At 42.5% G+C, this 135,254-nt stretch overlaps 9 protein-coding genes and 48 non-coding genes across 62 annotated transcripts; 53 read left to right on the forward strand and 4 right to left on the reverse strand.

Annotated features, from left to right (window-relative positions):
* The first annotated feature begins 999 nt into the window (after positions 1 to 999).
* Positions 1,000 to 1,071, forward strand: trnaw-cca (transfer RNA tryptophan (anticodon CCA)). The gene has a single exon. It is a non-coding gene; the product is annotated as a tRNA-Trp (tRNA).
* Positions 1,072 to 15,770: 14,699 nt separating this feature from the next.
* Positions 15,771 to 15,842, forward strand: trnaw-cca (transfer RNA tryptophan (anticodon CCA)). The gene has a single exon. It is a non-coding gene; the product is annotated as a tRNA-Trp (tRNA).
* Positions 15,843 to 20,189: 4,347 nt separating this feature from the next.
* On the forward strand, positions 20,190 to 20,261 carry trnaw-cca (transfer RNA tryptophan (anticodon CCA)). Its single transcript has one exon. It is a non-coding gene; the product is annotated as a tRNA-Trp (tRNA).
* Positions 20,262 to 20,733: 472 nt separating this feature from the next.
* trnaw-cca (transfer RNA tryptophan (anticodon CCA)) lies at positions 20,734 to 20,805 on the forward strand. Its single transcript has one exon. It is a non-coding gene; the product is annotated as a tRNA-Trp (tRNA).
* Positions 20,806 to 21,565: 760 nt separating this feature from the next.
* Positions 21,566 to 21,637, forward strand: trnaw-cca (transfer RNA tryptophan (anticodon CCA)). The gene has a single exon. It is a non-coding gene; the product is annotated as a tRNA-Trp (tRNA).
* A 434-nt stretch (positions 21,638 to 22,071) lies between these two features.
* Positions 22,072 to 22,143, forward strand: trnaw-cca (transfer RNA tryptophan (anticodon CCA)). The gene has a single exon. It is a non-coding gene; the product is annotated as a tRNA-Trp (tRNA).
* A 467-nt stretch (positions 22,144 to 22,610) lies between these two features.
* On the forward strand, positions 22,611 to 22,682 carry trnaw-cca (transfer RNA tryptophan (anticodon CCA)). The gene has a single exon. It is a non-coding gene; the product is annotated as a tRNA-Trp (tRNA).
* Positions 22,683 to 23,443: 761 nt separating this feature from the next.
* Positions 23,444 to 23,515, forward strand: trnaw-cca (transfer RNA tryptophan (anticodon CCA)). The gene has a single exon. It is a non-coding gene; the product is annotated as a tRNA-Trp (tRNA).
* Positions 23,516 to 23,949: 434 nt separating this feature from the next.
* trnaw-cca (transfer RNA tryptophan (anticodon CCA)) lies at positions 23,950 to 24,021 on the forward strand. Its single transcript has one exon. It is a non-coding gene; the product is annotated as a tRNA-Trp (tRNA).
* A 222-nt stretch (positions 24,022 to 24,243) lies between these two features.
* Positions 24,244 to 24,315, forward strand: trnaw-cca (transfer RNA tryptophan (anticodon CCA)). Its single transcript has one exon. It is a non-coding gene; the product is annotated as a tRNA-Trp (tRNA).
* A 174-nt stretch (positions 24,316 to 24,489) lies between these two features.
* On the forward strand, positions 24,490 to 24,561 carry trnaw-cca (transfer RNA tryptophan (anticodon CCA)). Its single transcript has one exon. It is a non-coding gene; the product is annotated as a tRNA-Trp (tRNA).
* A 761-nt stretch (positions 24,562 to 25,322) lies between these two features.
* trnaw-cca (transfer RNA tryptophan (anticodon CCA)) lies at positions 25,323 to 25,394 on the forward strand. The gene has a single exon. It is a non-coding gene; the product is annotated as a tRNA-Trp (tRNA).
* Positions 25,395 to 25,828: 434 nt separating this feature from the next.
* trnaw-cca (transfer RNA tryptophan (anticodon CCA)) lies at positions 25,829 to 25,900 on the forward strand. The gene has a single exon. It is a non-coding gene; the product is annotated as a tRNA-Trp (tRNA).
* Positions 25,901 to 26,368: 468 nt separating this feature from the next.
* On the forward strand, positions 26,369 to 26,440 carry trnaw-cca (transfer RNA tryptophan (anticodon CCA)). Its single transcript has one exon. It is a non-coding gene; the product is annotated as a tRNA-Trp (tRNA).
* Positions 26,441 to 27,201: 761 nt separating this feature from the next.
* On the forward strand, positions 27,202 to 27,273 carry trnaw-cca (transfer RNA tryptophan (anticodon CCA)). Its single transcript has one exon. It is a non-coding gene; the product is annotated as a tRNA-Trp (tRNA).
* A 434-nt stretch (positions 27,274 to 27,707) lies between these two features.
* trnaw-cca (transfer RNA tryptophan (anticodon CCA)) lies at positions 27,708 to 27,779 on the forward strand. Its single transcript has one exon. It is a non-coding gene; the product is annotated as a tRNA-Trp (tRNA).
* A 468-nt stretch (positions 27,780 to 28,247) lies between these two features.
* Positions 28,248 to 28,319, forward strand: trnaw-cca (transfer RNA tryptophan (anticodon CCA)). Its single transcript has one exon. It is a non-coding gene; the product is annotated as a tRNA-Trp (tRNA).
* A 761-nt stretch (positions 28,320 to 29,080) lies between these two features.
* Positions 29,081 to 29,152, forward strand: trnaw-cca (transfer RNA tryptophan (anticodon CCA)). The gene has a single exon. It is a non-coding gene; the product is annotated as a tRNA-Trp (tRNA).
* A 434-nt stretch (positions 29,153 to 29,586) lies between these two features.
* On the forward strand, positions 29,587 to 29,658 carry trnaw-cca (transfer RNA tryptophan (anticodon CCA)). The gene has a single exon. It is a non-coding gene; the product is annotated as a tRNA-Trp (tRNA).
* Positions 29,659 to 30,712: 1,054 nt separating this feature from the next.
* Positions 30,713 to 30,784, forward strand: trnaw-cca (transfer RNA tryptophan (anticodon CCA)). The gene has a single exon. It is a non-coding gene; the product is annotated as a tRNA-Trp (tRNA).
* Positions 30,785 to 31,218: 434 nt separating this feature from the next.
* Positions 31,219 to 31,290, forward strand: trnaw-cca (transfer RNA tryptophan (anticodon CCA)). Its single transcript has one exon. It is a non-coding gene; the product is annotated as a tRNA-Trp (tRNA).
* Positions 31,291 to 31,757: 467 nt separating this feature from the next.
* On the forward strand, positions 31,758 to 31,829 carry trnaw-cca (transfer RNA tryptophan (anticodon CCA)). The gene has a single exon. It is a non-coding gene; the product is annotated as a tRNA-Trp (tRNA).
* Positions 31,830 to 32,590: 761 nt separating this feature from the next.
* On the forward strand, positions 32,591 to 32,662 carry trnaw-cca (transfer RNA tryptophan (anticodon CCA)). Its single transcript has one exon. It is a non-coding gene; the product is annotated as a tRNA-Trp (tRNA).
* A 434-nt stretch (positions 32,663 to 33,096) lies between these two features.
* trnaw-cca (transfer RNA tryptophan (anticodon CCA)) lies at positions 33,097 to 33,168 on the forward strand. The gene has a single exon. It is a non-coding gene; the product is annotated as a tRNA-Trp (tRNA).
* Positions 33,169 to 33,390: 222 nt separating this feature from the next.
* On the forward strand, positions 33,391 to 33,462 carry trnaw-cca (transfer RNA tryptophan (anticodon CCA)). Its single transcript has one exon. It is a non-coding gene; the product is annotated as a tRNA-Trp (tRNA).
* A 174-nt stretch (positions 33,463 to 33,636) lies between these two features.
* trnaw-cca (transfer RNA tryptophan (anticodon CCA)) lies at positions 33,637 to 33,708 on the forward strand. Its single transcript has one exon. It is a non-coding gene; the product is annotated as a tRNA-Trp (tRNA).
* Positions 33,709 to 34,469: 761 nt separating this feature from the next.
* Positions 34,470 to 34,541, forward strand: trnaw-cca (transfer RNA tryptophan (anticodon CCA)). Its single transcript has one exon. It is a non-coding gene; the product is annotated as a tRNA-Trp (tRNA).
* A 434-nt stretch (positions 34,542 to 34,975) lies between these two features.
* On the forward strand, positions 34,976 to 35,047 carry trnaw-cca (transfer RNA tryptophan (anticodon CCA)). Its single transcript has one exon. It is a non-coding gene; the product is annotated as a tRNA-Trp (tRNA).
* Positions 35,048 to 35,515: 468 nt separating this feature from the next.
* On the forward strand, positions 35,516 to 35,587 carry trnaw-cca (transfer RNA tryptophan (anticodon CCA)). The gene has a single exon. It is a non-coding gene; the product is annotated as a tRNA-Trp (tRNA).
* A 761-nt stretch (positions 35,588 to 36,348) lies between these two features.
* On the forward strand, positions 36,349 to 36,420 carry trnaw-cca (transfer RNA tryptophan (anticodon CCA)). The gene has a single exon. It is a non-coding gene; the product is annotated as a tRNA-Trp (tRNA).
* A 434-nt stretch (positions 36,421 to 36,854) lies between these two features.
* trnaw-cca (transfer RNA tryptophan (anticodon CCA)) lies at positions 36,855 to 36,926 on the forward strand. The gene has a single exon. It is a non-coding gene; the product is annotated as a tRNA-Trp (tRNA).
* Positions 36,927 to 37,980: 1,054 nt separating this feature from the next.
* Positions 37,981 to 38,052, forward strand: trnaw-cca (transfer RNA tryptophan (anticodon CCA)). Its single transcript has one exon. It is a non-coding gene; the product is annotated as a tRNA-Trp (tRNA).
* Positions 38,053 to 38,486: 434 nt separating this feature from the next.
* On the forward strand, positions 38,487 to 38,558 carry trnaw-cca (transfer RNA tryptophan (anticodon CCA)). The gene has a single exon. It is a non-coding gene; the product is annotated as a tRNA-Trp (tRNA).
* A 468-nt stretch (positions 38,559 to 39,026) lies between these two features.
* Positions 39,027 to 39,098, forward strand: trnaw-cca (transfer RNA tryptophan (anticodon CCA)). Its single transcript has one exon. It is a non-coding gene; the product is annotated as a tRNA-Trp (tRNA).
* Positions 39,099 to 39,859: 761 nt separating this feature from the next.
* On the forward strand, positions 39,860 to 39,931 carry trnaw-cca (transfer RNA tryptophan (anticodon CCA)). The gene has a single exon. It is a non-coding gene; the product is annotated as a tRNA-Trp (tRNA).
* Positions 39,932 to 40,153: 222 nt separating this feature from the next.
* Positions 40,154 to 40,225, forward strand: trnaw-cca (transfer RNA tryptophan (anticodon CCA)). The gene has a single exon. It is a non-coding gene; the product is annotated as a tRNA-Trp (tRNA).
* A 761-nt stretch (positions 40,226 to 40,986) lies between these two features.
* Positions 40,987 to 41,058, forward strand: trnaw-cca (transfer RNA tryptophan (anticodon CCA)). The gene has a single exon. It is a non-coding gene; the product is annotated as a tRNA-Trp (tRNA).
* A 432-nt stretch (positions 41,059 to 41,490) lies between these two features.
* On the forward strand, positions 41,491 to 41,562 carry trnaw-cca (transfer RNA tryptophan (anticodon CCA)). Its single transcript has one exon. It is a non-coding gene; the product is annotated as a tRNA-Trp (tRNA).
* A 469-nt stretch (positions 41,563 to 42,031) lies between these two features.
* Positions 42,032 to 42,103, forward strand: trnaw-cca (transfer RNA tryptophan (anticodon CCA)). The gene has a single exon. It is a non-coding gene; the product is annotated as a tRNA-Trp (tRNA).
* A 472-nt stretch (positions 42,104 to 42,575) lies between these two features.
* Positions 42,576 to 42,647, forward strand: trnaw-cca (transfer RNA tryptophan (anticodon CCA)). Its single transcript has one exon. It is a non-coding gene; the product is annotated as a tRNA-Trp (tRNA).
* A 761-nt stretch (positions 42,648 to 43,408) lies between these two features.
* Positions 43,409 to 43,480, forward strand: trnaw-cca (transfer RNA tryptophan (anticodon CCA)). Its single transcript has one exon. It is a non-coding gene; the product is annotated as a tRNA-Trp (tRNA).
* Positions 43,481 to 43,914: 434 nt separating this feature from the next.
* Positions 43,915 to 43,986, forward strand: trnaw-cca (transfer RNA tryptophan (anticodon CCA)). The gene has a single exon. It is a non-coding gene; the product is annotated as a tRNA-Trp (tRNA).
* Positions 43,987 to 44,454: 468 nt separating this feature from the next.
* On the forward strand, positions 44,455 to 44,526 carry trnaw-cca (transfer RNA tryptophan (anticodon CCA)). The gene has a single exon. It is a non-coding gene; the product is annotated as a tRNA-Trp (tRNA).
* Positions 44,527 to 44,993: 467 nt separating this feature from the next.
* Positions 44,994 to 45,065, forward strand: trnaw-cca (transfer RNA tryptophan (anticodon CCA)). The gene has a single exon. It is a non-coding gene; the product is annotated as a tRNA-Trp (tRNA).
* A 472-nt stretch (positions 45,066 to 45,537) lies between these two features.
* On the forward strand, positions 45,538 to 45,609 carry trnaw-cca (transfer RNA tryptophan (anticodon CCA)). Its single transcript has one exon. It is a non-coding gene; the product is annotated as a tRNA-Trp (tRNA).
* Positions 45,610 to 46,370: 761 nt separating this feature from the next.
* Positions 46,371 to 46,442, forward strand: trnaw-cca (transfer RNA tryptophan (anticodon CCA)). The gene has a single exon. It is a non-coding gene; the product is annotated as a tRNA-Trp (tRNA).
* A 434-nt stretch (positions 46,443 to 46,876) lies between these two features.
* On the forward strand, positions 46,877 to 46,948 carry trnaw-cca (transfer RNA tryptophan (anticodon CCA)). The gene has a single exon. It is a non-coding gene; the product is annotated as a tRNA-Trp (tRNA).
* Positions 46,949 to 47,414: 466 nt separating this feature from the next.
* On the forward strand, positions 47,415 to 47,486 carry trnaw-cca (transfer RNA tryptophan (anticodon CCA)). Its single transcript has one exon. It is a non-coding gene; the product is annotated as a tRNA-Trp (tRNA).
* Positions 47,487 to 50,777: 3,291 nt separating this feature from the next.
* On the forward strand, positions 50,778 to 54,948 carry smtnl1 (smoothelin-like 1). The gene is made up of 6 exons (XM_053428561.1): positions 50,778 to 51,010; positions 52,250 to 52,878; positions 53,015 to 53,129; positions 53,285 to 53,436; positions 54,217 to 54,460; positions 54,554 to 54,948. Exons 1-6 carry the CDS (start codon positions 50,927 to 50,929, stop codon positions 54,698 to 54,700), a joined length of 1,371 nt encoding a protein of 456 aa, XP_053284536.1. The 5' UTR covers positions 50,778 to 50,926; the 3' UTR covers positions 54,701 to 54,948.
* Positions 54,949 to 55,775: 827 nt separating this feature from the next.
* On the forward strand, positions 55,776 to 58,512 carry LOC128445743 (zinc finger protein 568). Its single transcript, XM_053428560.1, has 4 exons — positions 55,776 to 56,156; positions 57,119 to 57,219; positions 57,301 to 57,376; positions 57,488 to 58,512. The coding sequence occupies exons 1-4, from the start codon at positions 55,862 to 55,864 to the stop codon at positions 58,273 to 58,275; spliced, it is 1,260 nt and encodes a 419-aa protein (XP_053284535.1). The 5' UTR covers positions 55,776 to 55,861; the 3' UTR covers positions 58,276 to 58,512.
* Positions 58,513 to 62,296: 3,784 nt separating this feature from the next.
* Positions 62,297 to 80,330, forward strand: LOC128445745 (catenin delta-1). 4 transcript variants are annotated; one of them, XM_053428562.1, is made up of 20 exons: positions 62,297 to 62,434; positions 67,371 to 67,495; positions 71,704 to 71,772; positions 71,867 to 72,264; positions 72,779 to 73,066; positions 73,178 to 73,418; positions 73,512 to 73,734; positions 74,063 to 74,255; positions 74,362 to 74,479; positions 74,578 to 74,731; positions 75,027 to 75,044; positions 75,380 to 75,448; positions 75,998 to 76,125; positions 76,340 to 76,490; positions 76,626 to 76,818; positions 76,960 to 77,156; positions 77,287 to 77,328; positions 77,433 to 77,500; positions 77,693 to 77,795; positions 78,647 to 80,330. In XM_053428562.1, exons 3-19 carry the CDS (start codon positions 71,758 to 71,760, stop codon positions 77,750 to 77,752), a joined length of 2,556 nt encoding a protein of 851 aa, XP_053284537.1. In that variant the 5' UTR covers positions 62,297 to 62,434; positions 67,371 to 67,495; positions 71,704 to 71,757; the 3' UTR covers positions 77,753 to 77,795; positions 78,647 to 80,330. The 4 variants fall into 4 exon arrangements, with proteins under 4 accessions (XP_053284537.1, XP_053284539.1, XP_053284538.1 ...); XM_053428564.1 differs by lacking the exon at positions 62,297 to 62,434 and adding an exon at positions 63,242 to 63,720; XM_053428563.1 differs by lacking the exons at positions 62,297 to 62,434; positions 67,371 to 67,495 and adding an exon at positions 63,243 to 63,720.
* A 9,130-nt stretch (positions 80,331 to 89,460) lies between these two features.
* crybb1l1 (crystallin, beta B1, like 1) lies at positions 89,461 to 98,571 on the forward strand. 2 transcript variants are annotated; one of them, XM_053428898.1, is made up of 8 exons: positions 89,461 to 89,781; positions 90,261 to 91,100; positions 96,878 to 96,996; positions 97,198 to 97,295; positions 97,386 to 97,504; positions 97,582 to 97,714; positions 97,799 to 97,941; positions 98,025 to 98,571. In XM_053428898.1, exons 4-8 carry the CDS (start codon positions 97,203 to 97,205, stop codon positions 98,194 to 98,196), a joined length of 660 nt encoding a protein of 219 aa, XP_053284873.1. In that variant the 5' UTR covers positions 89,461 to 89,781; positions 90,261 to 91,100; positions 96,878 to 96,996; positions 97,198 to 97,202; the 3' UTR covers positions 98,197 to 98,571. The 2 variants fall into 2 exon arrangements, 1 of the variants encoding a protein (XP_053284873.1); XR_008339529.1 differs by lacking the exons at positions 89,461 to 89,781; positions 97,198 to 97,295; positions 97,386 to 97,504; ... (1 more) ...; positions 97,799 to 97,941; positions 98,025 to 98,571 and adding an exon at positions 90,090 to 90,124 and having other exon boundaries at positions 96,878 to 96,967.
* Positions 93,302 to 94,904, reverse strand: cryba1l1 (crystallin, beta A1, like 1). Its single transcript, XM_053428899.1, has 5 exons — positions 94,830 to 94,904; positions 94,547 to 94,665; positions 94,058 to 94,199; positions 93,827 to 93,969; positions 93,302 to 93,449 (listed from the first exon to the last, which is right to left on the reverse strand). Exons 1-5 carry the CDS (start codon positions 94,902 to 94,904, stop codon positions 93,302 to 93,304), a joined length of 627 nt encoding a protein of 208 aa, XP_053284874.1.
* Positions 98,572 to 99,423: 852 nt separating the features above from the next.
* cabp2b (calcium binding protein 2b) lies at positions 99,424 to 112,911 on the reverse strand. 2 transcript variants are annotated; one of them, XM_053429036.1, is made up of 7 exons: positions 112,828 to 112,911; positions 111,813 to 112,091; positions 101,172 to 101,202; positions 100,950 to 101,084; positions 100,452 to 100,561; positions 99,820 to 99,967; positions 99,424 to 99,731 (listed from the first exon to the last, which is right to left on the reverse strand). In XM_053429036.1, the coding sequence occupies exons 1-7, from the start codon at positions 112,909 to 112,911 to the stop codon at positions 99,706 to 99,708; spliced, it is 813 nt and encodes a 270-aa protein (XP_053285011.1). In that variant the 3' UTR covers positions 99,424 to 99,705. The 2 variants fall into 2 exon arrangements, with proteins under 2 accessions (XP_053285011.1, XP_053285012.1); XM_053429037.1 differs by lacking the exons at positions 111,813 to 112,091; positions 112,828 to 112,911 and adding an exon at positions 104,550 to 104,984.
* A 2,967-nt stretch (positions 112,912 to 115,878) lies between these two features.
* LOC128446260 (nuclear factor 7, brain) lies at positions 115,879 to 123,600 on the reverse strand. Its single transcript, XM_053429263.1, has 6 exons — positions 122,898 to 123,600; positions 122,107 to 122,202; positions 120,101 to 120,334; positions 119,900 to 119,922; positions 118,804 to 118,919; positions 115,879 to 117,969 (listed from the first exon to the last, which is right to left on the reverse strand). Exons 1-6 carry the CDS (start codon positions 123,414 to 123,416, stop codon positions 117,404 to 117,406), a joined length of 1,554 nt encoding a protein of 517 aa, XP_053285238.1. The 5' UTR covers positions 123,417 to 123,600; the 3' UTR covers positions 115,879 to 117,403.
* A 3,629-nt stretch (positions 123,601 to 127,229) lies between these two features.
* LOC128446295 (endonuclease domain-containing 1 protein) lies at positions 127,230 to 129,610 on the forward strand. Its single transcript, XM_053429307.1, has 2 exons — positions 127,230 to 127,698; positions 128,520 to 129,610. The coding sequence occupies exons 1-2, from the start codon at positions 127,393 to 127,395 to the stop codon at positions 129,129 to 129,131; spliced, it is 918 nt and encodes a 305-aa protein (XP_053285282.1). The 5' UTR covers positions 127,230 to 127,392; the 3' UTR covers positions 129,132 to 129,610.
* Positions 129,596 to 135,198, reverse strand: si:dkeyp-121d2.7 (zinc finger and SCAN domain-containing protein 5A). Its single transcript, XM_053429305.1, has 5 exons — positions 134,867 to 135,198; positions 134,195 to 134,526; positions 132,727 to 133,031; positions 131,304 to 131,415; positions 129,596 to 131,134 (listed from the first exon to the last, which is right to left on the reverse strand). The coding sequence occupies exons 2-5, from the start codon at positions 134,502 to 134,504 to the stop codon at positions 130,089 to 130,091; spliced, it is 1,773 nt and encodes a 590-aa protein (XP_053285280.1). The 5' UTR covers positions 134,505 to 134,526; positions 134,867 to 135,198; the 3' UTR covers positions 129,596 to 130,088.
* Positions 135,199 to 135,254: the final 56 nt, after the last annotated feature.

Below are 135,254 nucleotides of genomic sequence, written 5' to 3' on the forward strand. Positions count from 1 at the left end.
TGCAAGTAATATGTTCACTCTGTTTAGGAAACTGCTTAATTTATGGCCTTTGCAAATTTTTTTTGCATACATTTAAAGTGTTTTTTAGTTTTCAGCGGAAGATGTGTATACTTTCAGATGCCCGGATGTCGATGGGGAGCTCATTCCATCATTTAGGAGCCAGGACAGCAAACAGTCGTGATTTTGATGAGTGTTTAGCTCCCAGTGAAGGAGCAACGAGCCGATAGGCCGAATCAGAGCGGAGTGAACGTGCTGGGGTGTAACGTTTGACCATGTCCTTGATGTAGACTGGACCTGATCCGTTAACAGCATGGTTCGCAGGTTCTAGTGTTTTGAACCGGACGCGGGCAGCCACTGGAGGAGGAGCGGAGTAGTGTGAGTGAATTTAAGTTGGTTAAAAACCACTCGAGCTGCTGCATTCTGGATGAGCTGCAAAGATTGGATGGCAGTAGCAGGTAGACTTGCCAGGAGGGAGTTACAGTGCTAAAGGTGATTTATCACCTTTTCCAGGATATCACAGTCATCCCCATATACTTAGCGTGATGTGTTAGAGAGCGCTCTCCATATAATTAAATTACTAAATATCTGGAAACTCATAGGTTCAGCTTTCAACCCTGTTTCCTTGACGATCTTTGCGTTTGTATTGAATCTCTCTAAATTAACATCACTTTAGGTTGTTAGAGACCTTTTGGCTCAATGGCAGCACGTCTGACTCCAGATCAGAAGGATGCTTGTCCAAATCACATCAAGGTCAAAAAGGATATTTGGAGATTCCAGTGTCCTGTAAACATTTCCAGGATAATTTAGTCACCAGATCTCCACCAACATTTAGGGTGACATGTTAACATGCATTCTCTACCATCACTTTATCAAAACACCAACTCAGTAAATATCGTTATTTACAAAGAACACATCGGTTCACTCTTACATATTGTTTTAATGATGACCTTTACTCTTCTATTGCATCCATCTAAAGTGGCATTACTGTCCAAGACAATGGACCTTGTGGCGCAACGGTAGCGCGTCTGACTCCAGATCAGAAGGCTGCGTGTTCAAATCGCGTCAAGGTCAAACAGATGTGGGGTTAACCTTGTCAATTTTGTATTTCAAAGTGAGAATTTACTAGATGAGTTTCACCTGCCAAAGATCTGCTCCTATTTCTGCAGAAGTGTGTTTGGTTATCAGTGAAAATCTTTTCTGCAAAAAACACATTGGCACGGTGGCCCTGAAAGCTCAGCGAACGGCAACTTAAGAAAACACATGCAAGTTGACAAAACACCTGCAAAAAGAGAAAAGCGCTGCAAATACCGGAACGAGCTGCAAATAGAGAAACGCGCAGCAAATACCGTAAGGCGTTGCAAAAACCCAAACGCGCAGCAAGAAGCCAAACGCGCAGCAAGAAGCCAAACGCGCAGCAAGAAGAGGCCACAACACAACGGAAGTGTTTCCAGGGGACAGCTAAAAGTGATGGACACTGCTGCCACAAAAACGTCCAATACACCATAGAAATTCGGTTCCACACAGGGTTCGGCCACCCGCGGCTCTTCGGCCCCTCTGCAGTGGCTGTACAGTACAATGTTGTGCATATGTTTAGCGAACGCTGAACTTAACGAATCAGTTTTCATATTATTAACGTGAACGTAACGATGAACGTGAGTGAACGTCACGTACATTTTTTAAATCATCACCGTATCAGGCCATCATGAACTACCAGGAGCGGGCGAGTGTGTGTGTGTGTGTGTGTGTGTGTGTGTGTGTTTGATGCTGGCACACACACACACACACACACACACACACACACACACACTATTCAATATTTGACTATGAATATAAATCTCAGTATGATTGCACCATTTGTCTTTGTGCCATTAACAGCAGGTATTTTATGAGGCCTGTTGTGCGATTGCCAATCGGTTGAGTCTGGTCCAGATCAGTCAAGCTGTCAGAAGAGTTGAGAAATAAGACTCTGCTCAAACAAATTGGCACCAAGTACAGGAATCTTCTCCCAATCCCACTAAACTGAACAGACTGAACATATAAGGGCAAAATAAGGGAAAGTTTGAATATAATTAAATGTACTGTTTTGTGAAATATGCTTTTTTATATTGGAGAGTTGGAGAAGATCTGTACCATTTTCAAATCTGTCCTTTTATCACCTTGCTCTAATAACAAGGTGAATAATAATAAAAGTGATAATAATGATAATAACAATAATAACAAGAGATCTCTAGAGTTCATCTGGTTTTAGTAAAAGGTCAAACTAAAGATTCAATGCAGAAGTACAAATAAATTTAATTTATGAGGGTTGATATGTTGATGCTATCTACAGTAAAAAAGTCTGATTCAACCTCTGGACTAAATTACATTACATTACATTTCATTTAGCTGACGCTTTTATCCAAAGCGACTTTCAATAAGTGCATCAACCCTGAGGGTACAGACCCAGAACATCAAGAATCAAGAAAGTACAATTTCTTCAAAATAAAGCAAAACTACAAAGTGCTATAAGTAAGTGCCATTTAAGTGCTACTAAAAGTGTTAAATTCAAAGAGTTGTTTAGGTTTTTTTTTAATTTTTTTTTTTATTCAAGGTAAAGTCGGAAGAGGTGTGTTTTGAGTTTTCGGCGGAAGATGTGTATACTTTCAGATGTCCGGATGTCGATGGGGAGCTCATTCCACCATTTAGGAGCCAGGACAGCAAACAGTCGTGATTTTGATGAGTGTTTAGCTCCCAGTGAAGGAGCAACGAGCCGATTGGCCGAATCAGAGCGGAGTGAACGTGCTGGGGTGTAACGTTTGACCATGTCCTGGATGTAGACCGGACCTGATCCGTTCACAGCATGGTACGCAAGTACTAGTGATTTGAACCGGAAGTGAGCGGCCACTGGTAACCAGTGAAGGGAGCGGAGGAGCGGAGTAGTGTGAGTGAATTTCGGTTGGTTAAAAACCAGTCGAGCTGCTGCATTCTGGATGAGCTGCAAAGGTCGGATGGCAGTAGCAGGTAGACCTGCCAGGAGGGAGTTGCAGTAATCTAGGCGTGAGATGACCAGAGCCTGGACCAGAACCTGCACTGCCTTCTGAGTGAGAAGGGGGCGTATTCTCCTGATGTTGTACAGCATGAATCTACAGGACCGTGTTGTTGCATTAATGTTGGCAGTAAGGGAGAGTTGGCTATCGAGTGTCACACCCAAGTTCCTAGCAGTCTGGTTAACACAGAGTTGTCAAAGTTAATAGTCAGGTCGTGGATGGGAGAGCCTTTCCCTAGAAGGAAAAGTATTTCGGTCTTGTCAAGGTTAATCTTTAGATGGTGTGCAGACATCCACTGAGAGATGTCAGTCAGACAGGCAGAGATTTGTGCTGCTACCTGTGTTTCAGATCGGGGAAAAGACAGAATTAGTTGGGTAACCTCAGCATAGCTATGGTAGGAAAAGCCATGTGAGTGAATGATAGAGCCGAGAGAGTTGGTGTACAAGGAGAAGAGGAGAGGACCAAGGACTGAACCTTGAGGGACCCCAGTAGTGAGAGGACAAGGTTCAGACACAGATCCTCTCCAAGTTACCCTATAAGTGCGTTCATTGAGGTAGGAAGAGAGCAGGGAGAGAGCAGAGCCTGACACACCCAGGTCTTGAAGGGAGGAAATAATCTGGTGGTTCACTGTGTCAAATGCAGCAGAGAGGTCTAGAAGGATGAGGACAGAGGAGAGAGAGGCTGCTCTAGCAGTGTGAAGCTGCTCAGAGACAGCAAGGAGGGCAGTCTCAGTTGGGTGACCTGCCTTGAAACCAAAACTGGTGAGGGTCAAGAAGATTATTGTGGTTAAGATAGGAGGAGAGTTGATTAAAGATAGCGCGCTCAAGAGTTTTGGAAACAAAGGGAAGAAGAGAGACAGGTCTGTAGTTATTTACTTCAGACGGGTCAAGGGTGGGTTTCTTCAGGAGAGGATTTATTCTTGCCTCCTTCAGAGAATTAGGGAAACAGCCAGTTGACAGGGAAGTGTTGATAAGATGGGTAAGAAAAGGAAGAAGGTCAGGGGCAATCGACTGGAGAATGTGAGAAGGGATGGGGTCAAGGGGGCAGGTGGTCGGGCGGGCGGAGGTTATCAAGGTCAGAACTTGATTGGGAGACAGGGGGGTGAAAGAGGAAAGCGAAGGTGATGAAGATGAAGTTGATGGTTATAGAAGGAGGATCCGAAAATGAAGAGCGTATGTCATCTACAGTGCCTTGCATAAGTATTCACCCCCTTTGGACTTTTCTACATTTTGTCATGGTATAACCACAGATTAAAATTTATTTCATCGTGAGTTTATGTAATGGACCAACACAAAATAGTGCATCATTTGGAAGTGGGGGGAAATATTACATGTATTTCACAATTATTTACAAATAAAAATCTGAAAAGTGTTGAGTGCATATGTATTCACCCCCTTTACTGTGAAACCCCTAACAAAGATCTGGTGCGACCAATTGCATTCACAAGTCACATTTGCAAGTCACATAATTAGTAAATAGGGTCCACCTGTCTGCAATTTAATCTCAGTATAAATACACCTGTTCTGTGACGGACTCAGAGTTTGTTGGAGATCATTACTGAACAAACAGCATCATGAAGACCAAGGAGCTCACCAAACAGTATAAAACTTAAAGAAATGTATGTACACTGATACTGCAAGGCAATAATTCAGGTTTTGTCATGTCTCATTATTAGAATGACATGGTTTTTGGTAACTTTGCATGTTGCAACATTAAGGATTTAATCTAGATTAAATTTGATCCTGTACATGGCTCATAATTACCTATGCTGTATAGAATACAGTCGTTTTTCAATCAAAGGATTTCCCCTTAGCCATGTGTACATCAGAGGCACAGATCAGAGGATCAGCAAAGAGGGAGCATCACTGTAGCAGCAGATATATAACAAGCCAGCCAGTGATGAGAGGGTGCGACAGGGTGCACAAGTCTTCCAGCTTCACACGTTAAAGCAAGGCAGTGGTTCGTATATTGGGTAGAGGTATCTCTGTAACACTCTCAGTCATTTAGCTTTACTGACAGTTAACTCGTATGCATTTAAAATTTGTATGTATGTCGCTAAATATACCTTTTTTTAAATAACATAAAATTAGAACAATAATAATGGATGCTAACATTGTTCCGATTTCTAAAAACTGGCAGTGGCATATATTAGAAAAGATCAGTAATCCCAGAATCTGGTTGTCAAACGATCATATAAAGGAATAATTCGGGCTTGATGTTTTACCATAAAACTAAATGAAAGATAAGAAAACACAAATAGATATTTTTTCATTGTTTATTCTGTGGTATTAAGATTTTTATCTAAATTCAGATCAAAATTTAATATACACATATTACTGGAGTCAACTCACAAAAAAAAAGTCTAAATTAATGCAGACTCATCTCAAAGTCAAAAATTAATTCAGATAACAAATAAGCTAGAGATACCAAGACAATTAGTGTAACTGCGTGTCAATTCAGTCGTCTTTTTTTTAAAACTGCATAAAAGAGAGAAAAGTAAATTATGAGAAATCCCTTAAAAGTGTGAATCTAAATCCAGCAATGATAGGAGACAAATTAATTTCGTTTTGCCAACAAAGGAAGCAACTTTGTCCTTAAAAAACCAAAGATGCAGTTAAGACAATCAATTTCTGTGTGTACATTTATGTTACACTATGGCCTGTTATAGGGGGGTGGGGGGGGGACCTTAATCAGTCTCTCCCTAGAATTCACAGCTCCATGTTACCGGCACAAAAGGCCTTGAATAGGAAACTTCCAGGTGCACCCAACAAGATGGACACTATAGCAGGATAGCAGCTTCAGAACTAGTCTCCAGATGGAGCAAGACGTTCTGTTTTCCCAGGGAGTGCGGTAACTAGTCTCTTTACTAGAATCATTGTAATTCTGTACAGGCTTCAAGTTGCTGTGTTGGGTTGGTAGGGGACTGTGTATTCTTGACTCTTGCAGATTAAGTTATATGGGCCGCCGTTCCAAAACCTACATTCAAGTCTACACCTACGGTTCATAAAGGAGGAATCCTTCACGTTCAGATCTATGGTATTTAAAAGCTTCTTCTGGAAAAAGGTTTCCACTTTGAATTGTATTCAGTCAAACAATTGTCCCTCTGAAGGCAGTTGTAATTAGGATTACTGTAATTCCAGTGATTGAATCAAAGTGCCACCAAAAAAACATTTGTGCATCAGTGATAACTTGGGGGTCATCATAATAACATTGTTATGTTGGATTGAGGGGCCTTCAGACATTTGTCCCCAACGAGTTTGGATCATTAGTTCTATGGAAAACTTTTGGCAATAGTCCTTTTGTTGGGCAATTTACTAGTACAGTAGCAGCATTAGTTTATTTAGTCCAAACATTTTATGAAATTTATTACCTCTAATCAAATTGGACACAATCAGTAATTGGTGTTTTGAGCCCATTCGTTTCACAGCTATGGAGCTAGAGCCAGAGGCCCTTAATCCCAATCTCAGAATCCTCAAGTTTTTTAAAGGGCATTTTTATTCAACTGCCTCATTATTAGAATGACATGGTTTTTGGTAACTTTGCATGTTACAACATTAAGGATTTAATCTAGATTAAATTTGATCCTGTACATGGCTCATAATTACCTATGCTGTATAGAATACAGTCATTTTTCAATCAAAGGATTTTCCTTTAGCGATGTGTACATCAGAGGCACAGATCAGAGGATCACCACAGAGGGAGCATCACTGTAGCAGCAGATCTAGAACAAGCCAGCCAGTGATGACAGGGTGCGACAGGGTGCACAAGTCTTCCAGCTTCACACGTTAAAGCAAGGCAGTGGTTCGTATATTGGGTAGAGGTATCTCTGTAACACTCTCAGTCATTTAGCTTTACTGACAGCTAACTCGTATGCATTTAAAATTTGTGTGAATGTCACTAAATATACCTTTTTTAAAATAATATAAAAATAGAACAATAATAATGGATGCTAACATTATTCCGATTTCTAAAAACTGGCAGTGGCATATATTAGAAAAGATCACAACAGTAATCCCGGGATCTGGTTGTCAAACGATCATACAAAGGAATAATTCGGGCTTGATGTTTTACCATAAAACTTAATGAAAGATAAGAAAAAATTCATCTGCAGAATGCCTTAAATCTTCTGGCAAAGTGACTGCTGATGAAGGTTTATCTTACAGCTAACTCGTATGCATTTAAAATTTGTTAAATTTTTGCTAAATTTATATTTTTTCAATAATATAAAACATGAATAATTAATAAATGGATGCTTAAATTGTTCAGATTTCTAAAACCTGGCAGTGGCATATATTATAAAAAGAACACAACAGTAATCCCGATTCTGGTTGTCAAACGATCATATAAAGAAATAATTGGGGCTTAATGTTTACCATAAAACTAAATGAAAGATAAGAAAAAACAAATAGATATCTTTTCATTGTTTATTCTGTGGTATTAAGATTTTTATCTAAATTCAGATCAAAATTTAATATACACATATTAATGGAGTCAACTCACAAAAAAAAAGTCTAAATTAATGCAGACTCAACTCAAAGTCAAAAATTAATTCAGATAACAAATAAGGTATAGATACCAAGACAATTAGTGTAACTGCGTGTAAATTAATGCAGACTCATGTCAAAGTCAAAAATTAATTCAGATAACAAATAAGCTAGAGATACCAAGACAATTAGTGTAACTGCGTGTCAATTCAGTCGTCTTTTTTTTAAAACTGCATAAAAGAGAGAAAAGTAAATTATGAGAAATCCCTTAAAAGTGTGAATCTAAATCCAGCAATGATAGGAGACAAATTAATTTCGTTTTGCCAACAAAGGAAGCAACTTTGTCCTTAAAAAACCAAAGATGCAGTTAAGACAATCAATTTCTGTGTGTACATTTATGTTACACTATGGCCTGTTATAGGGGGGTGGGGGGGGGACCTTAATCAGTCTCTCCCTAGAATTCACAGCTCCATGTTACCGGCACAAAAGGCCTTGAATAGGAAACTTCCAGGTGCACCCAACAAGATGGACACTATAGCAGGATAGCAGCTTCAGAACTAGTCTCCAGATGGAGCAAGACGTTCTGTTTTCCCAGGGAGTGCGGTAACTAGTCTCTTTACTAGAATCATTGTAATTCTGTACAGGCTTCAAGTTGCTGTGTTGGGTTGGTAGGGGACTGTGTATTCTTGACTCTTGCAGATTAAGTTATATGGGCCGCCGTTCCAAAACCTACATTCAAGTCTACACCTACGGTTCATAAAGGAGGAATCCTTCACGTTCAGATCTATGGTATTTAAAAGCTTCTTCTGGAAAAAGGTTTCCACTTTGAATAGTATTCAGTCAAACAGTTGTCCCTCTGAAGGCAGTTGTAATTAGGATTACTGTAATTCCAGTGATTGAATCAAAGTGCCACCAAAAAAACATTTGTGCATCAGTGATAACTTGGGGGTCATCATAATAACATTGTTATGTTGGATTGAGGGGCCTTCAGACATTGTCCCCAACGAGTTTGGATCATTAGTTCTATGGAAAACTTTTGGCAATAGTCCTTTTGTTGGGCAATTAACTAGTACAGTAGCAGCATTAGTTTATTTAGTCCAAACATTTTATGAAATTTATTAGCTCTAATCAAATTGGACACAATCAGTAATTGGTGTTTTGAGCCCATTTGTTTCACAGCTATGGAGCTAGAGCCAGAGGCCATTAATCCCAATCTCAGAATCCTCAAGTTTTTTAAAGGGCATTTTTATTCAACTGCCTCATTATTAGAATGACATGGTTTTTGGTAACTTTGCATGTTACAACATTAAGGATTTAATCTAGATTAAATTTGATCCTGTACATGGCTCATAATTACCTATGCTGTATAGAATACAGTCATTTTTCAATCAAAGGATTTTCCTTTAGCGATGTGTACATCAGAGGGAGCCAGAGGCACAGATCAGAGGATCAGCACAGAGGGAGCATCACTGTAGCATCAGATCTAGAACAAGCCAGCCAGTGATGACAGGGTGCGACAGGGTGCACAAGTCTTCCAGCTTCACACGTTAAAGCTAGGCAGTGGTTCGTATATTGGGTAGAGGTATCTCTGTAACACTCTCAGTCATTTAGCTTTACTGACAGTTAACTCGTATGCATTTAAAATTTGTGTGAATGTCGCTAAATATACCTTTTTTAAAATAATATAAAAATAGAACAATAATAATGGATGCTAACATTATTCCGATTTCTAAAAACTGGCAGTGGCATATATTAGAAAAGATCACAACAGTAATCCCGGGATCTGGTTGTCAAACGATCATACAAAGGAATAATTCGGGCTTGATGTTTTACCATAAAACTTAATGAAAGATAAGAAAAAAATCATTTGCAGAATGCCTTAAATCTTCTGGCAAAGTGACTGCTGATGAAAGTTAATCTTACAGCTAACTCGTATGCATTTAAAATTTGTTAAATTTTTGCTAAATTTATATTTTTTCAATAATATAAAACATGAATAATTAATAAATGGATGCTTAAATTGTTCAGATTTCTAAAACCTGGCAGTGGCATATATTATAAAAAGAACACAACAGTAATCCCGATTCTGGTTGTCAAACGATCATATAAAGAAATAATTGGGGCTTAATGTTTACCATAAAACTAAATGAAAGATAAGAAAACACAAATAGATATTTTTTCATTGTTTATTCTGTGGTATTAAGATTTTTATCTAAATTCAGATCAAAATTTAATATACACATATTACTGGAGTCAACTCATAAAAAAAAAGTCTAAATTAATGCAGACTCATCTCAAAGTCAAAAATTAATTCAGATAACAAATAAGCTAGAGATACCAAGACAATTAGTGTAACTGCGTGTCAATTCAGTCGTCTTTTTTTTAAAACTGCATAAAAGAGAGAAAAGTAAATTATGAGAAATCCCTTAAATGTGTGAATCTAAATCCAGCAATGATAGGAGACAAATTAATTTCGTTTTGCCAACAAAGGAAGCAACTTTGTCCTTGAAAAACCAAAGATGCAGTTAAGACAATCAATTTCTGTGTGTACATTTATGTTACACTATGGCCTGTTATAGGGGGGTGGGGGGGGGACCTTAATCAGTCTCTCCCTAGAATTCACAGCTCCATGTTACCGGCACAAAAGGCCTTGAATAGGAAACTTCCAGGTGCACCCAACAAGATGGACACTATAGCAGGATAGCAGCTTCAGAACTAGTCTCCAGATGGAGCAAGACGTTCTGTTTTCCCAGGGAGTGCGGTAACTAGTCTCTTTACTAGAATCATTGTAATTCTGTACAGGCTTCAAGTTGCTGTGTTGGGTTGGTAGGGGACTGTGTATTCTTGACTCTTGCAGATTAAGTTATATGGGCCGCCGTTCCAAAATCTACATTCAAGTCTACACCTACGGTTCATAAAGGAGGAATCCTTCACGTTCAGATCTGTGGTATTTAAAAGCTTCTTCTGGAAAAAGGTTTCCACTTTGAATTATATTCAGTCATCAGTTGTCCCTCTGAAGGCAGTTGTAATTAGGGTAACTGTAATTCCAGTGATTGTCCTGTAGTGTTGTACTGCTTGTATTTGGGGAAGGGTTTTGTGGGGAGACGTTTTTTTCTTTGCATTTTTCAGTGTGCTGTGTCCTGTGCGCTTTCCAATACCCAAGATCACCAGGGAACTCCTAACTCATTGTTTATACAAGTTCCCTTGTGCATCAAGCATCACGTAAGGTCACTCAATTTATTCACATTTCTGATAAGTGACATTATCTGCAGTAAAGCTTATGGGCAAGGATAACAATGGTCAGTTCTACGATTACCTTGGGGGTTATAGTTTTTTTTTCTTGTCTACCTCTGGTTTGATCTTGGAGATAAGTCCGAAGGGAGAATGCGGTCTACCTGAGACAACACAAGAATCATCTCAACCAACATGCAGTTTGAACAATGGCATTCAGGTTGCTTTTTGCTGAATGGATTGAAATGATTAGCCCTCAGCTGCTAGCCCATGCGCAACTGTAGGTTGCTCATATTAAGTTCTTGAAATCGCGCAACAGCCTTCCTCAGTAGCTGAGCTTTAATCTGAATCCTTGCTGGCCTTCGCACACTGTTTGTGTGTGCCTTTTTTCTTTTCCCTTCGGTTTCTCAGGTTTCACTTCCCAAATTGTCTTTGCATGTCATCTGGGATGGCCTAACCTGTGTTGGAACACTGAGAATCCAGTCACATTAATATCAAGAGCTGCAAGCTTGTCTCGCTATCACTGCATCACTTCAGTCTCATGGGTGGTAAGTTAAGTTATTTCGGTTCCCTTGATTTTTCTTTAACACGCCATGGCTTAAATGTGTAACTCAACATGTTGCATGCACATCAGCTCTGCAGAACATTTTATTTGTAATGCACAACATAATGTTCATGTAGTTGTTGTCAAACACTGCAGTAGTGTTCAGTCGAGGGTTTTTCTTGAGGGGGGACGGGCAACACTTTTCTCTCTTTTCAGATTTCTTGTTCAGCTTAACTTGCGACTGAGCCAGGCGACTTAACCCTCTGCAGGGAGTCATGGGATGTCTTGGTACAGCCAGCCTCTAGGGTCTTTATTTCTTTGATGAATTGTGCATCGCGGAGGGCAGATAGCTGTGGTAAAAGGTGCTACGCCATTGGCGGTAAACAAAAAATTGCACTGATCATTTGTCTCATTTGAATTTCAGTGTGGGGTTCATGTGGGAGGGGGTGGGGAGATTTACATTGTCTCATCTTTTTTCCATTACAGCGTTAAGCTTGGAAAGAAAGCTATACCAGAACGCCTGAATCCTGCCGAATTGCAAACGGGAAAACAATATTATCAGGGATGCTGGTATCGTGGCTTTGCTAATATGGATAAGAAGATATCTTTGAATTAGTCATTCGCCAATTCAGTGTCGTTGTGGGGAATGCTGGGGATTGGGGAAACCAGTTGTCTCTTTCTTCTAGTTTCAGCCTCTTGACCGAGAGAAATCCCCATGTGGTGACATAACAATATATCAGCCAGGTGCTGAGTGATTTTCTTTTCTTGGGGGAACGAAGTCTTGGTATGTACTGTGGTTGCTGTCTTGGAACAAAGTCTTGGTACCAGGCTTCAAGTTGCTTTGTTGGGTTGGTAGGGGACTGTGTATTCTTGACTCTTGCAGATTAAGTTATATGGGCCGCCGTTCCAAAATCTACATTCAAGTCTACACCTACAGTTCATAAAGGAGGAATCCTTCGCGTTCAGGTCTGTGGTATTTAAAAGCTTCTTCTGGAAAAAGGTTTCCACTTTGAATTGTATTTATTCAAACAGTTGTCCCTCTGAAGGCAGTTGTAATTTGGATTACTGTAATTCCAGTGATTGTCCTGTAGTGTTGTACTACTTGTATTTGGGAAAAGGGTATTGTGGGGAGACGCTTTTTCCTTTGCATTTTTCAGTGTGCTGTGTCCTGTGCGCTTTCCAATACCCAAGATCACAAGGAACTCCTAACTCATTGTATCCCTGCACTTCTCTTCACAGAAATAAGAGTGTGAGACTGGCTCAAGAACGAGTGAATACCTCTAACCTGGAGCAGGTAGTAAGGTGATGGCTTAACTTTTCAAAATTAACTTCTGCAATTTTGTAGTTGAAAAATGACATCTAGGAACTGGCTTTATGTTAACCTCAAATAATTAGTAACAATAATGCTTTACTAGCATTTCTCTTTGGCCACAGGGCCTCCGGACTGTGATAAATCCCAATGTGGTGATAGAATAATATAGCAGCCAGGTGCTGAGTGGTTTTCTTTTGCTGGGGGAACAAAGTCTTGGTTTTGTTCCTCCAGGTTTTGCTTTTGCCCTTATTACAGCAAAAACAAAAAAGCAAAAGACCCCGGTGGTGGCACTCCTGACTTTGTCAGGACAGGGTTCAACTCCCTGCGGTGTCTTGCTTTTATGAATGCTGTGCAATGGGGTGCAAAAAAAATGGTGTGTTAGAGAAGAACCCAATTTATTTGGGGGCCAATTCAGATCCAGGATTTTTTTTTCCCAAGTTCTTTAACATTGAGAAAAAAAAAAATTCCCCGCAAATACTTCATTGATCTTGATGAGTTCAGGGAACTGATATCTATGAGCATGTGAAATTTGTTGCAGTTTGATTAAATTCAAACGGATTGACTGGCCTTTTTCTGACATTGACAGTTGGGCCATTAGTGACTGAAAAGGTTCAAGCAGAAGAAAAAACGCTTATCTAAACATGCATCTCTCAAACTGAATAAGTATGATCTGATCTAAGTTCAGAAATAAATATAATAATAATACACCATCCTGATCATTTCTTTCCTGAGCAATGACTTGTTGCACTTTCACTTTAATTCCTCAGATTAAACAAACATGTTAATTCATTAATACACAGATTTTGTCGGCTTTAGATGGAGCCTCACTGTTTCCCCTGTTATGTGTCGAGGTTTGCTAACAAAGACTCAGAAGCTAATAAAACCCATTTACTAGCATCACTAAAATACAATTTAATACCACATGAGATCTTGTTTACAAACTCCAAAGTGTAAAAACCACACAATGTGGTCAGGGTATGTTTGTCCAGGAACAGTGAGTTCCTGATGTCCTTGTGGATTTTGTTGCATTTGAACAGAACCAGGTTCATCTTCTCATATAACTCTCAGCGAGATCACAAATAAACATATTTTCATAAAACTTTGAACTATTTACAGATTAGAATTAGTAGGCTTGATATCCTGCAGAAACAACATATATATTTACATTTTATGATGAAGAAAATAATAGTGGTTGTCATAGGCCTCATGTAACCTTATGTATCTATTTGTGTGAGTGTGTGTGTGTTTGTTCGTGTGCATGCATGCGTTTGGTTACATTTGACCAGAAGTGTTTTAAAAGCAGCCCTGTGATGCTGCTGCTGTTTGACATAGTTAGGGAAATTCCATCTTATTAGACTTAATTATCATTCTTCAATCTGTTTCTGCTGAAATGAGGTCCAGACCAGTGATACCAGTAACCCGTTACTCTGATCAGACCACTTTTTTCAGAAAGCAGTAATCTAACGCGTTACTATTTCCAAACCAGTAATCAGATTAAAGTTACTTGTCCCAGTCATTCTGCGTTACTATTTTGTGATTAATAGTAAAATATGTATTTGATTTCTTCTTGCGTCTCTCGGAGTGAAGTCATGTAGCCCAGTGATTTTCAACCAGCGTGCCGCGGCACACTAGTGTGCCGTGAGAGATCATCTGGTGTGCCGTGGGAAATATCTAATATCTAGTGTTGCACCGATGTATCGGCCGAACAGCGGTAGCGGCTCCACCGGAGGCTCGGTGTGCGGCACGCCTCAACATTTTTATGGGGGGGAAGTCCTCGTCCGCGGCGCCTCATGGTGTCGCTGGTGCGGGAGCTTTCTTTCTCTTGGGCCGCGGGGCGGTGTCCGTCGGCGGTGCGGAAGGCGGGCCGTTGGAGGGGACCGGGTACGGCGGTCGGCGGCAGCGACTCTAGACTCGTGTCGGGCCCTTCTCGCGGATCACCTCAGCTACGGCGCCCGCTGGGGGAACCCTCTGTTCGCGCGGGTGGCCCCCTCCGGCGGTTTCTAATAAAGTGAGTGTTGGCAAAACCGGTTGTCATTTTTATGTTGAGGCGGCGGGGGTGTTGTCCGCAGCTGCTGAATGTAACTAATAAATTAACTTGTAATCTAACTTAGTTACTTTTAAAATGAAGTAATCTGTAAAGTAACTAAGTTACTTTTAAAATAAAAAAATTCATAGTAACTTTGGCAACACTGGTTAGAAGTCACTACATCATAATGATGTGATTTTAATTATCGTTTAAAATTTATTTTCTGCAAAGAACAAATTTTTTCACTTTTGTTTACTGATTGTCTTGCACTCGTACTGCATCCATCTAAAGTAGCATTACAACTTCCAAACACAGACCTTGTGGCACAACTGTAGTGCATCTGACTCCAGATCAGAAGGCTCTGACTCAAATCATGTCGAGGTATTATTGAAATCAACATGTCCTGTGATATTTTCCAGTATTATCAACAGTTCACTGTTGAAATTGAAGGTGACATGTTAGAGAACGCTCTCTATCAAATCTGAAAATATCCGCCTTGTGAAGAACTCATTGGTTCAATGTTGATCCGTCTAAATGAAGATATTATTTGACAGACCTTGTGGCGCAACAGCAGCGTGTCTGCCTCCAGATCAGAAGGCTGTGTGTTCAAATCACATCAAGGTCAGAAGCATTCATTGTGTCTAATGTTATTTTTCAGGATATCACAGTCATCCCCATATACTTAGCGTGATGTGATAGAGAGCGCTCTCCACATAATTCAATCATTAAATGTCTGAAAACTCATAGGTTCAGCTTTCAACCCTGTTTCTTTGACGATCTTTGCATTTGTATTGAATCTCTCTAAATTAACATCGCTTTAGGTTGTTAGAGACCTTTTGGCTCAATGGCAGCACGTCTGACTCCAGATCAGAAGGACGCTTGTCCAAATCACATCAAAGTCAAAAAGGATATTTGGAGATTCCAGTGTCCTGTAAACATTTCCAGGATAATTTAGTCACCAGATCTCCACCAACAATTAGGGTGACATGTTAACATGCATTCTCTACCATCACTTTATCAAAACACCAACTCAGTAAATATCGTTATTTACAAAGAACACATCGGTTCACTCTTACATGTGGTTTTAATGATGACCTTTACTCTTCTATTGCATCCCTCTAAAGTGGCATTACTGTGCAAGACAATGGACCTTGTGGCGCAATGGTAGCGCGTCTGACTCCAGATCAGAAGGCTGCGTGTTCAAATCACGTCAAGGTCAGCTGTGCTTTCAAAATGCACATGTCCATTCACAGCATCAGGTACGACTTATAGAACTAATGAGCTTTGGGAAATTTATGGAGATGCATAATAGAGTCTTCTCCACCAATACTCAATCTATACGTCAACTCTGGAAATATCTTCAAACTCATCTCATCTCATCTGACTGGTCCCAATATGCAAACTGCAAGAACAGTGGCTCCATTTAATCCTGTAAAATCCATCTTGTTTATACACCTTATCTCCAAATTTTTACTGTGGCTGTTTCATACTGTGAATTTTTGTTCTGTTTTAGGTCTATCTGACAGTTCATATATAACAATTATTAGATGATTGAAGAAAGATAAACTAGATAAAATAGACAGTAGCATCTCTAGCTGTGTTGTTTGCGTTTGAGTGCCTCCATCAGGTCGACCTTCAGAGCCTCCTGCTTTGACTTGTCAGCCAGAGTCTGAACACTCCTTAAGCCGTTGACGATGTCCTTGGTCTTCCCAAAGTAGATTTCATTCAGTGTGGAGCGGATCTTGTTCTCCATATCTTCAACGAGGTGGCCGATGTTGGCGATGACGCCCCCGAGACGAACCCCATCCACCTGCACCGCCACCAGCGCCAGCAAGCGCTCCACAACCTCAACAACAACATCAACCAGGACGTGAACCCGGCGCACTGAGTCTGGACCTTGACGCCCTCTCACTTGTTTTCAGTCTGTTCTCCCTCATCGTGCTGTCATTGGCTGACTGTGAATTCACCTCATCACATGGTGAAGCTGTTTAAGGCTGAAAAGACGAGGGAGCAGAATCCACCCGAGTGTGAATCTGTCGTGGTGACAATCATGTCTGTGACTGGATGAAGAACAGACAGGCAGGTTGCTTAGTCGTGTTCAGTAGAAGAAGAGGGGCCTCTCCTGGAACCGTCACCTTATCGTGGTGGAGAGGTTTGCGTGTCCCTGTGAACCTGAGGGCTGTGTTGTCTGGAGCCTTGTGCTCCTGGTAGGGTCTCTCATGGCAGAGTGGTCTCAGGTGAGGGGCCAGACTAAGAATGGTTCAAAAAGCCTCAATGAATATCGACGGAAGAGGAGATGTGACCCGGCCCGGAGGAAGCCCGGGGCCCCCGTCTGGAGCTAGGCCCAGACGGAGGGCTCGATGGCGAGCGCCTGGTGGCCGGGTTTGCCACGGAGCCCGGTCGGGCACAGCCCGAAGAAACTACGTGGCACCCCCCCTCTCTTCATCTCATGGGCCCACCACCTGTGGGAAGACCCGTTGGGGTCGGGTGCGCAGCCACATGGGTGGCAGCGAAGGTCAGGGGTCTCGACGGACCAGACCCGGGCGGCAGAAGCTGGCTCTGGGGACGTGGAACGTCACCTCGCTGTGGGGAAAGGAGCCGGAGCTTGTGAGGGAGGTGGAGCGCTACCAGTTAGATCTGGTGGGGCTTACCTCCACGCACAGTCTCGGCTCTGGTACCGTACTCCTGGATAAGGGTTGGACTCTATTCTTCTCCGGAGTTGCCAAGGGCGTGAGGCGCCGGGCGGGTGTGGGGATACTCATAAATCCCCGGCTGAGCGCTGCGGTGTTGGAGTTTACCCCGGTAGACGAGAGGGTCGCCTCCCTGCGCCTAAGGGTTGTAGGGGGGAAAACTCTGACTGTTGTTTGTGCGTATGCACCAAACAGCAGCTCAGAGTACTCGGCCTTCTTGGAGACCCTGAATGGAGTCCTGCATGGGGCTCCAGTAGGGGACTCCGTAGTTCTGCTGGGTGACTTCAACGCCCACGTGGGCAACGATGGAGATACCTGGAGAGGCGTGGTGGGGAGGAACGGCCTCCCTGATCTGAACCCGAGCGGTCGTTTGTTATTGGACTTCTGTGCTAGTCATGGATTATCCATAACAAACACCATGTTCGAACATAAGGGTGCTCATAAGTGTACCTGGTACCAGAGTACCCTAGGCCGAAGATCAATGATCGATTTTGTGATCGTGTCATCTGATCTGAGGCCGCATGTTTTGGACACTCGGGTAAAGAGAGGGGCGGAACTGTCAACCGACCACCATCTGGTTGTGAGTTGGATCAGGGAATGGGGGAAATTTCCGGATAGACCTGGTAAGCCCAAACGAGTAGTGCGGGTGAACTGGGAACGTCTGGAGGAGGCCCCCGTCCTAGGTATCTTCAACTCACACCTCCGGCGGAGTTTTTCTGGCATTCCTGTGGAGGTTGGGGACATTGAGCCGGAGTGGGCAGTGTTCAAAGCCTCCATTGCTGAAGCTGCGGCGGCTAGCTGTGGCCTCAGGGTCTTAGGTTCCTCAAGGGGCGGTAACCCTCGGACACCGTGGTGGACACCGGTGGTCAGGGAAGCCGTCCGATTGAAGAAGGAGGCCTTCCGGGATATGATAGCCTGGAGGACTCCTGACTCGGTTGCAGGGTACCGACAGGCCCGAAGGGCTGCAGCTGCTGCCGTGTCGGAGGCTAAGCAGCGGGTGTGGGAGAAGTTCGGAGAGGTCATGGAGAAGGACTTTCGGTCGGCACCAAAGTGTTTCTGGAAGACTATCCGGCACCTCAGGAGGGGGAAACGGGGAACCATCCAAGCTGTGTACAGCAAGGATGGGACTCTGTTGACCTCAACTGAGGAGGTCGTCGGACGTTGGAAGGAACACTTTGAGGAACTCCTGAATCCGAATAACACGCCCTCTATGTTGGAGGCAGAGCTCGAGGTTGATGGTGTTTCATCGTCAATTTCCCTGGTGGAGGTCACTGAGGTAGTCAAACATCTCCGCAGTGGCAAAGCCCCAGGGATTGATGAGATCCAGTCAGAAATGCTAAAGGCTCTGGGTGTTGAGGGGCTGTCATGGTTGACACGCCTATTCAACATCGCGTGGGAGTCGGGTACAGTGCCAAAGGAGTGGCAAACCGGGGTGGTGGTTCCCCTGTTCAAAAAGGGGGACCAGAGAGTGTGTACCAATTATCGGGGTATCACACTCCTCAGCCTCCCTGGTAAAGTCTACTCCAAGGTGCTGGAAAGGAGGGTTCGGCCGATCGTCGAACCTCAGATTGAAGAGGAACAATGCGGTTTTCGCCCCGGACGTGGAACTACGGACCAGCTCTTCACTCTCGCAAGGATCCTGGAGGGGGCCTGGGAGTATGTTCATCCGGTCCACTTGTGTTTTGTGGATCTGGAGAAGGCGTATGACCGGGTCCCCCGGGAGAAACTGTGGGAGGTGCTGCGGGAGTATGGGGTAAGGGGGTCTCTCCTCAGGGCCATCCAATCTCTGTACTCCCAAAGCGAGAGCTGTGTTCGGGTCCTCGGCAGCCAGTCAGTTTCGTTCTCAGTGGGTGCTGGTCTCCGCCAGGGCTGCGCCTTGTCACCAATCCTGTTTGTGATATACATGGACAGGAAATCGAGGCGTAGTCGTGGTGGGGAGGGGTTGCAGTTCGGTGGTCTGAGGATCTCGTCACTGCTTTTTGCGGATGATGTGGTCCTCATTGGATCATCGGCTTGTGACCTTCAGCACTCACTGGATCGGCTGGCGGCCGAGTGTGAAGCGGCTTGGATGAGGATCAGCACCGCTAAATCTGAGGCCATGACTCTTAGCAGGAAACCGATGGATTGCTTACTCCGGGTAGGAAATGAGTCCTTAGCCCAAGTGAAGGAGTTCAAGTACCTCGGGGTCTTGTTCGCGAGTGAGGGTACTATGGAGCGTGAGATTGGCCGGAGAATCGGAGCAGCGGGGGCGGTATTGCGTTCGCTTTACCGCACCGTTGTAACGAAAAGAGAGCTGAGCCGCAAGGCAAAGCTCTCGATCTACCGGTCGATCTTCGTTCCTATCCTCACCTATGGTCATGAGGGCTGGGTGATGACCGAAAGGACGAGATCGCGGGTACAAGCGGCCGAGATGAGTTTTCTCAGAAGGGTGGCTGGCGTCTCCCTTAGAGATAGGGTGAGAAGCTCAGTCATCCGTGAGGGACTCGGATTAGAGCCGCTGCTCCTTTACTTAGAAAGGAGTCAGCTGAGGTGGTTCGGGCATCTGGTAAGGATGCCCACTGGGCGCCTCCCTTGGGAGGTGTTTCAGGCACGTCCAGTGGGGAGGAGACCTCGGGGAAGACCCAGGACTAGGTGGAGAGATTATATCTCAACACTGGCCTGGGAACGCCTCGGGATCCCCCCGTCAGAGCTGGTCAATGTGGCCCGGGAAAGGGAAGTCTGGGGCCCCCTGCTTGAGCTGCTCCCCCCGCGACCCGACCCCGGATAAGCGGATGACGATGAGAAAACATTGAGTTTTAATGTTGAAAACTCAATGTTTTATTGATGATATTTGTATTTGCATTGAATCTAAATTAACATCAGTGTTTGTTTGTAAAGACCTTGTGGCGCAAAGCTAGCGCGTCTGACTCCAGATCAGAAGGCTGTGTGTTCAAATCACGTCAAGGTCAGCTGTCCTATCAAATGCACGTGTTCATCCACACCACAAGATGTGAATTATAGTACAGTTGTGCTTTGGCAAATTTAACTGAATGTATAATAAAGCCTTACCCACCACCACCTTGTCAAATCCAGAAATATCTTCCAACTGCACAACTCATTGGTTAAGTGTTTAATTCATTTTTAAAGATTATCTTTGCACTTCCATCGCATCTAAATTAACATCAGTACTTTATTTTACAGACCTTGTAGTGCAACTATAGTGTGTCTGACTCCAGATCAGAAGGCTGCCTGTTCAAATTCAAAGTCGAAGGGGTTTATTGCAGTCAATGTGTCCTGTGTTACTTTCCTGAAATGTTATATATAATCAATAATTTTTCAAATAATTTTCTGCAAACAACATTTTCGAAGAACTGATTTATAGACGGCCTTTGCACCTGTACTCAATCTGTCTAAAATAGCATGACAACTTCCAAAAACACTGACATTGTGGCGCAACGGTAGCGCGTCTGACTCCAAATCAGAAGGCTGTGTGTTCAAATCACATCAAGGTCAGCTGTCCTATCAAAGGCACGTGTTCAACCACACAAGAAGGTGTGAATTATAGTACAGTTGTGCTTTGGCAAATTTAACTGAATGTATAATAAAGCCTTACCCACCACCACCTAGTCAAATCCAGAAATATCTTCCAACTGCACAACTCATTGGTTAAGTGTTTAATTCATTTTTAAAGATTATCTTTGCACTTCCATTGCATCTAAATTAACATCGGTACTTTATTTTACAGGCCTTGTTGTGCAATGATAGTGTGTCTGACTCCAGATCAGAAGGCTGCATGTTCAAATTCAAAGTTGAAGGGGTTTATTGCAGTCAATGTGTCCTGTGTTACTTTCCTGAAATGATGTAATAATGTATCGTTTTAACGTTATTTTCTGCATAGAAGACTTTTGTTTACTGATTGTCTTGCACTTGAACTGCATTCATCTAAGGTAGGATTACAACTTCCAACACAGACCTTGTGGCACAACTGTAGTGCCTCTGACTCCAGATCAGAAGGCTGCATGCTCATATCACGTCAAGATATTTTTGCCTTCAATGCGTCCAGTTATTTTCCACTGACTCAAATCATGTCAAGGTATTGTTGAAATCAATGTGTCCTGTGATATTTTTCCAGGATCATCACCAGTTAACTGTTGAAATTTAGTGTGACACGTTAGAGAACGCTCTCCATCAAATCTGAGAATAATCCGCCTTGTTAAAAACGTATTGTTTCAATGTTGATCCCTCTAAATGAAAATTACTGAATGTTTTAACAGACCTTGTGGCGCAATGGTAGCGCGTCTGACTCCAGATCAGAAGGCTGCATGTTCAAATCGCGTCAAGGTCAAACAGATGTGCTCCATTTCAGTGTTATGTGGTTAGAAGTTGCTACATCATAAATGTTTATAATAATCAGTCATTTTAAAATAATATTCTGCAAAGAACATGTTTGTTCACTTTTGAAATACTGATATATAGATGGCCTTTGCACTTGTACTGAATCTGTCTGAAATAGCATTACAACTACCAAAAACACAGACCTTGTGGCCCAACTGTAGTGCATCTGACTCCAGATCAGAAGGCTGCATGCTCATATCACGTCAAGATATTGGTGCCTTCAATGTGTCCAGTTATTTTCCAGGATGTCACCAGTTCACTGTCGAAATTTTGGGTTACATGTTAGAGAACACTCTCTATCAAATCTGAAAATATCTGCCATGTGACGAACTCATTGATTCAATGTTGAATCCATCTAAATTAATATCACTGAATGTTTTAACAGACCTTGTGGCGCAATGGTAGCGCGTCTGACTCCAGATCAGAAGTCTGCGTGTTCAAATCACGTCAAGGTCAGCTGTGCTTTCTAAATGCACATGTCCATTCACAGCATCAGGTATGACTTATAGAACTAATGAGCTTTGGGAAATTTATGGAGATGCATAATAGAGTCTTCTCCACCAATACTCAATTTATACGTCAACTCTGGAAATATCTTCAAACTGAAGAACTCAATGTTTTATTGATGATATTTTTATTTGCATTGAATCTAAATTAACATCAGTGTTTGTTTGTAAAGCCCTTGTGGCGCAAAGCTAGCGCGTCTGACTTCAGATCAGAAGGCTCCGTGTTCAAATCACGTCAAGGTCAAATCGGGTTTTTTGCAGTCAATGTGTCCTGTGTTCCTTACCTGAAATGTTATTTATAACCAACATTTTTCGAATAATTTTCTGCAAAGAACATTTTTGAAATAATGATTTATAGACGGCCTTTGCACTTGTACTGAATCTATCTAAAATAGCATGACAACTTCCCAAAACACAGACCTTGTGGCGCAACGGTAGCGCGTCTGACTCCAGATCAGAAGGCTGCGTGTTCAAATCACGTCAAGGTCAGCTGTCCTATCAAATGCACGTGTTCATCCACACCACAAGGTGTGAATTATAGTACAGTTGTGCTTTGGCAAATTTAACTGAATGTATAATAAAGCCTTACCCCCCACCACCTAGTCAAATCCAGAAATATCTTCCAACTGCACAAGTCATTGGTTAAGTGTTTAATTCATTTTTAAAGATTATCTTTGCACTTCCATTGCATCTAAATTAACATCAGTACTTTATTTTACAGGCCTTGTTGTGCAATGATAGTGTGTCTGACTCCAGATAAGAAGGCTGCCTGTTCAAATTCAAAGTCGAAGGGGTTTATTGCAGTCAATGTGTCCTGTGTTACTTTCCTGAAATGATGTAATAATGTATCGTTTTAACGTTATTTTCTGCATAGAAGACTTTTGTTTACTGATTGTCTTGCACTTGAACTGCATTCATCTAAGGTAGGATTACAACTTCCAAACACAGACCTTGTGGCACAACTGTAGTGCCTCTGACTCCAGATCAGAAGGCTGCATGCTCATATCACGTCAAGATATTTTTGCCTTCAATGCGTCCAGTTATTTTCCACTGACTCAAATCTTGTCAAGGTATTGTTGAAATCAATGTGTCCTGTGATATTTTTCCAGGATCATCACCAGTTAACTGTTGAAATTTAGTGTGACACGTTAGAGAACGCTCTCCATCAAATCTGAGAATAATCCGCCTTGTTAAAAACGTATTGTTTCAATGTTGATCCCTCTAAATGAAAATTACTGAATGTTTTAACAGACCTTGTGGCGCAATGGTAGCGCGTCTGACTCCAGATCAGAAGGCTGCGTGTTCAAATCGCGTCAAGGTCAAACAGATGTGCTCCATTTCAGTGTTATGTGGTTAGAAGTTGCTACATCATAAATGTTTATAATAATCAGTCATTTTAAAATAATATTCTGCAAAGAACATGTTTGTTCACTTTTGAAATACTGATATATAGATGGCCTTTGCACTTGTACTGAATCTGTCTGAAATAGCATTACAACTACCAAAAACACAGACCTTGTGGCCCAACTGTAGTGCATCTGACTCCAGATCAGAAGGCTGCATGCTCATATCACGTCAAGATATTGGTGCCTTCAATGTGTCCAGTTATTTTCCAGGATGTCACCAGTTCACTGTCGAAATTTTGGGTTACATGTTAGAGAACGCTCTCTATCAAATCTGAAAATATCTGCCATGTGACGAACTCATTGATTCAATGTTGAATCCATCTAAATTAATATCACTGAATGTTTTAACAGACCTTGTGGCGCAATGGTAGCGCGTCTGACTCCAGATCAGAAGGCTGCGTGTTCAAATCACGTCAAGGTCAGCTGTGCTTTCAAAATGCACATGTCCATTCACAGCATCAGGTATGACTTATAGAACTAATGAGCTTTGGGAAATTTATGGAGATGCATAATAGAGTCTTCTCCACCAATACTCAATCTATACGTCAACTCTGGAAATATCTTCAAACTGAAGAACGCAATGTTTTATTGATGATATTTTCATTTGCATTGAATCTAAATTAACATCAGTGTTTGTTTGTAAAAACCTTGTGGCGCAAAGCTAGCGCGTCTGACTCCAGATCAGAAGGCTGCGTGTTCAAATCACGTCAAGGTCAAATCGGGTTTTTTGCAGTCAATGTGTCCTGTGTTCCTTACCTGAAACGTTATTTATAATCAATCATTTTTCAAATAATTTTCTGCAAAGAACATTTTTGAAATAATGATTTATAGACGGCCTTTGCACTTGTACTGAATCTATCTAAAATAGCATGACAACTTCCCAAAACACAGACCTTGTGGCGCAACGGTAGCGCGTCTGACTCCAGATCAGAAGGCTGCGTGTTCAAATCACGTCAAGGTCAGCTGTCCTATCAAATGCACGTGTTCATCCACACCACAAGGTGTGAATTATAGTACAGTTGTGCTTTGGCAAATTTAACTGAATGTATAATAAAGCCTTACCCACCACCACCTAGTCAAATCCAGAAATATCTTCCAACAGCACAACACATTGGTTAAGTGTTTAATTCATTTTTAAAGATTATCTTTGCACTTCCATTGCATCTAAATTAACATCAGTACTTTATTTTACAGGCCTTGTTGTGCAATGATAGTGTGTCTGACTCCAGATAAGAAGGCTGCCTGTTCAAATTCAAAGTCGAAGGGGTTTATTGCAGTCAATGTGTCCTGTGTTACTTTCCTGAAATGATGTAATAATGTATCGTTTTAACGTTATTTTCTGCATAGAAGACTTTTGTTTACTGATTGTCTTGCACTTGAACTGCATTCATCTAAGGTAGGATTACAACTTCCAAACACAGACCTTGTGGCACAACTGTAGTGCCTCTGACTCCAGATCAGAAGGCTGCATGCTCATATCACGTCAAGATATTTTTGCCTTCAATGCGTCCAGTTATTTTCCACTGACTCAAATCATGTCAAGGTATTGTTGAAATCAATGTGTCCTGTGATATTTTTCCAGGATCATCACCAGTTAACTGTTGAAATTTAGTGTGACACGTTAGAGAACGCTCTCCATCAAATCTGAGAATAATCCGCCTTGTTAAAAACGTATTGTTTCAATGTTGATCCCTCTAAATGAAAATTACTGAATGTTTTAACAGACCTTGTGGCGCAATGGTAGCGCGTCTGACTCCAGATCAGAAGGCTGCGTGTTCAAATCGCGTCAAGGTCAAACAGATGTGCTCCATTTCAGTGTTATGTGGTTAGAAGTTGCTACATCATAAATGTTTATAATAATCAGTCATTTTAAAATAATATTCTGCAAAGAACATGTTTGTTCACTTTTGAAATACTGATATATAGATGGCCTTTGCACTTGTACTGAATCTGTCTGAAATAGCATTACAACTACCAAAAACACAGACCTTGTGGCCCAACTGTAGTGCATCTGACTCCAGATCAGAAGGCTGCATGCTCATATCACGTCAAGATATTGGTGCCTTCAATGTGTCCAGTTATTTTCCAGGATGTCACCAGTTCACTGTCGAAATTTTGGGTTACAAGTTAGAGAACGCTCTCTATCAAATCTGAAAATATCTGCCATGTGACGAACTCATTGATTCAATGTTGAATCCATCTAAATTAATATCACTGAATGTTTTAACAGACCTTGTGGCGCAATGGTAGCGCGTCTGACTCCAGATCAGAAGGCTGCGTGTTCAAATCACGTCAAGGTCAGGTGTGCTTTCTAAATGCACATGTCCATTCACAGCATCAGGTACGACTTATAGAACTAATGAGCTTTGGGAAATTCATGGAGATGCATAGTAGAGTCTTCTCCACCAATACTCAATCTATACGTCAACTCTGGAAATATCTTCAAACTGAAGAACTCAATGTTTTATTGATGAAATTTTTATTTGCATTGAATCTAAATTAACATCAGTGTTTGTTTGTAAAGACCTTGAGGCGCAAAGCTAGCGCGTCTGACTCCAGATCAGAAGGCTCCGTGTTCAAATCACGTCAAGGTCAAATCGGGTTTTTTGTAGTCAATGTGTCCTGTGTTGCTTACCTGAAATGTTATTTATAATCAATCATTTTTCAAATAATTTTCTGCAAAGAACATTTTTGAAATAATGATTTATAGACGGCCTTTGCACTTGTACTGAATCTATCTAAAATAGCATGACAACTTCCCAAAACACAGACCTTGTGGCGCAACGGTAGCGCGTCTGACTCCAGATCAGAAGGCTGCGTGTTCAAATCACGTCAAGGTCAGCTGTCCTATCAAATGCACGTGTTCATCCACACCACAAGGTGTGAATTATAGTACAGTTGTGCTTTGGCAAATTTAACTGAATGTATAATAAAGCCTTACCCACCACCACCTAGTCAAATCCAGAAATATCTTCCAACAGCACAACACATTGGTTAAGTGTTTAATTCATTTTTAAAGATTATCTTTGCACTTCCATTGCATCTAAATTAACATCAGTACTTTATTTTACAGGCCTTGTTGTGCAATGATAGTGTGTCTGACTCCAGATAAGATGGCTGCCTGTTCAAATTCAAAGTCGAAGGGGTTTATTGCAGTCAATGTGTCCTGTGTTACTTTCCTGAAATGATGTAATAATGTATCGTTTTAACGTTATTTTCTGCATAAAAGACTTTTGTTTACTGATTGTCTTGCACTTGAACTGCATTCATCTAAGGTAGGATTACAACTTCCAAACACAGACCTTGTGGCACAACTGTAGTGCCTCTGACTCCAGATCAGAAGGCTGCATGCTCATATCACGTCAAGATATTTTTGCCTTCAATGCGTCCAGTTATTTTCCACTGACTCAAATCATGTCAAGGTATTGTTGAAATCAATGTGTCCTGCGATATTTTTCCAGGATCATCACCAGTTAACTGTTGAAATTTAGTGTGACACGTTAGAGAACGCTCTCCATCAAATCTGAGAATAATCCGCCTTGTTAAAAACGTATTGTTTCAATGTTGATCCCTCTAAATGAAAATTACTGAATGTTTTAACAGACCTTGTGGCGCAATGGTAGCGCGTCTGACTCCAGATCAGAAGGCTGCGTGTTCAAATCGCGTCAAGGTCAAACAGATGTGCTCCATTTCAGTGTTATGTGGTTAGAAGTTGCTACATCATAAATGTTTATAATAATCAGTCATTTTAAAATAATATTCTGCAAAGAACATGTTTGTTCACTTTTGAAATACTGATATATAGATGGCCTTTGCACTTGTACTGAATCTGTCTGAAATAGCATTACAACTACCAAAAACACAGACCTTGTGGCCCAACTGTAGTGCATCTGACTCCAGATCAGAAGGCTGCATGCTCATATCACGTCAAGATATTGGTGCCTTCAATGTGTCCAGTTATTTTCCAGGATGTCACCAGTTCACTGTCGAAATTTTGGGTTACATGTTAGAGAACGCTCTCTATCAAATCTGAAAATATCTGCCATGTGACGAACTCATTGATTCAATGTTGAATCCATCTAAATTAATATCACTGAATGTTTTAACAGACCTTGTGGCGCAATGGTAGCGCGTCTGACTCCAGATCAGAAGGCTGCGTGTTCAAATCACGTCAAGGTCAGGTGTGCTTTCTAAATGCACATGTCCATTCACAGCATCAGGTACGACTTATAGAACTAATGAGCTTTGGGAAATTCATGGAGATGCATAGTAGAGTCTTCTCCACCAATACTCAATCTATACGTCAACTCTGGAAATATCTTCAAACTGAAGAACTCAATGTTTTATTGATGATATTTTTATTTGCATTGAATCTAAATTAACATCAGTGTTTGTTTGTAAAGACCTTGTGGCGCAAAGCTAGCGCGTCTGACTCCAGATCAGAAGGCTCCATGTTCAAATCACGTCAAGGTCAAATCGGTTTTTTTGCAGTCAATGTGTCCTGTGTTCCTTACCTGAAACGTTACTTATAATCAATCATTTTTCAAATAATTTTCTGCAAAGAACATTTTTGAAATAATGATTTATAGACGGCCTTTGCACTTGTACTGAATCTATCTAAAATAGCATGACAACTTCCCAAAACAGAGACCTTGTGGCGCAACGGTAGCGCGTCTGACTCCAGATCAGAAGGCTGCGTGTTCAAATCACGTCAAGGTCAGCTGTCCTATCAAATGCACGTGTTCATCCACACCACAAGGTGTGAATTATAGTACAGTTGTGCTTTGGCAAATTTAACTGAATGTATAATAAAGCCTTACCCACCACCACCTAGTCAAATCCAGAAATATCTTCCAACTGCACAACTCATTGGTTAAGTGTTTAATTCATTTTTAAAGATTATCTTTGCACTTCCATTGCATCTAAATTAACATCAGTACTTTATTTTACAGGCCTTGTTGTGCAATGATAGTGTGTCTGAGTCTAGATCAGAAGGCTGCCTGTTGAAATTCAAAGTCGAAGGGGTTTATTGCAGTCAATGTGTCCTGTGTTACTTTCCTGAAATGATGTAATAATGTATCGTTTTAACGTTATTTTCTGCATAGAAGACTTTTGTTTACTGATTGTCTTGCACTTGAACTGCATTCATCTAAGGTAGGATTACAACTTCCAAACACAGACCTTGTGGCACAACTGTAGTGCCTCTGACTCCAGATCAGAAGGCTGCATGCTCATATCACGTCAAGATATTTTTGCCTTCAATGCGTCCAGTTATTTTCCACTGACTCAAATCATGTCAAGGTACTGTTGAAATCAATGTGTCCTGTGATATTTTTCCAGGATCATCACCAGTTAACTGTTGAAATTTAGTGTGACACGTTAGAGAACGCTCTCCATCAAATCTGAGAATAATCCGCCTTGTTAAAAACGTATTGTTTCAATGTTGATCCCTCTAAATGAAAATTACTGAATGTTTTAACAGACCTTGTGGCGCAATGGTAGCGCGTCTGACTCCAGATCAGAAGGCTGCGTGTTCAAATAGCGTCAAGGTCAAACAGATGTGCTCCATTTCAGTGTTATGTGGTTAGAAGTTGCTACATCATAAATGTTTATAATAATCAGTCATTTTAAAATAATATTCTGCAAAGAACATGTTTGTTCACTTTTGAAATACTGATATATAGATGGCCTTTGCACTTGTACTGAATCTGTCTGAAATAGCATCACAACTACCAAAAACACAGACCTTGTGGCCCAACTGTAGTGCATCTGACTCCAGATCAGAAGGCTGCATGCTCATATCACATCAAGATATTGGTGCCTTCAATGTGTCCAGTTATTTTCCAGGATGTCACCAGTTCACTGTCGAAATTTTGGGTTACATGTTAGAGAACGCTCTCTATCAAATCTGAAAATATCTGCCATGTGACGAACTCATTGATTCAATGTTGAATCCATCTAAATTAATATCACTGAATGTTTTAACAGACCTTGTGGCGCAATGGTAGCGCGTCTGACTCCAGATCAGAAGGCTGCGTGTTCAAATCACGTCAAGGTCAGGTGTGCTTTCAAAATGCACATGTCCATTCACAGCATCAGGTACGACTTATAGAACTAATCAGCTTTGGGAAATTTATGGAGTTGCATAATAGAGTCTTCTCCACCAATACTCAATCTATACGTCAACTCTGGAAATATCTTCAAACTGAAGAACTCAATGTTTTATTGATGATATTTTTATTTGCATTGAATCTAAATTAACATCAGTGTTTGTTTGTAAAGACCTTGTGGCGCAAAGCTAGCGCGTCTGACTCCAGATCAGAAGGCTGCGTGTTCAAATCACTTCAAGGTCAGCTGTCCTATCAAATGCACGTGTTCATCCACACCACAAGGTGTGAATTATAGTACAGTTGTGCTTTGGCAAATTTAACTGAATGTATAATAAAGCCTTACCCACCACCACCTAGTCAAATCCAGAAATATCTTCCAACTGCACAACTCATTGGTTAAGTGTTTAATTCATTTTTAAAGATTATCTTTGCACTTCCATTGCATCTAAATTAACATCAGTACTTTATTTTACAGGCCTTGTTGTGCAATGATAGTGTGTCTGACTCCAGATCAGAAGGCTGCCTGTTCAAATTCAAAGTCGAAGGGGTTTATTGCAGTCAATGTGTCCTGTGTTACTTTCCTGAAATGATGTAATAATGTATCGTTTTACTAGATTTTCTGCATAGAAGACTTTTGTTTACTGATTGTCTTGCACTTGAACTGCATTCATCTAAGGTAGGATTACAACTTCCAAACACAGACCTTGTGGCACAACTGTAGTGCCTCTGACTCCAGATCAGAAGGCTGCATGCTCATATCACGTCAAGATATTTTTGCCTTCAATGCGTCCAGTTATTTTCCACTGACTCAAATCATGTCAAGGTATTGTTGAAATCAATGTGTCCTGTGATATTTTTCCAGGATCATCACCAGTTAACTGTTGAAATTTAGTGTGACACGTTAGAGAACGCTCTCCATCAAATCTGAGAATAATCCGCCTTGTTAAAAACGTATTGTTTCAATGTTGATCCCTCTAAATGAAAATTACTGAATTTTTTAACAGACCTTGTGGCGCAATGGTAGCGCGTCTGACTCCAGATCAGAAGGCTGCGTGTTCAAATCGCGTCAAGGTCAAACAGATGTCCTCCATTTCAGTGTTATGTGGTTAGAAGTTTCTACATCATAAATGTTCATAATAATCAGTCATTTTAAAATAATATTCTGCAAAGAACATGTTTGTTCACTTTTGAAATACTGATATATAGATGGCCTTTGCACTTGTACTGAATCTGTCTGAAAAAGCATTACAACTACCAAAAACACAGACCTTGTGGCCCAACTGTAGTGCATCTGACTCCAGATCAGAAGGCTGCATGCTCATATCACATCAAGATATTGGTGCCTTCAATGTGTCCAGTTATTTTCCAGGATGTCACCAGTTCACTGTCGAAATTTTGGGTTACATGTTAGAGAACGCTCTCTATCAAATCTGAAAATATCTGCCATGTGACGAACTCATTGATTCAATGTTGAATCCATCTAAATTAATATCACTGAATGTTTTAACAGACCTTGTGGCGCAATGGTAGCGCGTCTGACTCCAGATCAGAAGGCTGCGTGTTCAAATCACGTCAAGGTCAGCTGTGCTTTCAAAATGCACATGTCCATTCACAGCATCAGGTACGACTTATAGAACTAATGAGCTTTGGGAAATTTATGGAGTTGCATAATAGAGTCTTCTCCACCAATACTCAATCTATACGTCAACTCTGGAAATATCTTCAAACTGAAGAACTCAATGTTTTATTGATGATATTTTTATTTGCATTGAATCTAAATTAACATCAGTGTTTGTTTGTAAAGACCTTGTGGCGCAAAGCTAGCGCGTCTGACTTCAGATCAGAAGGCTCCGTGTTCAAATCACGTCAAGGTCAAATCGGGTTTTTTGCAGTCAATGTGTCCTGTGTTCCTTACCTGAAATGTTATTTATAACCAACATTTTTCGAATAATTTTCTGCAAAGAACATTTTTGAAATAATGATTTATAGACGGCCTTTGCACTTGTACTGAATCTATCTAAAATAGCATGACAACTTCCCAAAACACAGACCTTGTGGCGCAACGGTAGCGCGTCTGACTCCAGATCAGAAGGCTGCGTGTTCAAATCACGTCAAGGTCAGCTGTCCTATCAAATGCACGTGTTCATCCACACCACAAGGTGTGAATTATAGTACAGTTGTGCTTTGGCAAATTTAACTGAATGTATAATAAAGCCTTACCCCCCACCACCTAGTCAAATCCAGAAATATCTTCCAACTGCACAAGTCATTGGTTAAGTGTTTAATTCATTTTTAAAGATTATCTTTGCACTTCCATTGCATCTAAATTAACATCAGTACTTTATTTTACAGGCCTTGTTGTGCAATGATAGTGTGTCTGACTCCAGATAAGAAGGCTGCCTGTTCAAATTCAAAGTCGAAGGGGTTTATTGCAGTCAATGTGTCCTGTGTTACTTTCCTGAAATGATGTAATAATGTATCGTTTTAACGTTATTTTCTGCATAGAAGACTTTTGTTTACTGATTGTCTTGCACTTGAACTGCATTCATCTAAGGTAGGATTACAACTTCCAAACACAGACCTTGTGGCACAACTGTAGTGCCTCTGACTCCAGATCAGAAGGCTGCATGCTCATATCACGTCAAGATATTTTTGCCTTCAATGCGTCCAGTTATTTTCCACTGACTCAAATCATGTCAAGGTATTGTTGAAATCAATGTGTCCTGTGATATTTTTCCAGGATCATCACCAGTTAACTGTTGAAATTTAGTGTGACACGTTAGAGAACGCTCTCCATCAAATCTGAGAATAATCCGCCTTGTTAAAAACGTATTGTTTCAATGTTGATCCCTCTAAATGAAAATTACTGAATGTTTTAACAGACCTTGTGGCTTAATGGTAGCGCGTCTGACTCCAGATCAGAAGGCTGCGTGTTCAAATCGCGTCAAGGTCAAACAGATGTGCTCCATTTCAGTGTTATGTGGTTAGAAGTTGCTACATCATAAATGTTTATAATAATCAGTCATTTTAAAATAATATTCTGCAAAGAACATGTTTGTTCACTTTTGAAATACTGATATATAGATGGCCTTTGCACTTGTACTGAATCTGTCTGAAATAGCATTACAACTACCAAAAACACAGACCTTGTGGCCCAACTGTAGTGCATCTGACTCCAGATCAGAAGGCTGCATGCTCATATCACGTCAAGATATTGGTGCCTTCAATGTGTCCAGTTATTTTCCAGGATGTCACCAGTTCACTGTCGAAATTTTGGGTTACATGTTAGAGAACGCTCTCTATCAAATCTGAAAATATCTGCCATGTGACGAACTCATTGATTCAATGTTGAATCCATCTAAATTAATATCACTGAATGTTTTAACAGACCTTGTGGCGCAATGGTAGCGCGTCTGACTCCAGATCAGAAGGCTGCGTGTTCAAATCACGTCAAGGTCAGCTGTGCTTTCAAAATGCACATGTCCATTCACAGCATCAGGTATGACTTATAGAACTAATGAGCTTTGGGAAATTTATGGAGATGCATAATAGAGTCTTCTCCACCAATACTCAATCTATACGTCAACTCTGGAAATATCTTCAAACTGAAGAACGCAATGTTTTATTGATGATATTTTCATTTGCATTGAATCTAAATTAACATCAGTGTTTGTTTGTAAAGACCTTGTGGCGCAAAGCTAGCGCGTCTGACTCCAGATCAGAAGGCTGCGTGTTCAAATCACGTCAAGGTCAAATCGGGTTTTTTGCAGTCAATGTGTCCTGTGTTCCTTACCTGAAACGTTATTTATAATCAATCATTTTTCAAATAATTTTCTGCAAAGAACATTTTTGAAATAATGATTTATAGACGGCCTTTGCACTTGTACTGAATCTATCTAAAATAGCATGACAACTTCCCAAAACACAGACCTTGTGGCGCAACGGTAGCGCGTCTGACTCCAGATCAGAAGGCTGCGTGTTCAAATCACGTCAAGGTCAGCTGTCCTATCAAATGCACGTGTTCATCCACACCACAAGGTGTGAATTATAGTACAGTTGTGCTTTGGCAAATTTAACTGAATGTATAATAAAGCCTTACCCACCACCACCTAGTCAAATCCAGAAATATCTTCCAACAGCACAACACATTGGTTAAGTGTTTAATTCATTTTTAAAGATTATCTTTGCACTTCCATTGCATCTAAATTAACATCAGTACTTTATTTTACAGGCCTTGTTGTGCAATGATAGTGTGTCTGACTCCAGATAAGAAGGCTGCCTGTTCAAATTCAAAGTCGAAGGGGTTTATTGCAGTCAATGTGTCCTGTGTTACTTTCCTGAAATGATGTAATAATGTATCGTTTTAACGTTATTTTCTGCATAGAAGACTTTTGTTTACTGATTGTCTTGCACTTGAACTGCATTCATCTAAGGTAGGATTACAACTTCCAAACACAGACCTTGTGGCACAACTGTAGTGCCTCTGACTCCAGATCAGAAGGCTGCATGCTCATATCACGTCAAGATATTTTTGCCTTCAATGCGTCCAGTTATTTTCCACTGACTCAAATCATGTCAAGGTATTGTTGAAATCAATGTGTCCTGTGATATTTTTCCAGGATCATCACCAGTTAACTGTTGAAATTTAGTGTGACACGTTAGAGAACGCTCTCCATCAAATCTGAGAATAATCCGCCTTGTTAAAAACGTATTGTTTCAATGTTGATCCCTCTAAATGAAAATTACTGAATGTTTTAACAGACCTTGTGGCGCAATGGTAGCGCGTCTGACTCCAGATCAGAAGGCTGCGTGTTCAAATCGCGTCAAGGTCAAACAGATGTGCTCCATTTCAGTGTTATGTGGTTAGAAGTTGCTACATCATAAATGTTTATAATAATCAGTCATTTTAAAATAATATTCTGCAAAGAACATGTTTGTTCACTTTTGAAATACTGATATATAGATGGCCTTTGCACTTGTACTGAATCTGTCTGAAATAGCATTACAACTACCAAAAACACAGACCTTGTGGCCCAACTGTAGTGCATCTGACTCCAGATCAGAAGGCTGCATGCTCATATCACGTCAAGATATTGGTGCCTTCAATGTGTCCAGTTATTTTCCAGGATGTCACCAGTTCACTGTCGAAATTTTGGGTTACAAGTTAGAGAACGCTCTCTATCAAATCTGAAAATATCTGCCATGTGACGAACTCATTGATTCAATGTTGAATCCATCTAAATTAATATCACTGAATGTTTTAACAGACCTTGTGGCGCAATGGTAGCGCGTCTGACTCCAGATCAGAAGGCTGCGTGTTCAAATCACGTCAAGGTCAGGTGTGCTTTCTAAATGCACATGTCCATTCACAGCATCAGGTACGACTTATAGAACTAATGAGCTTTGGGAAATTCATGGAGATGCATAGTAGAGTCTTCTCCACCAATACTCAATCTATACGTCAACTCTGGAAATATCTTCAAACTGAAGAACGCAATGTTTTATTGATGATATTTTTATTTGCATTGAATCTAAATTAACATCAGTGTTTGTTTGTAAAGACCTTGAGGCGCAAAGCTAGCGCGTCTGACTCCAGATCAGAAGGCTCCGTGTTCAAATCACGTCAAGGTCAAATCGGGTTTTTTGTAGTCAATGTGTCCTGTGTTGCTTACCTGAAATGTTATTTATAATCAATCATTTTTCAAATAATTTTCTGCAAAGAACATTTTTGAAATAATGATTTATAGACGGCCTTTGCACTTGTACTGAATCTATCTAAAATAGCATGACAACTTCCCAAAACAGAGACCTTGTGGCGCAACGGTAGCGCGTCTGACTCCAGATCAGAAGGCTGCGTGTTCAAATCACGTCAAGGTCAGCTGTCCTATCAAATGCACGTGTTCATCCACACCACAAGGTGTGAATTATAGTACAGTTGTGCTTTGGCAAATTTAACTGAATGTATAATAAAGCCTTACCCACCACCACCTAGTCAAATCCAGAAATATCTTCCAACTGCACAACTCATTGGTTAAGTGTTTAATTCATTTTTAAAGATTATCTTTGCACTTCCATTGCATCTAAATTAACATCAGTACTTTATTTTACAGGCCTTGTTGTGCAATGATAGTGTGTCTGACTCCAGATCAGAAGGCTGCCTGTTGAAATTCAAAGTCGAAGGGGTTTATTGCAGTCAATGTGTCCTGTGTTACTTTCCTGAAATGATGTAATAATGTATCGTTTTAACGTTATTTTCTGCATAGAAGACTTTTGTTTACTGATTGTCTTGCACTTGAACTGCATTCATCTAAGGTAGGATTACAACTTCCAAACACAGACCTTGTGGCACAACTGTAGTGCCTCTGACTCCAGATCAGAAGGCTGCATGCTCATATCACGTCAAGATATTTTTGCCTTCAATGCGTCCAGTTATTTTCCACTGACTCAAATCATGTCAAGGTACTGTTGAAATCAATGTGTCCTGTGATATTTTTCCAGGATCATCACCAGTTAACTGTTGAAATTTAGTGTGACACGTTAGAGAACGCTCTCCATCAAATCTGAGAATAATCCGCCTTGTTAAAAACGTATTGTTTCAATGTTGATCCCTCTAAATGAAAATTACTGAATGTTTTAACAGACCTTGTGGCGCAATGGTAGCGCGTCTGACTCCAGATCAGAAGGCTGCGTGTTCAAATAGCGTCAAGGTCAAACAGATGTGCTCCATTTCAGTGTTATGTGGTTAGAAGTTGCTACATCATAAATGTTTATAATAATCAGTCATTTTAAAATAATATTCTGCAAAGAACATGTTTGTTCACTTTTGAAATACTGATATATAGATGGCCTTTGCACTTGTACTGAATCTGTCTGAAATAGCATCACAACTACCAAAAACACAGACCTTGTGGCCCAACTGTAGTGCATCTGACTCCAGATCAGAAGGCTGCATGCTCATATCACATCAAGATATTGGTGCCTTCAATGTGTCCAGTTATTTTCCAGGATGTCACCAGTTCACTGTCGAAATTTTGGGTTACATGTTAGAGAACGCTCTCTATCAAATCTGAAAATATCTGCCATGTGACGAACTCATTGATTCAATGTTGAATCCATCTAAATTAATATCACTGAATGTTTTAACAGACCTTGTGGCGCAATGGTAGCGCGTCTGACTCCAGATCAGAAGGCTGCGTGTTCAAATCACGTCAAGGTCAGGTGTGCTTTCAAAATGCACATGTCCATTCACAGCATCAGGTACGACTTATAGAACTAATGAGCTTTGGGAAATTTATGGAGTTGCATAATAGAGTCTTCTCCACCAATACTCAATCTATACGTCAACTCTGGAAATATCTTCAAACTGAAGAACTCAATGTTTTATTGATGATATTTTTATTTGCATTGAATCTAAATTAACATCAGTGTTTGTTTGTAAAGACCTTGTGGCGCAAAGCTAGCGCGTCTGACTCCAGATCAGAAGGCTGCGTGTTCAAATCACTTCAAGGTCAGCTGTCCTATCAAATGCACGTGTTCATCCACACCACAAGGTGTGAATTATAGTACAGTTGTGCTTTGGCAAATTTAACTGAATGTATAATAAAGCCTTACCCACCACCACCTAGTCAAATCCAGAAATATCTTCCAACTGCACAACTCATTGGTTAAGTGTTTAATTCATTTTTAAAGATTATCTTTGCACTTCCATTGCATCTAAATTAACATCAGTACTTTATTTTACAGGCCTTGTTGTGCAATGATAGTGTGTCTGACTCCAGATCAGAAGGCTGCCTGTTCAAATTCAAAGTCGAAGGGGTTTATTGCAGTCAATGTGTCCTGTGTTACTTTCCTGAAATGATGTAATAATGTATCGTTTTACTAGATTTTCTGCATAGAAGACTTTTGTTTACTGATTGTCTTGCACTTGAACTGCATTCATCTAAGGTAGGATTACAACTTCCAAACACAGACCTTGTGGCACAACTGTAGTGCCTCTGACTCCAGATCAGAAGGCTGCATGCTCATATCACGTCAAGATATTTTTGCCTTCAATGCGTCCAGTTATTTTCCACTGACTCAAATCATGTCAAGGTATTGTTGAAATCAATGTGTCCTGTGATATTTTTCCAGGATCATCACCAGTTAACTGTTGAAATTTAGTGTGACACGTTAGAGAACGCTCTCCATCAAATCTGAGAATAATCCGCCTTGTTAAAAACGTATTGTTTCAATGTTGATCCCTCTAAATGAAAATTACTGAATTTTTTAACAGACCTTGTGGCGCAATGGTAGCGCGTCTGACTCCAGATCAGAAGGCTGCGTGTTCAAATCACGTCAAGGTCAAACAGATGTCCTCCATTTCAGTGTTATGTGGTTAGAAGTTTCTACATCATAAATGTTCATAATAATCAGTCATTTTAAAATAATATTCTGCAAAGAACATGTTTGTTCACTTTTGAAATACTGATATATAGATGGCCTTTGCACTTGTACTGAATCTGTCTGAAATAGCATTACAACTACCAAAAACACAGACCTTGTGGCCCAACTGTAGTGCATCTGACTCCAGATCAGAAGGCTGCATGCTCATATCACATCAAGATATTGGTGCCTTCAATGTGTCCAGTTATTTTCCAGGATGTCACCAGTTCACTGTCGAAATTTTGGGTTACATGTTAGAGAACGCTCTCTATCAAATCTGAAAATATCTGCCATGTGACGAACTCATTGATTCAATGTTGAATCCATCTAAATTAATATCACTGAATGTTTTAACAGACCTTGTGGCGCAATGGTAGCGCGTCTGACTCCAGATCAGAAGGCTGCGTGTTCAAATCACGTCAAGGTCAGCTGTGCTTTCAAAATGCACATGTCCATTCACAGCATCAGGTACGACTTATAGAACTAATGAGCTTTGGGAAATTTATGGAGTTGCATAATAGAGTCTTCTCCACCAATACTCAATCTATACGTCAACTCTGGAAATATCTTCAAACTGAAGAACTCAATGTTTTATTGATGATATTTTTATTTGCATTGAATCTAAATTAACATCAGTGTTTGTTTGTAAAGACCTTGTGGCGCAAAGCTAGCGCGTCTGACTCCAGATCAGAAGGCTCCATGTTCAAATCACGTCAAGGTCAAATCGGGTTTTTTGCAGTCAATGTGTCCTGTGTTCCTTACCTGAAACGTTATTTATAATCAATCATTTTTCAAATAATTTTCTGCAAAGAACATTTTTGAAATAATGATTTATAGACGGCCTTTGCACTTGTACTGAATCTATCTAAAATAGCATGACAACTTCCCAAAACACAGACCTTGTGGCGCAACGGTAGGGTGTCTGACTCCAGATCAGAAGGCTGCGTGTTCAAATCACGTCAAGGTCAGCTGTCCTATCAAATGCACGTGTTCATCCACACCACAAGGTGTGAATTATAGTGGAGTTGTGATTTGGCAAATTTAACTGAATGTATAATAAAGCCTTACCCACCACCACCTAGTCAAATCCAGAAATATCTTCCAACTGTACAACTCATTGGTTAAGTGTTTAATTCATTTTTAAAGATTATCTTTGCACTTCCATTGCATCTAAATTAACATCAGTACTTTATTTTACAGGCCTTGTTGTGCAATGATAGTGTGTCTGACTCCAGATCAGAAGGCTGCCTGTTCAAATTCAAAGTCGAAGGGGTTTATTGCAGTTAATGTATCCTGTGTTACTTTCCTGAAATGATGTAATAATGTATCGTTTTAACGTTATTTTCTGCATAGAAGACTTTTGTTTACTGATTGTCTTGCACTTGAACTGCATTCATCTAAGGTAGGATTACAACTTCCAAACACAGACCTTGTGGCACAACTGTAGTGCCTCTGACTCCAGATCAGAAGGCTGCATGCTCATATCACGTCAAGATATTTTTGCCTTCAATGCGTCCAGTTATTTTCCACTGACTCAAATCATGTCAAGGTATTGTTGAAATCAATGTGTCCTGTGATATTTTTCCAGGATCATCACCAGTTAACTGTTGAAATTTAGTGTGACACGTTAGAGAACGCTCTCCATCAAATCTGAGAATAATCCGCCTTGTTAAAAACGTATTGTTTCAATGTTGATCCCTCTAAATGAAAATTACTGAATGTTTTAAAAGACCTTGTGGCGCAATGGTAGCGCGTCTGACTCCAGATCAGAAGGCTGCGTGTTCAAATCACGTCAAGGTCAGCTGTGCTTTCAAAATGCACATGTCCATTCACAGCATCAGGTACGACTTATAGAACTGATGAGCTTTGGGAAATTTATGGAGTTGCATAATAGAGTCTTCTCCACCAATACTCAATCTATACGTCAACTCTGGAAATATCTTCAAACTGAAGAACTCAATGTTTTATTGATGATATTTTTATTTGCATTGAATCTAAATTAACATCAGTGTTTGTTTGTAAAGACCTTGTAGCGCAAAGCTAGCGCGTCTGACTCCAGATCAGAAGGCTGCGTGTTCAAATCACGTCAAGGTCAGCTGTCCTATCAAATGCACGTGTTCATCCACACCACAAGGTGTGAATTATAGTGGAGTTGTGATTTGGCAAATTTAACTGAATGTATAATAAAGCCTTACCCACCACCACCTAGTCAAATCCAGAAATATCTTCCAACTGTACAACTCATTGGTTAAGTGTTTAATTCATTTTTAAAGATTATCTTTGCACTTCCATTGCATCTAAATTAACATCAGTACTTTATTTTACAGGCCTTGTTGTGCAATGATAGTGTGTCTGACTCCAGATCAGAAGGCTGCCTGTTCAAATTCAAAGTCGAAGGGGTTTATTGCAGTTAATGTATCCTGTGTTACTTTCCTGAAATGATGTAATAATGTATCGTTTTAACGTTATTTTCTGCATAGAAGACTTTTGTTTACTGATTGTCTTGCACTTGAACTGCATTCATCTAAGGTAGGATTACAACTTCCAAACACAGACCTTGTGGCACAACTGTAGTGCCTCTGACTCCAGATCAGAAGGCTGCATGCTCATATCACGTCAAGATATTTTTGCCTTCAATGCGTCCAGTTATTTTCCACTGACTCAAATCATGTCAAGGTATTGTTGAAATCAATGTGTCCTGTGATATTTTTCCAGGATCATCACCAGTTAACTGTTGAAATTTAGTGTGACACGTTAGAGAACGCTCTCCATCAAATCTGAGAATAATCCGCCTTGTTAAAAACGTATTGTTTCAATGTTGATCCCTCTAAATGAAAATTACTGAATGTTTTAACAGACCTTGTGGCGCAACGGTAGCGCGTCTGACTCCAGATCAGAAGGCTGCGTGTTCAAATCGCGTCAAGGTCAAACAGATGTGCTCCATTTCAGTGTTATGTGGTTAGAAGTTGCTACATCATAAATTTTTATAATAATCAATCATTTTAAAATAATATTCTGCAAAGAACATGTTTGATCACTTTTGAAATACTGATATAGATGGCCTTTGCACTTGTACTGAATCTGTCTGAAATAGCATTACAACTACCAAAAACACAGACCTTGTGGCCCAACTGTAGTGCATCTGACTCCAGATCAGAAGGCTGCATGCTCATATCACGTCAAGATATTGGTGCCTTCAATGTGTCCAGTTATTTTCCAGGAAGTCACCAGTTCACTGTCGAAATTTTGGGTTACATGTTAGAGAACGCTCTCTATCAAATCTGAAAATATCTGCCATGTGACGAACTCATTGATTCAATGTTGAATCCATCTAAATTAATATCACTGAATGTTTTAACAGACCTTGTGGCGCAATGGTAGCGCGTCTGACTCCAGATCAGAAGGCTGCGTGTTCAAATCACGTCAAGGTCAGCTGTGCTTTCAAAATGCACATGTCCATTCACAGCATCAGGTACGACTTATAGAACTAATGAGCTTTGGGAAATTTATGGAGATGCATAATAGAGTCTTCTCCACCAATACTCAATCTATACGTCAACTCTGGAAATATCTTCAAACTGAAAAACTCAATGTTTTATTGATGATATTTTTATTTGCATTGAATCTAAATTAACATCAGTGTTTGTTTGTAAAGACCTTGTGGCGCAAAGCTAGCGCGTCTGACTCCAGATCAGAAGGCTCCATGTTCAAATCACGTCAAGGTCAAATCGGGTTTTTTGCAGTCAATGTGTCCTGTGTTCCTTACCTGAAACGTTATTTATAATCAAATCATTTTTCAAATAATTTTCTGCAAAGAACATTTTTGAAATAATGATTTATAGACGGCCTTTGCACTTGTACTGAATCTATCTAAAATAGCATGACAACTTCCCAAAACACAGACCTTGTGGCGCAACGGTAGCGCGTCTGACTCCAGATCAGAAGGCTGCGTGTTCAAATCACGTCAAGGTCAGCTGTCCTATCAAATGCACGTGTTCATCCACACCACAAGGTGTGAATTATAGTACAGTTGTGCTTTGGCAAATTTAACTGAATGTATAATAAAGCCTTACCCACCACCACCTAGTCAAATCCAGAAATATCTTCCAACTGCACAACTCATTGGTTAAGTGTTTAATTCATTTTTAAAGATTATCTTTGCACTTCCATCGCATCTAAATTAACATCAGTACTTTATTTTACAGACCTTGTTGTGCAACTATAGTGTGTCTGACTCCAGATCAGAAGGCTGCCTGTTCAAATTCAAAGTCGAAGGGGTTTATTGCAGTCAATGTGTCCTGTGTTACTTTCCTGAAATGTTATTTATAATCAATAATTTTTCAAATAATTTTCTGCAAACAACATTTTCGAAGAACTGATTTATAGACGGCCTTTGCACCTGTACTCAATCTGTCTAAAATAGCATGACAACTTCCAAAAACACAGACCTTTTGGCGCAACGGTAGCGCGTCTGACTCCAGATCAGAAGGCTGCGTGTTCAAATCACGTCAAGGTCAGCTGTCCTATCAAATGCACGTGTTCAACCACACCACAAGGTGTGAATTATAGTACAGTTGTGCTTTGGCAAATTTAACTGAATGTATAATAAAGCCTTACCCACCACCACCTAGTCAAATCCAGAAATATCTTCCAACTGCACAACTCATTGGTTAAGTGTTTAATTCATTTTTAAAGATTATCTTTGCACTTCCATCGCATCTAAATTAACATCAGTACTTTATTTTACAGACCTTGTTGTGCAACTATAGTGTGTCTGACTCCAGATCAGAAGGCTGCCTGTTCAAATTCAAAGTCGAAGGGGTTTATTGCAGTCAATGTGTCCTGTGTTACTTTCCTGAAATGATGTAATAATGTATCGTTTTAACGTTATTTTCTGCATAGAAGACTTTTGTTTACTGATTGTCTTGCACTTGAACTGCATTCATCTAAGGTAGGATTACAACTTCCAAACACAGACCTTGTGGCACAACTGTAGTGCCTCTGACTCCAGATCAGAAGGCTGCATGCTCATATCACGTCAAGATATTTTTGCCTTCAATGCGTCCAGTTATTTTCCACTGACTCAAATCATGTCAAGGTATTGTTGAAATCAATGTGTCCTGTGATATTTTTCCAGGATCATCACCAGTTAACTGTTGAAATTTAGTGTGACACGTTAGAGAACGCTCTCCATCAAATCTGAGAATAATCCGCCTTGTTAAAAACGTATTGTTTCAATGTTGATCCCTCTAAATGAAAATTACTGAATGTTTTAAAAGACCTTGTGGCGCAATGGTAGCGCGTCTGACTCCAGATCAGAAGGCTGCGTGTTCAAATCGCGTCAAGGTCAAACAGATGTGCTCCATTTCAGTGTTATGTGGTTAGAAGTTGCTACATCATAAATGTTTATAATAATCAGTCATTTTAAAATAATATTCTGCAAAGAACATGTTTGTTCACTTTTGAAATACTGATATATAGATGGCCTTTGCACTTGTACTGAATCTGTCTGAAATAGCATTACAACTACCAAAAACACAGACCTTGTGGCCCAACTGTAGTGCATCTGACTCCAGATCAGAAGGCTGCATGCTCATATCACGTCAAGATATTGGTGCCTTCAATGTGTCCAGTTATTTTCCAGGATGTCACCAGTTCACTGTCAAAATTTTGGGTTACATGTTAGAGAACGCTCTCTATCAAATCTGAAAATATCTGCCATGTGACGAACTCATTGATTCAATGTTGAATCCATCTAAATTAATATCACTGAATGTTTTAACAGACCTTGTGGCGCAATGGTAGCGCGTCTGACTCCAGATCAGAAGGCTGCGTGTTCAAATCACGTCAAGGTCAGCTGTGCTTTCAAAATGCACATGTCCATTCACAGCATCAGGTACGACTTATAGAACTAATGAGCTTTGGGAAATTTATGGAGATGCATAATAGAGTCTTCTCCACCAATACTCAATCTATACGTCAACTCTGGAAATATCTTCAAACTGAAGAACTCAATGTTTTATTGATGATATTTTTATTTGCATTGAATCTAAATTAACATCAGTGTTTGTTTGTAAAGACCTTGTGGCGCAAAGCTAGCGCGTCTGACTCCAGATCAGAAGGCTCCATGTTCAAATCACGTCAAGGTCAAATCGGGTTTTTTGCAGTCAATGTGTCCTGTGTTCCTTACCTGAAACGTTATTTATAATCAATCATTTTTCAAATAATTTTCTGCAAAGAACATTTTTGAAATAATGATTTATAGACGGCCTTTGCACTTGTACTGAATCTATCTAAAATAGCATGACAACTTCCCAAAACACAGACCTTGTGGCGCAACGGTAGCGCGTCTGACTCCAGATCAGAAGGCTGCGTGTTCAAATCACGTCAAGGTCAGCTGTCCTATCAAATGCACGTGTTCATCCACACCACAAGGTGTGAATTATAGTACAGTTGTGCTTTGGCAAACTGAATGTATAATAAAGCCTTACCCACCACCACCTAGTCAAATCCAGAAATATCTTCCAACTGCACAACTCATTGGTTAAGTGTTTAATTCATTTTTAAAGATTATCTTTGCACTTCCATCGCATCTAAATTAACATCAGTACTTTATTTTACAGACCTTGTTGTGCAACTATAGTGTGTCTGACTCCAGATCAGAAGGCTGCCTGTTCAAATTCAAAGTCGAAGGGGTTTATTGCAGTCAATGTGTCCTGTGTTACTTTCCTGAAATGTTATTTATAATCAATAATTTTTCAAATAATTTTCTGCAAACAACATTTTCGAAGAACTGATTTATAGACGGCCTTTGCACCTGTACTCAATCTGTCTAAAATAGCATGACAACTTCCAAAAACACAGACCTTGTGGCGCAACGGTAGCGCGTCTGACTCCAGATCAGAAGGCTGCGTGTTCAAATCACGTCAAGGTCAGCTGTCCTATCAAATGCATGTGTTCAACCACACCACAAGGTGTGAATTATAGTACAGTTGTGCTTTGGCAAATTTAAATGAATGTATAATAAAGCCTTACCCACCACCACCTTGTCAAATCCAGAAATATCTTCCAACTGCACAACTCATTGGTTAAGTGTTTAATTCATTTTTAAAGATTATCTTTGCACTTCCATCGCATCTAAATTAACATCAGTACTTTATTTTACAGACCTTGTTGTGCAACTATAGTGTGTCTGACTCCAGATCAGAAGGCTGCCTGTTCAAATTCAAAGTCGAAGGGGTTTATTGCAGTCAATGTGTCCTGTGTTACTTTCCTGAAATGTTATTTATAATCAATAATTTTTCAAATAATTTTCTGCAAACAACATTTTCGAAGAACTGATTTATAGACGGCATTTACACCTGTACTCAATCTGTCTAAAATAGCATGACAACTTCCAAAAACACAGACCTTGTGGCGCAACGGTAGCGCGTCTGACTCCAGATCAGAAGGCTGCGTGTTCAAATCATGTCAAGGTCAGCTGTCCTATCAAATGCAAGAGTTCATCCACACCACAAGGTGTGAATTATAGTACAGTTGTGCTTTGGCAAATTTAACTGAATGTGTAATAAAGCCTTACCCACCACCACCTTGTCAAATCCAGAAATATCTTCCAACTGCACAACTCATTGGTTAAGTGTTTAATTCATTTTTAAAGATTATCTTTGCACTTCCATTGCATCTAAATTAACATCAGTACTTTATTTTACAGGCCTTGTTGTGCAATGATAGTGTGTCTGACTCCAGATCAGAAGGCTGCCTGTTCAAATTCAAAGTCGAAGGGGTTTATTGCAGTCAATGTGTCCTGTGTTACTTTCCTGAAATGATGTAATAATGTATCGTTTTAACGTTATTTTCTGCATAGAAGACTTTTGTTTACTGATTGTCTTGCACTTGAACTGCATTCATCTAAGGTAGGATTACAACTTCCAAACACAGACCTTGTGGCACAACTGTAGTGCCTCTGACTCCAGATCAGAAGGCTGCATGCTCATATCACGTCAAGATATTTTTGCCTTCAATGCGTCCAGTTATTTTCCACTGACTCAAATCATGTCAAGGTATTGTTGAAATCAATGTGTCCTGTGATATTTTTCCAGGATCATCACCAGTTAACTGTTGAAATTTAGTGTGACACGTTAGAGAACGCTCTCCATCAAATCTGAGAATAATCCGCCTTGTTAAAAACGTATTGTTTCAATGTTGATCCCTCTAAATGAAAATTACTGAATTTTTTAACAGACCTTGTGGCGCAATGGTAGCGAGTCTGACTCCAGATCAGAAGGCTGCGTGTTCAAATCGCGTCAAGGTCAAACAGATGTGCTCCATTTCAGTGTTATGTGGTTAGAAGTTGCTACATCATAAATGTTTATAATAATCAGTCATTTTAAAATAATATTCTGCAAAGAACATGTTTGTTCACTTTTGAAATACTGATATATAGATGGCCTTTGCACTTGTACTGAATCTGTCTGAAATAGCATTACAACTACCAAAAACACAGACCTTGTGGCCCAACTGTAGTGCATCTGACTCCAGATCAGAAGGCTGCATGCTCATATCACGTCAAGATATTGGTGCCTTCAATGTGTCCAGTTATTTTCCAGGATGTCACCAGTTCACTGTCAAAATTTTGGGTTACATGTTAGAGAACGCTCTCTATCAAATCTGAAAATATCTGCCATGTGACGAACTCATTGATTCAATGTTGAATCCATCTAAATTAATATCACTGAATGTTTTAACAGACCTTGTGGCGCAATGGTAGCGCGTCTGACTCCAGATCAGAAGGCTGCGTGTTCAAATCACGTCAAGGTCAGCTGTGCTTTCAAAATGCACATGTCCATTCACAGCATCAGGTACGACTTATAGAACTAATGAGCTTTGGGAAATTTATGGAGATGCATAATAGAGTCTTCTCCACCAATACTCAATCTATACGTCAACTCTGGAAATATCTTCAAACTGAAGAACTCAATGTTTTATTGATGATATTTTTATTTGCATTGCATCTAAATTAACATCAGTATTTGTTTGTAAAGACCTTGTGGCGCAAAGCTAGCGTCTGACTCCAGATCAGAAGGCTCCATGTTCAAATCACGTCAAGGTCAAATCGGGTTTTTTGCAGTCAATGTGTCCTGTGTTCCTTACCTGAAACGTTATTTATAATCAATCATTTTTCAAATAATTTTCTGCAAAGAACATTTTTCAAATAATGATTTATAGACGGCCTTTGCACTTGTACTGAATCTGTCTAAAATAGCATGACAACTTCCAAAAACACAGACCTTGTGGCGCAACGGTAGCGCGTCTGACTCCAGATCAGAAGGCTGCGTGTTCAAATCACGTTAAGGTCAGCTGTCCTATCAAATGCACATGTTCGTCCACACCACAAGGTGTGAATTATAGTACAGTTGTGCTTTGGCAAATTTAACTGAATGTATAATAAAGCCTTACCCACCACCACCTTGTCAAATCCAGAAATATCTTCTAACTGCACAACTCATTGGTTAAGTGTTTAATTCATTTTTAAAGATCATCTTTGCACTTCCATTGCATCTAAATTAACATCAGTACTTTATTTTACAGACCTTGTTGTGCAATGATAATGTGTCTGACTCCAGATCAGAAGGCTGCGTGTTCAAATCACGTCAAGGTCAGCTGTCCTATCAAATGCACGTGTTCATCCACACCACAAGGTGTGAATTATAGTACAGTTGTGCTTTGGCGATGCGCTTGTACTACATCTGTCTTAAGTAACATGACAGTTTCCAATGAATGTTTGCTGCAGTAATGATGAGTTTCTTTTTGACTCTTGCTGGTGTCATACTGCAAATTTCCCCATTGTGGGACTAACTAGGGATTATCTTATTTTACTTTGCTTTCTTGAGCTCCATCAGGCTCTTCTTCCCTATTTTGCTTAAGGCTTAGATCTAATTAAAGTGTGCACAGTGAGCTCACAAGAAGGCGTTGACCCTTTACAGTTTTTCTCCATTGCTTTGGTTCATTTCACGAAACAGAAATGACATTCTCAAAACAACACGTGCAAACCTCCAAACCACTGGGCACTGGTTCACAACAGATTGGAATATCTCATTCCTTTAATCAAATTGCAATTGTATTAGCACATCCTTGCAATGACAAGTACAATTTCCAACAGCTTGCACAAATTTTAAATTAATTATGCCACCTTTGCAAACGGTTAGGTACAATTGCCTTCAGTTAGCCCAATTACCAATTGAATATATATTGCTGGTCAAAACTGACTGTCGCTTCTCAGTCAAGTGGTTGTTCTCTGCAGAACATGTTGGCATAATTTCATTGTTTACATCATCACCTGCACAATAGTTCACTCTACTGTCAAAATCGTACAGGCACATAATACCATGAAAAACATCATGGTATATACTGTAATAAGGATATCTTTGATAATCGGGTTAATTTTCAGGTGCAACTAGAACTTTAGTAATCAAGGTTGAGTTTCACACATCTGATCACCAGTCACACAGTAAGTTTACAGTTTTTCTCAATTGCTTTGGCTCATTTCACGAAACAGAAATGACATTCTCAGAGCTCTTAGTGCAATTGGCAAAATAGCCCATATGGTTCAGCACAACTACATAGATCACCTTCAAAAGGTCATATCTCACTATGCCAAATTTTAGTTTTGATGTGCTTATTGTTTGAAAGTATATTGTGCTGTACACATTTTCTGTTACTGTAAGCACGATGTATGGCAAATACTGTAACAATTTCCATGGCAGTATGAGTTCAATAAACATATTTTATGTGAAACCTTGAATAAATATTTTTTCTGTTTGATACACATAATATTCTGGAAAGAAAACATCTACTGTAACCATTCAGTGACCATTCAAGGACTGAGCCAAGATTGAAATGTGCACATGAGGGATATTTCTATGGTCCACTGCCATACTGACAAAACATCTAAACATTTTGACCTGTAGTGTTTAAACAATGCCAAAGGGACTTCTCATTTTGGGGGCACTGACTATTTGTATGAGAAAAGGATTTAGTTTTGACTGATGAGTTGGCTGTTTTGGGAGAGATATGACCTTTTGCAGGTGTGCTAAGGAGTTTTGCTGAACCATCTATGTTATTTTGAGAGATGAGCCACAGCAATCGAGAAGGAAATTTTCATTTTGGGGGCACTGACTATTTATATGAGAAAATGATTTGCTTTTGAAACTTGAGTTAACTGTTTTGGGTGAGATATGACCTTTTGAAGGTGATCTATGTAGTTGTGCTGAACCATATGGGCTATTTTGCCAATTGCACTTAGAGCTCTGAGAATGTCATTTCTGTTTCGTGAAATGATCCAAAGCAATGGAGAAAAACTGTAATAGCCACAAAGACTGAGACAGAGAGGAGGAGGAGACCAGGATATGGGGGGGCAGGAGAAGGTATTGACAGACAGAGTGGAAAATAAAGATAGACGTGTATTTTTGAAAACCATCTGTTATGTGTTGAATGAGTAGATGCGTTGTTAAGCTGGGACAGCGAGCTGGGAGGCTGGACCTACTTTATACTTTATGTATTTCCCATTGTAACTCTTATAATTTTGAAGACTAGGAGATAAAGAGAGATAAGTAAAAAATACCATTTGTAGAAAAGCCTAATAATGGTGGGCATGGATTTAAAAAGAGAGCAACGTAATGGTTTCTATTTTTACATTTAAGCATTAGTCCTTGCTACATCATCAGTCATCCCTCCTTTATTATTTTACCTGTATGTCTGAATCAGGAATAAAGTGCGATCCACAATTAATAAAAAGGTGAGCAGTGAACAAAAAGATCAGATTTTGAGGTTAGAAATCTCATAATCCAAATTTAATCAGGTTAAGGTTCAGAAATGACAAAAATCTGAGTCAGGAATTGTATGAAGGTGAAGTCACTGGTTTCCATTTCGCATTTGAGCAAAGTATAAAACAATATTGAGCCAAATATTCACCTGCTGATTCAGTTGATACCGTGAGGAGTGACTCAGTGATAATCTTTTTCTGGAAGTGTCAATGCTTATTCAAGTTTCGAGTTTCGGAGCATATGAAGTGTGGAATCTACTCATATCCCCATTGAATGCATAATTGATTTTGCTCTAATGCTGGCAGATTAATTAATGTGTTTTTCCGAAGTTCACGAATCAACATGTTATGGATTTTTTAAGCTTTTTTGTGTGTTTGGTGCAGGATGTCCTCGTTTCCGGTTAATAAATAGATTTATTAAGTTTGATTGGCCTCAAACATACCAGCTTTGAATTCTAGCATACCAGCATCTACATCTTTTATTTTTTTATTCATATAAAAAACACAGATGCCTGTTGTGTGTGTGTGTGTGTGTGCGTGTGTGTGTGTGTGTGTGTGTGTGTGTGTGTGTGTGTACATAGAAGCAGTTTTCATTGACTGCATGCGTACAGCCACCTGTTTGTGTGTATGCGTATGTATGTGTACAGCCAAGGTTTCCACAGCAGACGCAGCTGCTCGCCCCACTGGTCTGCGTCTGTGCCACTGTGGCACTATTTCGGGACCCTGTGTTGTTCGAAAGGTCAGATAAAGAAGCCTAGGAATCCTCACAAAGCAGAGGGTGGGGGTGTCGGGTGAAGGCGGACATCCACAAACCAACGCACACACACTCACACACCGAGGACAGAGAGGGGGGAGACAGGGACAGGAAAGTGAGATACTGAGCAGGGTTCCTGTGAAGAGGATTCACCTTCGACTAAATGAAAAGTTGTTAAAAGAAAATCTGATCCATTATAGAAATAAACGTATCTTAACATCATGGAAGGAGAATCACCAAGCCAGGAGACGTCTGAGTCAACAGAGACGACCAATCAGACTGATACCAACAACAATAACAACCAAGTGAGTATGAAATATAATAATATTCAAGTTTTCGTAATTTGTAAAACCCACAATGACTGTTGGTGTTAAGTTCTATACCAGGAACAGGCAGGGTGAGTATTTGTGGCCATGGCAGGTGTTGTGTTGAGAGTGAGAGCAGCAGGATAAGAGAAATGGTGTTGGTTAGATTCACGTGTTACACATAGTCACACAAGTTTTGCAAAGTAATGCTCGAGCACATGCACAAATATACTGTGGATTTTCCTAGAACCTCTGATGAGTCACCACTGGAAGACCTGGGCTGACTGTTCCTGCAGTGTAGATCATTACTAAACAGCACTTGAGCTTACTAATGATATTTTAACTTTTATTTTTACAATAAAATGATTTTACTTTGTAATAAAGTTATGTCTCAAAGTTCAGTTACTGTTCAATGAGTATTGATGAGCATTTGTATGTTCTTAGGTAAAAGTGACTTTTGAATTTCAAGAGCAAAAAGTGTTTTTATTGTGTGATTAGTTTTTATTAGGGTGACATTAATCTGTTCATGATGCAGTTTAAAACCTACAACAAGCTTGTGTAACTTTAAAGTTCAACGTCTCCATTGGATCTCGATATGTGAGATACTCAACAAATCCCAGGTCTCACATTACGCGCTGTGTGATATCACCACATTGAAGTGTGGGCACAGTAGGCCAGCATCTTACATAAAGTTACTAATAACACAGACGTCATGTTCCTAATCATTTAAACAGGATGATCACAGATTCATTCTAGTTTCTTTGTATTTTCAAAGACAAAGTGCAACAGGACAGAAGCAGGATAGATAAGTCTAATACATATTGGGAGGGACTTATGTCTGTGCTTTCATTTATATTATATTATATAGTAATACTTTATTTATTTTGATAGAATATGAATCTTCAGTATTTTGTCAATATCTATGTATTAAAGCATTTTGAAAGATTACTTGCGAGGAATGTAGTTTTTATACCACTGCCTCTTTAATAAAACTAATAAAACTGTGGTACAGTCCTTTAGATACTAACCATGAATGAATAAGACCAATCATGTGTCACAAATATTCACATTTAGAAAATAGAAAACTGTAAAAGATGCATCAATTTAAGGTTTGTCAACAGGTGCACACATCTAGATGTGCAGTACATGCGCCTTATTTAAGTGTGGAGTTGCACGACATTTCTTGTGACACAAAATACACAACAAAACACAATCTTACTGTCATTCTTTCTTATCCAGGCTGGTGAGCCAGAGCCAGAGGGGAACAAAGACACAGCGAGGGAGCGCTCAGACATGGAGACAGCCAAAGGTCAGGGGTCAGTGGAGGATACAGTTTCACAAGAGAGAGGAGGTGATGAGGAGGAGGCCAGTGCAGTTAACACGGACAAAGCCCAGAGGATATCAAAGTCTGATGAGGGTGACAATGAAGAGGCTGAGCCAGATAAAGACCAAGCCTCTACTGGTGTGAAGGATCCAGAAGTGATAAACAGAGAAAAGGAAGAGGAGGGAGACGTGGAACAAAACAAGAAAGAAGCGCAGCAGGTGGAAGAGGTCAAGATCGGGAAAGACGGAGAGGAGCTAAAGTACAAAGACGAAGAGAAGAGTAAAACAGGGGAAAAGGCAAAGGAAGAGGAGACAGATGTGAGTGGGAAAGCAGCAAAGGAGGCAGAGAAGACAAAACCAGTCAAAGAAGCAGAGGTAGAGACGAAAGACAAAGGAAAGGTAAAAGAAGTAGAAAAGCCAGGGAAGCCCAAGAGAAAGAGTGGACCTGCCTCCTCCTCTGTCTCCAGACCGAGGCCCTCTGCACGCTCTGTCAGAGCAACCACAAAAAAAAACATAATAGCCAAATTTGAACAAGGAGCAACAGAGTAAGTCATCATACACAATTCAATATAGTTCATAAAGTATTGATCCATTTGGGGGTTTCATTATCGATAGATAGATAGATAGATGGATACTTTATTAATCCCTTGGGAAATTCAGACTATATTGTGACCTTTTCAGGGCACCGGTAGCACGCAACTTCAAGATTCAGAGATCGTCTGCAGCCGTGGCCACGGGAGCTTCAATCAAACAGAAAATGCTTCAGTGGTGTCGCAACAAAACCCGGAACTATGAGGTCAGCTCAACACAGAATCTTTCTTTAACGTTTCTGTTTCGGCTAATCTTCCGTATTGTCCCATAGGTTTTGAGAACTTAAAAGATACAAAATGTTTGAATGAGGGTAATCTGCTTTATGTGTCTCAATTCGGTTCTTTTCTGTTGATCGTTCAGGGCGTCAACATAGAAAACTTCTCATCGTCTTGGTGCGACGGGATGGCTTTCTGCGCTCTGATCCACCGCTTTTTTCCCGACGCTTTCGACTTCAGCTCCCTCAGTCCAAAGGAGAGGGAGAAAAACTTCACTCTGGCCTTCAGCAACGCTGAGTAAGGAGTATTTCATTCTTCACACATTTGGATTCGGTTTAGATTGGATCAGTTCATGTTGCAGCTTGTGAGTAACCACATGCACAATGAACACAATAAGGTCATTGTTAGCCAACACATTATACAATCAAATATGTCTGCAGCAATAACATTATTGAAAATAATGACAAGAGATGAAATACTGTATGATTTTAGAGGTTGTTTATTAGCTTAATCAAATTGCCCATGCACTTTTGGGCATAGTAGGATTTACCCTGTTTAACAATGATGCAAGAAGAACTGCAAAAACAGAGCAAAGTAGAAATTTATACCAATAAAAGTTTCAGTGTTTCAATTTTTTAAATAAAAGTAAAAGGTACGTGCAATCAACTATACAAAGAACAAAACGTTTAGTCTACTGCATAATAACAGATTAACAAAGTAGGACTACTGGTTGTGTAGGATGGCCCTTTATAATAATTAATGTAATATATATGTATATATTTATAAATATGATATAATGAGGCACATACTACTTCTATCAATAAAGTCTTAATTCCACCCATTACTACAGGAGTATATGTATTATTAATCTATATCTACCCAGTGAAGCAAACGTTTTCAAATAAATGTAATGGGTTAAAAAGGAAAATCTACTAAAACTTTTATAAAGTGAAAGTTTGAAGCTGCAGAAAATTGAAATACTCAATAGTACCTCAACGTTGTATTTTACTAAAGTATAGCGAGTAAATTTACTTTGTAAGTTTACACCTGAGTGATTGTCTCCGCTCCTCTTTCCAGATCACTGGCTGACTGCTGCCCCCTTCTGGAAGTATCTGACATGCTCATGATGGGTAACCACCCGGACCCCATGTGCGTGTTCACGTATGTCCAGTCCCTCTGCCACAGCCTGTCCAAAATAGAGAAAGAGAGGAAGGACAGAGAAAATGAGGAGAAAGAGAAGTCTGCTAATGAGGGAGAGGAGAAAGATAAAGGAGACGATGTAGTGGGAGAGGTGTCGACGGAGAAGGATGGAGACGAGTCTGCTGAGAACGGGAAGATGGATGGCCAAGAGGAAAAAGAGGGAGAAAATGCTGAGCCTGTGGTGACTGGTGAGGAGGAGGAGGATGGAGACGAGTCTGCTGAGAACGGGAAGATGGATGGCCAAGAGGAAAAAGAGGGAGAAAATGCTGAGCCTGTGGTGACTGGTGAGGAGGAGGAGGATGCACTAAAGGGCTGCGAGGTGGAGGAAGGTGGAGGAGCGTTAGTGGAGGCGGAGTCGTAGAAAAACACTGACAGAGAACAAAATACTGAAAAGACCAAAAAGGTTGTTCATGGCTGAGGGTCGACGATAAGTCTTAGTTTGGTGTTGGACTGACATCCACACAGATTCTAGCATTGTGATGTTACATTTAACTGTATGGTTGAATTTTTTTTTTTATTTGACTGTTGTTTGAGCACATAAAGTAGCGCATGTAATTATTGTATATGTTTTGTTTGTATAAAGTAATAAATTAAATTGTAGACTTGTGACTTTTGGTGCAACAATTAAATCCTTGTGTTGTGTTTCTCTACCAACAAGTGTGGATTAGGTCAAGGATATGATGGATGAGGTCTCCACAATGCCAAAGGGTTATCTGTTCCACCAGATGGACTTGAAACATAAATTATATAAGACATTAAAGAGACCATAAACTGTATTATAAAGATGGACGGCATGACCCCAAAACTGAAGCCAAAGCATCTTGATCACCATCTGGTGGCTTGCTGGAGTATAGAAAATAAATCCCACCCCTTCCAGATCCAAGTACACATCAATTTAATTTTTCTCAAAGACTTTTTCGTATAATTAGTTGAACTAATTAGTTGGGTGAACTTTGACCTGCGATAATCGCTTCGCCTTCGCTTGTGCATCTGACCGGGCTAGCTGGCTAACGTTAAATGGTTCCTGTGGCCATGACTTAGTTATCTTGTTCCCACAATGTATTACCTTGTGGATACGGCTAATTTATCTTGTTCACCGAACTCATTACCTCGTGGACACGACTTAGTTATCTCATTCCTGCCATTCCCACGACTTAGTTATCTCGTTCCTGTCATTACCACATCTCATTACCTCGTGGCCACTTAGTTATCTCGTTCCCAAGCCTTTATATCTAGGCCAAATAGTAATATTTTTTCATCCGTGTCACCTGAGGGGCTCGGTGATCAACAGAGAGCCTGTGATTGGTGTTAAAGGTATATGCTGTACTGGAAATTAATGATTGATCGTGTCCATTCAAAGGCTACGATCTCGGAAAGGGGGACTTCCCTTCTTTCTGGTAATTACGGTAATCGCAGCCATGATACCGGAAGGGGCCTCCGTGTTGTGCTCTTCGTGGAGGCTCACCCTCCGTCCCTGTGGCTCCGCTTTTCATCGGGCTTCTCAGCGGCGGAGGACGGAAACATGTGCACGAACATGCCGCCGGACAGCTTGAACCTGGAGTCCCAGCTCCTGTCCATCATGGACGTGCTGGTGAAGGCGGCGGTGGCCGAAATCAGTCAGCTGTTCTCGGAGAGCGCGGCGTCTCTCCGCATGCATCTCACCCAGAGCCTGAAGGAGAACGAGGCGCTGAGGATGAGGATGAAGGTGACGCGGGGCGAGCTGTTCTCCCTCCGGCTGCAGACCAGGAGCAACCGACCGGCGAGCCGCTTCTCGTCGGTCCGAGGAAACGTCCCCAGACCGCGGCTCAAATCTCACGGTAACGAGGACTTTAACTGAACAATAACAATGGCCGACTTCTTACCGAAGTAACGAGAAACGCGCGCCTCCTGCAGGTCAATTAACTTAATTAAATAACAGAGCCGCTGTCGTCACGAAACAAACCTAAATACTTGTTTTCTCTCATGTTAGAAACGTGTAACAACTGTTTCATAAAAAAAGCTGATTTTTCCAAATAGTCCATGAACTGCTCATTAATAACTACTACTCATTACCACGTCACAAGCTCTATAGGTCACCCACCCTGATTTGTTAATGATTAATAACTTTATCAAACATGAGCATGATCTGATTAGTTTTACATAACCTTTTAAATGTTATTATTATTACTACTCTGATTTCCTATTGTTTGTTGTAAAGCACTTTGTTGCTCGTATTGGGAAGTGCTCTTCAAATAAAGTTATCATTATTATTATTAGTTAACCAAGGTTGTTTGCTGAAGTTTGAGCAAATGAAACAGGGTATCTGTGTTTTGTTTCAGTGTTTTTTTTCCCTAAAGAATGACAAGAGACCAAAACTGTGACTTGTGGATTTGAATCACAATAAAATATTATTTTGCAATAAAATAATCCAGTCAAAATATGGTCAAGAATACACTAATACAGACGAATATCGTGGGTTCATTCAAGTTGAACTCCACATGAAGCCACGCTGCTGTTTTAATTGCCTCATCACTCGCACAGATTGTTGCGAGGTCACGTCAATATGGACGTTTTGTCTTTTCTCTACTGTAACAGCACGTCCTTAGGTTGTCCGTAACACACCGGCAAAGTAAACTGTAGTTTGGAGGAGCGGCTTTAGAGAAAATTGAACAGACAGAATGGCCGAGTTATTTTCACTTCACCAGGAATATACACACATTCTAAACTTTGACGTACAACTTCACACACTTCAATCATCATCACCATCAATCCTGAAATTGTGTCCTTTTCTTTCCTCCAGTCGTCAGTAAGCCTCCTGTGCCTCAAAAAGATGTTGGGGAAGCTGCCTCTGTTTCTCTACAGTCAGACAACAACACAATTTCCTCTGGCACTCAAGTGCAGGTAACACAGAACAGGCGTTTAGTAAAGAATCCTTTTCTTCTGTAATTTGTTTGCTCATGCACATGTGTTCATGTTTGTCAGTGCGCAGATGTGGAGAGTCCAGATGTGATTCTGATTAAAGATGAGGATGACGTGGGAGGATGTGGACCAGATGTAGGTGAGGAGGCTGTTTTTGTTTATTTGATTTTATAATGAATATCTTCCAATATTTTTTTTTTAGGCTCCAGCACAGATTCACAAATATCCCTTTGTGGTCTTGTCTCATCAGGTCAGGATGACTTCGGAGGCCATCGTCCACAGGGAGGTGTTACCACAGGGACCAAGAAGTTAGACTCTGGTTCCTCCTGCCTAACAAGTGATAGTGAGGAGCTGAGAATCGTGAGTGTTCACAGCGGAGGAGAAGTGCCTCTGCATGGCGATAGTGACACCCTCTTCACCGCCTCTGAACTTCAGGCTTTCAGCTCTCTGTCTCCAGACCACAGCATCACCCATGATGGTCTCCTCAGCTTTACCAGCGGTGCCAATGATGGTGCCCAACTGAGACTGATGCAGGATAACAGTGTTGGACTGGTGGAGCGAAACCATTCCACTCAAGCATTGACTTCTGCAATAAAAACAACAATAGTCGGAGCCGATGGTCACGTGGGGCACCCGAGTCACATCAGCCAGTTCTCCCAGCAGCAGAACATCTTCCCCCACGGTGTCAGCAAATCCCTCGACTGCAGCATCTGTGGCGAGCGCTTCCTCAGCCGCGAAGACCTGATGGTTCACCGGGCAAGTCACACCGGGGAGTCGCCCGTTGTCTGTACCTTGTGCAGCAAGTCTTTCGTCAACAAGACCACGCTGGGCATCCACATGCGCATTCACACCGGGGAGAAGCCGTACGCGTGTCCACAGTGCGGGAAGCGCTTCACGCAGAACGGCAGCCTGAAGATCCACCTGAGGACTCACTCCGGAGAGAAGCCGTACACCTGCAACCAGTGCCCCGCCAGCTTCAACAACCCCAGCAACCTGCGCAGACACATGATAACACACAACACCGACGGGTTGCTCTGACCACGGCTGACGAAAAACATTTAATATCCTTCACCTATTTTAGGCTTTCTAACTTTTGCTGACACTTGTTTGTTTTGACATGGGTCCAAGGTATTTAACAACCTACGAGTGCGTTGTATGTATCTATTGACTTCACACCAAAGCCGTTGTGTGTTGAATATTTAGACTTGCATTCGTCTTGAACTCTAGGAAAGTAGCAATAGAAAACGTCTATAATAAAATATATTTTACATTTTTCTTCCCTGCTGATTTTTTAAATTCTTTTTAAAACTTGAATGCCTCACATCAGCTCAACTCCACCATTTTAAGTTACTGCCATCACTATGTCTACATGAGTAACTTTCTTAATGTGACTTTACTTACACTACACAGGTGAAGCAAAGCATGAAACATATGACATGAATGATATTAGTTTCTCAACAAGGGGAGAACATCCACAGTCCATTAATAAAATTTAAATAACAAGAAAGTTATTGTTGGCCAATCATATTATAAATGAATTAATAGACATGAAGATGTAACTAAAAACTGATGCAGCATGTCAATTTTGGTATTAAGAAAATCATTGTTTTACCCTCATTGGATATTAAAGGGATATTTCAACTGGTACTTCATGGCAGCTTCCAGTGATGATGTAGTCTACACATTTTATTTATATGATTTTAAAAGAAACGTAATCTAAACTAAACTGTTTTAAAAGTTTACAATTTTAGTTTCTCCTGTCACACAAATACAAGCAATTCTCAGATCAACTGACTAAACTTTCATCAGTCTTCACATTGTTGAATTTAAAACTCAGGCTTGATTTATAGTGACCTTCACAGCTTGCACCAGGAGAGGACCATTCCCCTCTTTCATTTTGTATGGTTCATTAAAAACAAGCTACCTCCACTATTGAAGCTCTTTTTCCTCTTTTTATACTCATAGAAAGTTTTGGACAGCGCAATAGTTAATTTAGTGTGTATTCTGTTTATGCATTTGTAGTCTGCACATGTAATACTGATTAAATATACATCTTTTTTTTTACAGTTTTCAACATCTGAGGAGTCTGTCAGGCACCTCTAGAGTGCAGCATTGTGTTTGTTCCTTCGGTAACTGTTGTGACTCAGGTTAACTCACACCAAAGCACTGTGTGTGGGGGTGTGGTGTGAGGGGGGACTCTTAAGGAAACTGGGGGAAATTCCTTGCATTGTTCCTCTTTCCATCCTGTCCACACTCCAGCATTGTTTGTCAAGTTTCTACTTGTTTTGCTTGGATTTTGCCCCAAAGTCAGAAAAACATTACACCCAAAAAAACAAAACTAAAAGTATTATAACTTCCCTAAAAGCTTTACAAATATATATATATATATAAACATATATTTAATAATAATAAGATAATTTTCACGTCACGCAACTATCCCAAAAACAGTTCTCTGGTGAGGCATGATTCATCTGTTACTTCTTGTGTTACTGATCGGGCCCATGTGGTGGATGTGCTGGTCACTGGTAGTGGTTTTACGTGCCAGTAGTTTTGTCGCATTGGTGTGGAATGCTGTTGTTGTACTTCCCCAAGAAATGCTGCTTCCTCTCAGGCCATTGTTCATGGGCAATCAATGAAATGACATGAGTGTGTGTGTGTGTGTGTGTGTGTGGTTAGGGGGAGTGACATGATGATCGGGAGGCAGTTATTGTACTAAAGAGATATTAAGAGAAATGGAATCTTCTCCTCCCCTCTTATGATCATGTGGCTTGCTTATATCAGGTAGTGTGTTATATATATACAGTGCCTTGCATAAGTATTCACCCCCCTTGGACTTTTTCCCATTATGTACTGTTACTAACTGGAATTCAAATAGACTTAAATAAACTTTTTCCCGTTTGATCAACAAAACATGCATAGTACTTTGGAGGTGCAAAATAAATTTTATTGTGACACAAACAATAATGAGAACAAAAAAGTTGACATCTGTTGGGTGCATAAGTATTGCACCTGGCAAAAAAGATGAAGCTCAGTCAGATTCGATGGAGACCGTCTGTGAACCGCAATCTTCAAGTCTTGCCATAGATTCTATTGGATTGAGGTCTGGGCTTTGACTGGGCCATTTTAAGACATTAACATTCTTTAATCCAAACCATTCCTTTGTAGCTCTGGCTGTATGTTTAGGGTCATTGTCCTGCTGGAAGATGAACCTCCGCCCCAGTCTCAAGTCTTTTGCAGACTGCATCAGATTTTCTTCAAGGATTTCCCTGTATTTGGCTCCATCCATCTTTCCCTCTATTCTGACCAGTTTACCTGTACCTGCTGAAGAGAAGTATCCCCACAGCATGATGCTACCACCACCATGTTTCACTGTTGGGATGGTGTGCTCAGGGTGATGGGCAGTGTTGGGTTTTCGCCACACATAGCGTTTTGCATTGAGGCCAAAAAGTTCAATTTTGGTCTCATCTGACCAGAGCACCTTCTTCCACATGTTTGCTGTGTCTCCCACATGGCTTCTGGCAAACTCCAAACGGGATTTTTTTATGGATCCCTTTCAACAATGGCTTTCTTCTTGCCACTCTTCCATAAAGGCCAGATTTGTGGAGTAGACGACTAATAGTTGTCCTGTGGACAGATTCTCCCACCTCAGCTGTGGATCTCTGCAACTCCTCCAGAGTAACCATGGGCCTCCTGGTTGCTTCTCTGATTAATTTTCTCCTTGTCCGACTCTTCAGTTTGGGTGGACGGCCTCCTCTTGGTAGGTTTGCGGTTGTGCCATATTCTTTCCATTTTCTTATGATGGATTTTATGGTGCTCAGAGAGATGTTCAAAGCTCTGGATATTTTTTTATAACCTAACCCTGCTTCATATTTCTCCACAACTTTATCCCTGACCTGTTTGGTGAGCTCCTTGGTCTTCATGATGCTGTTTGTTCAGTAATGATCTCCAACAAACTCTGAGTCCGTCACAGAACAGGTGTATTTATACTGAGATTAAATTGCAGACAGGTGGACCCTATTTACTAATTATGTGACTTGCAAATGTGACTTGTGAATGCAATTGGTCGCACCAGATCTTTGTTAGGGGTTTCACAGTAAAGGGGGTGAATACATATGCACTCAACACTTTTCCGATTTTTATTTGTAAATAATTGTGAAATCCATGTAATATTTCCCCCCACTTCCAAATGATGCACTATTTTGTGTTGGTCCATTACATAAACTCACGATGAAATAAATTTTAATCTGTGGTTATACCATGACAAAATGTAGAAAAGTCCAAAGGGGGTGAATACTTATGCAAGGCACTGTATATATATATATATATATATATATATATTTATTTATATATATATATATATATTTATTTATTTATTTTTATATATATATATATATATATGTCGTTTAATACTAAGTAATCGGATAATCATAAATTTGTTTGAGACTTACATCAGAAAAGTAAAATATCAACCACTGCAATTAGCTTTGTTTTCAGTTTTTATAATGTCAAAAATACGAATGACGCCTGTTATTAGTCCATGAAACTCCATATTGAATTGATCTAAGATTTCTGACCCTACAGCCAACACCACAAACACATTGAGTTTTGTGTTATCAGAAAACTGGGAAACTGGCATGTATGAAACTGCTGCCTGACCATTTTTTGCTTGAAAGTGAAACAGCTTTTTTTGTCAGTCAACTAATGAATTAAATAATTCATAGTTCTGGTCTGTCTCAAGGTTAAAAGCCTATAGTTTGAAATACCACCACTACTACTTCTTCTACTACTGATAATAATAATACACTTTATATGTATAGCACTTTACTTAACAAGGTTATAAAGTGCTTGACAAGGAAAAAATAAATAAATTGTGTGTGCGTGAGGAGGACATGGCTGTTTGTGTATGTGTGTGTAAGGAGGACATGACCGTGTCTGTAAGGAGGACATGACCGTGTCTGTATGGAGAAATAGTGAGTGTTTGTGCGTGTGTGTGAGGCGAAACTTGTGTGTGCGCAGTGTTTACGGTAAAGCGTCTCTCTGGCCCCGCCCTCTCGGTGATAGAAAACTCGGTGATGTCGCTTCGTCTTTAACAAGCTTGACCCAGAAGCCGGAGAAGGAGGGGGAACCGAGGGGACAAAACACACCGAAGCACCGAACACAGTCTGGAAGGCGGCAGGACGGACTCTCCACTAAGCAGGTGAGTTGTGTCTGTGAACGGCTCCAGGTGGTCGGTCGCCCGGGGCCCACGCTGTTTCCCCCCCGCTCGCAGATACTCGGTGCACTGCAGCGTTGGCAAGGAGTGGTCACGCCGACATATCAGAAACACGACTCCGAGGCTAGCGCTAGCCCCCGTGCTAACCTAAAGTTCAAACCGTGCTCCGCGGCGGCGCCGCTGTCTTCACGGGGACCGCCGCCTCCAGCAAGTCCTTGATACCGAAGGCCAACGCACACAATCACCTCTGAATTAGCTCAAAAGGCCGCTCCACCGAACACACGCCAAGTCCAGCGCCCGTGCGTGCTAATCTGTGTTTGCTATGCTAACGCTAGCCCGCTGCTCGGCTACGTGTGGGTTATTGTGATGCTAACGTAGCAGGACAGCCAAACCAGGTCACACGGGTGCTGGGCGAGCGCGGCGGCCGACCAGGGCTGATTCGATCCCCTCTGTGTCAGTTATCTGGACCGTGGCGTCAGCAGAGCCACCGGGTGAATACATTTTCGAAATGCCGGAGTCTTTGTTCGGGAGAGTCGTTTGATATCAGCGTGATTTCATCGCTGGCTGTGGGTTTAAGTCAACGCTGCCAAACTCGGCGCCCCTGCCCCAGATAGATGCAAAACGTTGGAGGGAGGGGGGGAATCAATTCACGACTCTATGTGTGGGGGTTTGATTGTTAGATATTGTTAGATAAGGGACCGGGGCGCTAGCTCAGTGCAGCAGGCTCCAGAGGGTTCAGGGTACGGTCTGCCGGAGAGGACCGGGGTCTGGGGATCAACAGGGGGCAAGACTGTGACGGGTTTATATCGCTGAAGTCGCCCGGGTTCAGTTTCCTGGTCTCACACGTTCACAGTGGTTTGAACTACTTAACGTTGCTGTCTGTTACTGTCTGTGCTGTCTGCTGTAAACTGGTCTGTCTGTCTGTGGCAGACAGTCATCCATCAGTAGTTTTCACCAGGGACCACTTTAAGGGAAACGGAAACCTCACTACACGTTTGTCTAGACATGTGTGTTCCGCTGTAGGTTGAGCCAGTTTTGTGTATTTGCAGCGTAAAGGTGGTGGTCCTAGGAGTTGTCGTCTGTCGCACGCACAATCTGGGTGGGAGTTGGAGGTTGTTCGCCTGAGAACCTGTTGGATGGGTCTTGTGCAAACTTGCTCTGGTTGGAAAAGAAAGGGCAGGGTGGGGATAACTGTCAACCTGAGTGAGAACAAGTAATCTGGCCTTTCTCTTGTAAACAGCGGTGTCATGCAGACAGGGACTGCAGTGTAGGTAGGTGTCTTCTGTCTGGGCTTTAGTACTGTCCTGGTTAATGGTTATTGTGTCTGTGTATGTGTGTAACACAGTCAGCGCTGCAGGTGCTGCCACTAATAATACCATATGTGACTGAACACCCATGTATCAGCCTTTGCTCACCGCTCGTCTCCAAGTCGTTGTTTGATTGTTGATTCTTGCCCCCGACACTGACTACAATTGTGTCTGCTGTCTGTAGGCTCAGGTTAATCCACAAAGGGAACTGGTTTGTGTGAGTGTCTCTGCGTGCATGTGAACATGATGTGTGTATGTGTTAAGTGGATTAGTGAGCTAAAACTTGAAATCCGTCCTCGGCTTAAACCATCCACGGTGGCAGTGCACCGACATATCAGCAAATCGCAGTGTCAGTTACCTGGAGACGTGAGAACAAACCTGTGTCTTGATGGTTCGTCTAGTCGGGAGTCTCTGCTGCTGATGGCAGGTGGGAGCCCTCGCTGTATTAACCAGTGTTTCATTAAGCTGACAAAGGCCTGCATTGTTGGTTTCATATGTGCACGGTGATCACAGATGTCTTCCGACAGGGTTGAGTGAGTCATGCTGACTGACGACTGCAGAGGCGAATGGAGATATATGACTGGTGGTGTGTCAGGCCTCGATCAGATGTTTGGGGAGTTGTTGACCCCGAGGCTCTGTTGACATTTTGACCATTTGTTACAGTCGCGTTTAGGGAAAGCGAAAGTGACCCTATCTCTGCGTGTTGTTCCCTGCCTCGCCCTTCAAGGATTGTAAATAACAATACCACATTGTTTTTCTGTTTGGACGTGACTTATATGCTGGCTTTAGGCTATTTAAAGTCTGTGTAGTGAGTCAAGGCTCATCCTCAGCGTCCAGGACAAAAATGATTAAGTCCATCGTTTCAAAGTAGATTCTGTTCTTGTGCTAAATTCTGATTTGCTGCTTTTCTTTTCTTTTTCGTAAAGTTGTGTCATGAAAAAAACAATTATAGTCAGCAATATATGTTCTTCTAAAAATTCAGCAAACTGTGATAAATTGCCATACCCATTTCCAGAGCTCCAATAGATTTTATTTTGTCCTGTAATCAGTTTAAAACCCAGACATATTGAATTTGCTGAAATAGAAATATGAGAATATGGAAAATATCCATATTTTGAACTCTGGAACTACTGAATACTTTGACTTCCCCCCCCCCCCCTAAAGTTGCATACACTATAAGTAATTTATCAAAACCATTACCAGCATATCTGACTTTTGCTTCAATTAGTTTTCAGCCCCTCTAAAATAAGGATTCTGCTGTTAGATGATTGGAACTCTGGAAATAAACCAACCAAAATATATGAACTATATGATTCTCCAGCCTTTAGATTCACAGAGACTGAAAGCGGAACAGAAACCAGTAGACTGAAAATAATTTTGTAAGTGGGAAGTGGTTTGTGGTCGCATGATCAACATATTGGCCGTGGAGGATTGTGTTAGGTAGTTCTTTTGAGGAAAACGTTTTATTGTGAGCCAAATTCACCGTCTTATCCCTTTACAAATGTCTGATGTTGGATCCTTGACATCCTGTTGGTGAGGAAGTGGGTTAGAGGGGAACGGGGAAAGTCTATGTTCAACGAAACTCGCCGGGGACCTTCAAGGTTAAAACCAACAGCTGTGAGAGAGGGAGACGAAAGGAGGACAGAAGTCATGAGTGTGTCAGGAGTGACATGAACTTAACCCCCCCACCCCTCAAAAACACACACATGCACTCGCACAGATACACTCACACTCCAATGGTGTTGTCTGTGCTCTGAAACTTTTTTTCACGCTTGCGTTCGTGTTCTCAGTTGCACAAACTTCTCATTGTTCCAGTGGCCTCCTGGACGGACAGCTGTGAATTCCACACTCTGGCTGAGGTTAACACACACACACACACACACACACACACACACACACACAGAGAATATCATGTTCCCAAGCAAAGTTGGCAAGAAATAACAATCTCAGTTTATAATTACTTGTGTATGAATGGTGTGTGGCTTGTTGATAATGATTATATGCTCCATTGGACTGAGACAGTGTTAACTATAAAACGATCATCTAATAGGTTCTGTTTCTCTGGGCTTGTCTTCCTGTGGCTCCCCTGAACCATTGTAGCCGGTGTCCCTCTCAGGTTGTTTTACAGTGGTTGAGTGGGTGGGCTGCTGTGCTGAATTGGCAGGAGACAATGCAAGGAATGCAAGATCAGCTTTTATCTTTTATTCAGCACTCCTTATCTGTCTCTACCCCCCTCTTCCGCTCCTGCTCACCCTCTCACTCTGCTCCCGTCTTTCTTGCTGCCAGAGTCTCTGCTTGCTTTATTTGTTTGCAGTTCTCTGACCGTCTCTTGGGCTGTGGTGGATAATACAAGCCCTTGGCCTGGCTATGACCATATATAGGCATGTGTGCTCCAGGACAGCAGCTAGTGACTGGCTCAGGTGGGAGTTTATGTGCTCGGGGGGCCCCGCAGCCACCAAACACAGCACCGTGTGTGATGTCATGTCTTCCTGTCAGTCAGCCTTACACATGCCCTGGTTTCTAACGGATTCCTTTTTCATGTGAAAATTCATATCAGCCACTCCTCGTTTTCTCACCAGGCCGTCCCAGTTTCCTCCCCCTTTTTTCCCACACTGGGCACACCCCAAGCTGGGATTCTTTTCTAAGGAAGCGTATATGCGTGTGTGTTACTCATTCATTTGAATGGAACTTACAGGAACAGCGGCCGCCTCTGCAGGTTTCATTTGATCAGTTAAGGGTCATGTGTCGCAATACTTTGAAACGGTGATATCACCCTGGCTGCTTTTTTTTTTGTGTTTGCACAATCTGAAGCAGGTGAAACTCTGAGTCATTCCTCACCATGTCTCTGTTTCAACCTATTACACCTTCTGCTCAGCTGTTTGTCGTATGGACTTGTTATCACTCTACCTGTCAAGCACACAAACATTAAATAGTAAATGCAGGCCCCTGTTTGTTGTCCAAACTTGCAGCACGTTTTTTCAGTGCATGTTGGGTAGACTTTGAGAAACAGAAATTTGGTCACCCCTCCTTACGTTTGTGTGTGTTTTGGCAGAGGGTGTATCAAACAGATAAGAGGATTTGGCGTCTCCACTTGTTTGGCTCCGATATAACAATGTCTTTCTCTCAGAGCACAGACGACCGAGCAACACTCTTTGGGGGGAGGGAAAAAGAACAGTGAAGTTGAAAGAACAAGAGTAGCAGACTGAGAGAGTTGGCCCAGATGAAGCTGATAAGAGAGGAAAGGCTGGAAGAAAAGCAAAAGGCAAAGTTAACCCGAAGAATGAAAAGCGAGGACACACAAACATATTTTATATCTCTCAAACTGCCTCTCTCAATGCTCTGTGGCCCGCAACGAGCTGCAGGGTGCTGCCGTACGCAGGCTAAATGTTGAGTAAATACAGGGTGTGTCTGTAGGCTGGAGCTTCTGTATGTCTCTGTCTTCCTCTCTGTTTTTCTGCTCGCAGTGCAAACACAGATCTTGTTGCCACACTCGTATGGTATTCCCACTGTGTTGCTGTTTTTCAGGTGCCTTCAGCCTTCACTGAAACCGTTCTCCCTCTCTCTGTCCTGATCCTTCTCTTCCCTCCACCTCCCCGTCTTCTCTCTTCCTGCAGTCCATTCCTCCTCGTTTCTGGGCTTGGTGGTTCGGTGTCGTCCTACACATGAGCAGCTAGAGCTCAACCTCTGATCTCGGCTCGATCTCTCACCTCTTCTACTCAAACCACACCCACAGGTGAAGGTTTGTATTCCAGATTTTTCTCTGAAACTGACTGTGTCGGCGCTGGTGTGTGTTTTCTGTCTGAAGTGTAAAGAGAAGTATGCGGTTGTTCCTAAATTGAATGACCCCTCTTGTGATGTTAAGCTTCCTCCAATTTTTTGGGTTGCTTCTCTTTTCGTGAAACAGGCCTTGCTCTTAAATATTTTGAGCAGATTATGCACCACCATAGCAGATGAAAGTAGTCAGACAGAATTAAATAATTATGTATATATCTTATAATATGATTCTTCTGAGCCAAACGTACAGGTCCATTAAATAAACATGTATATGTACAAGAGACGCTGCATATTCCTCTAAAAACCCAAATAAAAATGTTGTTTCCTTCTTTTTAAAAGTAAAAGTTAGCTTGCAGTCTCTAGATAGTACATCAGTGCTGTTTTACAAAGTCTACGAACTGCACAGAGTTTATCGAAAGATCTTTCCTCATCTGTTGTTTTAGTCTGTAAATATTTTTGTTGGCATCTATGAGGACAATAACAACTCTGAGGTCTCCTCCATGCATTGTTCAGTGTTGATATCATATGTATGGCTTGGTGATATTGACAAATTTAATATTGCGAAACTATCTCCTCATTTATGTTCAATGCCATAAGGATTTATGAACACCTATCATCTAGCCCTTCCTCCTCCCGCTCGATTTCTCCTGTATTTTGTTTCTCAGATCAGACAAACTCACATGATCATGTCATGTGAATCATAGTTTTAGTGACACTACCTGGGTAGTTCACTGCTGCCCTTACCATTAGCAGTGATTCCTTTCACATGCTTCTTGTGGTTTTGGCTTTTATCAGTGCTGACATGGTCCAGTAATCCTAAAGTCGGCATGAAAGTTGAAGCAGAACATTTCAGAGTTTGAAGGGGTGGAAAATAAAGTTATTAGACCACGACAGACATTCTGGGGAATAGACGTCGTTAACAAAAAACATTTTCTTAATTGACACCGGGCTGCATGATATGATCAAAATCCCATATCCTGATGGAACATTTTCATATCCAGATAACTATATATATATATATATATTGATACAAATACCCTTTCTTGACTGTGTAAATTGGGCCAAGCCTTTGCAGATGTTAATTTGTAACAGCAGCTGTTATCTCCTTCTATCTTAGTGAGTCTTTGCCATATGGTCTGCCGCCGGCAAAAGCCTCTTGCAGCGTCTGCAACATCATTTGAGCACCCGACTGAACTTCAGTGGCTCTCATCCATTCACTCCTCTCGCACCATTTTCATTAATCTTGCGTTTATGTAAAAGAGGTTAGCGGCTGTGGCTGTCATTTCTAAGGACTGGTCTGCAGCTGAATTTTGTTCATGTCAGACTTTTCATACCCAAACAAGGTCCATGTGACAGAGGGAGCCCCTCTTTTGGCTGGTCAGAGTCCTCCTCCCTTTCATAATGATCCTGTTCGGTGCCACATTTACTCAGCAGTTCCTTCATGCAAATGTCCGGCCTGCACCCTCGCGGTGTGGAAGAACACAAAGCCCCATTCAAATGATGACAAGTATTGCTGTAGAAGAGTGATTTGCAGCACATTAAAATGAAAAATAGACCATGAAATGACAGACAATTTTCCTCCACCACACAACATATATCATTATCACACTGCCCTACTGTCTGTATATTCACTAATGAGGCCAAAAGTGCATTTCTACTGTTGTGCAATCCCAACCGTATATAGAGATGGATGACGTGTCTCCACTTCCCCTCACTATGCAAAACTAATGCCAAAATATCCTGTATACAGGTGCTGAGTCTGCGTAGCTGTAACTTTGCGTAAAGATGCTGTATAAAGGTTTTTGTTGCGTCAAATAACTAAGTAAAATCTTGAACATACATCAGTCTGGAAACAACTACCTAAAACAACAGAAACCATCTTTTGTTAAGATATACTTGTATGCAATAGGCTTCTTTTTTTTTATTTTTTATTTATTGGGCCCATGTCCCCACCAGGGAATGATCAAGATGCTTTTGCTTCTTTTTTTTGCTGAGCGGTCGTGTCGTCTGTTTTTATATACAGTAATTGGTGTGGATGGGTTTCAAGAGCTTGAGCCTAAGTTATAAAACCAGCTCTGTCAGCAGACAAATCCGATCTGACTCCACATCATCACACGTGTCCTGCATCCAGTGGATGTTGCTGTACTTTGTAAGGAGAGGTGTGTCCGTTTATGTTAGACTCCCTCTCCCCGTGCTGTAGTGTGACTGAGGGTATGTGTATGGAAGTGTGTAACGCCCCCCTCTCTCCCCTTGGGGCCGTGTAGTGTGTATGGAGCAGTGTGAGAGCGCAGCGGCTCTGCTGGAGTCGGTCAGGGAGCAGGAGGTGCAGTTTGAACAGCTGACCCGGGCGCTGGAGGAGGAGAGGAGGAGAGTGGGCCTCTCTGCCACCAGCCCCTCGGCCCTGGGTCGCCCCCTCCCTCACACACAGGTAACGCTCCCAATCGACAACCCCCTTTTGGAAATCCGTAGACTTCTACAGTCTCCATCTTGGATCGTCATTCCCTTCATCCATTCAATTAATGCATCGTTTTCTCCCATTGACATCCGTCATTCATCACTCCTCTCCTCCGCCTCGCATTTTCTTCTCCAGCGCTCTGCGAGTTTTTGTCCGCACGTCATCATCAAGCGAATTTCTTCATTGTCTGTATCTCAGAGCCATCTGTCTGTTTGCCCACATCCTCAAACGAATCTGTTTGTGCCTCTGCATAGTTGAACTGCTTTAACATGCCTGAGATTGTCATCATCCCACACTTTCAGCATGCCTTCAGTGTCACTCAGCAGATACACGCTCTGACACACACATGTTTACACCTTGTCCGCCTCAGCTGTGGAATCTGTTAATTTCCTCTCTGTTGCAGCATGTTGTCTTCTGCTATGTGGTCAACTGTCATGCATGTGAATCGCAATATTATAAATCACTTGTGGTAACATTTTTATTTACTTTGTTGTTATCTTTTGATTTGTTTATATCATATATATTACTTCTATTGTGGCTGCTACCCTACAAATTATGTTGCATGTTTTGTAAATTGAACAGCTATAAATCAAGCTCTGTGTTTTTTGTTTACATTGTATCAGTCCTATAGCCTATGTTTTAGAGTTGGTTATTGTTATAATAATAATATATTATAAAACTGTTGGGATTTGTGACATTTTGACAAATTTAACTTATGCTATTTGTGTGTTTACCAGTGAGATTGTTTCACTGCTTTGCCAGTTTGTAGTCTCATCTCAATTTAGAGCCATTATTATGGTCTCAGATAACCAAAAGCTCCGGCATTGCAATATTCAAGAGCTGACATTAAAGCTTATGTTTAGGACTTGGCCTTATATAGGGACTCACTAGAGTAATTTAAAATGTATTCCTTAATGTTTTCCTTCCTTTGAGGGCATCCTGACATTGATTTGATTGAATATTTTGTCTTTTTTGAATCCTTGGAAAGGGCTTCTTCTGATAAGTGTCAAGGAGCTGGAGGATGCTGGATAAGAGAGGGACTTGGTGTTTTTGGCCTTGTGCTACATGGTTTATATCTGTAGATATAAATGGTGATGACGATGTGCATGGTTTTAAACTATTTGTAGATGAAGTGGTATTAGGGGAGGGAGCAGCTGTAGGGGAAGTGCGGCCAACACTTCGATTGCATATAAATAACAGCCCTGCCTCCTTGTGGACATGTTCTTTAGTGCAGTACACGATACTCAGTGGGAGTCAGTGTTTGATGTGGCATTCAACACTTGTATTATTAATTCGTTTTTCAAATAGTAGCCCAGTTATCCTGTGTCACATCCGAATCAGGTTGAGGCTGTTGCTCATATTTTGAAATAACATTGAATAAGAAGTTTTGCTCAGGGCTGGGTAGAAAATATCTGAGTTATACAGGGTGACAATCATTGATTATGTAACAGACTAAAGGGGGATGAATGGCTACACTCCAAAGTGTCCTCCAAGTCTGGCAGGGATTCACAGACCATGAACATGCAGGGATGGTGTGGTCAGCACTGAATGTGCTTCAGCTGCAGTAATATCATCTGGGTGGTTGTAAGAAAGTAGACAGCTCTGGCTTCTGGGAATCAGGCGCTCAGGCTCACTTGAATGTTTTCAGTGACATTTTTGTTTGCATCATGTTATTTTTACACCATGTATTTCAAAGTTGTGTGTTTCTTTTATCCCAGAACGGGCGTTTAGGTGATGCAGACATAGAACGACTGAAACTCACTGACGCGTACATGAACGGAACACAGGTATGTGTTTTTGTATGTAGATTGATGCAAATGTTAATATATTTATACATCCGATTTTGAAAAAAATTAAATGCTTGTTGTGTCTCTGCTACAGTACAGAATGGTGGACCCTGCACACGGCGCTCTAGATGAGAGCTACACACCGGAAGACGACTTACAGGAAGTGCACTCAGTGTTTTCGGAAGAGGGAACCACAAGACGGATGGACACAAGTCTCCCTCACATGAAAAAACCAATGTCACGCACAGTCCTGCCCTCTGACTCCATGTCCATCGACGGGGGCTTGTCCGTGTCCGGTATGGGGGGCTACAGTGCCACACTTGACCGTCCTTACAGGCCGCCTGCAGGAGGAGACTACCCTACTGCCACAGTCCCCAGGAACTACCACTACGCGCCTGTAGGAAACGCAGGGTACGACGAGTACCGGGCGGGCCCGCCATCTGAAGCATACACTAGCCTGAGCAGGGGCTCACACATGGACGAGCGTTACAGGTACAAGACCCTCCTATAATGGAACTGTTGTTTCATGATTTATTTCTGGATGTAGTAATATGTCATTTTAAGTGTACATAAAAACGCTATCCTTGCACTCAAACCAGAATTTCCACTGTTGAAGCAGGTCTGTTCTTCAAAAGTGGTCACTACAATATTCACTGGAAATACAGACAGCGGACATTGAGGTCCAAGTGGTTTAACTGTTATTTCTTTCCATATATACTCTTAACTTTATAGAAATATAATGGAGGAGATTGACAAGAGCAGAATTTACAGTAATTTATAGTTCATGATGAAATACATGATAACCAATGAGAACATCAAGGCATATCCAAACTTCTTTTAACTCTGGTTAGAATCAGGTTTATGAAGCCAGATAACAGGTGATGCAAGACTTAAATTTGACTTAGATTTATCCCACATCACTGTGTCCCTAAGAAGGGGAAATAACTGAGGATGGGCTGTATGAATGAAACAAGTGATTACTTCTGTTCTTCTCTTCCCTCCACAGGCCTGTGGATGGCTACAGGACTCTGGATTCTGGCTACCGGGCTCCAAGCCGTCAGCAGCTTGACCCTTACGCAGCACAGCCCCAGGTGAGCCGGGGAATGAGGGCCTTGGGCTCAGCATTGGAGATGCGTTATGGCCAAGGCCACTATGGTCTTGAGGATGACCAGCGCAGTGTGGGATATGATGACTATGGTATGGGGCCTCCAGTCATGCACCCTGGAGGCTACGGAACCATGCCGCGTCTGGGAGCGGGGCCGGGGCCTGGGGTTGTGGACCGACGAAGACTCAGGTAAAACATTGTTATTGTATCTTGCATCTGTTTGTTGGGGGGGTTTAATCTGAAAATATGACTTTAGACTGATCTCATTATTCTGTTCATTATCCCCCTGACGATATGCAGGAGCTGCGAGGACACTTTGGATGGTGACATGGGAGGAGGTGACCCTTATGCCTGGGGCGTTGCCATGACAATGGACAGAGGCAGCATGGCTTCCCTGGACAGCACATTGAGAAAGGGTCCTCCCGCCTCATGGAGACAGCCTGAGCTGCCCGAGGTCATCGCCATGCTGAACTACCGCCTGGACCCTGTCAAGACCAACGCTGCTGCCTTCCTCCAGCATCTCACATTCAAGAATGACAAGGTAGAACAAATGCAGGAGACAATTATGTTTCTGTGTGGGGATTATATGGTAAATCTGTGATACGAGCTTGCTAATAATGTGTTTTGTCTTTAGGTTAAAACAGATGTGCGTCGCATGAAAGGTATCCCATCCTTGGTAACAATGCTGGACCACCCCAGCAAGGACGTCCACCACTCGGCCTGTGGAGCACTGAAGAACATTTCATACGGGCGAGACCAAGAAAACAAGATCGCCATTAAGAACTGTGATGGAGTGCCCGCTCTGGTCAGGCTTCTGAGGAAAACCCGTGACCAGGACCTCACTGACACTATCACAGGTAACGCTGATCATATAAAGCTAAAAATGTATAATTTGTATTGTATTTAGTATTTAGTGCCCAAACACACATATCAATTTGGTCAATAGAATCAAGATAACACATGCTGGTGAACAAAAAATAAGAAACTCGCTCATGTTTGATTCTTTATATAAAAAAACAGAAATAAAACTGTTAATAACGTATAACGCTTGAGTTATGATGTGAAGGACGAGAGAAACCAAAGATCAACTCTTCAACATGATTCAATCATTATTCATCACGTTGACAGCAAAACAGTCAAATTATTTAAAGTGGTAGTAAAAGTATTTTTGTAATGTCGTCCCAGGCACCTTGTGGAACCTCTCATCCCACGACTCTGTGAAGATGGAGATTGTAGACCACGCCCTGCACGCCCTAGCTGATGAGGTGGTCGTTCCACACTCGGGTTGGGAGCGAGCAAGCAACGGTGCAGAGGAGAGCTGCAAACCACGCCATCTGGAGTGGGAAACCGCCTTGACCAACACTGCTGGCTGCCTTAGGTACGCAAGAGATCAATGAATGGAAAGAAGAGAATGAGAGCGGTGGAGACTTATTTTGAGAAGAAAACATGCAATTATGTGCTCAAGTTCTCCCTCTCTCCAACAGGAATGTGAGTTCAGAACGCAGCGAGGCCCGACGAAAACTCAGAGAGTGCACAGGATTGGTGGATTCACTCATGTACGTTGTCCAGTCACAGATCAACCGCAAAGATGTGGATAATAAGGTACCCACACTCTGAAGACAATCACAGATTTTTACACTTTTAAATTTGGTCCTTCCACTCATGACACCTTGTTCCCGTTTCATCCCCTCCTCCTGTAGTTGGTGGAGAACAGCGTTTGCCTCCTGAGGAATCTGTCCTATCATGTTCACCGTGAAGTCCCCGGCTGTGAACGTTACACAGAGTCCGCGCCCGTCAATCAGGGGCCGACCACCACTAAGAAAGGGGGCTGCTTTGGCTCTCGAAAGGGCAAAGGTCAGTGTCCGACAGCGACTTAGGGTTCCAGTTAATGTGTCAGAGATTTGCTGTTGAAAGATGGATTGCTGCTGCTGCTGCTACTGCTGCTACATCTGCTGCTGCATCTGCTGCTGCTGGTGGTGCTGGTGGTGCTGGTGGCTTTGAGCTTGTTGGTGGCGGAAGCGCCTGTTGCTGTTTTTCTCACTCTACCACTGTTTCCCTCCTTTTCTTCCTCTCTTTCCTCCTCTTACCTTTCTCTCGTCTTTCTTCCCGCCCTCCTTCACTCCCTCCTCTCTCTCTCTGCTCTATTTAGATGAATGGTTTTCTAAAGGTAAGATTCCCCTCTCGGTGTTGTCGTCATACGTTTTGGAAAAACTATTTTGACCGCTCTGTCATCACTCATGTTACTAATGCATCATAACAGTTCCCTACACAAATGTGAACGTTGACTTCACTTGCAGTACATTGGCATGATCACTGGATGTCAAACCCCACTGCATGTTCAAAGTGCTTGTTCCACTGGTTGCATGGTTGGGTGTTACGTAACGCTGTCATAAAGCCGAGGACTGAGGATAACCTGAATGCTCATCTCAGCTGGCTTCACTTGAATTCTTTTCTTCAGCTCTAACTTTCATGTTTTGTCTCCCGGGTTTTTTCTTGCTGCAGGAAAGAAGGATGGAGATGATGGAAGTGGAGATCAGGTGGATATTCCAAAGAGAACAACACCCGCCAAAGGTATGTGTTTGTGGTTGTGTTTGTGTATGTGTTTTTTTTCTCTTCACATCATGAATTGATCAGTCTGTGACGAAGCTGTTCTACATGAACAGATAAATTTACTACTTGCTACTTTCAGGATTTATTCTTGACCCATAAACATAAACAGATTTCCTGTAAAACCGCAAAAATCTCATTCTGGAGTAAAGGGGTTTTTCACTATGATGCAAGTGTTGTGAAATACTTAGTCACTTGATTTGTTTCTCCTTTTTTATTTCAAATTCAGCAATTTATGTACAGGCTCTTAATTCTTTGGTCAAAAAACAATATGTAAAAAATAATTAGGTTTATGTTTTAAGACCATGTCTTCATCACATTCTGTATCTATTAGGCTTTTATGAGTCTTCGTTAGGCTTAGAGATGAAGATGTTTTGTTTTGAGTCTGAAGTGTCTCCAGGCTCTGATGGCAAATGTCCGCTTTAGTTGAGACTTAACCTGCACCTTGTCCAAGATGCTGAAATGCGATAGACTCTAATCTAATCTACTCTGTTCCCTCTCCGTTGACCTCAGGTTACGAGCTGTTGTTCCAACCAGAGGTGGTTCGTGTTTACACGTCGCTGCTCAGAGAGAGCAAGAATCCCTCGGTGCTGGAGGCTGCTGCCGGTGCCATCCAGAACCTGTGTGCTGGAAGATGGACTGTTAGTACCATTTTAACACATCCATATAAAAACATAGTATTAGTAAATAAAGATAAATAGTAATGTTTATGAGCTTTTTGAGTATGTGAAGGGAAGTTTACCTCTGACCCGTCGGCTATGGAAAAAGTACTCAATACTCAATCTGAAGTGAGTGGAGTAACACTGCTGTTGGTGTAAAACGACTCATTACTGCCTGCGTCTGCTCGTTCTTCAGTACGGTCGATACATCCGGGCCACTGTGCGTCTGGAGAAGGGTCTGCCCATGATGGCAGAACTGCTGGCTCACGGGAATGACCGTGTGGTCAGGGCGATGTCCGGAGCCTTGAGGAACCTCGCCATCGACAACCGCAACTGTGAACTACTCGGTAAGAACATCAGCTTGTTGAAAACCCTGAGATTTTAATCATGGTTAAGTTTATTTTGTTCCGAATATTTGTTCTTCGATATGCATGTGAACGTTTTCTCGAAAGCTGAACTACATTACGTGTTTCCCTTTGCAGGTTTGCATGCAGTGCCTCACCTTGTGGCCAACCTGCCTGGAGGCCAAAGTCAATCTGGACGTGTTCTATCCGAGGAAACTGTGGTTTCTGTACTGAGCACGCTCACTGAGGTGCTAGGCAACAGTCTGGAGGCTTCGAAGACTCTTCGAGCCTCGCAGGGCATTGAGAGGCTGGTGCTTATTAACAAGGATGGGTAAGTGGGTTCTGTAGAGTGAGATAGGGGAGGAAAATTGTGCTTTGAATTTCTTTGTGATCACAAGCACAGATTCTACAGCCCCACTGGAAGAACAGGACATAAGGTCTGAGCCTGAACATGTCTGCCTGTGTCCCACAGCAAGCGTTCCGACCGCGAGGTGCGGGGGGCGGGCCAGGTGCTGCAGCTGGTCTGGGCCCACAAGGAGCTGCGTCGGCCTCTGGAGAAAGATGGCTGGAAGAAGACGGACTTCATGGTCAACACCAGCACCACCAATGGCCCGAGCACCCGAACTAACGGCGCCTATGAGGACAGCACCACGCCGCTGCTGGACAGAGGTCAGAGTCTGAAGCATTGTGGGGCTTCAATTATTTGAACCGTTTTTAAATCCTACGTTTAGTGAAATATTTACAGATGGTGAATTTACTTGTTATGTGTGACTTGTAATCATGTATTGCTTCATTTTAGGGGAAAAGAGGGACATGATTCCACTCAACGACCTTGGCCCTGGTAAGTACATTTATCATCACTTCATTTGAAGGAGACAAATTTGTAGAATCTTTTTTTTTTCCCACTTTGACAACTGAGGTAATTTTTTTCTCTGCACATTTTAGAGGCCTACTCTACACTGGACCAGAGGGAGAGGAGACACACTCTGGATGACACCACAGACACTTTACCGGTACATAGAAATCCTGCTAATGCACATTCACTTGCTGGATTGCTCACTTAACTTCACTAACCGCTACTCACCTGTTCCACTATGACTAATTCCACGGTTTGACCTTTTTCGTAAACGGCCTTTTAAAACCTCACATTTACTGACAATTTCTTACTCTCACTTCCTCTCTTTCTTTCTCTCGTTGTCTCTCAGCGAGGGGTGTATGGGGGCAGAAAGGGCTCCCTGCCTCTGTTGGACTCCTACGATGGTTAGCCCTCCCCCCTCCCCTCTACTCCCCTCTGCATGTAACAGCATGGTATGTCCAGCTGACCTCTTGTCCTGCATGGACTTTGAGCTCTTTTCCTTTGTCTTATATAACTTCAAACCCTCAGTGAATCCTGGTCTCTGTCATTAACTGTGGACTCAAACACTGGTTGAGGTGTATTGTGCTGATGTGTACTTGCTGGTATAGTATGCTGCAAGGTGGTCCACTCTATCTGTGTAGAGATTAATCTCAGGCTGACAAAGAATAAAGTCCCCAGAACAATAAAGGCTGTTTTTGCAGTAGTGATGTCACAATATCTGTTTTCACTTTTGTTTCCAAAATCCTCTTTAACTTCTGAGGAAGAGGTTTTACAGTTAGACCTCTATTGTCTCAAAAATAGGTTTGTGTGTCTCAGAGGAGGAACTGCTGCAGTGGGTTTACAGTCACTTTAGGAACGGAGTGCAGTGTTTGATAACATTTCCATGTTGGGGCATATTTGTCTCCGTGTCCTCAGTTGCAGCTTTGTCTTTTGATGCCTTTTGTCAGTGGTTTTCGATTTGTTTTTCAGTGCACTCTCTTGTGGCTCTACAGGGTATTGCAACTCATGTGGTCAATTAATATCAACAGATTTATTATATAATTCAAATGTACTATTAAATTTAGTGAATTTATATACATAATGACAGGGAAAACTAATGATATTGCGGTAGTATTGAACATCTGGATATTGTGACAGCTTGCCTGTGCAGCTTTCTCATACTTATACCACAGAGTGAGTCTTTGTTTCTCCTCCATGTTTAGTGTGTAAATTAACAAAATATATATATCTATATTTTTTTACAACATATAGTTTGATCTGTTTATTATTCTAATGGGTCTATATTTTTGCTCCGCTCCTCCAGAAAAACTGATCGTGTGCATCACTCAGACTGGGCCGTCCCTGCCCTACCACTGCTACTGAGGAGAGAAGATCCAAACGCACAGACTCTCTCCCTCTCCCCACCCCCTCCTCTCTTGATCCCCCTCTTTATCTCTCTCTGTCTCTCGATCACCCCGCAGATGGGATCAGGAGTTGGGGGTTGGCTTCCAAAGAAAGCGGTTTGTGTTGCAGACATGCAAGTTCGGCGCAGCACAGATAAAAACCAACTTTTTACAAATTCATTCAAGTTGTAGCAACAAAACTATATTCTGTTTTTGAATTATAGTAACTCTGTAAAGGCAATCACCTTAGTTGACAATCATTTAATTCTGGTGTTGTCATCCTGCTTTTTTTTTAATGTTTTTTCTGTTGTCGACATGTTGCTGCCAACACCCATATCCTGATGTTGAATTTGTACGTAGACTTCTATGTAGGGTATATACTGTATATAAAAAGAAAAATGGGATTGACTGCATTAGTTTTAGCTCATTAATTTAAATCATCCCTCTACTGGGATTGGTGGGAGGGTGGGACGCGGCGGCAGACCGACGACGTCCCTGTAGATTGAGAATGTTTATATAGGAGTTATTTTCCTGTCTAGATTTATTTTCTCTCGGTTGGGACGAGCTCAGGCGTAGACAAGAGAAGACAGGTGGGTGTATATTTGTCATACAGTAAACCTGTGGCTGTGTGTGTGTGGGGAAAAAATTAATATGGACCTTTTTGAATGAAAGTGTGTGTGTGTGCATGGACCCTACCCATACGACCACGTGTTGATTGTTTCATCAGCTCGTCGTCTCTTTTTATCGTGTGCTCCTACTCCTGTGACAATGCTTCTTTCTTTTTTTTTTATATGTACCAACTGCCTCCTTTTGTGTTTGATACTTAAATTTCCATATTTTCTTTTGCTCCCCCTTTGGAAAGATTAGTTTCAGCTGCTGTGTTTTGACTTTAAGCAGAAAAACACATCAGACCTGTTCGTGAAATGCGAAGCGCGGAACGTGCACCACTAAACCTCTGCAACTTTGCGATATCCTGCTTCAGAAACCATTCCATGCTATTTTATTTAAGGTTAACACTATGGACACAACATGAGTCTTCAAAAGGGGTCTCTTGACTAATATTTATCTCTGATTTGTCCTCGTACTGATAAAATACTACTTGCTCTTTCTTTGCAATGTGTAGTCATTGAGACGTGGACATTTTCATTCCTGTCGTGCCGTATTTACATTTACACTTGGGAGTTTTCTTCACTCAGAGGAGACTCGAGTTTTTAACAGACCGATTTGGGAAATGTTTCCTTTAAAGCTGGACAAAAAGCACATTTTTTTTGTCTTGATTCTCTTTTTTTTTTTGTACTTTATTCTGTCTGGTTTGTATTTTATTTCGGGGTTTGTACGTGAGGGAGCGGTGGATGCAAGAATTATGCAATTAGTTCCACTTTTTAGTCCCAGTTTTACTGCTGACTTGTTTTAAAGGCAAAAGAGACCAATCATCTTTGTTTTTTTTACTCTCCACTCATATAGTATATTTGTACTGTTGCCTATCCATGTAAAACTATGATGTACCATTCATACCTGCCTTGGCTCTGAGAAGTTGCTTTTTTCAGTAAAGTATGTAACTGGTAATACTGTTGTTTTTATAAATAAAGATCTTTTCTTAGACAAGATTTGGCCACGTGTCCTTGATGTGGCGGTGTCATGTATTGTATATAAACACGTCTAATTAAAGAGAGGCAGTCTGTCTGTCGGAGTAACTTCATACCAAACGCAGAGACTTCACACTATGTCCCTAGCATCAGTGTGCTGAGTTGGATGTTCTGATCCAGTAATTATCAGGGCTTATGTCAATGGAGTCACAAGACTTCCTTGAAACTCACCACAACCACATTTATCTCCATAAACTTCAGATCCTGATCTCAGGTCTTTACTTCTTTCCCTCGTGAAGCTTTTCAACTTTAAACACAGGATGTGCATGTTGCACAGTTAAAGACTCTTAAGTGTTGACATTCTCAGCTTTGCTGTCGACTCCGGTTACACACCGAGCCACATGCTGACGGGGAATAGCTGTCCTGTTTGTGTGTGTGTGTGTGTGTGTGTGTGTGTCAGGCCCCAAACATGATGAAAGTACACATGAGGTTTGTACAAGGACGTGAACTGCTTCTCCAGTATGTTACACATCTGAAATGCATGTCCAACTGTTTGAGGAGCAGCTGCTGGATCACACGGGCCTTGAGTGCGTGTCAGAGTGTGAACGGCTGATATAATTCAGGTCATGATGTGTATGTGTCAGACTGTGACCCCAAACAACTCAAACAAATAGAATTCTATGTAAATGTTAATAGAAATTTAGAAACGTTTCCAGGTGTTGAATGATTCATTTCCCTCTCCCCTGACTGATAACAGTTCACCACACAGGCCTGTAGAGAACATTAAGGAGGTTGAATCCTGTGTAGTTTTAATTTAAACAATAAAAAATACCCTGAGTTTATAAACTGTATACATAGTTACTACTATTAAAAATACATAAACTAAACTATAGCTGGTTAAGTATATCAGTCGTATAAATGTGGTTTGAGTCTTTTTCCTATAAACCTATATGTAAAACATTTTTCTTATAAACTGTCCTGATTTACATAAGAACATTTCTAATGAAGACAAAATTAGAAATCAAAACTAAAAGTCAATGTTTTAAGATCAGAAAACGACGAATTGACTTTGAGCAACTTACATTTTCTGCTTGACCCTGTTGACCCTTTAATAGAATTTAAACTGCACCACTTAAAAATGCATGTTTGAGATACTAAAGACAAGACCGGGTAGTTTAGGTTTTTTGAACAAATATATTAAAACTTTAAGGTTTTGAGTTGCTTCTTAAATTAGCTGCATCTTCCATATACTCAATACTTCAGTGTCTATAACACACAGGAAGTAGTTTTTTGCTGTCCATTCAAGTGCCCAAGTCTGACTCTTTGAACCTGATAACCAGCTCCAGTATTTCTCCACCATTGATTATTCTAATTATTACTATTTGAGGCAATTATTAGACCTCAATAGAACAGTTAAAGTATTTGTAGACACTAATATATATAAACTGTACTTAAATAAAAAGCTCTAACCCCACTTACATGAATTAAAGTTGTGTCGGGAAAGTCAAACATGTTGGACATGTTCTCTGGCTGCTTCAAGTGAAAATCTTACTGACACGTGTTTGTGTGTGTGTGTCTGTTAGGAACTGAGTGTCTGTAATGTTTGTAACCTGCGAAGCTGGCACTCAGACACACACACACACGCACACACGTACCCACCCTTAAACCTGAGACGACTGAACGCAGCAGATTCTCCCTGCCTGACTCCCTGTGTCCTATCATTGGGTGTCATATCTATTTAAAGCTCTGACGCTGCTCTTCGTTTCCTTTCTGTCTTTTCCTAAAGCTCAACTCGAAGCAGCCACGTCTAAACTCCAGCGTCTACGAGGAAGCTGTCTGGAGGATAAGAACACGTGTTCAGAGGGGAATGGCTGTTGTGAGGAGTTGAAGCCGTCCATCTGTGGGACACCCGCAGGTCGGTTACCATGCATGATAAGGGAGGGAAACCACCCAACTGGGAGATCGTGTGAGGCCTGTTTCCTTCCTTATGATCCCTGTAGCTGATCGGTGGAGGAAAGTGAGTACAACCAGATCTGCTTCCGAGGGGAAAACCTGCTTTGTTTTGATATCTCATGGATTCACTCGGTAGTCCATCCTCTTCCAACTCAGACGACGAGTCCCTTGATCGCACCCCAGGCCCGGATTCTTCTCGCCACACCTCCCACGCAGGGAAGCAGGGCCACTTCGGAGGCCTCGGCTACGGGATCTGGGTTGCCTGGCACCAACTGAGGCCCTTCATCCCCTTCTTCCTCATCAGCTTCATGGTGGTGGCTCTCGTCTACCTGATGCAGGCGATCATCTACGGGGGGCCCTTCAAGGACCCGCTCTTCTTTGTCAAGTTCAACGAGCGCTGGCCCCGGCCCGCTCTACACCAGCAGGACTCCCCAGCACCGACCGAGGTCTTCAGTCCGGTCCCCTCCTCGTCCCCCCAGCAAGTCCTCCTCGAGCTGTACGGAGACAACGAGACGATGAGAGATGTTTGATCACGAAAGAACCGGAGGGACTAACGTTTTTTTTCTGTGTGGACATGAACAACATGGACTCCTGTTGGATTACACCGAAAAGCGATTTGAGTTGGTTCCTCACCTGTCTGGGTTTGGGGCCAATTGCTTGTCATTGTTGCAACATACAAGACAGGGCCCACCTTATATGACAACATTTTCCATATGGCTTCAATCTATTTGTCTCTACGGTGCTTTTCTCAAGGACACAGCATTTAGTTTTTGTCTATTTGTAAGTCAATTACATCTTAAGTGGTAAAACAGATAAATCCGTTCTGTTCAAATTTGAAAATGTGTCTGTCTGACATTCATAGTAAAGCACTATGGGTCTCATATGTTTGCCTGTATTTGTGTCTGTAGCAATTGATGTCGAACCTTGATCGAAGACTTAAGGATGTTTGTTTGTGCAAGGATGAATATAGCAACATACCATGAGGTGTATACCCTGAGCTAAGCTAATTTGCCATTCCAGTTCCTGACTGGGTCTTGAAAACACACATGACTCAACAAGGAGAGACCTACAACAGCACAGCACCAAAACTGGGTCAAAACCACTTACAGTACATCGACAGCTATCGAATAAAATTACCGTAGAACTTAAAAACAAGCAGCCAGACCTTCATGGCCTTTTTGAGTGTTGCCTCTTTAAAAGCTGTTTTATAGTAGAGATGCATGTGTCCAACCTTCTCCCTCCTCACACCGATGCCTCACCCGTGGGCGTCTGCTGATACCAGGCACTGATCTCATTTCCCCGGATATTAAACCTGCAAGCCTCACTGCAGAGACATCTCTGGAATGATCTCATAAGGAGGCCGAGGCCGAGCCTGACAACTACGTCAGTGGCTGCTGTGACTGAATGAATGTAAATGACAGATTGTTTAAAAATAATGAGAAAGATGAAGAAACTGTACACACTGTTGCTTTTCACACAGGGGGGAAGACCAGATGCAGTTTAGAAGCTCATGCATTTGTTCATCCCATCAGGAGTGGTTCAGGAACCTGTAGAAACCTGAGTTGATCTCCTACGAATACAGACTCAGAGCGTATCACAACACTGGATCTATGTCTGCATCCACTGCTGCTTTCACTTTGGATTTCCCCCCCGACCGCAGAGTCTTGCGCAAGTTTTTAGAGATGTTTTGATTTCAGCGCTCGCATCACGAGGGCCCATCAAAACACTAACAACATATCTGAGTGACAGACAACGTAGAGGTGGATACAAATAAAATCAAAAACTTTAAGAGGCAGAGTGTCCATGTTCACACATGTAAATGTTTCATCTAAAATAAGACTTTAACAGCGAGGGGGACTGTGATTTATATGTCTGAGTGGAGAGGGACTTCAGCTCTTTGTGGTGTTTTACCTCATTCCACCAAAGATGCAAATATCACTCACATTATGAAAAAGGACAATTTTATAATTTATTTATTTTTAGTGCCTGACTGTTTTTCACAGAATTGTGCAATATTGATATAAATGGTTCCTAAGTAAATAAGTGAACAGTAAGACACATTTTGACTGAGTTTATATATTTGACTTCAGCTGAACAGCAAGAAAGTGACGACAGTGGCATAATGCAACTGTTGAACTGTGTTGTAACTGCAGCATGAGAAGGCAACAGACCAGTTACACTTAATTATAAACCTACGTTTCACATCAGCCTCTTTAAGTTACTGGTCCTACAGCAACAACTCTGTGTCACCTTACTCCGCTAAGCAAGTGTCTGTTTTATTGCATCTAAATTAAACTTTGCATTTCTAAAATGTTTTATTTTGCCCAGCAGAAGTTACACAAAGTCGGACTTTGAGTACGCCTGGCTACACAATACTTTTTTATTAAGGTTATGATGTTCAGTTCCATTTAAAATGAATTTAAAGAGGTTACAGATTAACTTGAGGGTCTTTAGGAGACTAGTGTGTGGCGTTGTTAAATTATACTGTGTTACAGTGAGTTGTTTTTGTAATATGTTGTTTAATAGCCTATGTAATATAATACATCTCACAAACTACAACTTTCAAAAAGATGATAAAGTTGAATCTGAATTCACAAAACAGCTTTAACTGGGGAAAGTGTTTTCTACAATCCAGAACTATTACTTTAATTTGAAAAAAAAAAAACTGTTCTGTACAGAATCAGGAATTACATTTCCTCTGCTTGTTTAACAACATTTGAATAAAAGTTATTAATGTGTCACAAATACAAATATTGTCAAATACTGTTTTTGTGCCTTACCCTATAACATGATTCACACACTAGTACTGCAGCTCGTTTTATTTCATCACCCCTGCAACATGTAAATACATGTTGTTTTGTATGTTCACGTGTATATAAATGTAATGTTGCTCTAATTTAAATCTAGTTCATGTGTTTTAAATCAATCCATTACTTCCCCCTGTTGAACAGTAAAATGTGTGACAGTTGTTGATATAAATAAAGAAAACAATAACTTTATTGATAAAGTTTGAATGGAGACTTGTTTTGGGCTCTGTGGATCGGCGGTGTGCCGACACTGCTGCCTCCTGGTGGCGACAGGAGGAACAGCAGAGTAACTTCGCCGCTGAAGACCATGCTGACCCGTGGATGACCTCAGAGGAATGGACCGAAGAACCGCGTAAAAACAAACCGAGCCTCGGCCCCGTCCACCGGGAAGTGAAGGGACATGTTCTGAGAACCTGTCGGAGGGGCCTGTGTGCGCGGGGCGGATGGATCCAGCAGTTTGGGAGGAGCAGAGGTGAGTGACATTCACCTGTTTGTCGGAGTCTGACGCAGAAACATGTCCGGACTCGCTCACATGTGCAGGGAGCGAGGTTCACATGACGTTCACATGACGCTCACTTGACGCTGTTACCTCGCATGTTCACGGTCATGCCTCAGCCGCAGCCGCTGCACTGTTAGCTGGCTGCTAGTAATCAGTAGGGATGCTAACGCACAGGTGTGCCCTGCCCTGCGGCCACAGCCTTTCATGTGTGTCCCACGCGCCCACATGTGCACAGGTCTGTTCACGAGATTAAAAGTTACGGTGGCCGAGAGGGATCCACTCATGTAAACAGAAATGAAAAGACATGTGTTAATCAAGAAAACAACTTCAACCGAGCAAAACTCAGAAACCATCAGTTTGAGGACACGTGCTGCGAAAAGTTTCAACACATGCAAAGATCACAGAGAACCCTAGGGTCAGGTGGGAGGAATAGTCACCTGTGCACTGGGAAACACTATTATATTTTAGTTTTAGTCTCATTTGATATATATATTTATATATATTTGTTGTCTTCATGATGTCTCTGAATAATGGAAAGTCGGCAAAAGTGTTTGCAGTGGTGGCAGAACATCTGAGGTGAAAGTAGTTACATCAGAGTATAGAAATATAAGTATTAAACCTTGTAGATCTTTTAAATGTTTTGTTGTGATCAACATATTCATAAAGTAGTCATTATGATTTTAAGAATACAAGTCTTCAGCACAAAAATAAAATGTAACCTGTAGAAATATAAAGTATAAAGCTTGTAAAATAATGTCTAAACAAAAGTGTGATAATCAAAATATTCCTAAAGTAGTCATTATGCATTTAAGCATAAATGTTTCTGTCACTAAAATGAATGTAACAGTGCAATAATAATATCATTAATTGTTCTGTTTATCCGTTTTTATGAATACCTTTATCAATCAATAACAGATATGTATGATTGTGTATTTTTACGGGGTGCACTGTGGTAACTACCCCGAACACGAGTTTTATTTCTAGAAAAATGAAGCTCACGTCCATCTGTTAACGCAGCGCTGCTGGTTATTCCCACATCACAGCTGGTGACTAAGGGTGACCAAGAAGAGTTTACCTTCTTTCTGTAACTATCGATATCTTTGTGCCCTGGTAGATTCCAGCAGCTTTTTGTCTCCCCTCCTCTCTGCTCCTCCTCTGAAGTGGATGGAGAGATGTGGTGCTACCAGAAACCAGGGTTTGAAGCTCTCCTCCTCGCTGAGCTGCAGAGACAGCAGCAGCGCAGCCAGTTCTGTGACACTCTGCTCAAGGCAGAAGGTGTGAATACATATTTCACTGATGACTTTAAATCGTGTTGTTGTGCTGTTGAACATGTCCATTTGATGTAAGACATTTTAACATCTGTCCTCTCCTCCAGGTGTTTCAGTGCCGGCACACAGTTGCCTTCTCTCAGCGATCAGTCCCCTTGTGTCCTCCACTCTGTCCTCCACCCCGGCGCCGCCTGCAGGAGAGAGTCGTCTCGTGGAGTTTCAGTCTCTTGACTCCTGCACGCTGCTCCGCATGGTCAGGCTGCTGTACTCCGGAGAGATGGCAGGGGAGGGGGAGAAGGAGAAGCAAGAGGCTATTTCCGCTGCAGCCAATCTGGGCATCCACGGGCTGGTGGAGGTCACGAGAAGAGATCATAAAAGCAGCGTCGAGGAAGGAGGAGGCCGACATGTGGAGGTGGGCGTTCAGACCGAGCCGATGATGTTGGAGGATTACAAGAAGAAGCGGGTCAAGTGGAGGAGAGAGGTGAGGGATGGGTGCACTTTGCTGTGGAAGGAGACCCAGTCATATAGTGAGAAAGACATGTGGACACAGACAGAGGAGCTGCAGGGAAGCACAGCTCCCTCTACTCCCTCTGCCACCTCCGTTGAAACCATGGACATGGCTGCTCTCCACAACGCAGAACAGACAGACTCCCAAATTCTCCCCTTTCAAATTCCCCACATTCCCATATCCCTCCTCTACCTGCCAGAAAACCAAATAAACCAACCTCCCTCTGCATCTGCAGCATCCATGCAAGACTCCACAGCAGCTGAACCCACAGCTGGTGCTGTTGCGGTGCCGCCGTTCTGCTCCGTCCCCCTGTCTCTCCAGCCTTTCTCCACCCTGTGCGCCAGAGATGCCACAGAGGGCGAGGAGTGGCTGGACGAGCAGTTTGAGCGTTTCCAAGGCAACATCCCAGGATTCATAAACAACTTCCTCCACCCAGACAAAGAGGAGGGCGGAGGCAGAGGGCGAGCGGGGCGGAGTCGTGGGGCAGGGGGGGGGAGGCCACGGAGAGCCGGGGCAGCTGAGAGACGAGCCGGGAGACCACGAGGCAGCACAGGAGGGAGATGGAGGGGACGGTTGACCCAGACGGTGGACGTGCAGAAGGTCGGGGTGAGCAAGGTGCAGAAGCTGTTCCTGCAGAGGTGGGGGAGGAGGTCCACGAGGACGGGTCAGGGTGGAGGAGCCGCAGGCAGGAAGTTGTACCTGAAGACAAGAGAGTTTCTGAGGTCGGCCAATAGCTATCGCAGAAGTAGAAGTCGTGGCAAAGTGTTGGAGTTCAGTCAGAGTGAAGAGATGCTGCCACACAGTCAGGCAGGAGGAGGAGGTTCCACAAAGCATGGACAGAGAACCCCAGTGCAAAAGGTCAATCAGGTGAGGGTCTGTTCTGCCTCTGAGGAAGGTCGTCGTTGTGGTGGGGGGTTTTCTTTTCCTTTATAACTATTAAATTTTCTTATTTAATGTTTCTTTATATATCTTTCTTTAATTATTGCTAATACTGCACTACTTACACACTTTTGTGGATATATTCGTCCACAAGGAACAGGAAAGCAAAAATCATTTTAAACTACAACATTTTATTTTAAACATGATATAAGGTTAGTCACAATCCAGAGATGTCATAGTTAAATGTTCAAAATGTCACAAAAACACTATTATACATAAATAATTATTACAATGATATATTTGAATGGTGGATTTGTGGTAGTAAAATGACAGTCTGGAATTAACCCGGATCCTCTGTAACTGATCCACTGATTAGAAAATGTATTGTCCCCCTTGTGTGTTTGGTTGAATAAGTCTCTACCTGTAGTTTTCTGACCAATCGTCTCTGCTCAGTAATTTCACCATATAATCATTAAATATTAACAACGCATATTTTCATTTGTTGAACATTCTGCATTTTGTTTTGTAATGCCTGGTTACAGGATGGGCTGCCTGGCAGCGGGACTCGGAGCTTGAGGGCCAAGTCAACGACATCGTACTCTATTACTCCTGTTCACTTCTACAACATTGACACCTTATCCAGCCCCCACCTCCAGCCTTCTCCGTCTCCTGCAGCCTCCTACATGCCTCCAGCTTCATCCCTGCACCACACCACCTGCCTCCCTGTTCCGGAGCCGCCACCCTGCCAAATCGATTGTCTCCTGGAGGAAGTGATGAGCGGACTCGACATTTTTCCAAAGAGCAGCAGTTTTCCTGGTTCACGGCATCCTCGACCAACCAGAGGCAGCAGCTGTACCTACGTCTCCTCTGGGAATAGTTTGGCCCAAAGCAAACAGGTCTCGACTACTGAACTCCTGGAAGCTTTTCATGGGTCTGAGCAAGTTGCCGGTGTGACAAGTGAAGCTAGCACTTCTTCTTCTGCACAAGGTGAGGTACCTGTTATGCAGCTGCAGGGAGAGGGAGAGTTGAACCATATGCTGGAACTCTTCCTTCATTCGTTTGAGCAACACGTTGAAAACTGTCATGCCAGGGAAGAGGAAGAGACAAATGGGGAAATCTCCACTGAGCCGAGCAAGTCTTCCCCAGTCCTGAACAGTCACAGAAAAACTAAGACCAAGACCACACGTCCAGTCATACGCCCTCACACTGAATCACAGCAGGGGGAGGAAGCTGACAGCCACACAAGTCCTTCACAGCCACACAAGGCCTCAGCTCAGAGTCCCGCTCCCCTACGACGTGCTGAGGGAACTTCAGGGAACCACAGAACACAGAGAAAACGAGAATACAAGAAAAAAAAGACTCAACATCTCTTCTCATTAGAGAAAAGGAGGGTGAGGAGGAAGCCGGTGCCTTTGAGTTATGCAGAGATTAAGATCCTTCACGGCCTCAGAGACAAACGGCTCCAGCAGATTCCTGTGGTGAAACTGGAGAGGAGAGGACCGATACCAGTCAGAGTAACGCTGCAGGCATACAGCTGTCAACGTCTGGAAGTCAAGGTGACAAAGTTTTCTAACTGCTCCCCAGTAATAGATCTGCAGATATCTTATAACTGAGGTTAATGCGAGTCCAGCAAAAGGAAAAAACAGTTAATTATCAGAAAAACACCTTCATGAGCAGAAAGACTTATCCCATCAGGAGTAGGTTTAGGAAAGCAGATATCATGGTGAGCATTTTACCTTTTTGTACAAGATGTGTGTTGCAAACTGAAATTCACCTCATCGACTGTGGGGTTAGTTATCAGGAAATTCTATTCAGACATTCCTGTTCTTCAGATGACGTACCTCAGGCTCTGTTCAGACCTGGTTTTGACAGCGGTCCTGAGAGATGCGATCAGAGGTGGTCAGCTTTCAGTTTGTCTGTTCACACCTGGTATCTACATCAGCCTCATCTGGGAATGTACTCTTATAGTCTGTTCTGTTACTGTTGTTGTTTTGTATTTGTTCAAACGATTTAATACAGTTCATTTGTTTTACAGGATAGTGGGCCCTTGCTTTACCAGCCACTGGTAGACAAATCAACCTCAGCAGGTTCCAGTCGAGGCAGGTCCAAGGAAAACGGACACCATGTCAGTTTACCTCATGATGGGAGTTCAACACCTGTGGACCGCTTTGCCACGAGTGAACAACTGGAGGAAAACCAAGAGAGACATGAGGTAGAGTTGACTGTCGAGCCACAGGAAGAGGAAGAGGAACCTACGAGGAGGGGGGTGAAGAGGAGAGCTGAGTCATGGGGGGAAACCCACGATGTTGCCAAAAGGATTTGCTTTAAGCCAGTGACCGATCCGACCTCTGAAACATGCATACACAGCTCTGGATCTGCCGAGCTACACTCTGAACAAGCAGACACAGAGGCAGAGGAAGTGATTGATGTGGAGAGTGTTTCGCTGACCAGTGTCGGAGGCTGTTTGGAAGGAGGAAAAAAAATAGAAATCGAAGAAGTAGAAGAAACGGAGGAAGGTTCGATGTACGAGGAGGCAGAGAGCAGCGCGGATGAGATCATCGATGTGGATGGAGACACTGACGGTGGAACCAACATGGAGAACGATACCGGTGGCTGCAGAGGAGAGGCAGGAATAGGCCGAACGTTACCATCTCTGTCGCACTGTGTTTCAACTCCTTCGGCACAGGAGGGCAGCACGGGGTTAACAGGAAGCAGGGAGGAGGAGGTCATCAACGTGATTGGGGATTCCAGCCCCTCACTGAGCCGGTGATCATCAGCTGGACGGAGTCTTCAGGCAAGGAGGATGGAGACATTGACGTCGTTGGAGAAAAGACGTATGACTCCTCATCCGATGTCTTTGCTATTGTGAATAAAGGTGAGCTTGTATGTTAGAAGCCTCTTAGGTCCTCTCACATTAGAATCTGTGATGTTCAGCCCTCTGCAAATAGACAGAGGTGTCTTTTTATCTTCTTCTCATCTCGCTCTGTTTGTTATTTCTTACATTGCTCAGGAAATATTTCTGATTTGTTTTTATGGAGCTGTGAGTAAAGAGTGATCGAGATTAAGACGAACATAGTTTCATCATAAATGTTTTAAATGTAACGTCTTAAGCTTCTTCTGTTGTTTTCAAAAGGAGAAATGTGAGCGTCTTGTTCGTGGTTTGTTCGGATTGAAAACCAGATAAGTTTGGTGAAGACGTAAAGAGAAAGAGTTGCATCATTGTGCATAAAACTGCTGAACTGATCAACCGAACCAGGACTTTGCCATTTGTGTTCAGAGATTACGTGCGAGCTTGGTTTGTTCTTTCTTTGTTCTTCAGCTGTTGGTTTTTAACAAGTGTCAAGCTTGTTGCTTCTAGGTTTGATTATTTGTTGCTGTTAAACAAATATTTGTTTTAACTGTCGAGTGTTGAAAAACAACACAAACCAAACGTGTTTTATTCGTTTTATATATAACTGTGACTGTATTCTGTTTTAAATATGTTTGATAATTCTCACCTCTGTTCTGCTACAGTTTGTAAATGTTCCAGGAGAACTCGTGTCTTCCTTGTTTTACTGTTAAGTCATGTTTGACCTCGATCATTTCAACGATTGGACCTCGAGTCTCGGACTCTGATTTCTACAATAAAGATTTATCTTTTGTTCACTGGGTCGCATCAGGTCTGTAATCATCAGTGAAAATAAGGGTTCCTCGTCAATTTGTATATTTTTAATTTCATTCATGTTTGGGAATAAAGCAGAGGACTCACCATATATCAATATGCATGTTATAGCTTGATAGTTATAAATACCAACAGAAGATGTATCCATTTATATTTACAATAATATTGGATTCTCACAGTAAAAAAAAATAAAAAGCACATTTTAATAAATTTTTAAACATGTCATTGTTTGGTGCAGCATGATTTAATTTAAGGGGAATTTGTGGCATCGGTGGAGGTGTTGTATCAGAGTGAATATATTTTCTTTAGAGTTTTCTCCTTTCTTTTGTGTCTTTTGTTGCAGTTTCGACCATCAGACTAAAGAGTTTTGTTAAAGAAACTTTCTGCTTTGAGATGAATTATTGAAGATGTTCCTCTTGGTTCATCTCCTATCATGACCCAATTTTACAATCAGTCGTAAACATCCTCTACACTGTGCTGTCTAATTTATCACCTTAAATTAGATTGTAAAACACATACCCATGTTGCTACAGGCTCGAGGAGATTTTAATTACCACTTAGTTTGTAGTTTTGTTTCACACAGTGAGTGGGCACTTTTACCTCATATCAGTTGCAATGTAATCTAAAACTGACTGGGTTTCATTTGGGGATAAAGCATCAAAACATGAAGCTTTTTTACGCAAGAGACATTTTGATTATTTTAAACTTGTGGCTATTAAAACACGTGGCAGCGGACATGAGCTCCTGCAAAACTCAACTTCTCTTCTCTGTGAAAAGCAAAACTCAAAACTTTGCACGGCAGAGAAGAGGACACCCCAATGTGTTTATGTAGTATTGTTTTTCTAGTTTCTAGTTTAAAACTGGTGTAAAACATGCACATAATCTGATCAATAATGAAAAACAACAGGACATGAGGTGAAAATGAGTTTATTAGTCATCAACCTGTGGATCAACCTCCTACACAAAACAACACAACACATCTGAGCTGCACCACAGCGCAGTCTCTGGTTCCAGCGTGCTGAGGAAACGCTCTACTGATCGCCGGGCTCAGGTGAGAGTACAGCGCAGGTGTGTGTTTGTGTGCGTGAGTGTGTAGGGACGTCTAAACCAAGTAAAAAGACACTGTCACTGAGTGTCAGTTATGTCAGCGTGTGTGTGTATGTGTGTTTCCCTGTGCTTTAGCAGTGTGATATTGTCTCTTATCACACTCTGGCAGCGGCTGTTAATCAGTGGTGGGGTTGACTTAGGTTTGGGGCGGATGTTGTGGCTCAAGTCGAGAAGGAAGGAAAAAAGGGGGGTTTGAAAAGTGACAGAAAGAAAAGAGAGGAGGGGGTTATGGGTAAAGGGGGGGGGGGGGGGTCAGGGTGAGGTGCTGTCCGTGAGCCGGGGTCTCAGCCTGTATTATATTTCTCCTCTCAGTGCTGGATGCGCCTGATGGACTGGATCTGGGGGGTCTGACAGTGGGAGCCCCAGTTCCTCCAGTGCTGGTAGTCTCCACTGTGTCTCTCACACTCCATGATGTACTGCTGGCCCCTGTAGCCTGGGTACTGGTAGCACACAAAGCTGCAGGAGGGACAGAGAAGGCCGCCAGGGTTAGCGGGGACTATTTCAGGAGCCCCAGTGACAAGTGTGACCGAGTGGGGATTGAGTTAATGCTCAGAGCTTTGGGCTGGTATGTCTATTACATACAACACAAGCTGATGATGGATCGTGGCAATAAACAGATGTATTAACATGGGGAGAAGTTTTGGGATAGAAGTAGGTGATGCCAAATGGTCTACGTTGGGATTTTAAGTCGTTAAAGCAACAGGGACTAAAACAAGCGAATACATAAGACTTAATGTGAACAAATTCCAAGACATTTGTTCAGGTTTTGCAGATACGTATCCCACTGGTCACACCCCCGAAATGTACACAGAGAGAAATCCATAAAGACTCACGCGCCGCACTGCACATGCATGGAGCCAACCTCGGGCATCATCCAGCCCATGCCCTGCAGAGAGGGGTAGTCGTCACAGATCTCAACGCTGCGGCCCATGAAGTTCTCCTTCTCAAAGATGACCATGCGGCTGCTCTGGTGGGACTGCAACGGAGACAGAGACGGGTTTGATTGGATTCCTGAAGCAGTCAGGGCGGCTGCACATTTAGGAGTCAGGATGTCGGGTACTCACGGCGCAGTAAATGGGACGCAGAGACATGAGGCGCTCAACGTGGTAGGAGAGGGAACCGCTGTAAGCGTCCCAGTGGGGGTACTCTCCTCTCTCCAGGATGAACTGCTGGCCCTGGAAGTCATGGTGCTCGAAACCGACCCAGCTACAGAGGGACAGAGGAAAAGAGAGAGTCCTCTTTCACTTAATGACCTGCAGACATTTGTTTGTTTCTGTGAACTAACTTAAAACTGAACACTTGTATTTTCAGCCTGGATGCAGCACAAGAAATTCAGATAAACCAACTGTGGTAAGACAAGATTGAGCCTGAGGTGCAGCTCCCTTTATATGATCCACATCTCAACTGTCTCAGGGCTCAAAGCATCTAACACCTGAGTTTGGAATGATGCATTAAAGTAAAATAAATAAGAATAAACCTTTCCCTTGATTCACCCCAGCAAAGTGTTTCAGTTCTCATATTCCTCTAGTCACCACAAGTTTTGAGAGACTTACGCTCCGCTCTCCACCCTGATGGAGCGGATGTTGTCCAGCCCGCACTCCTGGATGTTGCAGCACTCGGAGGTGAACTCCAAGCACTTGCCCTGGAAATGCTCCTGCTCGAACACGGTCACCTGAGGAGACAGAGACAGAGAGAGAGAGAGAGGGGGGGGGGGAGGGGGGGGTGCAGGGATGTTCATCAGCAACAAGGTGCAAACCTAACCACTCTGGGGTTGCTCTTTTCATTCATACATGATTCCATCGCCATGTGATCCAGTTTTTAATCCTAAGTGTTTACCTTGAAGAAAGGTGCCATGCCCATTCCTGAGTTGACCAGCGGCTGCATCATTGGGGACCTTGTAGTTCTGTACATCTTTACTCTTGAGGGGGCAGATGAAGACAGAGAGAAGGAGGTGAAGACAACCAGAGACATGGATCTCCTCTTTTAAAACATCAGTCATCCACTAACACCACAACAACCTGAAAGGCCCGTTGGTTTAACTCAGCTTCACGCACGATGGTGCCACTTGCAATTAAAACACTTGCAATGTTTTGACATAATTCATTAAGTGGGGTCTGGGTGAAATAAAAAGTTTACTTAACCAGGAATATAAATAATCAAATAGAAGTAGAATGTGTTCAAAGTTAAAGAACAAGTTTGATCAGTGCTGTGCAGGAGGTTCAGTAAGTGCTTCTGGTTTTCAGGTGGTGTGTGCAGCAGCGGTCAGTGAGCAGAGATGCAGCCTTACCTAGATTGGCACTTTATTAGAAGAGCTTTGGAGTGGTACGCGCCCGCCTGCCTCGCGTAGAGCTTTGGGAGAACCTGGCGCTTCAGTTTTATACCGACGGTCGGGGGAGCGCGCCTGTGTGTGCGCGTCCACGCCTCTTGGTCACGCACAGGCCTTCACGCGGTCCAGTTGGGCCAAGCAGGTTGGAGAGGCGCGCTCCCGCTGCGTCTGCGTGGCCCCCTCTGGCTGCTGTTGTCCCGCTGCAGCGACCAGCTCAGCAGATCCCATAGGGGCCGCTGGCTGTTCTGGGACAAAGGGTGCTCCGGTATGTTCCGACACCGGTCAGCAGTCCAGCCTTTGGCCTGGCACAAAGGCCTGGGATCGGTTTGGAGAATGTGGTGGATTAACAGCGGAGCGCAGGGGCACACACAGGGAGGGGACTGGGTCGATCTGGATGGATGGATGGATGGATGGATGGATGGATGGACGGACGGAGGGGCAGTGAGGGACAGTAAATGTCACAGAACACCATCTTAGTGGCAACAAACACTTGACGCACCATCAAGGATCCACACTGGAAGGATGTGCACATTGGTGGAGACTGATTTAACATGACCATCTGTTTTCATAATGAAGTCTAGGGACCAACAACATGCCTTCTTCACTCCACAGACTCATTAGTAAAGTTCCCCCACAGTCACATCCCAGTTGCCCAATTCTACACAGCATAATAATAATATATCATTCAGGTTTGGGATCAATAAAGTATATCCATCTATCTATCTATCTATCTATCTATCTATCTATCTATCTATCTATCTATCTATCTATCTATCTATCTATCTGTCTATCTATCTGTCTATCTATCTATCTATCTATCTATCTATCTATCTATCTATCTATATCTACCCAGTTTTGAGCCTACCACACTGAAAAAATACTATTGTTTAACAAAAATACACAAATATAATATTGTTTGTTTATTTTTTCATTTTGAAGTTATTGTGTTGATACAACATGTTGAGCAAACCAAATAAATGTCTGTGTTACCAATTGAAGTAAATTTTATAGAGTTGGTTTTCTGTTTTCAGTGCAGGTGAGAATCACAGAAACCTCCAAAACTAAGTAGTGAAACACTTTATTCAGGTTTGTGTACTAGTCATGAATGATTCTCTGTGACATCTATCAAATAACAACTCTCAACAAATAAGACCCACAGAGGTTAAACCTGAAAACTCAGAGTTAGAACTGAAGAAGCCTCTTGGTCGAGAGTTGAAACGTCCTCAAGAAACACAAGCAAGTCCGGTTGCATATTGAACACTCCTGAAGTTACTCTGTATGTGACTGGAAACACGTTCTCGCATGAAACATTCCTTTTAAATGACATTAGCTGTCGCCATTTTATCTGAAACCCATCATTTGAAGCCACATTCCTAAAGCAACACTCACGTCACGGTGAAATTACAGGAAAATAATCTGAAATATAACATTTTGGAAAACTTTTCAAAGTTCCACTTGGACTGTTAGTCACAGGACCGTCCTCCCCGGCCCACCCTCTCTGTCCGTCCCTCTCTGATGATGTGGGGTTTCTTTTGTCTCCCCTCTCTGACCTCAGCAGGTTTGTTTCTCTTCCTATAATCCCTCTCCTGTGGGCGCCAGCGTATAAAAGGGACGGGCGCCCTCTGAACCGCACACACTCTGAGTGAGTCTCGTCGCAGGCATCGAACAAACAGACCGGTAAGGTACACACACTCACATCCACAAACGGGTGTGTGGCGGATACAGAGCAGGAGGGTTGGACTGGAAATACAGATGACTAATTATCTATCACAGTTTTAAATACATCGTGTATCATTCCCTTCTGTTGCATCCTTCTATTTCCATTTGTCACATTATTGTACCGTCTCTCATCATTCCTGTGTTTCTCTTTCCACCCAGTAAACATGTCCAGTGGAGATAAATCCAAGACTTCTTCCCAGACTGATGGGAAGGCTGCTCAGAGCAAGAAGTCTGAGATGGGAATGATGTCCTACAAGGTGAGCGGCTCTCACAAAGGCTCAGATACAGTCATGAAGTAACATTCAGTTTGTCACTCTGGCTCATCTGTGCACATCTGTCTCCCCCAGATGTACGTGTTCGACCAGGAGAACTTCCAGGGTCGCATGATCGAGATCAGCAACGAGTGCATGAATGTGTGTGAGCTGGGCATGGACCGCGTGCGCTCCCTGCGCGTTGAGTGTGGACCGTAAGTATCTCAAAGAGGAAGTTTGTGTGTCTGTGGCTCCGCACGGAATCCTCACAACGGGTCGTTTTCATCTGCAGCTTCGTGGGCTTTGAGCAGATGAACTTCTGTGGTGAGATGTACATCCTGGAGAAGGGAGAGTATCCCCGCTGGGACTCCTGGAGCAACAGCCAGAAGAACGACTACCTGCTGTCCTTCAGGCCCGTCAGAATGGTAAAGCAAAAAGTCACTCTTTCGCGTTTTGAATTTCTCTTTTGCTTCAGACACTCCTCTCACCTCAGTGTTTTTCTCTTCCAGGACCCCGAGAAGCACAAGATCTGCCTGCACGAGGTTGGAGAGTTCAAGGGCCGCAAGATGGAGATCATGGACGATGACGTTCCCAGCCTGTTCTCCTATGGCTTCACCGACAGAGTTGGCAGCATCATTGTCAGCTGTGGAACGTGAGTCTCTGGTGCTGTTGAATTCATACGGTGGTTTGCTAGAGCCCAATGTGTATTCTTAAACGTTTCCTCCTGTCCTCCAGCTGGGTGGGATACCAGTTCCCTGGATACCGTGGCAGCCAGTACCTGCTGGAGAAGGGCGACTTCAGGCACTTCAACGAGTACGGTGCCCGCCATCCTCAGTTCCAGTCCGTGAGGCGTATCCGCGACATGCAGTGGCACCAACAGGGCTGCTACACCATGGCCAGCAAGTGAGGCTCAGGGAAGGAGAGAAAGAGAAAGAGCGGAGGTGAGGGAGAGGGGCGGAGGAAGAGGGAAAGGGGGAGAGATGTCTGAGGCCTTCACCTCGGTACGATCTGACACAGTGAGGGGAAGGGTGAGGATCTAGATCGGCCCCATATCAGAGACAACACCTCAGTGGAAGGACCAGCTGGAGCATGTAACCATCCTCCTTTCCTCTCTGTCTCTACTTTTCTCTTTCTCCCCTATGGGCTGAGCTCTACTTTCCCCCCTTTTCCCCCTTTTTTTAGTCCCTCACCCCATTCCCCTCCACTGTCCTCTGAGACACCAACGAGGGAAACCCAACGCCTCTTGCTGTTTTACTCACACACGATTCTCAGCTCAGGGTACGATGCACCATGGGGAACTGAATCCCTTGAGCCCCCCCCTCCCCCCTCCTCTTCTTGCCCTTCTGCATTGCACACCCTCTCTGCTGTACAGAATCCTGGCCAAGTTTTCAATAAAAAGGAAAATCTTGATTTCAAACAATTTGTCTTTGGTTTTTGTTCATGATGAAATCACCTGAACACAAATGTTGATGAGCAAAGCAGGCAAATGAAAGTGTGTGTAATCATTATCCAGTCATTACTATTGAAGGGTAATCAATCAACAAATATCATTTCATGCTCGACTTCAACCTTTTCATATAATTATTCTTAGGATATTATGAGTAACATTTAATTCAAGTTACAGTGAAAATCTGTGACTGCAGCCTATTTGAGACTGTGGTTGATTTTACTGTTTGTGGCCTCAAACTGGGAATCTGCCAGAATATAAGAGTGAGTTCAGGGCCTAGTGTACATAATAACAGTTTGTATTTAGACATATATATATATATTCACAGTAATTATTCATTACAAATTTATTGGTTGTGTATTTGTTCGATTTTAAACTTGTTTTTCAGAAGTAACACCTCTCTTTCTATGTTCTTCTCTCCAATGACAAGTGAGCTATTCTAGACTCTTCTCAACTATTCTCTATTCTCTTTGTTTACTCTTTACAGTGTCAATGCTTTCGCTCCTTAGGCCACAAAGCTCCTCTCTTGCCTTGTGACTCCATGTTTGCTGTTATAAACTCTGTAAACATGGAACCTCATCACCCGGTTGAAATAATCTTCACAGTCCTTTAATGTTCGTACTTTTCTTTTATTAGAAAAAATCTTTACACTTTTACAGACAAGATTTGAAACACTTAAAGGGCATAAACAGATGAGTAGAAAATGCATCTAAAAGCACAAAGTCATCAACGTTGTCTATGAAGCTCCTGATATGTGTCACAGCTGCTATAACGCTTCATGTTTGTGTTGCACTTCAGACTTGGAGAGGTTATTTTAATACTAATTTACTTTATTCCATATAAAAATATAGTTTTAGATGCAAGACTCTTAAGAGCAGATGAAGAATGTGCACGCGTCGTGTGTGTTCTCGACCTCCAGCTGTTGCATAATGTTTGTGTCTCTGTCGGACGTGTGAGCAGCTGAGCCGGTCAGCGGGACATCATTCGCACAAACTCTGAAAACACAAAGAAACAGGGAGGAAGATGAGGACGAGGGTTGTTTTTTAATGAGGTCTCATACACGCAAAGAGATTTCCCTCTTACCCTCAAAGTCCACCAGACCGTCTCCGTTGAGGTCGACATCTTGGAGGATCTCGTTGATCTCCCGGTTGGTCACCTGTTCTCCCATCAGCTTCTTCATGGCCTCGCGCAGCTCCAATAGACTGATCTGGCCGTCACCGTTGGAGTCGAACTGGAAACAAAGAGAAGCATGAAACAGGATTACGCAAAAAAGTACTGAACTATTTTTGTGAAACGCGGTGGAAGGGGTGGGGTCCGAGGAAGAACCCATTGAATTCACTTTTTTGAACGTTGTGAGAAAGAGTGTGTGCAACTTGATTAAATTTAAGGGCCCTGCGGGAGTTATGTGCTGTATTGCGTGGCATAGTGTGTTTATACCATCAAACTAAATACACCAGGGAAATGCATCAGTTTGCTTTCTGGGCTTTCAGTTGTTTCTCCTGGAATGATCTCGGTTAAAGCTGAAAAAGGTTATTTTGATTTTGCCTATGGCGGGAAACTTGACAGCCTCGTATGCAATATTGCTTCCTCGACGTTCTCATATGACTCAGATTCATAACATATGTTTTGTCGTATAGCAGAAAAACCAGAGGAGTTGATCCAAAGGCCTCGATGCACCGAGAGCTAGTTGTATTTAACAGAATGTAAATCCTGACCTCTCTGAATGCGTCTCGCAGTTCCTTGACTCCAATCATGTCTGCCGTCTCTGCCAGCATCTTAGGTCCCATCAGCTCCACAAAGTCTTCAAAGTCCACTTTAGCCCCACCTACAGGACACACACGCACACAAACACACACAAAGTCAAAACTAAGAACATTATGAAAACTGAACTGAAGTGCTTTAGCAGCAAACACAGGTGAGGAAATTCTGTTATAAAAATCATGCAGGTAGTTTTTAATTTTTTAAGTTCCATGAGTTTGATCGTTCTTGTTCTGTTTTGTTTTCCTCTCTTCTATTATTTTCTGTTCTTGCTCTGTCGTGTCTTCCACTGTTACGCTCTTATCGTCTGTTTCTTATCGTTCTGTTTCTGATCTGCCGTCTTCTTCTCGGTTTCTGTGCCGTTCTTGTTTTGTTCCCGCTCTTTTCTCTTCTATTTTCTTGTGATTTGTTGTTGTTATTGTCGTGTTGTGGTGTCAGGCTTCTCTTCCACTCACTGATCATCTGGCTCAGCTCGATGAGCTCCATCTCTGTGGGCATGAATCCCATGGCCCTCATGCACTCGCCCAGGTCCTTGTGACTGATGTAGCCCTTTTTGTTCTTGTCGTACTCCTCAAACGCCTCACGCAGCTCTGGATAGAAAAACACACAGTGATATGTTCAGAGGGGATCCGTCCCATTGAGCCACAGTGTGATGTGCTGTAGATAAAAGAACTCACCATCAATCTCCTCTGGTCTCAGCTCTCGGTCCTGTCAGAGGGAGAACATCCACACATTAACCTCTCACCGTAAAAGACTCACAAACTGGAAATATTTGATTCTGCACACAGAAGTAAACACTGATTAAACTCATCATTACAGCAACACTGAGCAACACAACCATCTACACACACATTCACCACGACACAAGAGCACATTGAACCGGGAAGAAATGAAACACAAACACAAGACTCAAGTGATCAAAACAACACCAGGAAATATGAAACAAATATTATTATATTATTTAATTATCATTTATTTTCATTATTCAAGAAATATGAATAATGATTGAGAAATGCTATTAAAAATATGTTTTCAGTTACGTGTGACAGAAGTCATGGAGTCAGACCAGAGTCTGGATCATGAGTTGAGAATGTTTAAGAAGTGATTGTTTATTATTATTCCAGTCGGGGTTTTACAATTCATTCTCATTTGACCTGATGAGGAGACGAGATGCTGATTTAGTGCAGTGTTATATCAAAGGTGTCCACTAAGCTGCATCAGACAAACCAGTAATGAAAAACTTTTAAAATCTAAATCTATGTGGATTAGATTGTGAAACACAGTTTGATATATATAGAAATTCACGTAGTATAAATCACCAGTGGGAACCAGATTATTTAAGGGTGGTTGCCAGGCAACCAACATTTAGAGATTAGGAGATCTAGGTGGTTTAGTTAGAGAAACCCTCGGACACGTGTCCGCTGGGCAGACACACATTTACTGTATCTCCACAGATGCACATGGCACTCAAGCTCTGCACAAAGCCGGCCCATACACACTCACACAATGGAACTGATTCAGTACAAAATTAAGATAAAAGCTTTACAGAATATAGAACATATATAGGACAAATCCTCTGAGATCATTTCATTTACTGTGGCTGCTGTGATGAAAATAATCTTTTTTTCAAATGAAAAAACTAAAAACACCTCGAGTTCAAAGTGAATTCTAAGAGGGCATCCTATAATGTGCTTTATAAATTGATTATGAACATTGAAAAGAGGTGTGATCTATGACACTGGTCAAACAAATCCCATCATGCTTAAGGCATTGCATTGCTTATGTAATGTTATTGTCTTGGATGTTTAGGAAATGGAAACTACAGAAGTATATTATTATTTAGGTAAGGTGATATTAGAACTGAATATACTTTCACCAGGAGGGGTGAAAATGAAAAAAAGCGTATTTCTCCCTCTGACCATTATATGTGTACTGTATATTCATTTGTCAATTAGAAATAAGATCTCTGTCGTTCTATGTGGTAAAAGTATCTAATCCTCATTATCTATCAGTCTATGAGATGGATGATGCATCCCCACTTCTTCTTGTTGTAGAAATATAAAGCCATAATCTCCCGGCTACGGATGCAGCCATCCTGCGTTTAAGGCGCGCTGCAAAGGGGGCGGGTCGGAATCGAACCTGTAGCCTCTACAGGAAGACTCATGCCTCCATATGTGGGAGATACATTAGTCCTCCTTCAAAGATGGAAACCATCTTTATGAAAAATGCATACATTTATACCATAACATAAATTATGTCCTATCTGCTAACATGAAGAAGGCGGGATTTATGACTTATATTGCAGCAAGCCATCGGGGGGGGGATCACTTTTGGGGATCTGTGAGACTCTGTATACATATCTATAAGCAGTCTATGCTTTTTACATATTACATAATGCAACTACAGCACACTGACTGTCAAGCAGTGAACCAAGAGGCTTCAGGGGCCCTTTCTGTCCCCCTGAGGGGACATCTAATGGGTTCTAAATGCAGCCCCGTCCTCCACATCACCTTGTGCAACACATTTTAAGAGCACGACTCCACTAAGCCAGTCAATAGTTTTCCATGGAACTGATCGATCGACCTCTTTGGGCATGTGTGGTGGGTGACAAGAGATTTGGTCTTCTGACCCTGAGGGAGGGATGACACAGTTTAGGGAGGCTCAACCACGATGTGGGGAGGAAAATGAATCGCAATGACCGGGGAAAGAAAAGATGCACTGGGGTTGTGTGAGTTTCACAGTGTGCACACTTTGTGTCTTTTCTTTTACATACGAGCATCTGAGAAAAGCCCTGTTTGAGGAAGATGCAGGCCGGGCCCACAATGTTGTGCAGCATGTTGCAGTTCTTCACCAGAGCACCGAAAGGATCCTTGAACGGCTTATCCTCCACGTCCTGATCCACCTCCTCCTCTCCCTCTGGCTGCGGACCCTGCTGGCCCACTGCCCCCACTTTGTCCTGCTGGGACCCCTCCATTACCCCCTTCAGAGACAGACCAGGTTGTTAACCACTCTCACTGACAGACACACGCTGCCTCTGGGACTGCTGTCTTCACACATAGAAAGAAAAACAATCCTATCTTTTAAGGAACAGGGTTAAGACCCTCTGTTTTCCCGCCGTGCACACATTAGATAGAATTTGTCCGTAAGCCTGCGTTACATAAGCTGCTTATTATTTCAAGGCAATCCACTCACATCAGATATTATCCTTGCTGCGAAAAACCATCTTGATCTCAGCGTTTTCCTTCTTTGTCCGTCCTGCTGTGGTCTCACAACAGCAACATCACTGAGTTCATTCTGCTAAGTGTCATCATACTATCACAGCTACACACATCATTACAGACCTCTGAGCGCGTGAACTTTAGTGCAACTACGAAGGAGACAGTGTATACGAGAAAGTTCAAAACAAACTATTCTAAGTTCAATAATAATAATAATAATAATAATAATAATATCTTATCTTATAAACAAGTATTAGATAAAAGCAAGGTGACCAGTGAGATTGGGTAATTTTTCGAAATAAACAGTTTCAAAGGTCAAGAATGAACTTTCATGCTCAGAGTTGCACAGTCTTTTAGTTAGTTTATTTAGTAAGTTAATTATTATATTTTATAGAATCTATAGGGTACATTTTTTGACCGTATCTTGAGTTAATAAGAATATGAGCAGATATATACAAGCATTTCTTTCTTGCATGAGCATTTTCAGTAGAGTAAAAACTGTTTGTTTATAGACATTGAGTCTATATCATGTATACTTATTTTAAAATGTATGACAATGACTGATTGATAAAAAATCTATAAATCAAATCAAATGTTCAAATGATTTCTTTAAATATAGATGAATTATCCATAGACATAAATTAGCATTTTCTTCAGCTACTACAAACTCTAAAGACTGTTGAGACTTGGTTTACACTGTTGAACAATGTGTGATGATGACTTGATTATTTCCCTCAATGTAAATGATCATCCATCTACGTCTACAGTGAGACGACTGCAATAGAAGCACGACGCTCCAGTCACTCTAACACCGACGAGAGGAAGAAGAGTTCTTACCTTCTTCATTTTATCTTTCATGGATGGATTGGTGCAGTTGCCCATCACCAACCTTCACTTAAAATCTCACCCTGGTCCTTCCTCTCTCTCTATCACACACTTTGTCCTCTTCTTATTTGTCACTTTTTATTTCTCCCTCCTCCTTTTTTCATCTGCCTTGTCTCTTTTGGCTTCAGAGGTCCAGCTCCCGCTCAAGCTGAGAAGTTTTATTCGACATTTCTGGGAGTTCCCGTGATGCTGCTCGTCACATCCGCCGCCACAGAGAGGAAAACCAGCTCTAATCCACGCACCAGAGATCCTGAGGAACTCCACTCATCGCTACAGATGATCCAACGTCAGGACAAACGAAAGCAGCACGAGACGGAACCACCTGAAGAAGCTCCACTGAGACCAGGTCAGTCTGCGTCTCTTCACTGCTGCAGCATCACTGTCTCTTCTCCCCTCACACTGACCAACACTTATAATCCCCACCCTCTCTCTCCTCCCTCTAAAGCCCCCCCCCCCCCCCCCCCCCCCCCCCCTCTCTCGCCTCGCCTCCTCTCTATCGCTCACATGTTGCAGCAGGGCTCAAATGACTTCATCTACAGTGCAAAGAGTTTTAGGGAGTGGGAGTTAAGAGGACATCAACACACAGGGATTAATCCCTGCCATTCTTAGATTAAAGAGGAAGATAGGGTGATAAAAAAGAAAAGCAGGAAAGGGATACAATGAGTGGGTGGAAGAGAAGAATCAAAAAGGAGGAGAGAGTGTGCTGTGGCCTGCAATTGTGTCACTGTGTTGGCCGCCAGAGAAGTCAGTTCCTTTCACAACAGAAGACACAAAAAGCGGGACACAGATAGAAAAATGTTGCTCTATATACAGCTTAGTGCCACCAACTACCTGCATCACATGTAATGGTCTATTGCTCATACCTATTTGTGGTGGGGAAGAATCCTCACTGTGGGAGAACATAGTGTGCGTCAGTGCTGAGTGCATCCCCAGCCTCCTCCAATCAGCCGTGCTATATAAGGCACCTGAAAGCCTCTGTCTGTCTCTCTGCTGGTTGCTGGTTATACGGGTATATGGTGGAAGTGACTCTCTACCCGGCCTACCAGGCTCCTTTACTGTGGCGTGCACACTCGATTCACTGCCTCCAGCCTGCAGGTGCCCTGTTGTCCTGGCTGTTTGAAAGACATGCCAGTACTAGAGGTGGTTGTGTGTTTTGATGCAGATGTGTAGATTATGGTTGTATTCCTAATTTCTATATTTCCCTAGCTGGGAGGCTAGGCTCTCCGGGTGAGGTCCCCACGTAACGCATGTGAGTAGGAGAACTAGGAGAGTGTTGGGTGCGCCTTTGGTGCTGTGACTGGGTAACTGGTGGCACATCTGGGCACTCCTCTGGTTAGGCTGCCTTTCCACATCTGGCCTCAGCTCACATCTTCCATTCTTTCCCTTTATTTGTAAAAGATTTGTTACGAGGATTTAAGAGTAACATAGTAAAATTAAAATGTGATTCTGTTTGCAGCAAAAAATAATTTTGCCTGTTTGATTCTCCCTTTAAGGTCCAGACCATATTATGTGAAGTAGTCAATAAAATATTCACTGTGATAAAAAAAAGTCGACATTTCATCCTTAGTTTAGTGTGAAGTGCGTGGTGGTCAAAGTAGAATGAAGTCGTTGTGTTCCTTAGTTTCTCAGATAAACAGTGTTTGCGTTTGTTTCCCACGAAATGTTTTCACTGTTCAGATTCTTTTAAAACCTCAAATTAATGAAAAGAACGGACTCATCACAGAAAGAGACGTTACGCAAGACGCTCAGACAGAGTCTCTGTCCCTGGTGTCAGAGTCGTCTGGGGTCACGCTCAGCAGGAGTCCGAGGTGGTCTAAGTCCTCGCTGGATAGATGAATAAATACTAAAAAAAGGGAGACCAATAAAATCACACGTCGGGGTTAGGAGTGCAGTGATAAGTGATCGGCTGAGCTTAAACAAAGCATCTGTCAACAAATCCCTCCAAAAGCAGATTGGTTATTTTGCTTCCTAGAGTACACCCATATGGAGAGTACAGCTTGTGTGTATCCAATGTCCAACTGGCACACACACTCGTGTAAGTACTGTTGGATATGAAGGTCTATAATATGATGTACAGTAGAGATACACGGACACTAGAAATCATAATGTTTGGGAGGAGATTTTCCCTTTAAAGTGGCACGGTGGTGCAGTGGTTACCCCTGTTCCATCGGGGACAGGATGTTTGGTTGGAATCCGGGTTCATCCCGGTCCTTGCTGTGTGGAGTTTGCATGTTCTCCCTGTGTTTGTACGGCTCCTCGCTGGGAACTCTGGCTTCTTCCCACAGACCCAAGACTTGCAGATCACAGTTTGGGTTCATCTGAGTCTATAAATTGATCGTAGGTGATGATTTGAGTGTAAATGTCGGTTTGGCTCTGTGATCCACTGGCGACTTGTCCAGGGTGTTCCCCTGCATCCCGCCCCAATGTCAGCTGGGATTGGCTGCAGCTCCCTCATGACCCTCAAAGGACAAGTGGGGTAGACGATGGATTACTGGTTTACTGTGTCAGCATGATTTAATCATGTGTGAAGTGTGTTGAAATGTTTTGTGAATAAATGTTTGACTTCAATAAAATTTTCATTTTCTATACAAAAAATATTGTTCCTCACTTCAGACATCTGTGAAGTAATGCAATTCGTTTTTTTAAACTCGCTGTGGGGACATTGACTTACTGCAGTTGCAGCATAGACCTGCAGGGACTTATTCGTTTGGCCTCTTGGGGCAGCAGAAACAAGTTGAAGACACCAGAGTGACGTTTCAGCTTTAGAGTTGATGCATGACCTGGGCTCTCACTCTTTACACACACACACACACACACACACAAACACACACACACACACACACACACACACACACACACACACACACACACACACACATTACATTGACTTTTATTGATTTCAAAGAGACTTTTCTAACCCTTAACCTGACCTTGAAATGTCTACATACTTTAAGAGATGCAACAGAACTAAAAGAAGGGTGACAAAGATGTTAATCAAGATTACGACGACACAGACCTGTGAAAAGATTGAATCAGAAAAGTAAAAGGAGGAGTCCCAATGTCAAAGAACAAAGATCAAAAGTGGCTCTCCTTTCAGCCTAGTCAGTCTCTTGTAATGTGCAGCAGTCACCACCAGAGGCCACTTCAGGACAGCTCTAATAACTGGGGTTTTGTGCGACAGATGCTGCAGTGAGGACCTCGGACTGATTCAACCTCTCTATTTAGCAGAACTTCTGAACGGATTGAGCCTTCAGTGCCTGGCGTGCAGCTTAAGAGCAACCACTGTAAATGAAATGCTACCGGGAAAAAGTTCTTAAGCAGGAACCGTCTGTTTGAGATGAGAAACTCTTAATTGTGAGTGATCTCGCTGTATCGCAGTACGAGCTCAATCTCTTCTAAACCATCTAATCCTCAAGCAAAATATGAAGATGACTTTTACTCCCAGATTACTGCCATATTCAGTTTATGACACCCACTATCTACTTTGTCAGTTTTCTGCTCCACAGGATAGTTTAATTAAATAAACTTGAAAATAATGTCATACTTATATATAAAACAATGTACTTTTAGAAGATTTTATTTTTATTTTGCTATTGTTTACACTGAAGCTCTTTGGAACTCTTCCAGAAAACTCTTTCACAACTGAATAAAGACTCTTGAAAAAATTTTCACATCTGAAATATGATGAGAGGCCAGCAAAGGATTACGTCAGTGAACCTATGTGTTTGTATTTGTAGAAGCACCATTCTTCTTTCATCGAACACTCAAAGAACCAGTCCCATTCTCCCATTCACCCATCGCTTCTATATGCGCTGCCTTTCCTGTCACCCACCATTCACACTTTATCAGCACAAACAGAGGAGCAGGGGATTAGCATCAAGCTTATATTTAGCAGTAGTGTTGTATCAGATTATACATAGATGTGTTTCTTGTATTCTACCGTTCGTGTTCGTAGTCCACTGCCAAAGCAACTTTAATTAAAACCTCACTAATAAATACGAATTAAGATCCTTCTGAAATGGTGTTAATTTTGGCAGCTATTTTTGATTTAGTCTTAGTCTTAGTCTTTTGACGAAAATGCATATTAGTTTTAGTCACCTTTAGTCATTTTTATCCTTTTTAGTTTTAGTCTAGTTTTAGTCTACGAAAACGAATTACATTTTAGTCTAGTTTTAGTCACATTTAGTAGCCACATTAAACTCCTTTTCTTCCCTTCTCAGGCCCAGGGACCCTGTGTTTTGTCTAAAAACTGCATAATAGTCTAGCTTGCAGTACTTAGGTTGTCCATTAGATATCCCTACCAGCATAGCAACCTTTACTTTCAAAAGAGTAATTTTGCCCCCTCTTCCGCCAAATAAAATTTGTCTGGAGCCGCAAAACATATTTGATAACAAAGCTAATAAAGTTTAATATAAAGTTATACAATACTAAACTATAGTTTGTTGCATTTACGAAATTATAGAACGACAATAAAGAAAACTCTTGACATTTTATTGCTATTTGTACCTGTTACAACAAAGGAAAACACAGAACACTTATGAAGAGAAGAAAATACACAGGCAAGTGTGACCTACTTTGAAATAAATTAAACACAGAACTTTGTAGGGCTATTTGAATAAGAAGTACCCTATTTTGAAATAAATAAAAACATATAGCTGCAGCCTAATAGCTTAAAAATATATATTTAGTTTTAAATGTGAAAACAAAAAGTGAGAGCAGGTCAGGCTGGAGACGGACACAGAAACTGAAGCTCGGTACAAACCAACTGCAGCTTCTGCTCTGATCAAGAAGCTGCTGCGCTGATCTCTGAGCAGCTGAGACCAGAGAAACTCGGTGTTTTCACTGTTTCCATAGTTAGGAAGCAGCTTCACATGGACGAGCTCTGGTCTTGTGTCTCTGAGCGAGTGAGCGGGGCGGGGGGCGGAGCATCGGGACCGGTGAGCTATCTGGGGCGCACACACACACACAGACAGACACACTCACTCGCCCGCTCCTGATACTTCATGACGGCCTGATACGATGATGTTTAAATAAATTATTGTGACTTAGTCAACCACCAACATTTTCGTCTCGTCTCGTCAACGAAAGTTAAAACAGATTTAGTCATAGTTTTTATTTTCAAAGATCCCTTTTCGTTACGTCTTCGTCTCGTCTTCGTCATGGAAAAAAGATCGTTAACGAATATTTTTCGTCATCGTTTTCGTCAACGAAATTAACACTGGTTTGTGTTCCAGATGTATAGTGAAGAACTATCAGCTTCATACAAAACAACCAGATGAGCTCCACATCAGCAACTTCATGTTTTCAACAAAACTGACACCAGCACTACATGAATAACTCATGACACAACTGATACCATTAAGCCTGATTCATTACCTGCTTGATTCGGTCTCTTGCTGTGTGTCTATGCACACAGACACACACACTCACAGACACACACTGAGGCTTACGTTACTGGGTTTCGGTTTTGATTGTCTCCAGGTATCAGCATTGGATGACAGTGATTGTGCTTGTGTGTGCGTGTGTGCGTGTGTGTGTGTGTGTGTGTGTGTGTGTGTGTGTGTGCGGATATGGTGTCACATTGTCCAGTAACAAGAGCTCTCACTCAGAGAAAGATTAGAGCAGGTCAGATAGATGGAGGGTGGAATGAAGGAAGGAGAGAAGGAAGGAAATGTCACATTTAGAAATAATAGTATTTAAGCCTTTTACTTCCTTAGTAATACTAGTATTTCTTAATTTCCTAAATATAATGGGATTTGATTGGAGGCTCATTTCGAATGAATCACCATCAGTTCATGTAACTGAGCGTGAAGCGCGTGTTCAGAGCAAGTGGATATGCAACAAAGTGAAATCTGCCCCAGACAACACATACACAATGTAAAGTTTAAAGATTCAAGTTTAAAGATTCATATTGGCCACTTTCAGAGGTTTATGTTATTAGAAACATGTATATGATTTGCCTATTCTATATATTATGATTAATATATATAACTTTAATCTATACTAAATATAATTATAAATCAATGACATCATTTTAAATTAAATAATTCATGAGTCTTTAAACTGTCAGTTTCACTCGTTCGGTGTGGAGGCCGAGGGTTTGTGCTTATGCCACATGTTCACAGTCTATGACTCGTGTGTTACACACAAGCTTCACACAACAACAGACCCTGAAAGACCCTCGAGTGAAACAAGACTAATCTCCTCTTCTGCCTCGACTCCTCTCTCCCACTCACTCACTCTTATTTTGGATCACTTACATCACAGCTGACATCACGTTTATTTTCTCTTTACATTGATTTCCTGTTTCTAACTGCGATCATCGTCATCATCATCATCATGACCATCATCATCATCACCCCCTCCAGAGTTTGCTGACGTGGTCAGGTGGATGGGAGTCGGTGTGTGTGTGTGTGTGTGTGTGTGGGGGGGGGGGGGGGGGGGGGGGGGGGGGGGGGAGAGCATGTGATTGTGTGAGGTTTTTACTTCTGTGTAATCTCTTTTGATCTCATTTTCATACACACAAACACAAACACAAACACACACACCACTTTGTCACACCACATGTCTGCCCCCCCGAGGGTGACAGATGCTGTAACAGTGTGGCCTTACCATGCCGTGTTGCGTGTCCCTGCTTAACATGTGAATTATGGGATGTGACTCGATACCGAGCTGATACACTGGCTGCACAGATAGGGTGCTGGCCGACCATGGCCATATCTGTTACGGATTACACTTAATGTTTCCAAAAGTAAAGGAGCTTAAAATCCGCTCAAACACACACCATCTCTGTCCTTGTAGCTTTATCCCTGATGGGGTGCAGCTCCCGCTATTACCGGTAGGAGGAGGGGGGGTCAAGGCAGAATGATGAATGGTTGTTTAGCTTTATGACAATGTGACGTGTCAGATGACATACGTCAGGGGGGAGCTGCAGCACAGCCAGGCGTTCAGTCTGAACGGGAGGTCTAGGGTTTCAGCTCTGGCGAGACATTCAATCAGCTGGAGAACTTGATGCAGCACAGACACACAAACACACACACACAAACACACACACACACACACACACACACACACACACACACACACACACACACACACACACACACACACACCTAGACACTCAGACACTCAGACACTCAGACACTCGCATGCACTATCCAGAAATGCCCACAGATGAACCCCTGACTCCCTCACTCTGCCGCAGGTGGCTCCTACCTGTCCAAACACAGAGTCCACCATGGGCAGCAGGTCGACGGGCTCCGCCACCTCCTCTTTCTCCCGCTCGCCCCTCTGTCGACCCTCCATCATCTCCTCCAGCCTCTCCTCCAGCGACTCCCCGTCCTCTGCCGTCTTGGCGAACTGAAGGACCCGACTGGATCTCTGAGGGCGGGCAGGCTGAGGAGGAGCAGCATGATCTCCTCCACCGCCTGCTCCTCCTTGCTCGTTGGTCCGTTTCCTCTGCTTCTGCATCTTCTTCTTGATGGCGGCCTGCACCTGAGGGGGGTCGGAGGGGTAGAGTGGGTTCAGTCTCACACACGTCATGATCCGTCCTGTTCAGCTCTGCTGAGTCGACCACACACACAAATTCTGGGGCTGCACCATTAACTCGCTCACGTTTAACTCATTTAACACAATTTATATCTCATGTTGTTTACTCTGTAAACACTGTTTATGTGTTTTTTTTTACTTTTAACTTATCTCATATTTTCTTATCTTACCTTATTAAATGTTATCTTATTACATCGTATTTTATGTTATGTCTTCTCATCTTATAACATCACAACTAATGGACACACCGTTTTTGTACATATGTGCACAAAGATGCAAAATGAAGTGTTGAGTGGTTCAGACGTCTTGGTATGAAAACCTTCTGTGTCTACTTGAGAATTCACTGTGACCCTTTAAAACTGTTTATCTAAATGACCTTCTCTATAAAAATACCCAAAGCCCGGGATGCTTCATGGACGAGCTTCTGATATCTAAATGCAGTTTAAGATGCATTTTTTTTTTATCAAGACTTAAATAGACTTCCTTAGTCATAAAGGGGCATTTGCAATAATATCATTCTTCTCACAACCTTAACTCCTGCACAAAACCTAAAATATGTATATTAACACGACAGCTTGACAGGTAAAATAACACACATGAATACTTTGCACAGACTAACACACACAAATGCACAACAATATAATACATATTGCCAGAGAAACACACACACACACACACTCACCTGTTTTGCGCTCCTCTCTTGTGGGGCGCTCATCGCTGCAGGACCGCCTCCTGTGGCGGACGACTCTCTTTTGATCATGAACATCTCGGTGACACAGGCGCAGGCAGACTCTCTCTCTTTCCCTCGCTCTACCTCCCCCTCCCTCACCCTCACACACTCTCTCTTCCCTGCTCCTCTCCTCACTCTTCTGCAGAAGCTGCCTTTATTGTTTTTTTGCTTTATGCACTAAAATGTCCCAACATGGATCTGTCAAATTCTCTGAAAAGGGACTTTAAATGATGCACAGTGCAGTGGCAGTCTCTCCTTTGTTCCAGGTTTAAAAAGTTGAAAAGAATGAATGAAAAACAAATAATATTAATAATTCTTCAAATAATTCTTCCAGTGAACAGCTCCTGTGTCCTCCTGTCTGTTGCTCGCTGCTCTCAGTCCTGGTCCGTTTTCCTCAGTGATGCACGGTGCATCTGTCTGTACTGTATGTCTCTCTGCTGTGGCGCAGGTGAGGAAGGTTTTTAACATTAGCTGATGTCTTGGCTCTGGGCTTATATTCCTGCACCTCTGACCCCGGAGGCATATCGCCTGGTCATTTACGTGACACTCAATACCCCCTGAACTTTACCTCACTTGCATTATCCACCTATAACACGTCGTCCCTCCCTTCTCAACCTCCTTCCCTCCATCACAGGTTTTAACTACCTTTCCTGGTGCCGGTGTATGTTTCATCCTTTACGCAAGACACTTTTGAGTCAAACTGTTTTTCTGTCGTGTCTCTTCTTTTCCACCTTCGTCCCTGTTGCCTCTTTCCCACCCTCATCACTCTCACTGTAAATCCCCTGTCATATCTGGAGCCTTTGTTGTAACACAAATTGGATTTTTGTCAGAGGTGGCCGGGTCAGGTATTTGTTTAGTGACATGAAGAGAGGGAGAGAGACAGAGAGAGAGAGGGACTCAGCAGCGACATGTGTGATGATGAAAGACTATTTTGTGTAGCTGCACATCACCTCTGTGTTGTCCTGCGTGCATAATCTCATCCAGGAAGCATGACTGAGCACACACAGGTGTCGCCACCGAGCTCTATTTTCAGATACCAATGTTAACGCAAGCGTGTGAACATGATAATGTGGTTTTCATGTCTCTACAACAGCCCTTATAGCTTTGTGGCTTTTATGTAAAAACAACTTACATCTCACTTTTCAATGTAGAACATCTCTCACCAATTTGTCTCTACCTCCGATGGAAGATGTGGATGTTTGGAGCTGATGAGACATTTCTCCTCTTGCTCTGTTCTGCTCGTTCCTGAAATATCCCTTCTACTTTCTCTCCTGTTATTTCACATCAAACATTCGTCTTCCAAACTGAAACCCTGATGGAGACTGTTCTCCACAGTTGGGGGATGACATACGGCTTGACCTCCCTCCAGCTCCCGATGAGGTCTCCATCATTCTTTTCAACGCCACCTTTCAACTGCCTCTCCATCTCTCTCTTCGGCCCCCTCTCCTCATCGACTATTGATCAGAGGGGAGAGACAGATCCTTTAGCGGAGGCAGAAAAGAGATCCGTTTCCGGAACCAAAAAGCAAAGCCGGGTTAAAAATAGTGTTTGGACTATTCTGGGAGCCGCTCAGTCATCTGAGGGAGGAGAGATGGAGGATGAAGAGGATGAAAGAGAGAAATGAGCGATGAGGGATGGAAAAAAATGGATTTTCTTTAAAAAAAAGTGGCAAAAACTTTTCTGCCTCTTTCTCCTGCGACCTGTCTTTCACTGTGACACTTCCTGAAACCGATCATGGAAGGGTCCCAGTGACAGAAGGGGCGGCCGCTCCACAGTAATGTAGAAGTGAGGGCTTGAGTTACCTCCATGTTGATCAAGCCGCAATAATATCTAATTACCGATCAGGACAGTTAGAGGAGAGAAGGCCTGGACCGATTCCTTAATTAAACTGGTTAATTTATGGGCAGATGACTCACAGATTAAGCTTCACTGATAACAGATACATCTATTTAGGTCAGACCGATTCTCATTACTTATTTGTTCGTAATAGAAGTCACCGATTCTGCTCGACTGGTACAAGGAGCACTCATTAACCTGAAGCTTAACTGCCAAGTGAAGGAGGAACAGCAGCCGATGTGATGTATCCATGACGGGTAAACACCAAACTCAACACCCAGAGTGGAGCCACAGATAATCAGCTGATTAGAAGAAGCAGGTAATTACAACTGGAGAGCACGACATCCCGCGATGTTCAGGTTTTGTGTGAAACTACGTTTTTCTTTAAATCTGTGGTCCTAACGTGTGACTTGTGTTGTATTATGTTGTAAAAAATATAAAATATGGGGAATCGCCTAGCATCTGAATAGTTATGATCCCAGCAGGCTGTTTGATTTGTGTGTTCTTGATGCAAACAAATTCCATACCTGCACACTTGTATCAGCCTCACCTACTTCATGACTATGGTGCGATACATCACTTACCAGAGGTTATCCAAATAACATCTTTTAGATCTGGATAGGCATGTTTGTCCTGCAGGAGATTCAGCCACTCCTGGTCTCTCTCTCTCTTCTTTACGTATCAGTGCTCTACCGTTTTGGAGGTTTTTTTCCTCGTCTGAATTGAGGGCACTAGGATTGTTGTATGTTGTACAAAGCACAAGGAGGTCGTCCTAGGCCCTGTCCATTTGTTTGTAAACAAGATTACACAAAAACTCTGGATTACCATGACACTTGTTGGCACGATGTGTTATGTGTCGAGGAAGAACCCATTAAAGGTTGCTCACTGGTTTCCAAAGGAATTATTCATGGATCGTGAGGAAAATAAATCAGGCACATTAAGAGGAGGGATATTTATGAGTGTGTGTAATTCGGTTGAAAAATAATCCTGTATAACTACTTCAGATTTTTCTCCTCTCATAAAAGCTTTGGTCAGGCTGAGTTTATCCTCTGCATGGTTCATGAGAGCAGCTCTGAGTTGTACATTCTAGCGACCGCTGAGCGGCAGTTATAGTTAGTTAGGGGCGCCCTCTGGTGGAATCAACTGTACTAACAACAACTTCAGCAGGACATTTAATCACTTTATTAAACTCTTAGGTCAGATACCTGCACAGTGTTTATTCTGATCTTAACGTGGATGTGACGCAAACCAGAGAACGTATATGTAAATGACACGTTAGAGGTGTAGTGTTGGACACGTGTGACTGGCTGAGAGGTCAGAGGTGTCAATGGAAAGGAAGTAAAGTCAGAATTTGTATAAATCTGCGATACACAACATTGCTTTGGATGTACACGTAATAACAAGTATAACACAAGATATATAAAAAGAACAATAAGATATGATGTTTTTATGTCATTTGAAAAAACATGCAGTAAGATATTTTAGCAAAATTCATTAATACAAATCAAGTCATTGATTAAATTCTTAAAATGAATACATGTCACATATTTTCCATATTCTGGACCGATACAAAATATTAAAGGAAAAATAATAAGTGGAAATAGTTTCTTATTGTAAACAAATTCCTTGAAAAGACCAAAGCCAGACATGTGTGAATGTTTCCCTTAGTTAAAGTTGACGTTCTGTTATGTCAGATGAGATGTTAAACCTTCTTTATGCCACACCTGAGCGAGAGAGAGAGAGAGAGCCTGGACTCTGTAGGTTGGTCGTGTGTGGTGACATCTTTGGGTCCCCCCCCATCCAGGATGTAACCTTTTCTCTGGTTGGCTGTCAAACCCCATTAATTTTCTACTGAAGCCAATTATGAGAAAAATTGCAAAAACCACAGCCACAACTATATATAGATCCATTAAAAAGGGGCGGCGTGGCCTAGGGTGTAGAGTGGTCGTTCTCCAGCAAGATACTGAACCCCTAAATGGCCCCTCATAAAATGTTGAGTGTACTAATTGTAAGTCGCTTTGGAAAAAAGTGTCAGCCAAATGAAGTGGAATGTAAAAAAAAAAAAAAAAAAATAGTCAAATGAATTCCCCCCCAACAGCTGGACACTGCAATTTTAGCAATGTTTTTTCAAAAAGGAGGAAATGACACATTTATTTAGGACTATTTTCATCTGTGGATTAATACACATTAGGTGCTTAAGTGAGTATTTATGGCAGCAGCAGAGTGTGAGGGGGATTTACTCAAAATAAAACAACCGTGTATGTGTGTATGTTTGTGTGTGTTTGTGGATGTGCGTGTATATGTTTGTGTTAGTGAGATCCAGAGCAACAGTGTGGCTCACTCCTAAGGGTGAGGATATAAATAGGTCAAATGAACAGGGAATGAGCTGCATCAGGTTTTCTTTCCATGTTGAATAAATTCATTGTTGCTTTTTCCTCATTTCATTGGAACTTGTCGACAATAAGAAACTGTTGAATATTTCCAGCCATGTCCTCATTTGTCTTATCTTTAACTTGTTCCATCTTAATCATAGTAACACAATCACCTGCATGTTAATCATCACAACATCATTCGTTCAGCTGAATCTTTATAACAAGGCAGATGTCTGAAAGTCCATCTGACTTCATCTGCTGCTGATCTCTTTATGCATTTTCATTCCGAGTCTGTTGGGTCCTATGATAGAAAAGAGTGTTTATCCCCAGTGTGGCGTTACTATAGTGAGAGGCTCCCAATTGTATCCGTTGATAATCGGCCAGGGGTTAAAATATGGGAAAACCGGCTCGCTGAATTTGGCATCATAGAAGGTGAAGAGGTGGCTCATGTCTTCCGCGTCGTAAAACGCCACTTCCCCTCGACCGTAGTCCAGATAGACCCCCACCCTCCTGGGGGGTTTGGAGGGGTACAACAAGCTGTCCTCTGAGTCGGTGCACGCTTCGTACTCACAGGTGCCGTCACCGTTGTCCCTCAGGACGAGGGTCCAGAACCCGTCGTCGGGGCAGAGGCTGATCTCCTCCTTCCTGTTGACCGAGGCGGTGGCCACACCGAGGCCCCACGCAGTCTTGGGGCCCACCTCCACCTCCCAGTAGTGTCTGCCAGTGGAGAAGGCTTCGGAGCCCAGGACGATGTTGTAGCGGGTGAAGCGCTCCGGGTTGTTGGGCAGGTTGGGCTGGATCTGGCCAACCTGGACGTTGGTGCAACACTCGGAAACCCACAAGCAGGGGTAGGCTGTGTCCGGGTTGAGGGTCACCGCTGTGACTGCTGAGAGGGCGACAGTAAAGAAATGGAGAAAATGAAGCTACAGGGATTTGATTGTGGAGGATGACCTGAGAAGGACTCTTCCGACAGTGACCTTCAACAAGATATTGAAAGCCAACCTGCTCAATTGCAGTAAGACGAGCTCGATAAGAGCGCCAGGTACATGGATACAGATCAAATATAAATGAAATAGTGCGTCAACATAGAAAACTCTGATGTTATTCCAGAGATTCATTCAATCCGGTTCTTCTGTCTCTTGTTACTTCATCAATAACACCTGAAGTGTTACTAGGTAATTTACGCTCTTTAATTGAAAGACGATACATTGACCTTCTACATGTAAGCAAATTAAATAAATGAAAGAGTTCACTCTTTTCCCACTGAGTTGCCTTGAAACATAAAACATTAAAAATGTTATGTTTAATTAATAAAATATAAAAAATTCAAACAATATCCAAAACCCAAACACACACACACACACACACACACACACACACACAAAGCCTGTTAAAACAACGGTGCAGCTGTTTCTGTGGCACTGGAGTCGCTTTCACGTCTGAGAAAATTACGTCTAAGTGCATGTTTGTAAAAAAGCTTCCATAACAAACTAGGCGTGGTTGGAAAGTCATGTGTGTTCACTCGACTCTGAGGTGAAACAAAAGATGCTATTGTGGAGAATGACCCAGTGTTTTCGCAGCTCAACCAACACAAAGGAATAATTGCTGCATCAACTTTGATCGTTCTGTTTTTTATTTCTACCTCTTTTTGTGTGTGTGTAGGTGTGTGTGTGCATGCGTGTGTGTGTGTGCATGCGTGTGTGTGTGTGTGTGTATCTACCTGGCCGAAAAATGGAGCTCATCTTCCTCCAGGTCCTGTACTGCAGAGGACCCAGAAACTCTCCTGACTCCAGATCCACACCCACCTCTGGAGGGCGCTCGAACAAACTCTCAGCCCTGAGAGACGGTCAAAAAGAAAAAAGCCAGCAACCATGACAACCAGAAGGAAAGACACACTAAAGATCATCTATCATCATCACATACAAGAAATACACACAAGAAGAAAATAGGGCTTTGTATTTGTCTGTAGTCATTTCACAGCTGTCAAGCAAGTGTTAAATATATACAATTTAATTAAAGTCCCAAAATGATAGAAGGTATTAACACTATGGTTTTTTATACAGACCAATGTGAACAGTTGCGGGGGATCAATGATGACATTTACTATAATAATCATAATCACGATTTCATCAGTTGTCCATCAGCTCGTGTTTTCATCACCTACAAACTAAGAAAGGTTGTTTTGGGGGCAGCCTTGGCTCAGGGGACAGAGCGAGTTGACGGTGGTTCGATCCCCGTCTACCTCATTCTGTATGCTCAAGTGTCATGGCCATAGATGCACTGTATGAAAGATTGTGTAAGTGAGTGAATGGCAAAACTCTATTGTAGAGCAAGTGGTCATCAGGACTAGAAAGTGCTATTTAAAAACAGACCATTCAGCCTTTTGTGTCCTTCATATCTACATAGATGCGTCCTCTTCAACAGAGACACTTTGTTGTTGCATCACCATGTTCCTACAGTAGGAGCCCAAAGGGCCTCTCATGTTTTTATGTTTCAGGGTCTCTGCAGGTTCTCCCACACGCTTGGAAGGGGAGGGGTAGGGGGGACAGGTTAGTTGCAGTCTGCAACCTCACCACTAGATGCCACTAAATCCTACACACCGGTCCTTTATTATAAATGTACAGCATATTGAGGGTGGTCTTCATTCATTCATCAAGTTTATAAATTTGCTTTAAACAGAAAAAAGGCTGAGATAAATCCCTAAACCACAATCACTTGGTTTCAATGAGACTTGAAACCATGTCCCTGTGACTGTCATGAAGAGAACAGACAGAGATAACTCAGAGATTAAATGATCTTGTTATGATGATACTCACCCTCCAATGAAATCTTTTATTCCCTGAAAAAGAGCAGATCACAACAGGCCTGTGATTAACAAACACTTCAGTCTCTGCAGAAATATGCAGATAAGATCTCTGACACTATAAGTATATATTAGTCTTTGGTATCCCCCCCCCCCCCCCCCCCCCCCCTGTTTCTTGACAATGCTCCATTCATTCGTCTCCTCCTCCTCTCACCTTGAGCTGCTCTGGGCTCTCCTCCTCCGTCATTTTGACGCGAAGCTGATCGGCCGTGCTCTCCAGCTCGCTGATTTGCTCCGTCGCTTGAGTGAGCGCCTCCTCCAGCTGGCTGAGCTTCTCCTCTTTCTGCTTCTGCAGCTTCTCCTTTATGCGCTCCTCCTCCTCCAGGAGAAACTCCCTGAGGCGGCCAAACTCTGCAGAGACCAGGTCCTCCAGATCTGACGCGCGCTCCTGGCACACAGGGAGGACCGCGGTCAACAAAAACTAATTGCTTTTCAGGAAATACTCATTGTTTCTTATTTCTGTGAAATGTCCTTTTTAACAACAATTTGTGTAAACATTCAATCAACCATTCAAGAATAACAAAGTACATGTATTTGTTTACATTTTTTAATAGTTTTAATCATCTGTACATTTCTTTTACTTTGTTTTGGGGTACTTTTCACTTTTACTCCACTTATCAGTAAATATCTGTCCCTTGTACTACACTCATTTATTTACAATGCAGTGTTAGCAGCATTCTTATTAATATGACAGAGGCTCTGCTATTATTGTATTAAACAAAAACATACAGTACAGTGGGCACAGTTAATATTTTAGTAGTGCTACATAAGGGAATAGACTCGACATGTATTACACTTTTGAAAGTATATTTAAAAGCAAGTAATTACATATTTAACTCAAGCATAGATCTTTATGTGGTACTTTTAATTTGACATTGTTCTTCCACTACCATTGCTAAAAACATAAAAATAGTTTAAAGGTGTGTTCCGAATCACACAGTATTAAGTATTTTACAGTGGCTGTTTGTCTCGAATGAATCATGCCACTAAATAAGTATTATATAGAGCAAATGTCATTCCTCTGGATGTGGCAAACAAACTGAACTCGCATATGTCACCATCACGTAACAAACACACACAAGCAGGGTGAGAAGTTTGCAGGAAAAGACAAATTGACAAACTTCCTCTGAACCTCGCTCACCCACATCCTGTCGTATACCGGCAGAGACGCAGAGAAGTGAAAATGTGTGAGTGGGCAAATTAACTGGGTCAAGCTGTCAGAGAGGAAAACATACAGACTGAGAGAAAGAGGACACGCACAGACATGTAGTTATTTGCTAGAGCTGAAACATTCCACTTTGGGCTCAAATCGCTGCCTAACACGCACACACACACACACACACACACACACACACACACACACACACACACACACACACACACACACACACACTTTAAGTAAAGGCTGAAGTGCTACCAGGCCTAATTTCCGTCTGCTGTTATCTCTCTCTGTGAGGGTGTGTAGCATCTACTCGTTTGAGTGTATGTGTGCATGTGTATTCTTGTGTGACCGCCCCTGTCAAAAATGTGAACGTGAAAAAAGATCCAAGGACGTGTGAGATTTCTAAGAACCACCTGCTACATTTCAGAAGCAGACCTCAAGCATTTGCAAAACCTGAGAATCTCCACGTCTGACGCACGAGTCGCTGAGTAACAACCTGTTGTGTCACCAGAGGTCATAACTCAGAGTCATCCCCAGTCATTCACTGGTAGAGGTGGAGAAAAGCAGGTGAACGTTGCCTAGCTATACTGGTTCTATCACAACACACACCCACACACGCGCACACATAAACACACACACACTAGGTATTTATAGCTTAGATTGAACTGAAGATATTTTCTTTCTTTCTGTCTTTATAAGGTAATAACACACATACACACAGCCTTTGAAACCAGCTGTACAGTGAACCACAAACTTTGGTCCCCATGGGGACACCTGGTTGTGACAGGGTCAGTGTTTACACTGGAAAAGGTCCTAAAGAGGTTACAAAAATGAGAACACACACAAAAAAACACATGTACATGCAAATGCATGAATATACTGTATGTTTGTGTGTGTGTATTAATTGTATTTATGGATTATGTTCAAGATATAGTCTTTCTTTCTCAGAGAATAACACACACGCACAGACACACACATACACACACACTTGTTGGTACCTTTATGATGAGGATCTTTTCATTGGTCTGTTGTTGGAAGAGCGTGGCCTCCTCTGTCTGTAGCTGGACACTCTCCAGAGCCACAGACAGTTTATCCTGTTGTGAGCAGAAGAAATAGACAATCACATGTGAAACCGGGTTTAAAAGTGAACTCAGTAAACTAGATTATACTTGAACGAGGAGTTAATTTGATCTGTGGCGCTCTGAACAACAACAACAACATCATCTTTAATGGGACTCATATGATTCTGACCCCGGCTGACTGGGACTTCACCGCCCTGTGAAACAAGTCAAAGAGACAGAGAGGCCTCACACAGTGTGTGGTGATGGACAGCTGCAGGTCTCACAGTGTGGGGAAGTTTTCAGAGTTCACACTGACCCACTGAATTCCTCAAAAACAGAAAAATGCGGCAAGGCTGCTCTAAAAAACAGGCAGTCTGCTCTAAAAAACAACTTCCATGTCATACATCGCGCTCAGTGAACGTGACATCCACTAACACCAAAGCACTGGTGGTTTTTAATAGATGCAAATATTCAATCAAGTCAAGAGGAAACTGCTTTTCTGATTTGACAAACTTGAGCAACATTTGACACAAGGACAAGAAAGTTACATGAATGACCAATCACTCCTTTCTAACATGTGCAGCCATCACTTCATCTGAGAAAGTGGTCTGGTGTAAGGTTATATTGGTTCACAGACTCGGAAGGTGGCATTTCCTGTGTGAGACACCTTGGATTTAAAGTGTGACAAGAGGAACTGAGAGAAACGTGTCCCTGAGACAGAGGCCTACCTTGTAGTTTTCGAAGGCCTCAGTAATGGGGATGACATTGTGGGTCTTGTGGTCCCGGGACATGCCGCACACCAGGCAGATGGGGAGCTGGTCGTCCTCGCAGTACAGCTTCAGCTTCTCCTCATGCTCCTCGCACATATCCATGCCCAGCCGCGGCCAGTGCCCGGTGGAGGAGGCCACGCTGCTCATGCTGGACCCGGGCTCCCGCTCCTCCGGCTCCTCCAGGGCGCCCTCCTGGTCCCACCCGGGGATCCCCGCGGCCGTGTCCATGGCGCTGGCTCTGCGCACACTGTCCACGACGTTGCACAGGAGCGAGTTGGGCCGCAGCTTACGCGAGCACGACTTTCTGCACTTGGGACAGCTCCACTGCTCGTCCGCCTTGGCCTCCCAGCACTGGATGATGCACACCTGGCAGAAGTGGTGTCCGCAGTCGAGGATCACCGGGTCCCGGAACAGCTCCAAACACACCGGGCAGGTCAGCTCCGACTGGAGTTCGTCAAGCGCGTTGGGATCCGCCATTCTGTGCAGAGCGCATAGTCCTGAGATTAGAGGAAAAACAACAAGGTCTGATGGCAGCGGAGGACAAGTAAAGACTAGACCGCGGCTCTTCCGTTCTCACTGAGAGAGGGAGTGGTCTGAGGCTGACAGCAGAGACGGAAGAGACGGAGGACGAGGAGCCACCTGTCTGCGGAGCGCGCTGCAGCTCCGTGCCAGGACGCACGGTGTGCGCGCGGAGCCAAACCCACTCTGTGGGAAACAGAGCAACCAAAACTCGACAGGCGGTCACAGCTGTTTGGTCACAGTTGTTTTGGGCGGCTGAGGCTCAGATGGTAACGCTGGTCGTTCTCTCTAAATGGTTGTGGGTTCGATTCCTGGTTCCTCCAGCCCTGAATTTGGACAAGACACTGATCCACCAAATGTTCCTGACGGCTTTGCCAACTGTGTATGGATGTTTGGGCGAATATCACTGGTATTGGCGAAATTGAAGAAGTGCTAGATAAATATCATCATAATAAAGAAACCCAGAGAGCGCTATAGCATTATTAACGTTCACCCTCGTTAATGAAACGACTTAATTAAAAATAAGGAGAACACCAATAAGCACCGAATGAAATGAATACGTTTGGGGCCACGGCTGATAACAATGTTAGGCACTAAAACATTTCCTACATTATATATATCAACCAAAATCTGTGTGAGAATAAATGGGAACAATTCCTCGGACGTCGATATCGAATCCTGAGAAATGCAATTGAGGCCTGATATTAATTTCCCCTCGGGGATGAATAAAGTAATAATCTATCTATCTATCTATATTTCAACTACTGTATAAACAAAACGAAAACACAGCCAACTTTATAGAACTTGTGTTGAGAAAATAAACACACCCTGTATTTTTTTTCTGATAAAAAATTTCATATTAGCAAACATAAATGTTGACACGGATCCTATCTGCCCATTTTTTTATCAGCCCTCTTTATAAGCTTTAAAATCAGTCAGGTTACCAGGTGATGAATCATCTGTCTGATAAAGTAGAGCTGTTTACAGTCCTTGGTTAAGCGTGATAAGCACATATCATATCAATGTCGGTAAAGTTCTTACTTCTTATAAGTCAACAACAAAAGCTTGTGATTCATCTGGACTTATATTGTCAATCAGCTGAGCTCATAGAGCAAACTTTCATGATCCAGTTCTGCAGATGTACAGTGATTGTTTCCAAGTTGTTAATAAATAGACCAGTATATGATTCAGATCATCTGCCTCCTCCTCCCTGAAGGTCAGAGGTCAAAAGACACATGTTTTACAGATACCTTATAATTGCTCGATAAAGCATCTGTGAGTAAGTCACAGTTTAGAAACACCTGATTAAAAAGTGGTGGGTTAATATGTTATTTCTACAGTTACATGTGTGTTGAATGTAACTAATTGGTTGGAGCAACTCATTTTCTCTTCTGAATATTTATATTGAGTGAGATTAATTAAAAATAACAGCAGTAGTTATAACGAGGCCTCGACATTATGAACTCGCTGTTTAACAATCAAAATGTAGCCTCGTTGTTGCACAAGTGTTTGCCAAGTGGGTTCAAGCTGCCACGCAATGTGTTGCACAGAGGTGTTTGTTGTTACTATTTACATACTGCAGCTACTTGAACAAACTGTGAATCATATATTTATCTATGTAACACCTTAATACTCATGGTTATCTGCATGGGTTATCTATCGGTCAGTGATTTCTTTGAATGAACAAAACTAGCTCAGATGAAAACATCATTATTTTTTCTCTATGTCTTTATATAGTCTGTGTTTATTTATTTAGGCCTGTTTATTATGAGGTACTGCCTGACAATCTAGTCTATATATGCTAAACTATAAATATACTTCCTCACTTCATGGTTTTTATTGCTGCAACCTAATAACACATTACAATCATTTTAAGATAGTATAGTTTAGAACTTAACTTTGTTATTATAAACAAACTTTTATTTACTAATTCATCAAATAGTTAAATGAGAGCGCTTTCACTTTGCATAAGTGATTATATATTTTTACATTCTGAAAACTTTGTGTTTTACCTTTATCTCTATTGTCTGGGACTTTAAGAATACAAATGCTTCTGCTTTATGCTTCAGGGTGAAACAGTAGTGTTCAGACTGAGTTCAGACAGGTCGTCTGGTGTTCAATAGAAATTCCAAAACACGCCCTGCAGCCTCTGAGTCAGGAACACAGATCCAGGAAGAAGTAGGGAAACTTGCTGACACAGAGCATGTCACCAAAACTCAGCAGCTCGGCTCTGTGTGGCAACAAAATCTATGGTGAGAAAAAATTAATGGTGATTTTCGACCATCCTCGTCACCAGTGACTATTATTGCAGCGTTGTTACTCACAGGGCAGCCGGTTTCCCCAATCTGACCTGGATTTGTACATGTTCTTGTACCAGTTGTTCCTCTGAGTGCACACCAGGGGGCCGTGATGTGCAGTCTTTCAGAAAAGCAGAAGCGATAACATCCAAACTTAGTTACTGGACAGAAGTGACAAAAGTCTGAAGAACATGTTGTCCTCACAAGGTCCTGACACCAGTTGATGCTCCAACAAACTTTTTCTATTTGAACTATTACCCTCTCATTTTCTGATTTCCATGAAGTGGAGTCTACCTCCTGCATATCATAGACACACTATGCATTTCATACAGTTTCTGCTGCTTTGTTCAATGATGAAACCCTTTTTTTCCACAAACCTCCGGAGAACCCGAATCTTGACAATAGTCCTGTTAGTCACTGATATTGAAAAGGGTTCTATTGTTTGGAAAACTAATCCCCATTCACTCATTTGTAAATTGTCTTAATTGTGTAAATACAATCACGATGCACATACACACAAAACAGCAGAAGAAGAGCAGAGACTTCTTTTCAATAAAATCGGTGTTTCTAGCTCAGAACGTGACCTTTTTCTATTTTGAATCAATCCATTGACAAATATTTGTACTCATCCAAGTTACCTCATGCCTTTTATTTGTAGTGTACATAACTCTGGTTTCCCGACATCTTTACGTCCTTTCCACAACCTCAACAATTACACAATCTCCAGTAAAATGATAATTTAAAAAAGATTTGTGTAAAATAACTGAAGCAGAGGATTTTCCCACTAACACGAAGCACGTAACGGGAAAAAGATGCCGCAGACTTTATGTAAAATTGTGAAATAACAGAAGTACTACATACAGAATATGGAGCTTTTATGTCATTTCTTTCTAGTTCCCGCAATGACGGGAGTTTCACAGAGAGAGAGAGAACATGAGATCATACAGAAACCAGGAGGAGACAGAAAATCTAATCTGCTAGAGGAATCATGCCAAAGTGGCTCATCTCATAAATGCTGAATATGGCCCAAACTGCACAAAAATAAATTAGGCTCACCTTTAGCACCTTTGGTTGATATGTGGTATTGCTATGGCATTTGTGTTCTAGATCTGGCAAACAGGTGTGGACCCCCCCATCACTCAATGCAATAAATGGGCCGGATGAGAGAGTGACAGTGTGGGCTAAATCTGGGCTAAAACAATTTTGCCATGTGGGATACTGAGCTCTGCAACATGCTAGACGATCATGTTTTTCCACACCTCTGTCTTACGATGGATCATCCTCTTGGAAAAAGAAGTGTTTAGACTCCAAACAACATTGTCTCCACCTCAGCTGACCGATTAAAAAAAGATATGCAAACCATTTCTCAGAAATTAGCCTTTGCAAGTCAACAGGGGAAATTTGGTTACATGCTTGGCTTTGGGGAGTGTTAAACTGTCATGCACAGGGTTCCTCCTGCAAGTGTATAAAAGGGGAAACCTCAGCAACAGCTCACAAGGACCCACATGTAAGACGCTGACGCCGGACAAAAGGGAAATATAGGTCTTGTTTAACTTTGGAGCTTTGTCAGAGAGGAAGTCTGTGTTCGTTGACGATTGACTCCTGCAGACTTATACATACCGCCAGCCTCCTGCAAGATGTCTCAAAGGAAGTTGCTGCAATTCTCCACAGGAGCTCTGCTTCTTCTCCTGCCCTGGTTTGGTGGCCTGGTCCTCGGAGAGATCAGCAGTGACTTTTCCAAGTGCCTTGAGTTCTTCTATGACAGGTCTCCGCCACAGGGCATCAATGCCGCCTGGTACCAGCCGATATGCCAGCGCTACAAAAACCAGTATCACTTTGCCAGCCTGTATAACCGAGAGCATCGCACACCACTGTACTCTGCCTACACACTCGGCCCTGCAGACGGCAAACGTCCTAATAGCACTTGGATGTACGAACCACAGGTAAGTGGAAAAACAGTGAATGATGTCCAAGGGCAACCGTGTCCTGTAAATACTACAAGTTTTCTGCTCAGTGTTACTGTTTGAGATATGATGTGTGAGGATAAGCTGAGAATCTTGGGGACAACTAGTATTCTGAAAAAGTGTTACTCAAAGAATTTAAAGTGCAGAGTTGAGTGAGTTGAAATAACTCGGAAGATCACCCGGAGAAATCACACTTAGAAGTAACATGAGAGGAAGTGCAGCAGAAGTTTCTTTTTGCTTTTGACTCCAAGAAAAAGGATAGAAACCCTCTAACAAACTTTAAATACAAAAATACTCTCTTTTGTTTCAAACTGTATTTAAATCAGGAGAGTTCAGTTAAAAACACTGAAAAGACTCACCAACTTAACTTTTTACTTTAATTGGTAACACACAAATTAATTAAGTTAGTATGAATTACAGTTCATACTCGTGTTGATATAACTTGTTAAAACTTTGTAACTGTTGAACAAAATGTATTTACTTGCGTGTTTCCATATGAAGTCATTTTAAGATGAATTAAAACCAGTTAACCATTTAAAAACCAGGCACCATAAAAGAAGAAAGTGATGTGGTATAGATGAGATCATGATAGAAAGTTTGACAGTAACGACTTGATTCACTGATTCAGATCAGGGCAAAATCTAATTGGATTACACCTCCAACAGACAGCTGATCAGAGGAGGTGGAGAGAGTGAATTGTGACTGAATAGAACGGAGATAGTCGTCCATATTGAACTTACTAAGCCTCAAGACACTCTTTTTGACATGTCTCTGTGTCTCTCTGCCTGCGTTTCTTTTAGTTGGCGTTTTCTCGCGCCAGTTCTGAGATGACACATTTTCAAATCCCCCTGGACCAGAACGTGATCGAGAGCCAGGCGGTGCTCCAGGACTACAGACAATCCAACTTCACAAAAGGCCACCTCAATCCCAGCATGCACCAAAAAACGAAAGAGAACCGTGAGGCCACCTTCACCCTGACCAACATTGTCCCCCAGCAGGCGGGCTCCAACTCTGGCCCCTGGAGCCGTCTAGAGGGGGCAGTAATGAGACAATTCACTAGGTTCTGTGAGGGCCCGATGTATGTGATCACGGGGGCCCTGCCTTATGAGCTGCATGGAGCGCGCTGGATCAACAACAGAGTGTTTGTTCCTGAGTACATGTGGTCCGCCTACTGTTGTCCCACCTACAAATCTGACCTGCCTAAACCTGAGCGGACATTTTTCCCCACATACGCAGCAGTGGGAAGAAATGACCCAGACAGTGGACAGGAGATTGTGCCAGTGAACCTGAAGGTGAGGAGGTCGGCGCGAGGTTATGATGTGAAGCGGATGAATTTGACGGCTCTGGAGGACATCTTGGGACAAAGGCTGGGGATGCCCATCAGTCTGTTTGCTGGACAGTGCCGCAAATAAAGAATATTTTGCTTTAAATGCAGTCGTCACTGCATCTCCTGTGTTCTCATCCTTTCCTGAATGACATTTTTTGATTAACCTGGATCAGATGATTTTGATTGAAATAGTTTTCCCTCGTCAGTATTCTGTGATATCAGGGTGATGATTTGAGAAGTGTCTTTTAAGAAGTTGGCAGATATCCTGAAGACACAGCGTAAACATGCAAATCAGTCATTTAGATTTTTTATTTGACAGTAACAACGGGTGACAGTGCTTTAGCATTAACTTTCCTGCTCAAACTTTATGTATCAGCGCCTGAGTTTTATGTGTCCGGTTGTCAGGAAGTGCAGACACACGCCCCCTAGTGTCACAACCTTAGTATAGCTTATAGTTGGCTGATGATGATTGGAAATTGATGTTTCTGATAAATATGTTCTTGTTATTCTTGTGCCACTAAACCTGTGATCATCAATAAATCCAAGCTGTGTGTGGCAAGAAGCCTTCTGATGAATTGAAATATTTATTTCTGAACGATATGATCAAAACACAAACATACAAAACACCAAGCTGTCAATAACATTGTCAGAGAAAAACAAGGTTAACATGAGGGATTTATGAATATAAAGATTTTCAAAAAATTACCATTCATTGTTCATCATAAATAAGTAAAAGCTTTGTACACCTCCAATTAAAATGGCTGAATGTCTGATGTTTGTTTCTCCTCCTACAGAGAAACACCTTATTCACCTGTCGCCCTCTCAGCTCTGCCTTCTATATTTACTCAACAAAAATCATTCACACACGTTTATGCTTCTTTAACTCAGCTTCATTTCACATCCTGTCAGAGTGTAAGAGACACGATTCCAAATCACTGACAACCACATCAGCAGGTAACAGTCACTTTCAGCACCTGGATTCTACCACCTTCAATTGAAATCTGTTTATTTGTGTTTCAGCCGGAGATTTGAAGGAGAGGTTTTAAAAACACTGATGGTTTTTCAGTTGCTCCACGTCACTGAATCCTGTCCCGCAGTTGGAGCACTGCAGTGCTGCCTTTTCACTGCTGTGTATGAGCTGGTGTCTCTTTAAGTACTCCACACGGCTGAAGCGTTTTCCGCACGCCTCACACCCGTACGGACGTTCACCTGTGTGGATCCGCTGGTGCCGCTCCAAATTGCCAAGGCGACTGAAGCTGCGTCCACACTGTGGGCACCGGTGCGGCCTCTCCCCCGTGTGCACCAGATGATGACGTTCCAGCGAGCGCGAGTGTGTGAAGCGCTTCCCGCAGATCTCACAGCAGTGCGGCCGCTCGGCAGCGCAGGCACACTCATGGTTCTTTAGCGCCCAGGAGTGACTGAATGTGTTGCCACAGTGGGCGCAAGGGAAAAGGCCTTCCTCTGCACTGCTGTTCTCTAAATGGGCGCCTCCTAGTGGACATGGGTGCTCCTCCAGCTCAGCCTCTGCGGTGAAACCTCCTCCACATTGTGGGCAAAAGTGAAGCAGGTCACCACCACCCTCCTCCTCCTCCCCTTCGCTCTCCCCGACACTCCCAGGAGCTGACAAGTGGGGCGGGTGCTCGGACTCTCCATGCTCCGATACATCCTCGCCCGTCATATCTGCTGCTTCCAGGTCGCCCTCTCTCATCTTCTTCGACCAGCCTAACCTCAGCTCTACTCCTGCACTCAAGCTGTTCTTTGCCCTGCCTTTCCCTATCTGGTCCTCTCTCTGCAGTGTGGGCGGCTGAGGCTCCAGCTCTTCATCCTGCTCCATGCCATCGAGACCTATGTACTTGGGTGGCGAGCTGAGATCGCTGCCTCGAACCACATCTGGCTCGGGGCTGACAGGCTGGGAAGCCGTAATGGCAGCCTGCTCACGGCCTCTCTCAGCCCTCAGCGCAGACTCCAGACCCCTCAGCTCATCCACTGTCATGCCACCCTCTGACGGCTCTGATGCTGAGCCCACCTCCCAGTCCTCCTCCTCTCTCTTTCCTGGATGAAGGGACGGGGGACGATCTGACAGATCTCCTGAGAAGAGACAGAAGAGGAGAAACAGGAGTTAGAGGAGAGATGTGAAGGAGGGAAAGGTGGTGAGAGAGCTGGCATGGGCAACCATTTACACTTTCAACTACTGGTCTCTGAGTACTACACTGGTATAATGCTCGCTCCCTCCATTAGTTTGTCCTGGGCTCATTACCTTCGCTTTGGGCTCTGGAGCCTGTGTGGAGGATCTGGCTGGACAGGTCGATCTTCATAGCCTCCTTTAATAGCTGTAGAGAGGCGTGCTGATAACCTTCTGTTTGAGAAAACTACATAAAGGGAAACAGAGTTAAAACAACAATCAGCAGTAATCTGGCAGAATACGTTATACAGTGATAAATGTATAGGCTTTTGTTTATCATAGCCTTAAATCATGGTTGTTATGTTGAAAAAGAACCTGCGATTAAAGTTTTGTGTTTGGTTATATTTCTTAAAGCTGTTTTGTAGTCATGACAACACCGTGACAGACTTCAAAGGGAGGCTAATAGCACGTTAGCACATTTAGCAGAAGAGTGGATCTGTTGATGCAGATGAATGCATATGTTAATTTGGGCAGCATCAGAGGTATCACTCCTACAACAATATTCAGTATATTCTTCATAGAGGAGTGAATGATCTCCAGAAAAAACACACGGGTGATCGGGAGGAAGATTTGGTCGGTCAAGTGGAAAATGAATTACCTATTTGACATTTATGTTAAATTAGCATATGAGTTATTGAGTAATGGTCAGAATTTTTTTTCATGAGGCAGTTCCCGAGAGTGTGGGAAGGATGAAATACCCCAAAACATTGTGCCTCTGGACATAGGTTTTGTCGGCATGGAGGAATAAAAACTGTAATTGTGCTGCTGTTGCATTACACTGTTATAACGTGTTGGTGTTATGTTTACTGTATTTTTGGGAATTTGTTTTTCTCATATGTGTGGTTCAATCTGTGTTTGTGATACGATGTTGTTGTTTTTGGCCTCAGGGAAGAGAGGAGCTGTGTACTGCTGCAGCTGGTGTACCTGTTGGTTTAGAAAGCTACAGGTTACGATAAATTCCCCTTTTCAAAAGCCGTTTATGCTAAAAGTCCTCTCATAGTGTGAGTGTGTATGCTACAAAAGCCTACGTGTGTCCACAAGCGCCATATAATAATCCCAGCCCACTTATACACGTGGTGATAAATTGCTTTTTTTCTGGAAAAGCATGATGAGTAAAAAAGGGGGGCCAGAGAGAATAGCCCCCAGGCCAATAACCACCTCAATCTGCCACCGGTGTCCTGCCATGTGGTCATGCAGTGGAATAGCAAACAGCTTTTCACCTATACCAGTAAAAGCTCACTGCACTTGAGATGTGGAGTGCCGTACTCAACGCAGCCCTCTGGAGGCTAAATATCAAATCAGTGGCCTCCCTTTATCCACTACATCTCCGCAGTGATTTGATGGCTGAAGAACACAAGCGAAACTGTCTCTGTCTCTTTGTCTCTGTCTCTTTCTTTCTCATTCCAAATGAAGCTTCTGAGCAGTGCAGAGATGCTGTGCCACTTTCTCCTCCTACTCCTCCTACTCCTCCTCCTCTGAGAAAGACCATCTCCCTCACCTCCTCTTTGATGTTGGCCGTCTCCTCCCCCTCACCGCTGAGGCTGCCCTCCCCTGCCTCGTCCTCCGCCATTCCTCCCTCATCCTCTTCATCCCCAGGGAACTGGATGAGGTACGTTTCCCTGGCCTCCTTTCCCCCTCTTCCTCCTGCTCCTGCCACCATCCCCACAGCTCCTCCTCCTCCTCCTCTTCCGCCCCCGCCACTGCCACTGCTGCCACTGCCACCTCCACCTCCTTCTTCCTCCCACACACCTCCAGGCCAGCCTTTGCCATGGGCTGCTGCCGGGCCCTTCTTTGACTTGCCTCCTGTGGAGAAAAGAGGGAGATAAAGTAAGGGTGGGAGCGAGATTGAGAGAGGAAGGAGAAGTAAGGAGGGGAGGGGGAAGGAGAGAGGGAGGGAACAGGGAGACAGGAAGGAGAGAGAGAATGAAATATGAGAGGGAGAAAAGGATGAGTGGGAGGAGATGATTGGAAGGCCAGGAGAGATGAAGGAGAAAGGAGGGTGTAGAAGAAGGAGACAAGGAGGAGGGGATTTGAGAGGCAGAGGAGAACAGGAGCGGAGGGGAGTTCGAGGGGAGAGGGAGGGGAGCAGGGGGAGGAGAAGTGAGTGTGATGAATGAGTGAGGAGAGAGGGGGCATAGAAGGACAGACAAGAAAGCAGAAAGGAGAGAGAAACATGTGACAGAGAAAAGAGGAGAGGGAGGAGTAGAGTTGGCAGGGTGTAGGGGAGGAGAGGGAAGAGGGGGTGATGAAGAGGAGAGAGATAGACAGAGAGGAGAAGTGGAAGTAGAGAGATAGTGTGTAATTATAGTGGTGGCGGAGAGGAGCGGAAGAGGAGTGGAGGGAAGGAGGTCGGTGTGGGGAGGGGAGGAAGTGGGAGAGTGAGCGTGCAACGTGATGAAGGAGAGAACAGAGCAGGAGGAGGCGGAGGCGTGTGGGGGAGAGGAGGGAGAGGGCGTGAAGGAGAGAGGAGCGGGAAGGGGAGGAGGTAAGAGTTGGAGAGCGGCAGAGAGAAGTGAAGGAGGTGGGGGGAGGGAGAGGAGCAAGGCAGGAAGGGAGCGGGTGTGCAGAAGCACAGAGGAGTGGGAGGGACAGAATGCAGGGAGAGAGAGAGAGAGAAAGAGAGGAGAGGGGGAGGTGAAGGACAGAGGGAGAGATCATGAGGAGGAGGCGGAGGAGTGAGGCAGCGAGGGAGGGAGGGAGAGAGAGAGGAGGAGGGAGGGAGAGATCAGCTCTTGCCAGATGGTTTCCAACAAAACAAGTGCGTCTTCACATAAGCCCCGAGTGAACAGCAAGAACCCAGTTTCTCACATCAAAAAAACCCAAGCACACTGAAACATGGAGGTGGTTTGCAAGGTGTCGAATAACTGTAGCTTTATGTAAACATGTGTGCCACAATGTGGAGATGATGTAACCCTCCCTGATGAGGAGGAACTGGTCAACCTCAAGCCAGCCTTAGTGATACTTACGGGCCATGTCAACTTTGCGTTTCTGGCGCCCTCCGGTTCTCTTCTCCTCCTCCAGCCCGGCGTTGCGGCGGTTGGCCGCCCAGCCCATCCCGTACTGGCGCTCGGTCCTCAGCTTGTTCTCGGTCAGCCGGAGCCGCAGCTTGAGCGCGTCGTTCTCCTTCCTGTTGAGGGACAGCTCCACCAGGTAGTCGTTCACCGTCTCCTGGAAGAGTTTGCCGATCTCGCACACCGACGCCCGGATCAGACTGTCCATGACAGCCGTCAGATGCGTCTCGAACGTGGTCACCGTCTCCTGCATCATCATGGTCATGGGTGGATGAACGGGAGCGGACCTGATGGGGTTTGGACGACAAGTTAAATGTTATTTTCACGATGCATCATCACATTTGAGGCAGTTTCTCAGCTTGGATCACAGAAGTTCCACATTGTATACGCGGTTGTTTGAGCTTTAGCTTGTGAACATTCACAATATAGACCCGTGTAATCGATGTCAGCTCGAAAAATCGACTTATAAGTCGTAAGTTGCCAGTTATAGCGACAGTGAAGCGTGAATCACACTGTAATACATTGTTATTCAATCTCTACTATCGTTCATCCACATACTACGCGTTACCCGTGATTTAAAATGTCAAACGGTGGAGTTACAGTTTAATAAATACTAAAATACATCACCTGTGTCGGGGTAGCTTCTTGCTAAACTTGTATAATGGATCTACATCCAGCAGCGTAGAGGCGGAGGAGCAGCAGCCTCCGTTCGGCTGCTCAAGTCAATGTGTTAGCAGCTCGGCTAATTTAGCTTCGTGTTGCCTCCGAGGGAAGCTGGCGGAGTGGAGGCGAAGCGGAGACCGACGCCGCGGGTTCCCTGCTCCCGGCGGAGCTCGCTGGTTGTTAGGGTGAACGCAGCGACGAGACGCGGCGACAAAGGAAAGCACCGTCCAACTTCTGCCGCCTCTCGCTCGCTCGCTCCCTCTGCCACTGTTTTCCTTCTCGCCTCCTTCAGCACCGCTGACTGATGTCTGACCGCACTGCGCATGCGCGGTACCGTAATTACCCTACACTC

This window comes from Pleuronectes platessa, chromosome 8 (genome assembly GCF_947347685.1).
Source record: "Pleuronectes platessa chromosome 8, fPlePla1.1, whole genome shotgun sequence".
Taxonomy (NCBI): domain Eukaryota; kingdom Metazoa; phylum Chordata; class Actinopteri; order Pleuronectiformes; family Pleuronectidae; genus Pleuronectes; species Pleuronectes platessa.

Coding starts and splice junctions, on each gene's coding strand:
- smtnl1 (XM_053428561.1), top strand. CDS start 50,927: ATGGAAGGAGAATCACCAAGCCAGGAGACGTCTGAGTCAACAGAGACG. Junction 51,011..52,249: donor CCAACAACAATAACAACCAA/GTGAGTATGAAA, acceptor TTTCTTATCCAG/GCTGGTGAGCCAGAGCCAGA. Junction 53,130..53,284: donor ACAAAACCCGGAACTATGAG/GTCAGCTCAACA, acceptor TTGATCGTTCAG/GGCGTCAACATAGAAAACTT.
- LOC128445743 (XM_053428560.1), top strand. CDS start 55,862: ATGTGCACGAACATGCCGCCGGACAGCTTGAACCTGGAGTCCCAGCTC. Junction 56,157..57,118: donor ACCGCGGCTCAAATCTCACG/GTAACGAGGACT, acceptor TCTTTCCTCCAG/TCGTCAGTAAGCCTCCTGTG. Junction 57,220..57,300: donor CCTCTGGCACTCAAGTGCAG/GTAACACAGAAC, acceptor CATGTTTGTCAG/TGCGCAGATGTGGAGAGTCC.
- LOC128445745 (XM_053428565.1), top strand. CDS start 69,566: ATGGGTTTCAAGAGCTTGAGCCTAAGTTATAAAACCAGCTCTGTCAGC. Junction 77,157..77,286: donor CACGCCGCTGCTGGACAGAG/GTCAGAGTCTGA, acceptor GCTTCATTTTAG/GGGAAAAGAGGGACATGATT. Junction 77,501..77,692: donor ACACCACAGACACTTTACCG/GTACATAGAAAT, acceptor GTTGTCTCTCAG/CGAGGGGTGTATGGGGGCAG.
- cryba1l1 (XM_053428899.1), bottom strand. CDS start 94,904: ATGTACAGAACTACAAGGTCCCCAATGATGCAGCCGCTGGTCAACTCA. Junction 94,200..94,546: donor ATCAGGGTGGAGAGCGGAGC/GTAAGTCTCTCA, acceptor GTCCCTCTGTAG/CTGGGTCGGTTTCGAGCACC. Junction 93,450..93,826: donor ATGCATGTGCAGTGCGGCGC/GTGAGTCTTTAT, acceptor TCCCTCCTGCAG/CTTTGTGTGCTACCAGTACC.
- crybb1l1 (XM_053428898.1), top strand. CDS start 97,203: ATGTCCAGTGGAGATAAATCCAAGACTTCTTCCCAGACTGATGGGAAG. Junction 97,296..97,385: donor TGGGAATGATGTCCTACAAG/GTGAGCGGCTCT, acceptor TGTCTCCCCCAG/ATGTACGTGTTCGACCAGGA. Junction 97,942..98,024: donor ATCATTGTCAGCTGTGGAAC/GTGAGTCTCTGG, acceptor CCTGTCCTCCAG/CTGGGTGGGATACCAGTTCC.
- cabp2b (XM_053429036.1), bottom strand. CDS start 112,911: ATGTTCATGATCAAAAGAGAGTCGTCCGCCACAGGAGGCGGTCCTGCA. Junction 112,092..112,827: donor AAGAGAGGAGCGCAAAACAG/GTGAGTGTGTGT, acceptor GACCCCCCTCAG/GTGCAGGCCGCCATCAAGAA. Junction 100,562..100,949: donor CGAGCTGAGCCAGATGATCA/GTGAGTGGAAGA, acceptor TGTGTCCTGTAG/GTGGGGCTAAAGTGGACTTT.
- LOC128446260 (XM_053429263.1), bottom strand. CDS start 123,416: ATGGCGGATCCCAACGCGCTTGACGAACTCCAGTCGGAGCTGACCTGC. Junction 119,923..120,100: donor AGAGCCCAGAGCAGCTCAAG/GTGAGAGGAGGA, acceptor GCTCTTTTTCAG/GGAATAAAAGATTTCATTGG. Junction 118,920..119,899: donor ATAAAAGATTTCATTGGAGG/GTGAGTATCATC, acceptor ACCGTCTCTCAG/GGCTGAGAGTTTGTTCGAGC.
- LOC128446295 (XM_053429307.1), top strand. CDS start 127,393: ATGTCTCAAAGGAAGTTGCTGCAATTCTCCACAGGAGCTCTGCTTCTT. Junction 127,699..128,519: donor CTTGGATGTACGAACCACAG/GTAAGTGGAAAA, acceptor CGTTTCTTTTAG/TTGGCGTTTTCTCGCGCCAG.
- si:dkeyp-121d2.7 (XM_053429305.1), bottom strand. CDS start 134,504: ATGACCATGATGATGCAGGAGACGGTGACCACGTTCGAGACGCATCTG. Junction 131,416..132,726: donor CGGCCAACATCAAAGAGGAG/GTGAGGGAGATG, acceptor CCCTTTATGTAG/TTTTCTCAAACAGAAGGTTA. Junction 131,135..131,303: donor CTCCAGAGCCCAAAGCGAAG/GTAATGAGCCCA, acceptor GTCTCTTCTCAG/GAGATCTGTCAGATCGTCCC.